We start from the raw sequence: 106834 nt of genomic DNA, 5'->3' as shown, positions 1-106834 counted from the left end.
GACACCGCCGGGGGCGGGCACCCGGAGGCGGCCAGGGCGGGGGTCTCCCCCGGGGCCTGGGGCGGGCCAAAGATGTCCAGGCCCGGCCGGAGCCGCCTCCTGATTGACGAGGCCCGCAAGGGAGTGCGGACGTGCAGCACAGACTTGCGGATCTCCCGGGCCTCTTGGGCGGTGATCAGCGCGGACCTTGGGCCAACCGGGGAAGCAGGCCGGAGCACTGCCCCCCACCCCCATTTTAGAACATCCTTCTGAGGGCTTCGCTGACCTCGGCTTGAACTCCTTCAGAGCCGGAGAGATCACTCCTTCCGCCACCGAGGGAGAGAAGGCAAAATGAATTTGCCAGCTTTGAATTCGTTCTCAAGGCTCCGCTAGTCTGACAGCCGGTGAACTCAGTCTGGAATTCCTGAGAGCTCAGAAAACTGCTGCTTAGGTCCACCCGGGCGTGGGGGACGGGGTGTGTGGGGGCGCAGGCGGGGGGCGGGGGTGGGCCGCTATTTTATTTTCCCCAGGGGAAATTCTGCCTCCCTCTGCCATTGGGTGCAAGAAAAAGCACTCCTCTGGGGCCTCAGTGTTCCTACCTGTCACATGGACATGGACTGTGATCACTGCTGCTCTCCCACCCCCGCCCTCCCTGTAGCTGGCAGCTGAGCATCCCTGGAGAGGGTGGGTGGTATGAAAGCACTTCCAGACCTCTAGGGACACCAGGGAGTCATGGTCCCAGCACATTCCTGTGGGAGGGAGCCCCTCCACCTTAGCCTGTGGGTGGCCTAAGTTCACAGGTAGGTACACCAGGGCCACCTGAGAAACCTCTGGAGGTAGGAATTCAGCTTGCAGAATGGTAGCTGGAGCCACAGCTGTCCCACTCCCAGCAATCCACAGCATTGCAGCAGTGGCAGCAGCCACCCCATACCCAGGTCCAAAATCCCAAAAGAGAGTTTCTGGGTATTTAAGGACTTGGGATTCGATAATCCAGCCCAGCCAGCAATTAGACCAGTTCTTGTTGCCTTAATGACCGGCTAGGTCTGGACGCCCAGCCCTCTCAACCTTTCTGTCCAGATTCCTCATAAGTACCCAGGGCCTGCCTACCTCCAGGAATTGGGGGATGTAGGTGACCTCAGAGGTGACCACTCATGTTCAAAGTCTCCTGTCCAGAAGCTCCACCCCCCACCCCACATCCAAGCCCCCTACTCTCCCACCAGTATTTACATCTGAAACCCAGGAAGTGGCTGCAGAGGGCAGAGAAGCCAAGTAGGCTCAACTTAGTAGCATGGAATCAGGGATCATTTCAACCCTCCGCTTCTGTGCAAGCAAGGCAGCAAGTCAGAAAGCCCACCAGGGCCCTGGCTCTGCCCTAGGCTCCAGTCCTTGGGTCTCTGAGGCCCTTGCTCTCTTTGTTCATCTTCCAGGGAGGTGATGGGGCAGATTGGATACCTCTGGGGTCTTGGAAGAAGCTATGACTTATTTACTGCCTACTTGTGTTGAGTACTGTGGTGGGGCCTCCTAGGTATTGAGAATTCGGTTCGCTGATTGAATTCTCACGTTGTTTTAAGTTAGGTGCTGCTACCATCCCCCTTTCAGAGGAAACTCGATTGTGAATGACTTGCCCAAGATTGGTCAGGATGGGAACTCAGGCCCCCATTAACAGAGTTCCCTGTTGTCCCCTCAGCTCTGGCTCTGTGTCTTCATCCATAGACTCTGTGTGGCCGTAAGCAAGCTGCTTTCCCCACTCTGAGCCCCTGTAAGGTCCATGGTGCTATCAGGACTCACTGGGAACTGTGTGTCCAACAACCTCACCCCAAAAGCCTCAGCCTCACTGGGCCTGGAGATCTGCTGGTGAGTCAGAGAGGACAGTGCCACCACTTCCCAGTGGCCCAGAGCTGGAAGATGCATCCTGCTCAGCCCCTGACTGCCCAGAGGTCACCTGGCTCCACTAGGAGGGCGCGGGCAGTGTGGGGCAGCTGGGTTGTGCCAACCTTCAGAGCACACTCAACTGCTGTTAATTTCCTTGTCCTGTGGGAGCCACCAGCAGATTGGGGAGAGGACCATTGCTGGGGCCTGGGCCCAGGTTTCAGGAGGCAGAAAATCTGGAGGCCAGCAGGATGGTGGCGGGGGAGGCTTGAAGTCCCTGAGGGAAGCAAAGGACTTGTTTAGGGTGTGGCAAGTGTGGCCTCCTAGGCTGGGCTGAGGTGGGGGCGGGTACACAGCGGGGATTCCTACCTCTCCAGGAGCTGCCTTCTCTGTCCCCACTCTCCACTTCTCACTTCTGGAACTTAAGGGAGCCAGGGAACATCTAAAATTGAGACTGGAGAGGTGAGAAGAAAATCTCATTTGTTGAATATTTACTGTGTGCCAAGCACTTTGGAAACATTTGTTGTATCCTTTCCACAAGCCAGGTGTCATTCCCTGCTAAGGGAAGAGGCTCAGAGAGGCTAAGTGACCTGCTCAAGATCTCACAGCTGGCTGAGCATGGTGGCTCATGCCTGTAATCCCAGCACTTTAGGAGGCCAAGGTGGGTCAGATCACTTGAGCTCAGGAGTTCGAGACCATCCTGGGCAACACAGCAAGACCTTGTCTCTACAAAAAATACAAAAATTAGCCAGGCATGGTGGCACATGCCTGTAGTCCCAGCTATTTGGGAGGCTGAGATCGGAGGATCACTTGATCCTGGGAGGCTGAGGCTGCAGTGAGTCATGATTGTGCCACTGCATTCCAGACTGGGCAACAGAGCATGACCCTGTCTCATAAAAACTAAACAAAACAATAAAAATCTCAGAGCTGCTGAGTGGGTGGAGCTGAGATTGGGCTCCAGGTTGGGCTGGGCCTTGAGGTTAAGAATAGGGACTTGCCCTCGTCTCAGTGCCAGGTTATAGTGCAGATAAGGTAACCTACCAAGTACTTTGGGGTGGAGTAAAGACTCACCCACTTGCCAGGGAATGACCAGGGCTCCTCCCATGGCAGTGAGGTAATGGGGATTACATTTAGAGTTCACCCCTTGGTGGATATAGGAAGCATTTGGGCCCTCCCAGCTCTGAGCTCTGTGCCTCTAAGAGGTGGGTGGTTGGATCAAGCAGGGAAGATCTACATCCTTCAGCGAATTAGGCTTCCCTGCTGTGTCTCCCCCTCATTTCCAATCAGATGGCCCCTCCATTCTCTGAGCCCACACCTTCCCATCCTCCAAGGCTTGGCTCTCCAACGCCCTTCCCTCAAGCCAGCCGTCTTCTCACTTTCCATCATGGAGTTCTGCCTTATGGTTCAAGACTCAGCTCAACCACCACCCCCTTCTTCAGATGGAAGTCACAAGAGAATAGGCTGGGAGCCTGCCTCAGGAGCCAGAACACCTATGTGCCCAGCCTGCCATTGCCTGACTTGCTGTGTGGCCTGAGCACATCACAAACTCTCCCTGTGCCTGTTCCCTATCTGCCAAGTGAGAGAGTGTGGGACATCCAGCGGCACTCTTGCCTCTGATTGTCTTACGATTCTGTAGGTTTGTGCCTTTAACCCTTTGGACTGAGCTACAGCTCACTGTAGAGTTTGAGGGAGGCCCTGATTTAAGGAGGGCTTTCAGAGGGGGCCATTTAGTGGAGTAGGGACAAGAAAATACCTGGAGGGAGCTGCTCAGAACTGTGACTGTCTAGGACTGTGAATAGGTAATGACCCTAACGCCTCCCTTCATGGGGCACTTCTCATCCTCTGAGCCTCACAACAGCCCTTTTGTGGGTGACTAAGCTGAGCCCCAAAAGGAGGTGATGGCTTTCCCGAGACTGCACCACGGGGAAGCACCAGAGCTGGAACAAGAGCCAGGTCTCAGCCAGGCATGGTGGCACGTGTCTGTAGTCCCAGCAGCTCTGTGGGGGGGACAAGAGGGGGTGCAGAGAAGAGCCAGGTCTCCTCATCCAGTGTCCCCTCACCTGTGTCAGCGCCCCTCCAGAGGAGCAAGTACATGCAGCACTTATGAGGGAGTCTGGGGCAAGCAACCTGAGGAGGACCATGCCTCCCACCTCCTTCCTGACAGCTCTTGCACCCCGAGAGGGGTGGGGGAAGGTCTCAGATCGTCAGCATCTCCCCTCCTCCTGACTATGCAGTCCTCCGGCCTCAAGGCTCATGCTTCCTTGCCCTCACCTTGTCCTGTGGCCATGCAGGGTGACTTCCAGAATTGCCAGCATTACGTACATATTCTTACCTCTGTGCCATTGCTCATGCTCTTCCTACCTCCTGGACACACCCCCCCAGTCACCAAGGCCACATCTACAAGCACCCGTTTGGAAGCCTACCCTGATACCTCCACCAGATGTGCCATCTTCCTTGTCTCAACCCCCGTATGGCTGCTCCATACGGCAGCCATAGCATCACCATAGCAATTACTTGTGAAGTTCCTGCTATGTTCCAGGCATTGAGTAGCTCATACACATGAACTCCTCCCATCCTCTGAGCTAAGTATTAGTATTCTCATTTTACAGATGAGGAAACTGAGTTTCATTTCCTAGTGTGACACCTCACAGGCTAGGGAGGTTATGTGTTATGTGACCGTCTTCTGTCAAGGCTGCAGGTCATAGGATGGCTCACTGCTACATCCCATCACCCAGTGCAGGGCCTTGGGGGCTGACAGGCCATCAAGAGCAGGGGAGGTCCACAGGATGACCAGAACCAGCCCTCCGGGGCTCACAGGCTCTCAGGAAGGACTGCCCACACCAAATGCCATCCCTTGTTTTGTTTTTTTTTTTTTTGAGACGGAGTCTCGCTCTGTCACCCAGGCTGGAGTGCAGTGGCGTGATCTCAGCTCACTGCAAGCTCTGCCTTCTGGGTTCACACCATTCTCCTGTCTCAGCCTCCCGAGTAGCTGGGACTACAGGCGCCTGCCACCAAGCCCGGCTAATTTTTTTTGTATTTTTAGTAGAGACGGGGTTTCATCGTGTTAGCCAGGATGGTCTCGATCTCCTGACCTCATGATCTGACCACCTCGGCCTCCCAAAGTGCTGGGATTACAGGCATGAACCACTGCACCTGGCCACCAAATGCCATTCTAAGAGTTCAGGGGAAGAAGGGGAGTTGGCATTGAGTGGGACCTGGAAGGCAAGCTCTGGTGGGGCTGTAGGGAAGCCATAGTGGGACCTGCCTAAGGTCACACAGCAAGCAAGTATGAGACAGCAGCAGGGCTGGGACCTGGATCTCCCAGTGTGACATGCCTTCTTGCACCTTGCAGCCAACTGTGGGGCCCCTGCGACTGTGCTATTTTCAAGGACACACGGTCCCAGACGCCTCCACGATGCTGAGCTGTTCAATGAGTGGCTCTGGTCCTTCTCCCCCCTCTATTAAAATGGAAAAAAAAAGAAAGAAAGAAAGAAAGAAATCCAGGCATTGTTCCTGACTGCAGCTGGTGCCAACCAGAATCCCGCTGAACAGAATGGAGCCGAGAGCCCGGCCGCCCAGGGGCCTGGCTGCTGACACAGGGCCTTTCTATTTTGCTTTCCACTGGGGGCCCGGGCTGACGGTGCAGCCCCTCCATGGACACCCTCTCCACCTGCCTCCCTGGCCCTGGCTCTGAGCCTCCTGCTGCCTTCACCCTCTTTGAAAAAATCAGATGGCACTTGGGGGAGGGTTGGAGGAGCACCCCCACCCCCTGCTTTCCTTCTTCATCCACTCACAGCCTGGGATGCACTGGGCCTCCCCCTCCACCAGCCTGTCCCCCCACCCTACCAGGAGGGGACTTGGGATGCTTATCTGGGAGAGCGACACAAATCCCTCTTCCAAAATCATTTGAAACACTGGTCTGATTCTAGGACATATGAGGATTTTCCACCCCACCCCCACCTGACTTGGCAGGTGCCAGTCCTCAGCTCACACATTAAGGCCTCTTGCAATAGTGAAGGCCTCAGGGGGAAAGGGGAACATGATGAACAGCTCTACAGAGACAAAAACAGTTTTTTAAGTCGCTGGTTTGCCTTCTCCCTTTGGTCTTAGGAGGAAGAAGGACTTCTCCAACTCTCCCTTGCCATCTTCATTTCATTCCCTTCTCCCTGCTCCTTTCATGAGCTGTCTGGTACTCTGGCCCCCTCTTCCCATGCTGTGGGCCAGTTTGACCCAGATTACCCCAAGCAGCAGTTCTAAGAGAGCAGCAGCCTTGCCACTGTCCAGTGTCCAACAGGGACCCTTGGATTGTCGCTGCCACCAGAGCCAGCTCTCCTGGCACCCCCTTCCTCCTGTGGACACAGCTCTTTAGTTTGTAAAAAGCATTTGACGTCTCACGTGAGTGCCACAGCAGCCTCAAGAGGCAGGCAGGGATTGCTAACCCACTTTGTAGAAGAATAAACTAAGGGTTCAGGAGGCATAGTGGTTTGGCCAAGGTCAAAGGATGTGACAGCGTTGGGGTTTGAACCCTGGTCTCTTGATTCCATGTCACTAAGCTGGAGTGGGGACTCAGGCAGTGATGGCCTCAGAGGATGACATTCCCAGCCCCCACCACCCTCCACCCAACCAAATGCTGCCAGGAGACAGGATCTCAGACACATCGATTCCTTTAAGGAATATTTGTTAAATACTTGCTATATGCCTGATCTCTAACAGTGAATAAAACAGATTTGGTCCACACTGCCGCAGAGCTTATATTCTGAGACAGTCACCAGACTTCGTGCAGAAAGATGCCCCCCTTCCTAGTTGCCTGGCCCATATATCCTAGAAGGAACCATGAGATGGGCAGCCAGAGACATAAGTTCTAGTCCTAGCATTGCCTCTAACTCTCTGTGTCACCTTGGACTGAGTTTTCCACCTGGAAAATCTAAGCATGTGGCCCCCCACACATTTTCTCAGGTCTCTGCCCTACTCCCAGTCTCTGGGTCTAGCGGTTCATGATTTCCTGGCATGAATAATTACCCTGATTTAGTTTTTTTCTTAACCTCAACTTTTCTTAGGCTCTCAGAGCCAGAACAGGGCTTCTGAGATCGTTTGCTCTGAGCCGTTCACTAAGAAAGAACCCCTCAGCCTCATTCCTGCCAGGAGGAGACGTCTTTGCTTGTGCTCTTCCAGGGACGGGCTACTTGCTCCTTCACATAGCAGACCTCTGCCAGTGGTGTACTGGTAAATGTTTAACAGCTGACTCCCCAAAGTGGGGAGAACCTGGTTTGTAGTATTTGCTGATGTCCACGGTGTAAATACCCCCACCATGGCCAGTTTCAAGCTGCCGACCAGAGCCAGCTGGCACAGCTGGTTGGTTCCATCAACCAGCTCGCACAGTTCCTGAAAATTTAACAATCGGCCCTTGTGAGCCATACGAGCAGGCTCCAACACACCATTGCCCCTGCCCCGCAGAGAAGTCTTGCCCAGCTTTACTCACTGGGAAGCTCTTTCTGGTATTGAGCAAAACATCTGATTGTCAGGAACTCTGGCCTGAAAGTCCGGAGCTGCTTCTCTGGGGTGTCACAGGACAATGGGGGCCCCATGAAGCCCTTCTCTAATTGGTGGCAGCTCTTGACCCTGTCTTCCTGTGAGAGGAGCAAATTCCTGGGCCAAGTGGGGTCAGAGCATAGCCACCCTCCTATTCTGCCTTTCTCTCTCCCTCTTTACCTCCCTTTCCTCCTCCCTTTCTCTCACAAATATTTCCTGGGCCCCTATGACAATGTCAGACACCGTGCTAGATACTGTGGATTCAGCGACCCGTGTCTTAGCTTGACAGAGATGCTGCCCACTCTGCGAAGCCTATCCTGGGCCCCACCCTGGCCCCTCCCGCAGTGGGCAGTCTCCTCCCCTCCCAGAGCCTTTATCGCCCCTGTTTGGCACTTATCACTTTCTACCTGGGATTGCAACTATTTGTGTACTCGGCTTATCTCCCTGCCAGACTGAGAGGCAACGCGGGCCTGTTGAAAGAGCGTGGACTTTGGAGCCGCATGACCTGGCCCTCAATCCCAACCCTGCGACTCAGAGCTGTGAGTCCTCGTGGAGTTCACACCACCTTTGGGAGCCTCAGTTTCCTTATCTGTAAAGTGGGGATGTGATAACTACTTCCAATGTGGTTTTGAAGAATAAGTAGGATTAGAAATGTCAACCCCATTTCCTGTTCCTGTCTGGACTCCCATTCTCTTGGGGACAGAAATTGTGTGCAATACTTCTCTGTAGCCTCCTGGTAATAATAACATAACAATTAATAACAATGACAAACACTTATACAGCAATACCATACATAAGGTATTGTTTTAAGAGCTTACATACGTTAACTCATTCATTCTCACAACCTTGTGGCATTGGAACTATTATTCCCATTAATAGATGAGCAATCTGAAGCACAGAGGGGTTAAATAACAAGCCCAAGGTCACACAGCTAGTGAGTGGGAGAGCTGAGATTTGAATCCAAGAAAATCCACCCCAAAGCCTTAGCTATTGAATAGTATGAGGGCTTGTGGTGGCTTCTGGAGGGGTGTGAGTGTATGTGCCCATGGTTCACTGCAGCCTTTGGGCATCCTTGCCCTGATCTGCAGGGTAGGGGTGGAGTGACACAAGGAAGACCCTGGTCTGCACATTAGGACATCCTAACAGATAAGTGGTTAGTGCTGAAGAGAAGAGTGTCACCAGGTACCTGGAGGCCAGGAGACTAGGAGGCGACCAATTGATAAGGCAATCAGAGGAGGCTTCACAGAAGAGGTGGCACTTGCCACCAAATGAGGATGGACAAGGCAGGGCGAACAGGAGGACCAAAGTTGTAGACATGGGAGAGGTATATTAGGGGTCCATAGGGGTTCATCTAGGTGTCAGACTAGACATTTTCACTGGTTCTGGTGAGTGGGATGGAGTAGAGACTGTGAACTTGGAGAGGGGCATGTTGGTTGCCCAGTCTGTGATTCAGTAGGGAAGAGAGGACATTTTCAGGGGCTTTGAGAGCCAGTGCAGGCCCAGGAGAGCTGCAAGTCAACTGTGCTGCCCGCGGGGCCAGATTGGCATTTTGCTTCTCTGCAAGCTACTCTGAGATTCCAAAGTCCTGGGTTCCTGAATCCAGCTGTGCCAGTTCCATCCCTCCATTTCTTCAAGCCTCAATTTCCCCAATTCGCAATGGGCATAAAGAATGCACCTTGCATGCCGATTAAAGGCTGTGTGGGGATGGGCCTGATGCTCCTGGGGCAGGAGGTGGGGGAAAGGTACTGCAGGGAGGGCGAGTGGGAAGCTGGGAGGGGAGTGGGGTGGTGCGAGGAGCCCTGTGTGCTTGGCCAGTGAATCCCGGTCTGCTAAGCTGGCCCTGACTGGGATTCTCCCGGCACCACATACTCCATTTTCCCAAGATTGCCTGACTCTGCTACCTCAAAGCAGTCTTCCTTCTGGGCTTCTGCAAGGGCAGTTCTGGGTTAGACCCTGTTCCTCCAGCCAACCCAGTCTATCCCAGCCGTGTCCCTTGGAGAGCACTCTTCATGTTGCAAGGGCTGTTTTAAATGTTCTTCCCTCATACTAATTCAGTCCTCACAGCCACACTGTGAGTTCCCTGATTTCACATAAGGAAACCGAGGCACAGAGAGGGTAAGCCAGGTGTTCCACAGGGTTCCACGGCAGGGAAGGCGAAGTCTAAGGGATGGGGATAGCCCATGGAGCCAAGAAGGAGGGCCCGAGGGATGGGCCCCTGAACCGCCCTCTCGCTCTTTCTGTATGGGAAATATGACCATTGTGAGTCATCCATCTCACACTTTTCTTTTCTGCTCATCTCAGGGTTCTCAGGTAGCTGCGGAACCACAATTGATATCCCTCTGCCCATGCAGGCACCTACGTGTCCACACACTCAACACCATGGCCGCCCAGCGTCTCATAGTCACAAGACTCACACTTTTGCACACACAATCATTAATTCAGAGCCACAAACGTGTGTGCAGGCACCACACCCACCCTGCTGCCGATGCACACACAGGGCACATGTGGGCTTCGGGCCTCAGACTGACAGCCAAGCACCTGCAAGTCCCATTCCCGGAATGACAGATACACACCCACACGTTCACACGGGCTCCAGTGTGCCTGACACGACATGGTGGGGTCTGTGGACTCACACTGCACCCCGTGGACCCATGTCCAGACTCCAGCCTCTGCAGATGTCCCTCCTGCCCAGGTGCCTTCATTCCTGTCTCTTCAAGACTATGGCTCTGGAATGTGCGCACAGTGGATCCCCTTCTCACGTCAGGTCCCTGCCCTGCCGTCTTCTGTAAGAACTGGGCCTCAGGTGTGTGGTAGGGAATTGGGGTAAAAGGTGACCCTTCCTCCAACCCTGGCAGGCTCCCTGGGCTGCAGAAGGGACAGCAGGGAGGGGAGAGTGAATTAATCCTGGCCTCCCTTCTTGGGTTCACTGTAATGCTAATTTTCTCTGCCTTTGATCCATCTCTCCAGCCCCGGCCCCTAACTCTGAGAAGGAGCAGGCGCTGGGTCTGGCCTGAGATTAGGGGCTGCCCTGGTGAGGCCTGGGGCATATCCCTCCATGTGGGAGACTAGGGTTTTGCCCTTGGGAGGGGCGTGGGGGATTATAGCCCTGGTTACTGACCTGCTGGGGGCAACACACTGTACTTCACCAGACTCGTCCTCTCTCTCCCTGACTGACCCTCTCCTCTCTAAAGGGGGCTCTGTGTTCCCATTTTGCACAAGAGCAGAGTGAGGCCCAGGGTTGAAAGGTCTCCGGAGGCTTCTGGCCACTGAGAGGTGGAGCCAGGCTGGGAGCACACATCTTCCAACCTCCAACCCACCCTGTTTCCACGGAGGGTCTTTGTTCTGGTGATTTTTTTTGAAACCAACGTCTATCGAGTATTCATGACATGCCAGGGACTGCGCCTTAACATACATTGCCTCATGCAGTCCTCAGCAATGCTCTTATGAGTCCCACTTTATAGATGGGGAAAGTGTCCTGTGTAACTACCTGGTGAGGGGTGAAGTCTGACCAAATCCAGGACACAGGTGGCCAAAGTCCCCTCCCTGTAGGGAGTGACACTAAGACCCAGGCAGGGGAAGGACATGCCCAATCCCATACAGAAAGGGAATTGGCTGGACATGCATCTCCTACCTTCCTCTATGCTCCATCTTGTTCCAGAAATGACTGGACTCTTCTATGGACCCAGTGGTGCTGGGACAAGAGTCCAGGCCCTGACACTGCCCCAGAGCAGGGGTGCAGCACCTATGAGGATACCGAGCTCAGGTCATCGCCCTGCAGCGTCTCAGCCAACTGGGCCTCCAACAACCCATACACTTGGACATAAACACAATTAAAGTTTTTTATTACATTATATTTTATACATATAAAAGACTATTTGTAAGCCATGAAACACATTACAATGAATGCTCATGACTACTCTGCTGAAGAACTAGAGTATTAGAGACACTTGTGAAGCTCCAAGCTTCCTAGTCCCCTACTTCCCAGAAGGAGCCACTATCCTAATTGTCATTACTCCCTGCCGTTTTTGTTTGTCTGTTTGTCTGTTTGTTTGTTTGTTTTTTAAGGAGTCTCATTCTGTTGCCCAGACTGGAATGCAGTGGCGCGATCTCGGTTCACTGCAACCTCTGCCTCCTGAGTTCAAGCGATTCTCCTGCCTTAGCCTCCTGTGTAGCTGGGATTACAGGCGTGCACCACCACGCCAGGCTAATTTGTTGTATTTTTAGTAGCAATGAGGGTTCACCATGTTGGCCAGGCTGGTCTCAAACTCCTGACCTCAGGTGATCCACCCACCTCGGCTTCCCAAAGTGCTGGGATTATAGGCATGAGCCACCGCGCCCAGTCTCTCTCTGCCTCTTTTTAACAGAAAGTTTTAGCACCTGTGTGGGGACCCCTTCACTGACTTGCAATTTTTTTTTAAGAGATGGGTGGTCTCAACTCTGTTACCTACGCCAGAGTGCAGTGACGTGATCCTGGCTCATTATGGCCTTGATCTCCTGGCTGAAGTGATCCTCCCACCTCAGCCTCCCAAATAGCTGGGACTGCAGGTGCGTGCCACCATGCCCAGCTTTTTTTTTTTTTTTTTTTTTTAATTTTTGTGCAGAGACAGGGTCTTGCTCTGTTGCCTGGGCTGGCCTCGAACTCCAGGCCTCCAATAGTGCTCCCGTCTCAGCCTCCCAAAGTGCTGGCATTACAGGTGTGAGCCACCACATCCAGCTGCTAACTGCACTTTTGAGATGTTGCATTCTATTCTGCATTCCCAAGTATTCATTCCCAGGGGAAGTGGATTATTTTAAGGGATAGAGAGAGAACTTGGAGGAGCCACTTGCACCCCATGTGCCTCTTCCCTTCAGTGCTGTGGGTGCTCTGTTTGGCCCCTCATTCCAGTGAGTGCTCTGAAACGGGACACTTCTTCCTGGTGCAGCCAGTAGAAGGAGGGTGGGGGCCTTCCAGCAGCTGGGCATTCTCTGAACATGGCATGCTGCCACGCATTTGCATAAGCCATTCCTCCACCTGGAATTCCCTTGCCCTACACTGTTGTGGGAACCCAGCCCCTTCTTCCAGGTCCAATTCCAAGGTTTCATTCTGGAGATGCCTTCCTGTGACCCCTTGCCCTTCTCCTCTAGCAGAGCTGGATCTGTCCTCTTCTCCCCTGACAGAGTTTTGGGCATCCTTCTATCGACCCTTATCCCAGGGAAGGAAGAACAGCCTTGATCCCGGTTCCCAGGCACAGCTGGGTGTCAGACCTGGAGGAGAAGCTCCCAGAGTGACCAAGATAGAATCTGCATGCAGGTGACAGCAGATGGGCATCCCTGTGAAACCCCATGGGCCTGGATCTCCAGGGTCCTAGCCAGTTTACTCCAAGGCCTGTGTGGACTGAGGATTTGGAGGCAAGTCTGTGGGGAGACTGCCTGAGGCTTGGGGGTGCTGTTTACCTGTCTGCTGTTCAGGCACATGATCAGGCCAGTGGGTGTGCCCGAAGGTGGGCGTGGTTGCAGGAGTGCACATGTTCATACACGTGCTTACACACACGTGTGCATACACCGGGTGCCAAGGCCATAGGTCTTTCAAAGCATGCAGGGCCACTGACTTTTCCTGTTTTTAATCCCCCTCCTGGACAGACCTGTGTTCTCTCTGAACATCACACAGTGCACATTTATGGAGTGCCTGCTGTGTGCAAGACCTGAGGAGTCGGGGCAGAGCAGTGCGCAGGGCAGCTGGCCTCTGAGGGGACAGGAATGACTGAGCACTCACACAGTGTTTTCCTGTCCTGGTCCCCCTGCACAGGAGCCCCCAAGGTCAGGCACCCCTGCCTCTACTTCCCAGAGGAGGACTTTGAGGTCCCAAGGCCTGAGAGAGGCACCTGTTGAGTCAACAGTGGGGACAGGACAATGAGACCAGCAGTCCGGTGCTCAGTTCTCCATCCTAAGTGCCAGAAACCGCTACTTCAAGAGAAAACTGGCATTGACAGGGACCACCCAGAATCCTCTCCTGTACCCTCCTTTCCCCTGTTGGAAAGCACACTTTTGTGGGAGGCATTTCCCTGGGCATCCTGCAGGAGGGCGTCATAGCTGTTAGCAGCAGCAGGGATTAAGGGAAACTCTGAGCTGAGTTAGACTGGACAGTGTAGGACAGCACTACCCCATGTCTGAACTGGGGACCGGGCCACCCCTCCCCCAACACACATACCACACACAGGCATGCAACGCATGCACACATACACACACATGCACACATATCCAGAGAGGTGATGGGAGTTGCCTAAGGACGCCCAGGGAAAGTGCTGGCCCTCTGCCTCCCAGACTCAGTTTGTTCCTTTAACTCAGGCTGTCCCAGAAGGGGACCTATGGCTGCCAGGTTTCATATCTCTTCTTGCCCTCCCCGCCCCCCGCCCCGTGAGTCTGAGAATTAGGATGATCTTAGTCATGATCAGATGCTTACTTCTGGGCCACTATTGGCCCACCCTTAAGGTGGCAGGGTGACATGGAATTTTGGCCAGCATCAACATGGGGGCTGGTGGATCCCTGTCTTTCCTTACCTGGCACCCAAATGCAACCTGGAAGACTCTGAGTGAAGGCCTCTTTCTGGGAAGAGGATAGCATTATGGCATGGCCATTAGAATCTTTGGCTGTGGACACTGACAGCCCACGGCAGAATCCAGGATTCCTCACGTCTAGCTGTGGGCTGTGGGCAGGAGGCTTCATCCTGCTGAATCTTAGCCCCTAACCTGTACAGAGAAGATGAACATACTTCATGATGTTTGGACAGGGAGGCATTGTCTCGGATCAGGGCCCAGGAAATGGCAGTTGGGGTGGTCAGTGCTTATTCTTGTAAGCAAGAATGTGTGGCCAAGCCATGTTTTGTCTAGAACACCTGCACCCACAGGATTTCGGCCTGCCTCGTGGCCCCAGGAGTTCAAACCCAAGTTCCAGTCCTGACATTACCTCTCCAGCTGGATGGCCTTGGGCATGTCCCTGGCCACCTCTGGCTGCAACAGCCTCAGTCCCAAACAAGCACACCAATCCCAGGGTCACATGGAGGACAGAATAACCAACGAGACATCAGAAGGGCCTTGCAAATCACAAGGCTTGTGTCCCTTTTGGGGATGCTGGAGGGAGGAACAGGTACCTGCCAACTCTCAGTGGGACCCTGGAGGTCAGAACGCTCAGCGTTCTGGCCTCCAGTCAGGCTGAGAGGTGCACCTCCCCCACACAGGGGAGAGCTGCACTCCTTTCGGGACCCTCTCCGGAGCCCTGCCCCTGCCCTCCCCGCCAGGGCCCCAGCAGCCAGGTTGGAGAGCTCTCACTCAGGGAGTCTCAGTCACCTTTGAAGCTGGGAAGCTTGCACTGGAGGGGCAAAGGCAGCCTGCATTCAAAGCATCTCTCCTGGCCCTTAATTACCCTTCTTCACCCATAGGTGGAATTTCCACTCAAAGAACTAAGAAATGCACCCGTGCTGCCGCCAGGGACTGGGTTTCCCTGCTGCCTTTGTGTAGCAGCCGCCAGCGCGGCAGTGGCACACGGCTCGGGTTTCTGATTTTAATGATTTCCTGAATTCATTCTGTTTCCTACCTCAGGGAAAGGAGAAGAGGTGATCCTCTTGGAAATTCACATAATTGCTTTTATTTGATTTTTATTAAAATGCATTCAGGAATAATGTGATTGCCCCCTTTATTAGATTGTTCATCAAGCTGGCATGGGGAATCAGCCTAGAAAAAAGTGGTGGGCACAGGAGCCTGGTGTGTGACAGGGGACGGGCACAGTCCTCGGGCGGCCTTGGGGGCTTGCCTCTCACTGGGGGAGTCACGCCTGCCTCTGAGCCTCCCACTGCTCCTGTCTGGGGGAGGTGGGCCCCGCTGCAGGGCGTGTTGGAAGAATGAAAGCTGGCAGTGAGCACGGAAGGCTGTGAGCACCTTCTAGATCCCCTCCGCATCCCAACCCGCTCCTCCTCTGTTGCTCCTCTGCCCACCTCTGAGGCCCCACAGAGGCTGACACGGAGACTGGTGGTGATGTGGTGCAGCAGCACTGACCCGGCACTCCCCTCCACACTCCCAGTTGCCTGTACTTCTATGATGGCCTTTTTGCCAGTCTTGCTGTCCTCAGGCTCGAGGCCCTCAGTGCAGTTTTCCACGGCCCACCTAATCACACCACTCCCCTGTTCAGAAACTTGGTGGCTCCCTAAGACCCTTTTCATGCCAGAGACTTTTGCTTTGGGTTCCTTTGCACGTGCTGGAAGGTGAAAAGAATCCAGACCTCTTAGACCTGGTTTCAGTGCTTGTATTTCTTTGCATGGTAGGATGTAGGTGAAGTTGCCTTGCCTCTCCTAGTCTCAGTTTATTGATTCAAATAATGGGAACTCTAAGACCTTCCATAGGGTCAGTGAGAAAATGGAGTACAGGGGGTCGGTAACTCAGGTGGAATGTATGTGTGTGGGTGAAATCGTGCCACATGACCCTGTGTCGCAGGAGGCTGAAGATGCTTAGCAAATGTGTGGGGAGAAGGCAGGGCAGGTCCAGCCCTGGCCCCAACAGAGACCACAGACCGGCTGAGGTGACCACTGTGACAGGGACAGTTTTATTCCGAGCACCCCTGCTCCCATTCTTTGCAGCCCCTTCCCTCCTCCCAATGCAGGAGTGGAGCTGACTTTCACTGCACTGGGTGAATTTGCCTCTCACCTTCTGGGGGGATTTGCAGTTTCCAGAAGAGGGGCAGAAATGTGTTTACTGGGCTTCTAGGAAGCGCCTCACCCTCTGAGCTCATCACGTCTCCAGACTGCCCAAGGCATGTTTTATTACCCTTGAGATATGGTGAAATACGTATTTGTTTCCCCCTCCTTCCATCCCATTTCCTGGCATAGGACTCCTAAAATCCTTGGAATCTCCAAAGTGATAAGTGTCTTTTTGTATGCTAATGAGTTGATTGCTGGCTGGCAGCTCCTAGGACGCTTCAGGATGTGGGCTGGTCACCAGAAAGACCAAGGATTAGAGGGTTGGGGCTTCCAGCCCCACCCCCTATCTGGGGATTGGTGGGGAGAAGGGCTGAAGGTTGAGTTGATCACAAATGGCCAATGTTTTAATCAATCATGCCTACATAATGACGTCTCCATAAAAATACAAAAAGTCTGGATTCCGGGAGCCTCCAGACAGCTGAACGTTTGGAGGCACTTGGAGAGTGGCGCTCCAGGAGAGGGCATGGGAGCACCCTTTCCGGACCTCGCCCTGTGCCTCTCTTCATCTGGATGTTTATTTGTATCTTGTAAAGTATCTTTGGTCATAAACCAGTAAACATGTTTCTGTGAGCCGCTCGGGCAAATTAGTCAAACCCAAGCCGGGGGTTGTGGGAACCCCGATTTATAGACGAAAGGTCAGAAGCACAGGCAGAATAACCTGGGGTTTGCGGTGGGCATCGGAAGTGGGGCTCAGAGTTAGGGGACTGAATCCTCACCCTGTGGAATCTGATGCTATCTCCAGGTGGACGGTGTTTGAAGTGAATTGAATTAGGGGACACCCAGCCGGCATCTGCTGCAGAACTGATGACTCGCTTGCTGGTGGGCAGAAATCCTCACAACCTTTCTTTAGCAGATGAGGTAACTGAGGTTCAGAGAGGGTAAGTGACTTGTTTAGGGCGGTCTAGCTAGAATGTGGAGGCTTGGGGACAAGGCCTCTTGGGCACATACAGATAGGATGGGCAGGTGACTCCCTGCCCCCAGGGAAGAGTTGGTGAAATGCTTCAAAGGGCTGAGGTTGAGCAAGTGGGCAGTGCTGGGAGAAGCCAGTCTGCACCCTTGGTGTGGGTTGGCCTTGAGGGTATTTGAGGCAGGCCCTCTGTCTGGGGCAGTCTGCCCCTGCTGGCTGGGCTGCACAGAGAGTCAGGGAGGCATGGGAGCATAGCCATCCACTTTCAGAGCCCCATCTTGGGGATTTTTAGTTTCCGGGAAAAGTCTATCTTTTCTCTTTTTTTTTTTTTTTTTTTTTTTTGAGATGGAGTCTGGAGTCTGCCTCTGTCACCCAGGCTGGAGTACAGTGGTGTGATCTTGGCTCACTGCAGCCTCCGCCTCCTGGGTTCAAGCAATTCTCCTGCCTCAGCCTCCCCAGTAGCTGGGATTACAGGCTTCCGCCACCACGCTCAGCTAGTTTTCTTGTGTTTTTAGTAGAGACAGGGTTTCACCATGTTGGCCAGACTAGTCTCGAACTCCTGACCTCATGATCTGCTTGCCTGGGCTCCCAAAGTGCTGGGATTACAGGCGTGAGCCACCACGCCCAGCCAGGAAAGTCTATCTTTATTTGGAAAAAAAAAAACAAAAACCAAACTTGTTTGTTGGGTTTTTCTTTTTAATGTGTTTGTTTTGGTGCAAATTGTTTGGCAGTGGACACGGCCAGAGGAATTCAAAGAGTGGAGACAGTGGATTTAGAAATTCAACTAAGAGGCCCTGGAGGTCCATTTGGGGCCTGCAGACTAGCTGATGCTCAGCACAGGGCTTGGCATTGCGTGCTCCACCACCTGGCCTCCCAACCTTTGCCCAGTCTGTGGCTTCCCCTGGAATGTAGTTCTCTGCTCTTCTCTGCTGCTAAGACCCCTCCTGTCAGGTCCAGGCACTTGGGACCACTCTCTCCAAGTCTCCTCCCCTGCCCCAGCGCCTCTATCTGTTCCCACTCCGGTCCCGATTTCTAATACCTGCTCATGCAGCCTGTTTGTCCCAGAAGCAGCCTGGGTTCACCAGGACAGGTTTCTGTCCTGTTTCACCAGTCAGGCTCGAAGTTCTGTCCAGGAAGGGAGGTCTGACCCTCAGCCCTGGAGGGGGCCACGCAAGTGAGCTGGCAAAGACCTCTACAGGCTCATCCAGGAAGTCTCGGCCCAGAGGCTGAAGGGTGGCCAGCCAGCACAGTTTGCCCAGGGATGGGGGGCTTCCTGGGATGCGGGACTTTCAGTGCTAAGCTGGGAATGCCCTGGTCACCCTAGCTGAAGCCACTTGCTCAGAGCTGCACAGCAAGCCCACCACCCTGAACCTCCAGATTCCTAGCTCAGCACTGTGTCCTGACAGTGTCATCATAGATGGTCAGCACCCTAATCTGGGCAGCACTGAAGCCCAAACGGGGAGAGACTGGCTCAAGACTATCGGTAAGTCAGCAGCGAAGCTGGGGAAAAGAAACCACCAACCTGGAAGCCTCTGGCTGGTTCCCAAATCCAGGCCCTTACTTCCCCACCATCCAGGGTGAGGGACAGACACCCAGTGAAATGGCCTGCCCCAAAGGAGGGGAGCCTTGCTGAGCCACCCCGGGCCACCTCAGACCTGCACCCCCAGCTCAGCAGTTGGAGGGGCTGAGCCGCCGCCCCCCACCCCCTACCCCGGTGCTGGGGCCCCAGCCTTGCAGCGCTTGTCCCCAGCCCAGACGAGCGGGGTGCCCTTATCAGATCTCCGTTTCTGTTTCTCTCCTCTGGCTGCTTCTGCCTAGCCCTGCCCCCAACCCCGGTGGCCTTTTCCTCTCTGAAGTGATGTTCCTTTTCCTGTCACCAACACACACAACACATAGAGATGTTTCTGTTGCTTTAAAAAAGTTTCCTTCAAGGGGTTGTTTACTGGGCCTGCAAAGCCTCACCGTGGGTATCGGCATGGGTGTGGCATGGGTGTGGGTGGCAACTGGGTCCCTGCTGGATTTGGGGTTGGTGGAGGCTGCACCCACGACCCGGGGCCTCTGGATCCTGTGCAAAAGCCAGGAACATGGAAGGAAAACCTACTGTACACCCTGCTTAGGGCTGGGCTGGTGGACCCAGCGTCCAGCCACACTCCTGCAGAAACCTGGGAGGTCAGGGCTTTTCTTTTCCATTTTCCACAGGAGACAGCTGAGGCTCGGCCAAGGTTGCCAGGGTCCAAGCCTGTGGATTCGTGGTCCGGGCTCTGCCAGTGGCATGGCACAGTCTTCCAAGCTCCCACCCTGCCATTTTTCCTACCCACACAGGGCAGGCTCGACACAGCTAAGGAACACAGCTTCCCGAAGCATGTGTCCTGGGCTCTTGGCCCTTCTGTGGAAAGGGCATGAACTCTGTAGGCTGGATTTGAATTTCAAGTCCTCCTGCTGTGTGACCTTGAGCAACTCACTTAGCCTCTCTGAGCATCAGATGGCTTAACTATCAAATGAGAAGCACAGAGAAGTCCCCAAGAGCCAGCAGACTCTAGAGGCTGTGAGACCGGGGACTGGGGCTCCTGCATCCTTAACGAAGGTTTCAATCTTGGGTCACATCTGGGAGACCTGCTGAAGCAATGGGGAGCTACTTTAGGCGGGTAAACAAGGGAGAGCGTGATGGAGATCATGTTCCAGAAGGATTCTATAGGCAGCAGAGGGGATGAGGGCTCAGAGGAGAGGTGGAGGCGCTGCAGGAGAGATGGAGGCTCGGAGGCCAACAAAGGAGGCTTTGACTTCCTTTTCAGAAAAATAAGGCGACCCACCTCCCACCAGGAGCAGAAGTCATGGAGGGAGACTGTCCCAGCTGGCCTGCACTAGGCTCCTGCCCAGGACAGAGACCCCAGCCCCTGGACTCCTCCAGCAGCCCAGTGTAGGGGAGACGCCCTGGGCAGCCCCTTGTCTGAGAGTGTCGGTTGGGACAGGGCCTGCTGAGAACTGCAGTTTCATTTCCCACTGACCTCCACCCACTAGACTTTCTCAGGCTCTTGTTTCAAGCTCCCCAGCCCTAACCCCAGCCCTTGAGCCAGCTCCCTCCAGCCTCTACCTCAGACCAGGGCACTGGGCCTGTGTGTAGGACTCACACCTCCCAGGTCTGTCTCTTACCTTGGGACCCTGAAGGCAGGAACACAGGACGGGGGGCTCTGATGTATGATGTCAGGGAACTCCGAGGGCCACCTCCTTCTCTGACAAAGGCACCTTTTTTGTCAAGTGAGTAATTCCTCTGACACATGTCGCTCTGACGTGGCACAGGTCTTCTTAAAGATGAACGTCCTCCATGGCCTGTGTTGGTTTCCTGGGAATAACCCACCGTAGTGGTCGAGGAGGCCAGGAAAGAAGAACCTCTACTGTTTCCCCCTTTTCCAAATTTGCTGGATAGAGATATGGAGGGTGGGGCCACCTTGTTCTCCAAAAGGATTTTTAACAGCCGGGAAAAGGAAGGGTTGAGTCTCACGGTCCACACTGCAGCCACCATAACCATTTCCCAGACAAGTAAACTAAGACCCAGGGTGAGATCCCAGGCTTCCTTACTCAATTTCCGGCCAGGACAGAGCTTCTCGAGCAAAAGAAAGGAGCTGCTACATGGCTCACGTGCTCAGCCCTGGTAATAGAAACACATCTCCAGTGAGCTCTAATTGTAGCTCTCACTGGGACTTGCATCACCTACAAGGCTGGCAACCAGACACCCTGAGAATGCACCAGCTTTATTTATTTATTTTTTTAGATGAAGTCTTGCTCTGTTGTACAGTCAAGAGTGCCGTGGCGTGATCTCGGCTTGCTGCAACCTCTGCCTCCCAGGTTCAGGCGATCTCCTGCCTCAGCCTCCCTAGTATATGGGATTATAGGCATGCACCACCACAGCCTGGCTAGTTTTTTTGGTGTGTTTGTGGTATTTTTAGTAGAGATGGGGTTTCACTAGGCTGGTCTCAAATTCCTGACCTCAGGTGATCTGCCTACCTTGACCTCCCGAAGTGCTGGGATTACAGGGGTGAGCCACTGCACCTGGCCTACCAGCTTTACTCTTTCCCTGGGTGATAGAGTGATGGCAGTCTCTGGGGAAAAGAAACCACCAACCTGGAAACCTCTGGCTCTTCCTGGGGGAGGAGTGCTGTGCCACATGCCCTGGGCACCTACTTTGCTGTGTGTCCTTCTTCAAGGCTCTGATCCTCTCTGGCCTCTTCATTTCTTGCAGTGCCTGCCCCGTGGGATTGCAGGGAACAAAGGATTTGGGTGCAGGCAATCGGAAGCCCCTTCTGTGGGCCCGCATTGGGCAGGCACCTCCCACATGGTTCTCTTTCTGTCCTCCCAGTAGCCCTGTGCATCAGACGCAGAGCTGTGCGTGCACCCACTTGCCCCACTCGCCTCAGAGGAGCATTCCGCGCAGGAGGAATTTGACAGATTTTAATACTGGGGTCCCCAGCTGACCAGGCTTTGCATTTCCTTACCTACCCTTGGCTCTAATGTTGGCCTGGCAAAGCAGGGCACCACAGGACATCAGGGTCACACATCTCAGACCACGAGAGTCTCAGCGGTCTCCAAGATGAAGTGGAGATTGAATACCCTGCGCCTCCTTCCAGAGTACTGAGGAGCCTCCTGCCTTCCTGAGTGAGGCTGGGAGATCAAAGCTCAACAATAGGGGGTGGCCAGAACTACGTTTCTAAAAAGGAAAATCAAGACCGATTTTTGGGGGGAGTATAGCATTATACTCCAGTAATAGTACTATTAGCTCCATTGCACAGAGGAGGAAATTGAGGCTCAGAGAATTTCTGATTGTCTAAAGACATCTTTCCTGGAACTGGTGGATCAAGGACAAGAACCCTGATTTGTTGATGTCGAAGCGTCTGTAGTTTTTCCTTTTTTATGTCTTCTTGATCAGCAAGACCACCGCATTTGGGGAACAGAAGGCACAATGGGGGGAGTGGCACAGCTGCAATGTAAAGGGCTCCATGTGGGGCCTTGGAGACACCAAGCTGCCCTCCTGCTGGTCCGAGCTGCCCACTTCCCATCCTGCATCCTTCCTCCTTCAGCTTAGGGCCAGCTGCACCTGGCTCCAGGCCCTCCGCTCAGTATGGAGAAGTCCTGGCCCTCCTCACCACCTTCCTACAGCCCCTGCTCAGCTGCAGAGCCTACCCTGGGCCTTCTAAAGCTGTGTCTTGCTCCCAAAGGTGGCAGCAGGCAGAGCCAGGCCTTGCTGGGGGCTCCTTCACCCCTTGGGGTCTGGGCCTCAGAGCGACATCCCAGGCTGAGGCTCATTGGGAGGGGTCAGCATTGGCATCAGGAGACCAGGGTCAAGTCTGAGTTCTGACAGTGACTGTGTGACCTTGGACAGTCACTTGCCCTCTCTGGGCCTTGGTTTTCCTCTTCAGTAGTCATATGGTCCTGGGATGTGGGCAGGGGTAGAAAAATGAGACACTTCAGCTCCCCACTCACAAGCCGTGCCCCCTCAGGCCCACCACTTAGGTTTTCTTAGCCCCTCCATTTTCTCTGGCATAAAATGGGGATAATGAAGCCCATTCCTTCTGATCGTTAAGGAAACTAACATTTACTAAAGGCTTGCCCTGTGCAAAATGTTCCCTGAAACATTTTGTCTCATGGACTCCTCATCCACCCAAGAATGAAATGAAATGTTTTGCTTTTGGTCTTTCATACAATGTCTCTTTGCAGCCCCTCCTGGTCTGACAGTCTCAGATGCAGTCATAGATGGCTTTCTGGAGGAGGTGGTACCTGGTCTCTGGGAAGTAGGGGTCAGCATCCTGATCTCTGGGAGCATCTGCTCCAGATGTTTTCCCTGGGGCCCCAGAAGCAAGTGTTTGCACTAACAGCTCTGCAAGCAGAGAGCTTCAGTGCATGACCCTTCTTGCCCTTGTTCCTAGGCACATGCTGTTCCCTTGAGGCCGAATACCCTACTTACTTGTAAATCCCAGTGCTCTCCTATTCATTCTGCAGTGCCAGCACAAGTCTCCTCCTTGGGGAAGGCTTTCTGGACTTCCCAGGCCACTGGCCATTGTTCCCTCTTGCAGGTGCCCCCTCAGGGTGCCTGCTGTAAACGTCACTCACATATCTCCCCCACCCAACAGAGAGCCTTGCTTTTGGGCCTGGACCTGCACCTTTGACTGTATTCTTAGTGATTTGTCCAAGGCCACCCTGGGAGATAGGGGCAGTGCCAGGCTAGCACCCAGGTCTTCTGGGTTCTCTGAGAAAGTTCCTAGCTTCTTCCCTGGCTCCCAAGTAGTACTTAAGCAGTTTTGGTTGTTAAAAGAAAATACTGAATTCATTTCTCCAACCACTCTTTTTTTTTTTTACATAAAAAAATCAGTGTTATTGAGAAATAATTTACAAAATGCACCCATTTTGACTGTACAGTTCAGTGAATTCTGACAGATGTATACAGTGGTGTAAACACGCCATACCCAAGATATCACACATTTCTATCACCCCTCAAAATCTCCTCATACCCCTTCCTGATCAGTTCCTCTCCCTGCCCCAGGCAACATTTGATTGGATTTTATCAATCTCGATTAGTTTTGCATGTTCTAGAATGTCCTATAAATGTGATTAGGCAGTATGTACTTTCTGTGTAGTGCCATGCATGCTGTATCTTGCATGAGTAGTTTGGCCCTTTGCATTCTGGGTAGTATTCTGGAGAATGGACATTCCACAGTTTGTTTATCTGTTCACCAATAGATAGAATTTGGGTTGTTGCCAGTTTGGGGATTTTATGAATAAAGCTGCTGTGAACATTCATGTGAACATGTTTTCATTTACCTTGGGCTAGTGCCTGAAAGTGGAATTGTTGGGTTGTTAGGGTAAGTATATGTTTTACTATATAAGAAATTGCCAAATTCTTTTTTTTGAAGGAAAATTTGTATTTTAATTATTTTTATGTACAGAAAACTCAACAGTATACATTTAACCCAGTTTAGTGGCAAGTTCTTTAGCCTTTGCCTTTTCGAGTTTGGCGATACGAGCCACAGACTTGGGACCCAGGACATTGCCGCCCCAGTGACGGCGGATCTCATCGTATCTGTTGTTGTAATTGGTCCTGATAGCTTCCACCAGCTTAGCCAAAGTGCCTTCGTCTTCCGAGTTCACCTGTGGGAAGGCGACAGTGGTGCAGGTCTTCCTGTGGAATAGACGGCCCAGTCTGGCCTTCCCCTTGATAATGCAGTAAGGGACTGCTGTTTTACAGCACAGGGCAGGCAAGAAGACAACCAGCTCGATGGGATCCATGTCGTGTGCAGTCACCACCAGCTGAGCTTTCTTGTTCTCCACCAAGGTGGTGACGGTGTTAACTCCTGTTTGAAGGACAGGTGGTCTCTCAGTGGGGACGTCCCCTTTGCCAGCAGCTTTCTTCTCCGCCCGTGCCAATAGCCTCTGGTTCTTCTCTTCCTTTGTCTCTGGTCTGTACTTGTGGGCCAGCTTAAGCAGCTGAGTAGCTGTCTGGCGGTCCAGGGCCTGGGTGAACTGGTTAATAGCAGGAGGCACTTTCAGCCGCTTATAGAGGATGGCTCTCTGCCGCTGCAACCTGATATAGTGGGGCCATTTCACAAAGCGGGTGAGGTCTCTTTTGGGCTGGATGTCCTGTCCAATGCCAAAATTCTTAGATCTTTTCTCAAACAGGGGATTCACCACATTCTTGGCCTCCTGCTTTTTCACAACAGCAGGGGCCGCAGCCACCTTCTTTCCCTTGGCTTCTTTCCTTTCGGCATCTTGGGCGGCGGGGGCCGAAATTGCCAAATTCTTTTCCAAAGTGTTTGCACCATTTTAGCCACCAGGAGTGTATAAGAGTTCCATTTGTTCCATATCTTGTCAACACTTGGTATCATCGGTCTTAACTTTGAGCGATTCTAGTGAGTATGTAATGACAACTGTTGCTTTAATTTGCAATTCCACAACAACTAGTAATGTTGAAAATGTTGATCATCTGGTTATGTGCATATACTTTTTTTGGCGAAGCACCTATTTGAATCTTTTGCCTAGTTTTATTGGTTGTCTTCTTATTGAGTTCTAAGAATTCTTCATATGAATTCTTGACACAAGTGCTTTGTCAGATATTTGTGTTGCAAAATATTTTCCCAGTTGGTGTCTTGCCTTTTCATTTTCCTAATTGTATCTTTTGAAGAGTAAAAGTCTGATTGATCAGTTTTTGCTTGTCTAGTTAGTGCTTGATATGACTTGTTTAAGGAACCTTTGCCTGCCAACAAAGCTGCAAATATTTTCTCTGCAGTTTTCTTCTAGATGTTTTATAGTTTTCGCTTTTAATGTTCAGATATATGGTCCGTTTTGAATTCATTTTTATGAATGATGTGAGGTGGAGTTGAGGTCCATATAGATATCTACTTGTTTTCTCTATCGTAATTGTCACTGTTTTCTGTTACTGCCCTTGTTTTTCCTTCTTACTTTTGCTTTCCACTCTTTTTCTGCTGTTTGTGGTTTTAATCAAGCATTTTATACGATTCTGTGCTATCTTCATTCTTAGCATATCATTATACTTTTTTTTTTTTTTTTTTTTTTTGCTTTTCTTAGTGGTTGCTCTGGAATTTGCAATATACATTTACAGTTAATCCAACTCCATTTTCAAATAACACTACACTGTTTCATGGGCAATGCATGTACCTTATAATAAAAAGTATTCCTTCCCCTCACTCTCTTCCCTTGTAACATTGCTGTCTTTCATTTTACCAACCCATAAACTATAATCATTGAATACATTGTTGCTGTTATTTTGAACAAACTGTTATCTGTTGTATCAATTAAGAATAAGAAAAATAAAGGTTTTTTTTTTTTTTTACCTTCATTTATCCTTCTATGCATTCTTTCTTTATGTAGATCTGAGTGTCTGACCTGTATCATTTGCCTTCTCTCTAACTTCTTTTAACATTTTCTGCAAGGCGTGTATACTGGCAACAAATTCACTCAATTTTTGCTTGTCTGAGAAAGTATGTACTTTTGAAAGATAATTTGGCAGCATATAGAATTCTAGGTTGATGGGTTTTTTGGTTTGTTTGTTTTGTTTTGTTTCTCTCTCAACAATTTAAATATTTCACTCCACTCCTTTTTTTGTGTGAATGGTTTCTGAAAAGTCTGGTGTAATTCTTATCTTCTTTGTTCTTTCAATAGATACGGGTTTTTTTTTTTTTTTTTTCTGGCTTCTTTCAAGATTTTTCTTTATCTTTGATTTTTTGCAGTTTGAATATGACAGGCCTAGGTATGGATTTTTTTGGAATTTATCCTACTCACTGTTCTCTGTGCTTCCTGGGTCTGTGGTTTGGTATCTGACCTTAATTTTGGGAAATTGTCAGTCATTATTGCTTCAAATATTTCTTCTGTTCCTTTCTTTGTTCTTCTTTTGACATTACGATTATACACATATTATACCTTTTGTAGTCCTGCTTGGATATTCTGTTCAACTTCTTTCAGCCTTTTTTGCTCTTTGCTTTCTAGTTTTGAAAGTTCTATTGTCGTATCCTCAAACTTACAAATTCTTTCCTCTGCTGTGTCCAGTCTGCTAATGAGCCCATCAAAGGCATTCTTAATTTCTGTTACAATGTTTTTCATTCCTAGCATTTCTTTTTGATTCTTTATTAGAATTGTTATCTCTCTGCTTATATCACCCATCTGTTGTTACATGTTGTCTACCTTTTCCCTTAGAGACCTTACCATGTTAATCATACTTGCTTTAAAGTTCTGGTCTGATAATTCCAATATCCCTGTCATATTTGTGTCTAGGTCTGGTGCTTGTTACGCCTTTTCTGTATTTTTTTTTTTTCCTTTTTGTGTGCCTTATAAATTGTTGTTGAGAGCTAGATCTGATGTACTAGGTAAAAGTAATCTGGTACTAGTTCCCGCAGAGGATTCTGCTGATGGGTTTCTGCTCTGATAAGTTGTAATTCTCTGTTTTCACTTGTCTATCTTGCCAGTTTTGGAGGCATTAGTTTGCCCCACAGCCTCAATTCTCTGATGAATCTAAGAAGAGTTGTTGATTTTCAGTTTGTTTAGCTGTTTTCTTATTGTGAGGATGACAGCAATGATTCCCACGCTCCTTACACGCTGGAATAGAAACTGGAAGTCTGGTATTTGTTTGTTTTCATGCCTTTTCTTACGAATACAATTCTTTGCCCACTGAATAACCTTATCATTTTTGTAAAAAAATCAGTTGCATAGTCCCCCTACTTGGGGACTTTATTCTGTTCCATTGATCCATATATCTTTCCTTATACCAATACCGTACTCTATTGATTACTGTAGCTGTGTAGTAAATCTTGAAATCAAGAAGCATAAATTCTCCAAATTTGTTTAGTAGAGACGGGGTTTCCAAATTTGTTATTTTTAAAAAAGTGTTTTGGGTACTCTAGGAAGTCCTTTTCATTTTCATATAAATTTTAGGATCAGTTTGTCGATTTATGTTTTTTAAAAGAGTCTGCTGAGATTTTTCATTGGTTTGTAGTTTTCTTATATTATGTTTGTCTGGTGTTGGTAAGTACAGTACTGCTGAACTTGTGAAACAAGTTGGGAAGTATTCCACCCTCTATAGTTTGAAAGAATTTGTGTTTGGTATTATTTTCTATTTAAATATTTGACAAAATTCACTATAGATCTATATGGGCTTAGAGTTTCTTTTAGGGAATGTTTTATGAGTTACATTTTTGTAATAAATATGGAACTATTTGTTTTGTTTTTCTTATGCCAATCTTGATAATTCGTTTGTTTTTTGAGACGGAGTCTTGCTCTGTCACCCAGGCTGAAGTGCAATGGTGCGATCTTGGCTCACTGCAACCTCTGCCTCCTGGGTTCAAGCAATTCTCCTGCCTCAACCTCCTAAGTAGCTGGGATTACAGGCATGTGCCACCATGCCTGGCTAATTTTTGTATTTTTAGTAGAGACGGGGTTTCACCATGTTGGCCAGGCTGGTCTCGAATTTGTGAACTTAAGTTATCTGCCCACCTCGGCCTCCCAAAGTACTGGGATTACAGGCATGAGCCACTGTGCCCGGCCAATAATTTCTATTGTTAAATGAATTTGTCTCGTATATTTGAGGTGCCAAAGTTGTGATCTTAGAGTTATTTATAATATTATTTTAGTATCCTTTTAACAGCTGTAAGATCTGTAGTGATGAATCCACTTTGATTCCTGATATTGGTCATTTGTGTTTTCTTTTTTCTTATTCAGTCTAGCTGGAAGTTCCCTGATTTCTGTTAATCTTTTCAAAAGCATATGCTATGGTTTCCACTGAGTTTCTGTAAGTGCATGCCCATTTTCCTTTTTGTTGGTTTCTGCTCTTTATTATACCCTTCCTTCTACTTTGGTTTTAATTTGGTCTTTGGTTAAACTTTGTTAGGTGAATCAGTGGTGTGTTGGGAGTCCCCAAGACCACCCTCAGGTTCAAGGATTTTCTAGTAGGACTTATAGGAATCAGCTGTCTGCTAAGATTTCTTATAGCAAAGGATACAAAGCAAAATTGCAAAGGGAAAAGCACATGGGGTAAAATTTGAAGAAAAGCAGACATAAGCTTCCAAGAGTTTGCTCATGGTGTACTCTAGTCATACAAGACGTGCTGAATTCCTCCAGCAATGAGTTGTGACAACACATGTGAAATGCTGTCTACCAGGGGTACTCATTAGAGGCTCCATGCCCAGGGTCTGTATTGGGGGTTCACCACATAGGCACCCTCTGCATGGCACATGTCAACATTCTAGGCTGCCAGAAGGAAAGCATTGCTCAGCATAAACCATATTGTTTATGTCAATCATCTAGACACAGCAAGGCACTTTTATCAAGGAATGATGGAAACCTCCTGACATCCAAGTTTCCAGATGCCAGTTATGTTAGTCTGTTTAGCGTTGCTATGAAGAAATACCTGAGAGTGGGTAGTTTATAAAGAAAAGACATTTATTTTGGCTCACTATTCTGCAGGCTGGGAAGTTCAAGAGCCTAGTGCCCCATCTGGCTGGCTTCCGATGAGGGCCACATGCTGGGACAAAACGTGGCAGAGAAGCAAAAATGTGAGCTAAGTGGTCATGTGTGCAAAGAGAACACATGGCGGAGGAGTAAGCAAGAGAGAGTCCAGGAAGCTGAACTTGCTTTTATAACCAGCTGCTCTTGCAATAAGTAATCTGGAGAGAGAGGACCTTAACTATTCATGAGAGATCCGCCCCTGTGACGCAAACACCTCTCACTAAGGCCACATCAGGGATCAAATTTCAACATGAGTTTTGGAGGGGATAGACTCAAACCTTAGCACCAGTCAAAGGCCAGCCTGGTAAGAAGGCCTTTCTAAGGCCAGTAGTCTCAGGCCTGCCCTGTTCTCTTTTCTGCACAAATGTTTTAGAATTTCCATTTTGACTAATATAAGCAATTCAAGCCAAACATTTCCCTTCCACCACTCTTTGAACTGCATCTCACAAATATTAACATGTTGTGTTTTCATTTTTTCATTCAGCTCAAAACATTTTCTAATTTTCCTTGTGATTTCTGTTGTCTTCAGGATCATACATCTTTTTGTCTGCACTGTATCTGCTATTCATTCCTTCCTGTTAAATTTCCATTTCATGTATTGTGTTTTTCTGCTCTAGAAGTTTTGTTTCTTTTACATGGTTTTCATGTATTTCTTCATTATGTTCCTTTTTTTAATCCTTGAATATTATTGTAATAGCTATTTTAATGTATTTGTCTGCTCATTCCATGATTTCTGTCACCTAGTTCTGTTTCTGTTGAATTATTTTTCTTCTGGCTGTGGGTCACATTTTCCTGCTTTCTTGCACATCTGGTAGTTTTGTTTGGATGCTGGACATCGCTTAGCATTTGGGTTTTGTTGCCTTCCTTTAGAGTATTAAGGATATTGCTTTGACAGGCAGGTAACCTGTTTACTTGTGGATGGGGTTGCTTTTCTTGAGGCTCATTTTCAAACTTTATTAAGTTGATCCATGAGCCTTCTTTACCCTGATTGGTTGGAACTCCAAGTCTCCCAACTTTGTATGAGCCCCTGTATGTAGCCCTTCAACTTCCTGGTAGTCAATTTCCTCTGATAGTTGGTTTTTGCCTGGTCTTATCGATTCTCACCCTAGGCATGCACAGCTTATAATTTGGCTACAGGCTCAAAAAGACCCCTATGCAGATTTCTGGAGCTCTTTCTCTGCCTAGATCCTTCCTCTTTGGTGCTCTGCCCACAACTTCTAGCAGCCTCAGGCTCCCTGGACCCTAATCTCTTGTCTCGTCAGCTCAGTGAGACTGTTGTGCTCCACCTGGATTCTCTCTTCATTCAGTGATCTCAAATGTGCCTCCAATGAGAAAACTGGACCATCAGAGTTTATCTCATCTGTGTCCCTGTTCTCAGGAATCACTGGCCTGTGCTTCTGTGTGAAAATAGGTCCTTCTATGTTTATTTTTATTTTTACTTTTTTCTGATCACTGGTTACTATAGCATGGCAAAAAGTAGACCTTATCAACCAATTCTTTTTGACTCCCAGTCCAATGTTTGTGATAATGTAAGTTCACCAGGAAGAGGCCTGAAGGAGGGTATATTGGGAGAAGGGTCCACTTAGGGGAAGGTTGTATGTTCAAGGCACACTCAAGCACTTTCAGGGATGGTGGTCAGGCATGGGAGGCTGAAGTGGGAGGAGCACTTGAGGCCAAGTGTTCAAGACTAGCCTGGGCAGTGGGTACAAGCAAGACTTTGTCTCAAAAAAAAAAAAAAATTAGCCAGGTGTGGTGGCATGTGCCTGTAGTCTCAGCTACTCCAGAGGCTGAAGCAGGAGGATCACTTGAGCCCAGGAGTTCCAGCCTACAGTGACGTGTGATTCTGCCACTGCAATTATGGAGAGAGAGCTAGAGTGAACCAGAGGGATAGGCAGGGATGGATTTTCAGAGGACCTTGAATGGCAGTCTAAGAAGTTGCACATTATCCTGGAGAAGCTGTGTCTAATAATTATTATCATAACTATAATGTCAATAACATATAACTTATTTATTTTCATGTACCATGCACTGCCCTCCTAGCTCTTTTAATGGATTATCTTATTTATTCCTTCAGCCAGCTCATGAGAGACTGCAATGTTATTAGGAATTATCATGTGTTTTTTTAAGCATTTTACATAATTATCGCATTTAATTCTCACAGTAACACTATGTGTTAGGAATTAGAATTATGTCTGTTTTATGTATCAGGAAAACTGAGGCATAGAGAAGCTAAATGACTTATAGTTACTCAGAGAATAAGTAGCAATGAGGGCTGATTTTCTCTTCTCCCCAAATACTCTTTTAATATTATTATAATTATATTCTTACAATAAAAAAAAGAGCTGCCTTTGGGCCACCAGGTGTCCATGATGCTCTGTTACCTGTAGACACTGTGAGTGTCAGCGTCTGTGGCCACGGTGCCGGACAGGCAAGTGGAAACTATGACAGTTTAAAAACAGTTCCCTAGACTGGGCTTGGTGGCTCACACATATACTCTCAGCACTTTGGGAGGCCAAGGTGGGTGAATCATCTGGGTCAAGAATTCAAAACCAGCCTGGCCAACATGGCAAAAACCCGTCTCTACTAGAAATACAAAAATTAGCTTGGCGTGGTGGCGCATGCCTGTAATCCCAGCTGCTCAGAAGGCTGAGGCAGGAGAATCACTTGAACCTGGGAGGCAGAGGTTGCAGTGGGCTGAGATCATGCCACTGCACTGCAGCCTGGGCCAAAGCGCAAGACTCCGTCTCAAAAACAAACACAACACAACAAACAAAAAACAGTTCTCTGCATTCTTTCACATTCATCCCATCAAAAAGTGGACTTCAATTCCGCTCCTCGTTGATGTAGGTTGGCTGTAGTGACTTGCTTCCCATGAGTAGAATGTGTCAGAAGTGATGGTGAATAATGTGGTTAGTTTTAAAAAGGCAACTCGAGGCTAGGCTTGGTGGCTCACACCTATAATCCCAGCACTTTGGGAGGCCTAAGGGAGGGGGAAAATTCTTTGAGCTCAGGAGTTTGAGACTAGCCTAGGCAACATGGCAAGACCCTGTCTCTACAAAAAATTTAAAAATTAGCGAAGCATGGTGATGCATGCCTGTAGTCCCAAATACTTGGGAGACTGATGTGGGAGGATCACTGGAGCCTGGGAAGTTGAGGCTGCAGTGAGCTGTGATTATACCACTGCACTCCAGCCTGGGCAACAGAGTGAGACCCTGCCTGTCTCTGAAGAAAAAAACAAGGCAACTCAGCTGCCACCTGACTCTTCCTCTTGTGACATGCACCTTGGGAGCCCTGATCTGTTTTCTGTTCCTATCGTTTTGCCTTTTCTAGAATGTTGCATAAATGGACTCATCCAGCCTGCAGTCTTTGTGTCTGGCATCTTTTACTTGGCCTATTACTTTTGAGATTTGCCCCTGTGACTGTGTGTGTTGGCAGTTTGGTCTTTTTTATTTCTGAATAGTATTGTTAATCCATTTATTTTGTGATTTGTGTGCCCACCCCAGGGCTGGGCACAGGATGGGTGCTCCCCAGATGGGTGTCAAGTGGCTGAGCAGGTGAAAGGGAGGTGAAGGCAGAGACTCCTATACAAATCTGTTCAAATCAGGCTTTCATGGGGATTGGAGGAGGCAAGGTGATGACGCTTATTATTCATTAATTCACAAATATTTATTGAGTGCCTACTCATACCAGATGCCATGCTAGGCCATAATAAATGGTTCCTGATTACCCAGAGCTGCCCATTCAGCTGAGAAGACAAGTAACATCAAGGGAGTTGATGTTGACATCAAGGGAGATGTGTCCTGAGGGAAGGGAAAGCAGGGCAGGGCAAGGGTGTAGTTGGGTAGACAGCAGGGCAGCCACTGGTGTAGGGGGCCAGATAAGACTTCTCTGGGTTAGTGAAGGCCTGCAGGAGGTGGTGTCAGCTGAACCACAGAGGAGGGCACGGTGTCCTGGCAAAAAAGGCAGAGGTGTCAAGATCCATCTGTGAGTGTGCAGCAGGTTAGAGGAATAAGTCTGGTGTGACTCTAGGGAGTGGTCAGATTTGGGGCTGAGAGGTGGTCCTAGGACAGATGCGGAAAGCACCTAAGTCACATCGACAAGTGTGGCTTTTGTTCTAGAGGCAGCAGGATCTGTGGAATGACTCTGAGTTGGAAAGTGATGTGATTAGGGTCTCTGCCTCCAAATGGAGAAAGGACTGAGTGCACAGGTGTGGGTGGGGGTCCAGCGTGGGATGGCAGTAGCTTGGGAACAGGTGACAGCAGTAGGACCAATAGATGTCAGATCAATTTAGAGGCTGACTTGCTGGGATCTGGTGACTGATTTTAGGTGGGGTGCAGAGAGAAATGAGACTGAATCCCAGATTTGGAACTCAGGCAACAGAATAGATGGCAGTGCCAATCTTTGGAAGAGGAGTGAGGGAGGAGGGGCAGGGAGTGTGGTGATGATGAGTACATGTGGGAACTGTGGAGGCTGAAGTGATTGCAAGATGATCAAATGCAAAGTGTAGCAGGCAGTTGAACATTTTGGCCTGGAGAGGAAATGTAGGCTGAGTACAGCGACTTGGGAGATGTTGGTGTCTAACAGGGAGTCAATGAGCTTGCCTGGAAATGAGTAGAAATGGTGCAGGGTGCAGGGCTCAGGACAGAGACCTGAAGAGCCCCAGGATTGAAAGAGTGGGAACAGGGGTACATAGCAACCTGAAAGAAATGGCACGGAAAAGTAGAGGTGAGGACCGAGAGGAGCAAGGGGGAAAGTGTTGAAAAGAGAGGCAGCGGACCCCAGGAAGCAGGCAAATCAGATCAGCCGTAGGACTCAGGCACAACCAGGCCCTGGTGACCTTGGAGACTACCCTTTTGGAGGAGTGGTGGAAGGGGAGCCAGTGGGGAAGTGAGTGAAGGCTGGAGCTGCTGAGGACCACGGGATCAAGATCAAGTGGAACTTCAGACGAGAGGCTTGGGCATGTCTACGAGCTGACTGGAAGAGCTGCTACAGAGGGGCATTCCAGCTTCAAACCTAGGGACTTCGGACAACAGCCACTTACAGTAGTCCCACCTCATCCCTGGAGGATGCTTTCCAAAACCCCAGTGGATACCTGAAACCATGGATTGTACCAAACCCTATGTATACTATATTTTTTCGTAAACATACACACCTATGATAAAGTTTAATTTAAAACTTAGACATAGTTGCCCAGTCGCAGTGGCCCACACTTATAATCCTAGCACTTTGGGTGGCCGAGACGGGGAGATCATTTGAGGCCAGGAGTTTGAGACCAGCCTGGGCAACATGTTGAAACCCCATCTCTACTAAAAATGCAAAAATTAGCCGGGTGCGGTGGTGGGTTCCTATAGTCCCACCTACCTGGGAGGCTGAGGCATGAGAATCACTTGAACCCAGGAGGTGGAGATTGCAGCGAGCTGAGATCTCGACAATGAACTCCAGCCTGGGTGACAGAGCGAGACTGTTTCAAAAAAAAAAATCAGAACAAAATAGCACAAAAAATAGTAGACACAGTAAGAGATTAACGATAGTAAGTAATACTAAAATAGAACAATAATAACAATATACTTTTATTAAAGTTATGTGAATGTGATCTCTCTCTCAAAATGCCTTTTTGTCCTGTGTCACCCTTCTTGCAATGATGTCAGATGGTAAGATGCCTACATGATGAGATGAGGGGAGGTGAATGATGTAGACCAGGGGTGCCCAATCTTTTGACTTCCCTGGGCCACACTGGAAGAATAATTGTCCTGGGCCACGTATAAAATACACTAACGATAGCTGAGGGGATGATAAAAAATTGCAAAAAAGTCTCATTTTTTTTTCTCTTTTTTTTTTGGAGATGGAGTTTCGCTCTTGTTGCCTAGGCTGGAGTGCAATGGCACGATCTCAGCTTGAACCTCCCGGGTTCAAGCAATTCTCCTGCCTCAGCCTCCTGCATAGCTGGGATTACAGGCATGCACTGCCATGCCTGGTTAATTTTGTATTTTTAGTAGAGACGAGGTTTATCCTTGTTGGTCAGGCTGATCTCAAGCTCCCGACCTCAGGTGATCTGCCCACCTCGGCCTCCCAAAGTGCTGGGATTACAGGCATGAGCCACCATACCCGGCCAAAGTCTCATAATGTTTTAAGAAAGTTTATAAAGTTGTGTTGAGCCGCATTCAAAGCATCCTGGGGCACATGTAGCCTGTGGGGCGCAGATTGGACAAGCCTGATGTAGGCATTTTGACGTAACATTAGGTTTCTATCGACCTTGAACAGGAACATTATAATACCCTGATAGCTGATCTGATAACCAAGAAGGCTACTAAGAGACTAAGGAGTGGGGAGCATAGACATCTTGGTTGTGCTGGATAAAGGGATGACTCATCTTCTGGGCAGGACGAAGTGGAACAGTGCAATATTTCATCTCGATACACAAAACGGTGTGCAATTAAAAACTTATGAATTGTTTATTTCTGGAATTTTTCCATTTAATATTATCAGACCACAGTTGACCACAAGCTGTGGGTCAGCGGGGACTACTGTGTTATCTCTCACAATTCTTGGTTGACTGGGCTCAGCTGGCCGCTTCTTCTGGTTCATGTGGTATACACTAGGGCTGCTGTCATCTAAGGGTTTGACCAAAGCATAAACACCACCCACTCAGATGGCAGGGGCTGATGCTGGATGCTGGCTGGGATCTGGACTGGGGCTGCCTCCTTGAGGCCTTTCCACCTTGATTAGGTTCCTCACAGCCAAACAGCTGGATTCTAAGAAGAGTATTTGAAATGCTCCAAAACAAGCTACAGGCTGGGCCTGGTGGCTCATGCCTATAATCCCGGCATTTGGGGAGGCCAAAGGTGGGAAGATTGCTTGAGCCTCGGGGTTCGAGACCAGCCTGGGTAACATAGTAAGGTCTCCATCTCTACAAATAAATAAATTAAAAAAAAAAAAAAATTAGCCAGGCATGGTGGTCACGCCTGTAGTCCTACCTACTTGAGAGGTTGAGGTGGGAAGATTACTTGAGCCCAGGAGTTTGAGGCTGCAGTAGCTATGATTGTACCACTGCACTCCAGATTGGGTGACAGAGTGAGACTCTATCTCTAAACAAAACAAAAAGAAGCTACACATATCTTAAGATCCAGTCTTGGAAGTGACAGCATCACTGCCACCATATTCTATAGGTCAAAGTGAGTCACAGTCCAGCCCAAAATCATGGAGTGGAGAAATAGACCTCATCTTTTGGTGAGAAGAGCTGCAAAGCATTTGGGTAATCTTTAATGCAGCACAAGACAGGGTGCACCTACGAGAGAATCACTGATGGATCCACTGAGAAAATGGCAGGACTAGGGTTCCAGGGCACTGCTGGGATTTGCATTAGAGAAAAGCGTTTGGAATGGGCTTCCAGAAGGATAGAGTCACGTTGAATTTTATCAAAAGATCTGAACAGGCCAACAAACCACAAGGTTCCTGGTTGTATAAACCACTTTGTACATTTCCATCTCCTTGTAGAGTAGGTAGGTAGAGACAGCCTCTAATAACAATATATTTCATTGAGTGCTAATATATAGCCTTAATCAATTCTCCCAAGGGGCCTGTGAGGTCAATGATGTGATGCCCATTTTACAAGTGAAGCAACTGAGACTCAGCAAGTCTCTCTCTCTCTCTCTCTCTCTCTGAGTTTGTGTGAATGTCTGTGTTGACTGTCTGCATGCACATGCAAAGATATTGGCTCCCTGCATCTGAGCAGCAGGAAGCCATTAGAAGAGGAAACCCGTATTCGATGAGAATGTCCTTCCATACCCAGGAAAGGAGGGTTAGGATGTGGGAGCACTAGCTCAGGCCCTGGTAGCTGTGCCAGGGACCTGGGACCCTGAGATTGTGAGGTCCCCTCCTCTGAGAGCCAGAGGATGGGGAGAAAGGACGAGATGCTTGGCTGCAGAAACCATAGACTGGTGGTGACCACCATTCCCACCACCCTAATCATGCACTTGTGATATTAATAAAAATAATTTATGTCATGTGACTGCTTTTTAACTAGCTGCTTTCAAGACTTAAGACCAGGATTATAAAAGGCATGCATTTATAAATTATTAGCCCAGAGCTCATAAGCACATATACTTTGGGGAACACTTTGGTAGCACTTTAAATTAATTTATTGTCATTCATTCCAGCTGTCTGTGATGTAAACCTTCAGCTATAAATTTGTACCATCATCTGACACACCATTAACTAAGGTGCTGCCCGAGCCAGAGCATACAATAAAACACTTGAATACAATTTCTGTAGGGACGGATGTCTTCCTTCTCCTTCTCTGTTCTCCTCTCCTCTTCTTTCCTCTCCTGCTAATGACAAGCAACACAGAGAGAAGGCAGGTGCTTGAGAGTTGTGTTGGCAAAAAAATCAGAGAGCGCAAGACTCACTCTGTCCCAAGGGCCTCCTCCAAACTCACAGGATTTTATCCCATGTACAGATGGGGCGTCAGAGGTCCAGAGAGGCCATGGCTTTGTCTAAGGCCACACAGCCAGCTGGAACCATGCTCTCCATCCTACTCAATGCCTCCTTGGTAGGTCGACTGAGTCTATGCTCCTGAGAACTTTGGCTTGGGCATGGATGACCCCTGGAACTCTGAGGGAAGCTTGGAGCAGGAAATATTTCTTTGAGGGGAGTTTCTGGCAGAGGAATCAGAAAAGAATTCTGGGGATTGCCGGGCAAAGAGAAGAAAAGGATGGAGGGGATTGATCCCATGATCACTGCCTTAAATTAGCAGAGAGGGGCCCAGGGGGTACAGAGCGGACGCTTTGGAAAGTAGCTCCAAGGAGGACAATTTTGGATCCCATGGGGAGGGATTTGGTAGCAGTGGGAGCTGCCTGAGGTTGGAGGGAGTCCCCATCCCCGGAGAAATGCACCTAGGGGGCCATGGGAGGCATGGAATGGTGTGTTCATGTCCTATGCTGCTGTAACAAATGGCCACTGAAGTTGTGATGTGAAGCAACAGGGGTTACAGTTACGAGGCCAGAACTCCAAAATGGGTACCACCGGGTTACAGTCAGGGTGTCAGCAGGGCGCAGTCCTCCTGGAGGCTCTAAGGGAGAGTCCAAGGCTTCGTCTTTCTGGCTTCTAGAGGAGGCCTTCCCTCCATCCTCAAAGCCAGCAGTGTCAGGCCGGGTCCTTCCCATGCTGCACCTCTCTAGGTCTCTCTCTTCTGCCTCCCTCTTCCATTTCCTGTCTCCTGTGATTTCGTCAGGCCCTCCCACATAATCCAGGCTAATCTCCCCATCCCGAGGTCAGCTGATTAGCAGCCTTAACTCCATCTGCAGCCTTAATTTTCCTTTCCATGTACCCTAACATATTCACAGGCTCCAGGGACCAGGGTGTGGACATCTCTGGGAGGGCTGTTATGCTGCCCACCACAATGGGGAATAAGGCCCCTGAGGTCTCCCTCACATAGATAGATGCTCCTATCTGCAACCAGAGGAGGACATTTTATTGTTTCACTTAAGCAGGATGAAGGAAGAAGAAGGAGGAAAAGGAAAAATGAGAAAAAGAAAGAAAAGAGGCAGGGCTTGGAGAAGAGTAGAAGGTGAAGAATAACGGGCAGGAGATGTAGTAGAAGAAAGAAGAGGAAAGAAGGAGGCTGGGTGTGGTGGCTCACACCTGTAATCCCAGCACTTTGGGAGGCTGAGGCAGGAGGATTGCCTGAGGCAAGGAGTTTAAGACCAGCCTGGGCAACATGGCAAGACCCTGTCTCTACAAAAATTAAAAAGAAAAATTACTCTGGTGTAGTGGCTGTCATCCTGCTACTGGGGAGGCTGAGGCAGGAGGATCACTTGAGCCCAGGAGTTGGAGCCTGCAGTGAGCTCTATGATTGTGCCACTGCACTCACTCTAGCCTGGATGACAGAGCAAAATCCTGTTTCCCTGCCCCCCTCAAAAAAAAAAAAAAAAGAAAGAAAAAAAGAAGGATGGAAAATTGAATTAGGTCTCACATGAGATGGCTTTAGCCCCTGTACTACTCTCTGTAAGGTTGAGCTGAGCATCAGGAGGCCTGAGTTCAAATCCCAGTCCTGCTGTGTACCTGCCTGGTGACCAGAAGCCAGCCTGCTGCCCCCTGTCTCTGGCTGAAGTGTCTCCACTGGAAAAAAAAGGGAGGTCCCACAGGCCTTCTGGCCCTGGCCTTTGATAGTTCTCCAAATTAAGGGTCTAAAGTAGGCTATGTTGAGGGAGACTGTTGGGGCGCCATTTTGGGGCCAGGCCACGATGGTGGGAATGCTGCAGAAGACTGCCTGGCAGGGTAGAGGCAGCAGCTGCCCCAGAGGCCATCTGGCCATTGCTGCTGCTTGAGGGGATGGATGACTGTCAAGTCCAGAAGGTTCCCCGGCTCCCGAGGTGGCATTCTTGAAGCTGCAGATATATGCCCACACCTGAAACAGCAAGGGGCCATGAGTTTGCCCCCTGCACCTGAGCTAGGGACAGACGTCCCCACTGTCCTTCTTGCCCTCCCTCCAGGAAGCCCTGACCATCTCGAGCGTCTGGCCCTGGGGGTTTCCTTGTAGCTTGGAAAGAGCCCTGGAAGAAGCTGGGCGTTCTCTGCTGACAGTCATGGCCTCTTTCTCTTGTACCCTTAAGGGAAGGGTCTTTCTGGAACCTTATCTGTCTACCCTCATTTCTCTCAGGCCCTTACCTTGGAGAGTAGCAGTGCTTACCTCACAGGGCTGCTGGCAGGTAGCAGGACAAGCCCCCTACACAGCTCTGCTGCAGTGTCTGGCACAGAACAGGAAATCAGTGGGGTGGGGGCAGTCTTCCGGTCTGGTGCTCCTGGACATGCTGTGCGTGTTCATTTTCAAATATCCCTCCCCTCTGACCCCTGCCAGGGACCCGGTGGAAAGAACTGCAGGTCTGAGCTCGTGGCTTCTCCTTATGTGACTGGGCCTTGGGGTTGATGTTATTGTGTCCTCATGTGTCTTGCTGGCCTGGGAGGGTCCTCAGAGGCCCCAAGGGCTGTGATGGCCCCAAGGTAGGATTGTGTCTGCCTGGCCTCTGGGGCTCCTGGTGCCACCTGTACCCCCTATCTGGTAGGTGCTAGGTCAGGTGCTAGAAAGAATGGATGTGTGAAGGAAGTGGTGAGTGAGTGGACTCCCAGCTGGGAGGTTATTTGCTCAGCAGCCATTCATTGCTCAGCTCAGCTTCTGAGGCAGGCAGGGTGGGAGGTGGGGCCTGCCCAGCTCTGCACTCTGTGGCTTACTGTGGGCTCCTGCCCTGCATGTGCTACCGTGGTGGGTGTGTGGACCACAGGCATGAGGGGGAGGTGGGCGAAGGCTGGGGATGGGGGCATATGTGGTTTGTGGGCTCCGAGCGTAGCCCCGAATCCTCAGCACCCCCTCTCGCTGGTACTCGAGTCTCTGCTTATCTCCAGCCAGACCTTGAAGAGCCAAGCACCAGTTCTATTAATCAATTATCTGCTGCCTGGGCTGCGAGTTAGGCTGTTGGGCCAGATAAACCCCAAGGGAGGGGAGGCGACCAGCAGACAGACAGGTGCGTGGGGGGAGCCGCTCCCTAATCTGGAGCATGCCCCGTGGTCGGCACACTTGTGATGGTGTGCACTGCAATGCTCACACACGCTGGTGTGTTCTTGGGGCACACACATCACCTCTCCCATGGATACATACACCCTCACATGGTCTCTCCTACAAGCACCCTCGCATGCACACAAACCCACAACTGCACCTGGATCCCCTTGGCAGCACATCCCTACACACACAGCTCTCCCACCTACACAGTCACATATGACCTACATAAACATGCCGTCTCCCAGCACCCACCTGTGGGGCCTGCTGCCCACACCTGCCACATGCCTTCACAATCATGCACAGCTTCACACACCTTGCATGCACACGTACACATGCACTTGCGCCTTGCCAGGGCTCATGCTGAGGGCTTCCTTAGTGTTCCCTAGGCAGGTGGTGCCAGTGTGGATGGCCTTAGGAGGATTCTGAGGACAGACAGACCATTATCTGGAGTTCTGGTTGGTTGGTTGGTTGGTTGGAGTTCTGGCCAGGGAATCAGGAGACCTGGATTCCAGGTCTAAATTCACTGCCCACGCAGCACCCTGGTTAAGTCCCTTTCCAGATTCAGATCTAGGTTTCCTCATCTGTGAGGTGGGAATAATGCCAACCCCAGTGGATGTTTCCAGGATCCAATCTAGAGCTATCATAGATGGGAACATGCTTTGTGGACACAGAGAGGACCAGTTTGTGTTATCCTTGTTCTGCTCACCGCCATCATTATTGTTGACTGGCCGAGGTCCTTTGGGGTGCTGGGAAGCCCTGACCTTGTGCTGGAAAAGCTTGGTTCGATCCTGGTAATCTTGAGCACTTGGCACCCCCACCCCTGCCCCAAATCACTGCAGCCCTGCCAGGGTCCAGCTCCCCACCCAGGCTGCCCTGCAATGAGCCTGTCCAGATGAGCAGCACCCTGGGGTCTCCAGTGCCCCCCAGCCAGGCCCTGCCCACCTCTTTGGACCACACCTATATCTCCCTCCACCAAAGGGGCCGTTACTACTCTCGGGGGGCCAGGCAGCTCCACAATGAAGTAAGGGTTGCTGGGGCGGGCGGGGACAGTGAGGAGTGCCCATGTGGCCTGGGACTGTGTGGGTGTGCATGACTGTGGCTGCTCATGTCGAGGGGAGTGTTGGTGGGGATCAGGGAGTGTGAGTGTGTGTGTGGTGTGTGTAGCTGTGTGAGCAGGGATGCAGCCTGTGTGGCTGTGTGAATATGTGGGGTGTGTGAGTGTTGGGGCCATCTGGTAGTATGAGGCTTGTGTGTACCAGTGTCCCTTTTGGTATCTGAGAGTGGTAATGTAGTGTGTGTGTGAGTGTGTGTGTGGGTTATGGCGATGACTCTGGGGTGCTTTGGGATGTCACTGTGGAGGCTTTGTGTGTGGGTCTATGTGTGTGTGTGTCCATCTTTCTGTGTGTGATGTGCCTGCATGTGTCTCTGTGTGTGTTTGTACTGTGTGGTGTGTGTGTATGTGTGAGTATCTATACCGTGTGTGGCAGGTCTGTCTGTGGGGTGGGAGTGTGTGTTTGTGTGTGTGTGTGTTTGTACTGTGGTGTGTGTGTATGAAACAGAGTGTCTGTATACCTGTGTCTGTACCATGTGTGTCAGGTCTGTCTGTGTGTGTATTTGTACTCTGTGTGTGTGTGCACGCTTGCGCATGCGTCTGTCTACATATGTCTGTACCGTGTGTGGCAGGTCTGTCTGTCAGGTGGGAGTGTGGGTGTCTGGACGGGAGGCTGCGGTGCGGGTGTGGGGTGTGGGTTTCTCTGTCGGGCGTGTGAGTGTGAGTGCAGCGTGTGGTGTGTGTGTGCGGGGGTGGTGTAGTGAGGCGGTAGAGAGGCTGGCAGGCAGGCGGTCAGGGTGCCCCCCCCCGCACTTCCCCGTGTGCAGTGGCTGGGCTGACAGCCGGGCGGAGAAGAAAACTAGACGTCAGGGAAATCAGTCAGAGACAAATCGATTCCCTTTAGAGGTGAGAAAAAGCAGATGCCGCGGCTGCTGGTGGCCTGTTAGGCTCTGAGCCACATCCCTCGCAGCCCTCCCCCACTCCTGCGCTGCCAACACCGCCCCCCAACCCTCTGCCTTTGTGCGGGGCCTGCTGCCTGGCGGCCGCACCAGCCCTTCCTGCGGCAGGGCCCCGCCTGCACAGAGCCCACGCTGGGCATGTGTGTGTGAGTGTGTGCCTGTGGGTGTGTGCATGCCTGTTTGTGATTGGGGAAGTACAGACGTCATTGTGGGCCTCAGCCGATGGCCCCACCTTGGAGACTTCAGAGGCTTCAGTTGGTCTCCCACTTGCTAAGGACAACGAGGGAACTGGACCAGGGATAGGTGTAAGAGGAGCTGTCCTTGGGCAGCACTGGTACCCCAGCCTTCTCCCTGCATGCACATCAGGCCCCAGCAGCATCGCTCCTTCCTGTAGCCTAGTGAGGAAGGCTTATTCCCAGATCCAGCTGTCTGCCAAGCTGGTCCAGATCAGCTGCTGGAGCCTCAGACTCCAGTGGGGGGCAAAGACCAGCCTTGTGGCCTCATCCCTCCAGTGGAGCATGGGGCGTCTCTGGACCTGGGAGCCTGCCCCAGCTGCCAGCAGAGCTGCTCCTGCAGGATGGGGCCCTGACCTCTTCCTGGGCCTTGCAGACACCTCTGCTGTCAGATCACTCCCCTACTCCAGGTACCCCCACCTGCCACTCCCTTTCCCACTTGGTGGCAACAGCCAAAATATATCAGGAAACAAGGACTAAGCCTGTTGTTGCACAGAAGCTCTGTTTTCAGAGTTATCCCAGGCCCTCCTAGCCTGTATCTGCTGTCACCCACTCCGCATAGTTACTGAGCACTTGTTCTGGGCCAGGCTCTGAATTCAGCACCCCAGGCCTGCCTTCCGGGAGCCTCGCCTCTAGGTGGGGAAATACATCATGCTTCTAGCTGGGACTGAGAAGTACAGGGTGGGAAGAGAGGGTATAAAGGGTCCCCATACCAGACCTGGCCTCATCCCCGCCCAGACTGCTGGGCTCCAACCTCTTCTGCAGGCTCCCAGTGCTCACTCAGGCTGCTGCTTCTGTAGGCAGGGCCTCCCTACCTTTCTGTTTGCCCACCTAGCTCCTGCCCAGGAGGCTCTCTTGGAGTTCTGAGCGCAGCCGCCGCCTTTTCTCCTCACTCCACCGTGTCTGGGATGGGAGGCTCTGCTAGGCCGGTGGCCCCATCTTTCTTCCTTTGCAGACCAACCAGGCTTTTTCTGGCATGGATGTCCCACTATTTGAGTGTGAAGTATTTGAAGCTGGAGCTGTTCAGCTATCAGACAGTAGAAGAAGTGGCTATTTCAGGGGCTTGGATTCTGTGATGCCCACACCCCAGGAATGCCCCTCTCTGACCCTCCCCTCTGCCTACCCCTGAGACCCTGCTCTCAGCTACATCTCAGCTCACTCTGGAATCAGGAACTTGCATTGAAGACCTGTGTTTCCATCCCTGGCTCTCGCTGTGTGTCCTGAGACAGGCACTATACCTCTCTGGGCCTTGTTTCCTCCCCTGCTAAAGGGATGAGGATTCAGGCCCTGCTCACCACCAAATAACTCAGGACAGGTGGTGGGTGCAAGAGAGCTGCTGGGAGTAACAGATGTTTTGGTGACTGGTGTTCATGGGGAAGGCTCATGGAACCCTTTCCAACCCCCACCCCTGGCCTGGATTCCCCGTGTCTAGCCAGATGGGAGAGGCCAAGGATCGATCTACAAACATTGATTGAACCAATTCTGGACCAAACCCTGTTGTGGAGAGATAGCACTTGGCACAGAGCCCATGGGATGTGTTGAAAGAAATGACTTCTGAGAAGAGGAATGGACGGTTGTGTGGATGTGGAGTTGCTGGATGGCCCCTCCCCCTAGGGAGCTTACACTCTCACAGGACAGGAGAGTGGGCTCTGGTTCCAGTTCTGCTTCTGACCTGCTCCTGGCCTTGTTGTTCATCCCTCAGTAAAACTGAGAGCTTAAGCTCTGTGACCTTGGAGACCATTTCCTGCTGTGATATTAATACCACCGCTAATAATGACAGTAGCAGTCGAGGCAGGAGCAAGCATGCTAATATTAGCCACACCTGTTGAGGGCCCGGCACATGCCAGGCCCTTACATATGTGATGATGTCAGTCCTCGTGATGAGCTGCACTCAGCATCTCCATGTTGACTGCGAGGGGACCGCTGGATCCCAGAGCCAGGACAGAACTCAAGGCTATTTTGGTTGAGCAGAAAAGAGGTGTTCAGCTGACCTCAAGTACGAGAGGGTTGAGTGAAAAGAGTCTCATTGTGGGGACCTGGGTGAATCAAAGCAGTGGAGTGCAGACAGAGCTGGGACTGCGGTGTGGAGCTCCAGGGAGCCAGAGGCACCCTGTGCATCTGCCACAAGTCCCTGAAGCTGCAGTCCCTGCATCATCCCTAGGTACCTTGGTCTCCGCTGCTTCTCTGCTTCTTTCTGTTGCACGCCGTCTCCTGCATTCGTTTCTTCCTGTGTATCTGGCCTGGACCTCAGCCCCTGCTCCTTATAGACGTGGCTGCTCTGTGGCCCCAATTCTTCCCTGGCTTCCCTCCAGGCCTCCTTACAGGCCCTCTCCCTTGGCTGCCTTTCCAGTTCACCGTGCACAGCTGGGTTCCTCCACTCAACCCCTGCCGATTCCCACACCACAGTCTGCCTCTGGATTGGTTGCCCTCTGGTCTGGCCCCGCTCCTCATCCAATCAGCTGTGGTGGGCGGGGCACTTCCGCCAGCCGTCCTCAAGCCTGGCCTCAGGACACTGTCACACTCTAAAAAGTTGTTGAGGACCCGAAAGAGCTTTGGTTTAGGCAAAATATTGTTAAATATCTCTGGATATTTACCACATTAAAAATTAAAACTGAGAAATTACAAAATATTTATTAATTCTTTAACAGCAACAAGAATAAACACTGCACATGAACATATATTTTTCATAAAATATAACTATTTTCCTAAAACAAAGAAACCTGAGCAGAAGAGTGACATTCCTTTAGGTTTTTGTGAATCTCTCTGGTGATTCACTTCAGAGGACACAACTGGGTTCTCCTGTGTGCTTCTTTCTGCATTCAACTTTTTGAGAATCGCAGTCTTGAATCCTCTAGAAAATGCCACTGTATGCTTGCATCAGTCAGCGTAAAAGGCAAATACTGCCTTCTAACTTTGCAGGCCCCCAAAGAAAAGCAGTGACTCAGATGGTGCCTGAAGCCCCTGCAGGGCCTCTTGGGTGTGCGGTGATCTTCCTTACCCTGATGAAGGCTAAAGGAACCCAGCAAACAGCCTAGGCAGGACACCGGGTTCCCAGAGCTCAGCCGTCCAGTGGTGGAACTTTGAGCTGACTTGGGGGCAGCCGAGGCTAAGAACAACTTCCTGGGGGACGCAGTAGGTGAATGAAGCCATGAAAAATGAGCGTTCTGGGGAGGCAGAAGGGAAAGGAGTTTTCCAGGCAGTATAAAATGATTGGGCACATCTTTAAAGTGGGAAAGTGAGGCATCGAGCCAAGGTCGGCTGAGACCTTTACACCCCGAGCACTGACAGGATCATAGTGGTGCTGAGTCTCACCCTATGTAGCTCAACATCAAGTTTATTTTCCATAGTGACACTAAACTTCCTTGCAAGTTGAAGTTAAAATAGCCTCTTTCTGGTTTCTGGATTGCAATCTTATGGGTAAGTGCGCAGATGCAGGACCGGTCTCATTTTTTGATGCCATGCTGTGTTAGCACCCGAGGGATGGGCTCCCTCTGCCTCTCAGATCATGTATGGGCACTCAGGGTGAATGACAAGCAGGGTGGGTGGGGATGGGGGGCCTGAAAAGAACCTGGCAGCACTCCTAGAGCACCTGTGATTCAGGGCACCCCGTGCCAAGGGAGCAGCCTGGCCTGGAGCTGTCCTCTCAGTGGGGAGGAAGTAGAAACCTCAGCCCAGCCTGGAACCTCCAAATCTGGGCAGGGAGTATGAACTACCTTCCCTGCAGCCTCTCGTCTTTCTGCTTCATTGTGGGGTGTGGACTTTGGAGGCTGATGGAAGGGTGCTGAGGAGGGGATGACTCTCACCCAAGCAGAGAGCTAGAGGACATGGGCTTGGTCAAGACTGGAGGTCTCAGGGTTACATGATGGTCTGTGGAAGCACTGACAGTGTAAACTCCAGCTCTGCCTCTTTTTTGTTTGTTTGTTTTTGAGACAGAGTCTTCCTCTGTTGCCCAGGCTGGAGTGCAGTAGTATGATCTCAGCTCACTGTAACCTCCACATCCCAGGTTCAGGTGATCCTCCTGCCTCGGCCCTCCGAGTAGCTGGGATTACAGGCATGCCCCACTGTGCCTGGATAATTTTTGTATTTTTAGTAGAGATGGGGTTTCACCATCTTGGCCAGGCTGGTCTTGAACTCCTGACCTCAAGTGATCTGCCCACCTCGGCTTCCCAAAATACTCGGATTATAGGTGTGAGCCATCACACCCTGCTGGTGCCTCAGTTTTCTTATCTGTGAAGCAGGGATGATGGCACCCAACTCCCGTGGGTGACTGTAGTAAAGGCAAAATGAGATCATAGGAATCTGGCATTTGGTGCAAAGCAGGGGGCCAGTTCCCTGAGGCATGAGCTTTGTTTCATCTCTCCTGTGCAGTGCTATAGATCAGGTCCTGGTTCACAGGAATTGCTCAATCAAATATTTTGGAGAAAAAAGTTAATAAACATATCAGTGGCTCAGGTAAGGTCAGTACCTTCCCTAGGCGAGACCTAGTCCATCTACCTTGTTTTACAGATGGGAAAATAAGACGCAGAAAAGGGAAAGGACATGTTTAAGGCCATGCAGCAAGTTAGTACCTTACCTGGATATTAAACTGAGGCCCTGCTACCATCAGCCATAGGACCCACAGCAAGGAAGTCCTTCTGGGTGTCTAGGGGAGAGGTTTGGGCCCTCCTCCATGTGCGTGTGTGTGTGCGTGTGCAAGTGTGTGTGTCTGGGAAGCCAGAAGATTACACTCTTCTTTCTAAGCCTTCTAGCCCTTGCTGGAAGGCCTGTAGTGAGTGGGTGGCCTGCCTCACCCTCTGCACACTCCGCCCTGTTTATTGAGATTTCCATGCAGCCTGAACTCCTGTGGGGAGGTGTTATCTTCTGGACCAGAGCCCTATCTGCCATGAAGCCATTGTGGTGTCATAAGGGCTTCTAAGAGATCCCAGGCTGGAGATGGAGAGCAGATTTGAAGAGGTGGGAGGCAGGGGCTGGTGTCATAACACACTTTCCACCCCTGGGCTGGGAGGGGCACTTTGTTTCTCCCTCCTGCTGAACTCTCCCAGGCCAGGTGACCTCATCTTGCTCCTGTGCTTGTTTTCCAAAGGGTGTTGTAAGTCGACTGTCTGCTTTCTTCCACCACAGTCAAAGTGTGGCCTGTGGAGCAACAGCTTCAGCCACAGCTGGGAGCTGGTTGGAAGTGCAACATCTCAGGCCCCACCCTAGAACATTAACGTCTCTTGAGGCAGGACCCAGGAATCTGCTTCACCAGCCCTCTTCTGATGCTTAGAAAAGTTTAAACATCACTGCTTTACTCTATTTCTCAACAAAAAGATGGCATTCAATTTGGCTAGAATTAAAAGGGGTGGGTGTTTCCTGGCAGGTTTTAGAAACCTATTTAAATGGTTCCGTTGTCCATTCATCCATCCATCAACCCATCTATCCATCCAGCCAGCCATCCACCCTTTTTTCATTCAATAGACTTTCAGCTGCACTCGGAAGTTGAAACGGGAAGGCTCAGGGGCCCGGGCTCCTCCAGCTTGCTGTGAGGCACCACTGTGTGGCAGAGGAGATGGCCTCTGTCCCCTTTATCCTCCAGGTGTACCCGTGGTCTTCAGGCCAATCACTTACTTGAATCTGAGTGTGTCTCTGATCTATAATCTTAAAAAAGCTACCTAATGTGGGGGTCCAAGAGGGAAGGGGGAAGAAATTGCATGCACTTGGCGTCTATTGTGTGCCAGGTGTGTTCACACGTGTTATGACTTTCCACTCTTCCAGCAGCCCCTCATACTGGGTAGTATTATTCTTATTTTTTAGATAAAAATATTGAGGCTGAAAGAGACCAAGGCCGCAAGCATAAAAACCAAGATTGGAACCAAAGCCAGTTCTTCTTGATCCCGGGGGCTGCACCCTTCTTCTGTTCCATGTTTCATTGTTCTTAGTGGACCTGGGGATCAATAGCTAGAGGTTAAAGAACAAACTGATTTGGGAAGTGCTTCCAGTGCTGTCCTGAGTGATGTCTAGAGATTAGCAGGCTGGCTGTGAAGTGGTTAGCTGCCCATCACTGGAACTATGCAAGCAGAGACTGGTCATGGTGGTCATGGTGTTGGTCCTGTATGAGTGTGATGTGGGGAAGGACTGAGACCAGATGACCTTTGAGGGCCTTCTGCTCTCTGAGGTGGGCCTGCTTGGTCCTGCTCCCGGGTCAGTGCCCCATGGATGGAGCCTCTGAAGCCAGCTGCTCATTATCTGTGGATCCTCTGCGGGGACACTGCCAGCTCCCAAACAGGAAACATGTCCAGAAATCTGTAATTAGAGCTGGGAGCCACAGGCCTGAGAGGTGCCTGCTGCAGCTTCAAGTGCAGACATGCCACCCTGGTTAAGTCCCTGGGAGAGAACCTAGTGAGTCACGCCCTCAGAAGTTCTCCCTGCCTGTGGCACCCCCGCCCCACCCCATTCCCCTTGGAAGGAAACCTGTGTTGGCCAGGAACCTACTGGGTTTCATATCTGTTCTCTCCTTTGTTCCTCCCCAGAACCCTGGGAGAGAAGAAATGTCTGCCATGATGCAGGCGAGGAACCCAAAGCTTCCAGACATCACATGGCTCACTCAAGGTGATCCTACTGTGGCCCTTGCCTTTCTGAGTGCCTGGTCTGGCCTCTTGATCCCTCTCGGAGAGAATGTCACAGTCAAAGGAGGGATGCAAGAGGCCAGTGGCACAGAGAGAGGTCTGTGTGGGCCTGAGTGGCTCCTGGGTCTTCCCCGACTGCCCATAACGCCCTTCAGCCTTTCTGAATCTGCCATGAAGGGACGGGTCCCTGCAGTGTTCCTCTGGCAGGCTGCCTGGCAACCCATGGCAATTGTGGTGGTGTTAAAACATGGCCACAGGCCAGGCGCGGTGGCTCACGCCTGCAATCCCAGCACTTTGGGAGGCCAAGGCGGGCGGATCACCTGAGGTCAGGAGTTCGAGACCAGCCTGACCAACATGGTGAAACCCCATCTCTACTAAAAATACAAAAAAATTACAAAAAAAAATTAACCAGGCATTGTGGCACGTGCCTGTAATCCCGGCTACTCAGGAGGCTGAGGCAGGAGAATCGCTTGAACCTGGGAGGTAGAGGTTGCAGTGAGCTGAGATTGCACCATTGCACTCCAGCCTGGGTGACAAGAGCAAAACTCCGTCTCAAAAAACAAAACAAAAAAAACACAAAACAAAACAAGAAACAAAAAACCACAAAAACAACAAAAAAACATGGCCACAAATTATTTGACACTTCTTCTATGGAGAGATGGGGTCTATGTCCCTTCTCCTTCAATCTGGGAAGATTTGTGACTTTTTCACCCCATAGAGTATGACAGAAGAGACCCTAAGTGAGTAAAGACCATGCCCCTGCAAATTCTACTTTGTTTGCTGGAACACTCACTCTTGGAGCCCTGAGCCACTATGTAAAGAAGTAGGAAGATTCACTGTCCTGAAGCTGCCATGTTGTGAGGAAGCCCAAGCCACATGGAGAGGCCATGTCTAGGTGCTCTAGTCAACAGTCCCAGCTGAGCTTAGCCATCTAACATCCCCAGCTGTTTTAGTTTTTCCTGAAATCCCAGAAATCATGGAATAGAGACAAATCTCTCCTGCTGTGCTCTGTCTGAACCGCTGACCCACAGAATCTGGGCACATAATAACATTATTTTGTGCCATTAGGTATATAGTTGATTTGTTATGCAGCCATACATAACCAGGACAGCTATGCCAGCTATGAAGTGCCATGCAGTCATCTCGGAGGTCCCACCCACAACATCTTCTCCCCGTACTCCAGGGAAGCTGGCTGGGCTCATACTCTTAGTGCAAAGCATTGTACAAAGGGAAGGGCATGAGACTGGGGGGCCCTGCATCTCCTAGATAAGAACTTCTTCCACCCACTCCCTTCTCAGAGATGAGCACCCCAAATCTGGGTCTGCCTCAGGCCCTCTTGTGTATGACTAAGGGTATTGGCTGAGTGTGGTGGCTCATGACTGTAATCCCGGTACTTTGGGAGACTGAGGCAGGAGGATCCTTAAGCCCAGGAGTTCAAGACCAGCCTGGACAACACAGCAAGACCCTGTCTCTACAAAAAATAGAAAAAAATTGGCCGGGCGCAGTGGCTCACACCTGTAGTCCCAGCACTTTGGGAGGCCAAGGCAGGCAGATCACCTGAGGTCGGGAGCTTGAGACCAGCCTGACCAACATGGAGAAACTCCATCTCTACTAAAAATACAAAATTTGCTGGGCGTGGTGGCACATGCCTGTAATCCCAGCTACTTGGGTGGCTGAGACAAGAGAATCGCTTGAACCCAGGAGGCAGAGGTTGCCATGAGCCGAGATGGTGCCATTGTACTCTAGCCTGGGCAACAAGAGTGAGACTCCATCTCAAAGAAAAAAAAAAAAAAAAGCGAAAGAAAAAGATTAGCCTGGTATGGTGGTGGCAGTGCCTGTGGTACCAGCTACTTGGGAGGCTGAGGTGGGAGGATTGCTTGAGTTTGGGAGGTTGAGGCTACAGTGGGCTATGATTGTGCCACTGCACTCCAGCCTGGGTGACAGAGCGAGACTCTGTCTCAAACAACAACAACAACAACAACAAAAATAAAAGTCTTCATCCCTGTCACCTCTTCAGAGCTGTGAGCTCTTGGGCAAGTTACTGAACTCAGTTTCTTTGTCTGTAAGATAGGCATGAAAGATACCTACTCTGAGCGTTATTGTTAAGCAGTTCCTAGCACACAGTCAGTGCTCTGATCAGTGTAGCCCATTACTGTTGCCCCAAAGTCACCTTCTTTCTGGACCCTGGTACCATCTCCATGTGCACAGGACTTTACAGTAAGTATTCCCTCATCCTCCCAGTAATCCTGTGGGGCAGGTAAGCATCATCCCCACTGCGGCTCCAGGGGACGTGGCCCCATGGCCAAGGTCTCAGCTATGGACCCTGAGATTGGGGCTATTTCTGCTCTTGTTGAGCCTCTTCTGGGATTTGTCTCCACATTCTCTGCTGGGACTCCTGGCTGACTTGCCCAGTCTCCTCCTCCCTTCTGGTCTCTCCTGCCTCTGGACTTCTCGAATCTTAGCCCACGTGACTTTGGATAACTCCGTTTCCTTGTCCGGGTCTCAGTTTCTCCATCTTTAGGATGTGGAAGTTGGGTTGGCTGCTGTCTCAGGGCCTTTCAGCTCTAAGAGAATCAGGTCAGTTTTCCTATGTTTTATTTCCCAGGGTGGCTTGCCCACAGGACTGCCTACTGCTCCTCTCCAAGCTGAACCTGCCCTGGCTGTGAACAACCCAAGAGGGTCCCATATCCCTGAGTCTGGGTCAGCAGGGCCAACCCCTGAGAAGAGAGAAGGGCCACCAACCTCTCTTCCAGGAGCTGAGGTGCTGGGGCATTTGCATCCAGCTTGCCCACACTCTCAGTTTTGCCTGGCAGTGTGGCCAGGTGATGGGCCCACACAACCAGGCCTGTCCTCTGGGCTTCTGCCCAGCTGTGGTCCTAGTGGCAGCTCTGGGTGGCAATGGGCTCTTCAGCTTCCTGACTTCTGGTGGTCCAGCCACTGCTGCTTCTCCTTCTGTTGGATCTTTCCTGGCTGACTTCACTGGTCCTTCAGGCTGATCCGAGACCTTACTTCCTCCAGGCAGCCTTCCCTGTTGTGCGATGTCAGGCTCTTCCTTGGTCTTCACAGAAAGCAGAGAGGATCCTGGTTGCGTTGCAGTCTGTAACTGCCTGTTTCCTTACAGCTTCTCGGTCTAAGACCTTAAGCCCCAGCAGGGCAGGGCCCATATCTGTCTTGCTTGCGTCTGCTTCTCCAAAACCCCATACAGTGCTGGTGCTCAGCAAACACAGGTTGACCAAATTAACTTTTGATAAAGAAACAACTAACTAGAGCAATGATGCTCCTTCCTGAACCTATTCCAGCCTCATGTGACTGCGCCTTAAGCCAGCCCAGGAAAAGATGACTTCAACAGCATATTATTTTGGTCCTTATAGGACTACTTTTACTGAAATGTCTGTTGGTATGTATTGATATTGCTCCCCCAAAACATCTCCATGAGACTTGTCTTTGTGTCTCTTCTGAGAATTTTATAATGAGGACCGTTGGGAAAAATGTTGTAAAGCAGACAACAAGAAACAGCTATGACTTTCCCTTCATCAGGCTTTATGGGTTGATTTACTGATTTTATATCATGGACATTGTGTGATTGATCAGGTTTCCTCTTTTGCACTTGCTGCCAGGGAGTTCAAGTCTAAAATTTTGACCCTTTGAAACAACATTTACAACTTTATGGTATTCATTTTTGATTTAGCCAGATCTCTGGCCCTTCTTCTGTTTTGCTTCTTATACTCCTATCCATTTCTAATTTAGGTTTTATTGTGGTACTTTACATATCTTTATAAATCTCCTATTTGTAGATTTACATATGCTTTCAGTCACTTTTGAGGGGAACAAGGCAAGTTATGCAAAGTACTTCAGAGCACACTATTCCTGGGCTGACCCAGGATTCAGCCTACAAGCTAAAGAGTGCTGGTACTAGGCCTGCTTTGGGACACAGGGGTCTTCCCCTGTCTCGGCTGTGGCCATACAGATCCCCGGCAGCCCCGTCCACATGCTGCAGGCTGTGTACTGCCAGACTGTGCACTGGGTTGTTATCCCCTGACTTGAATGGGTCTGGTTCCCAGGTTTCCTCCTGAGCTGCTGGCCTCACCACCCTGCTGCTGGCATCTTGTCCAGCCTTGCCTCTGTGCTTCCTGACCTCCTGCCTTCTCTCCCTTCTGTGTAGATGTTCAGTGCTGCCCTTGAGAAACTGGCTTAGCTCCCTTCTCAGCTAAGACTTGACCTTGTCCCTTGTATGTGGGCTGATTCCAGTTGCTATGGGCAACCACACTTGGCCATCCAGGCTGGCCCACTGGTCTTTTGCTGGCTCAGGCCAGGGTAGCTGACCTCCAGGCCTTGAGGACGGGCCTGAGACAGCCTGAGTCAGGAACAGAAGCTGAGAGTTAATACTAAAGCAGATACGATGCTCAGCTTCATCATTTTATCTCTGGAGATAGACATTTACCCCAAGAGCCCGTGACAGTGAGTACTAGGAGTCCCATTTGACAAATGGTGAAACAGAGGTTCAGAGAGATGTGTTCTGCCCAAGGTCACACAAGAAGTCAAAGGACAAAAGGGATTTTTCCTTCCAATCTGATGCTGGGCCGCTTCAATCATACCACTTTCCATCCCAGAGGCAGGGGCTGGACTCTCCAGCAGAGATTGGGTGGGGGAGTTTCCAGGTGCTTCCTTGCAAGATGGGTCCTCTGAGGGTCATGGTCTTTTGGGAAGCCCCAGCCCAGCCAGAGTCACCAGTTGCCTAGAAGGGACATGGGCTTCCTCCCTTTCCTCTGTAAAGCATGGTTTGAGAAGGAGATTCAGCCCATATGCTTTGATTATCTGCCTCTTGGATGTAGAAATTGGGAAAGGGAAAGTCAGAAGAGGTGACCGCAGGGTGGGGGCAGTAAGACTTGGGGAGCCTTGGAGGGGCTTCTGTTTGGTCTTCCAGGATTTAGACCTGGGCTCTGTGCTCCGGTGAGGCTGCCACACATTTTTCCTGGAGCTGCGCCCTCCTTCCTTCCCACAGGACCACAGTGTTCAGAGCCAGTGCCTTTCGAGGTGGTGGTAGCAGGGGACTTGCAAGACCCTCTCCCCCAGCCTGGGCATCAAGACAGGTGGTATCGATCCTTTTCTCTCTGAGTGACCTCACACATGCCCCTTGACTCTGCGGGCCTGCGTTTTTGTCATCCGTTAAATGGGGCCCCGAGCCCTTGCCTGCCTTTCTTTTACTGCTGTTGTGATAACCAAAGTCTTTGTGTTCTGAAATGTTTTTCCATCTCTCATCTGAAATGCTGTGCAGAAACAATTTCCTAGGGGAACTCTGTGTACCTCCTCACCGCCGACTCTCGACTCTCCTTGCTGAAAGCAACAAAACCCCTCCAAAAACAAAAGACATCAGTGCATCAGAATTCACGGAGCGGGTGGTGCTGTTTGAATTGGAAATCACTGAGGTGGTTTGGTTTCTATTCGGTATCAGAGCTTCAGTCATGCAATGAGAATTGGTTAAGGTTTTGTGCAGTTCCACAAATATTTATCGAGTGCCTGCTCCTTGTTCAGCCTCGTGCTCAGTGTTGGAGCTGGAGAGGTGAAAAACCATAATGTGTGTGCTTGAGGGCACTGACCTCCGAGGCAGCCAGACCTGGCTCTGAGTCCCCGCTCTGGTCCTCACCACCCCGTGACCCTGGGCAAGTCAGCTCCCTCCCTGAGCTTCAGCTGTGCCATGTGTGATGCGAGGCTAATGATGGCACCGTCCTCACATGTTGCTGTGAGAATTAAATAAGAAAATGCAAAGCTATTTTGTGAACAGTGACAGAAATACCAAATGTGGTTTTTGTTTTAGGAGCAGGTAGAAGACGGACCCTGCTCCATGGCAGTCATGGTTCAGTAACTGATTAGTTATGATACTGGGAGCTTTGGGCTGGCGGGAAGCATATATAAGATGCTGAAAGAGCACAGGGAGGCCAGGAGGCTTCTTGGAGCTAGTGATGACTTCTTAGCATGTAGTGATGGGATCTGCCCAGGACTACCAAAGGAAGGCACACGTGAAATTTGGTTAGAGAAGCCCTTCTAGATTTCTGGGAAGACAAATCTTGTATACATGATCTCTGCTACTCAGATGTTGCTCTCAAATTCTCCTGATGTCATTTTCAGGAAAGTTACAACCACATCTGTATCTTTGGACAGAGATTGGGGAGGAACAGGGCTGTAGTGGCTGTGGGTCAATTCTTTGAAGGCTCATGATGGAGATGGCATTGGATGCGTGGTGGGGAGGGAATTCCAGGCAGGAGGAAGGCAAGGAGGGGGAAGGTTCCTGGTGTGCAGGCAGTGGGCAGAGTCAGAAGGTCAGTCCCTCTAGCTATCTGATCCCCCAATCCTGAACTGTCTAACACCTGCCAGGCCAGAGTGTATGGAGCCTCTGCTGGCTAAGGAGCTTGGATTGGAGTGCCTTGGGGCCTGGCAGGCAGCATGAGCTCAGAAGTCAGAAGTGAGCAGGTAGGAGGGGTGCACTGTTCTTTGGCAACACGGGCATGGCTGGGTCAGGTGAGGCATGGGAAAGACAGGCAGGAGATGCAAAAGGCAGCTGGGACAATAGTGCAGGTAAGTGGGACTCAGAATTTTGTTTTGTTTTGTTTTGTTTTGATGGAGTTTCACTCTTGTTGCTCAAGCTTGAGTGCAATGGTGCGATCTTGGCTCACTGCAACCTTCGCCTCCCAGGTTCAAGCAATTGTCCTGCCTCAGTCTTCCAAATAGCTGAGAGCTAATTTTTTGTATTTTCAGTAGAAACAGGTTTTACCATGTTAGCCAGGCTTGTCTCGAACTCCTGACCTTGGGTGATCCACCTGCCTTGGCCTCCCAAAGTGCTGGGATTACAAGCATGAGCCACCGTGCTTGCCCGGCCAAGAATGGGTATTTAGGTTGTGCCAGGATGGATGGAGCACTTGTCCAGTCTGGGTCCTAAAACCCTCACACACTATGTTCCCTATGTGTGGTAGATTTTCTCCATTTCCCACTCATATTCATTCTCCACCCTTCTCCACCCCTTTGTGTGCCCAGGGAGGGTGACCCTTATGGACTGAAGCAAACAATTCACTTGTTCACTGGGCTCTGGCTGAGTTCAGTCAGTGAAATTCTTTGCAGTTACTATTTCTACATAACTAACTAGACTGAAACAACCACCATTTTGTTGTGCTATAGATTCAGAGGGTCAGGAATTCAGAAAGGGCACAGCAGGGATGGCTTGTCTCCATTTCAGTGTCTGGGACCTCAGTCTGGAAGACAGGCTGGGGGATGGGATGATCTGAAATCTCCCTCAGTCACATATGTGACAATTGATGCTGACTGTCAGCTGGAACCTCAGCTATGGCATTCTCCTGGATCACCTATATGTGGCCTCTCCCGGTGGCTGCTTGGGCTTCTTCACAGCCTGGTGGCTGCCTTCCAAGAATGAACATCCCAAAGAGAACCAGGTGGAAGCCGCATCACATTTTGACCCAATCTCAGAAGTTGCGTAGTGTCACTTCTGCTGTCATCACCGCTATGCCCAGATTCAAGAAGTGTTAAGGTCCCTTTGGAAGAAGAGTGTATGGGATGAGATATATTGAAGCAGCCATTTGGAAAATGTGGTCGGCCATAGGATAGATAGGCTGGAAATCAGATTCATTCATTTACTTATTCACTGGTTCAATCAACAAACCGCGTGGGATAGGAATGACTGTGGTTCTCTACCAAATGCCACAGCCCCTGCCAGTTTGTTGTCTCCTTCATGGCAGCGCTGGCCCCACAGGGCTTTTAGGAACTGTTCCTTCCCCTTCTGTTTTTAGCCCCAGGGTAGTAGGGGCACCCACTGTTGTGAACCGTGGGGTGCTTCACCAGCCCTTTCTAGAGTCTTTAACCCTGCTCCTACTTTTTAAAAAGTTCCTTCATTAGTTACCCCTCTGGAGTGACTTTTTCCCTGCAGGACTATCAGGATACACCATACGACACAGAAGGAGCCTGGGCTCCAAGTGCCTGAGGTCTCACAATAAATGCCCAGAGGAGGCAGAATTTAAACGCTGCTGCCCTGGCTCTGCATCCTGTGCCCTTTTTCAGGGATCTGCTAGTGATGTGTAAGAAGGAAGAAGCTGTCAGCCCAGCTGAGCCCTGCCAAGTCCTGGAGCTGGTTCTTCTGGAGCCTTCCGGCACCCCCCCCCTTTGCATGCTGGACTCAATTGCTAACCAGGCGTGACCTCGTGTGTGGTATCTGCAGACTGGGGGACTCCCTGGGGCCCACCCGGCTCCTAGCCCTTCCTGGGTCCACTAACCCAGGGATGGATTGCAGCGTGAGCTGAGTGACATGCTCTCCCATGTGTTCACATGTACCTAGGTCACTAGGTTTAAGAACACCATTGTTTCACAGCTGGGCACTTAGGCTGGAGAGGTGAAGTGACTAGCCATGGCCACACAGCACATGAGTTGACCATTTCCAGCCTCACATCCACTCTGCACATACCAATCTAGCCTCTTAGAGATTTTAAAGAGCTTTCGTTTCTCACTTAATGAAGAGTAAGAGTGATGATGGTGATGATTATGATGATGACAGCAACAGTCTACTGAGCATTTCCCGTGTGCCAGGCATTTGGCATACATCATCTCATTTAATCCTCCTTCTTAAGGGTGCACAAAATTTCAGGAGGCCCTCCCTCTCAGAGCTGTGCAAGTGCAGAGGGGTTGCGGGGGTGAGCCCCTCATTAATGTTTGAGCCAAGGAGGCATCACATACTCATCCTCATCCTGGCCCTGCTCACAACAATCCTGTGATGTAGGTGGTGTCTTGAGTGACAGCATCAAACCTCAGAGGTTAAGTGACTTGTTCTGGGGCACATAGTTGGTAAGAGGCAGAGCAGTTGTTTTTGTTTTTTTTGAGAGAAGTCTCACTCTTGTACCCCAGATTGGAATGCAATGGCGTGATCTCTGCTCACTGCAACCTCCACCTCCCAGGTTCAAATGATTCTCCTGCCTCAGCCTCCCAAGTAGCTGGGATTACAGGCACCTGCCACCACACCCAGCTAATTTTTGTATTTTTAGTAGAGACGGGGTTTCACCATGGTGGCCAGGCTGGTCTCGAACTCCTGACCTCGGGTGATCCACCTGCCTTGGCCTCCCAAAGTGTTGGGATTACAGGAGTGAGCCACCGCACCGGGCCCAGAGCGGGGGTTTGAACTGTGTCAGATTGAGTCGGATTGACTGTTAATCTTATGTGGTTATGATGTCCTTTCCACCCAGAGATAAACAGAGACTCAAACAGATTGGGTGACTTGCCTCAGGCCACTGCAATGTAGGGGCAGCCTAAGGTAGTCATTTGGGAAATGTTTGTTGATTGAATTAATGAGAAAGTGGCTCTTGAAGACAGGAAGTGAACTGGTAAGGAGGCCAGCCGTGGAAGGCCCCAGGTGAGCAGAGCCTTCCACTTGGATGGCTTCCTGTTTACTTATTCTAGGGGAAAAAATAAAAATATAAATGGAACATTTGACAGCAAAGCAAGGCTGTGTGATAATTCTATTCCCAGATCAAATCACAGTGCAGGGAATGCGTTATCATCAACGTGATTACCTTGGGGGGAACAGAGACAGGGAGTTTTATTAAATGAGACAATCTTGCTAAAAGGAAGCCTTACATTAGACTTTGGGCCTTAAATAATATTAGTGTCAAGAGCTGACAAACATTCCTCACACCGCGTCTGGGAGCACACTGCCTCCAAGCAAGAGGCCTTGGGGGGTGCGCCCTGTGCTGGAGTGTCCCTGGTGGTGGTGGGCAGAGCAGCCCCTGGCTCAGTGACCACACATTCCTGGGCTGTGGCTCTCTGGCCACTAAATAAAGAGTTCAGCCCCCACTTTTCTCTCAGGCCAGCAGGCACCTCCTTCCTGGTGATGCTGGGACCAGGGGACCCTCTGCCTCCCCACAGAGAGGGGGTCCTGTCTTTTCTGCCCTGGGCACAATGATCTTGAAACTCAACAGGCCCCCAAAGGAGACAAATAATTGGCTTCCAGATGGGATTCCCCTCCCCTCCCAGACAGTGTGCCTGGGCTGCCCTGGCACCGTGCCTCTTCTCTTCCTTGTGCCTTGCTCCCTTGGCTCCATCTCCCCACCTCTCTCCCTCTCTGCATGTCTCTGTCTCTGCAGGGAGACCCAGAGCTCGCATCACCCAGTGGTTCAGAGCACAGTCTTTGAAGCCATGAAGGTCTGGGAGGTCTGAGTTCAAGTCCTGCCTCACCAGCCCTGTGACCCTGAGCATGTTACTTGGTTTCTTTGGTTGTAGGTATCCTTGTCTGTAAAATGGTTAACTAGTGTCAACCCTACAGGTTTGTTCTGGGGACTGAATGAGTTAGTCTGTGTAAAGCTCCTATACCAGTGCCTGGCATACAGGAAGTGCCCAAGTCATCTCCTCTCCACTCTGTCTTGGCTCCTCTTTCCGCCTGTCCCTCCTCCCTTCCACCACCCCTACATGCCCCCTCCCAGGAAGGATTATGGGTTGCTGGAAGGAAAACTTCTCCAGCCAATGGTGGGAAAAAAGCATTTAATGTGAGCTTTATTCCATGCAGATTCTAGATCTGGGGGCTCCCAGAAGTCACCCATTATAGCCTCTCTTATGATAGATGGGGAAACTGAGGCTCCAGACAGGGGCTGGGATGTGTCTGTGCGGGTTTCCTCCTGCACAGGAGGATGTAGATCTACTGATCTATTCAAGATCAGTAGATCTTGAGTTCAATCTCTGCCTCTCCTTTTTCTCTCAACCATAGGATAAATTATAGAGTGATGGTAACAATAATAGTTCTAATTCAGCAGAAACTTAAGTGTGCAGGGCCCTGTGCTAAGTTGATGTAATGATATTGCCATATAGCCAATGAGATGATGTTCCCAGTTGTAGAGGAGTAAACAGACTCAGAGTGGTACTCAACTGGTCCAGATTGTACATGTAGTAGGTGGAACCAGTATTGGAAACGCCATCTGTCTCACACTACGGCTGGCTCAGACACAAACAGCAGTTCCTGGGGCCACAAAGCAGGATGACCAGTGGCAAGGCCAATGACAGCATGGGTCTTGGACTCCATTTTTATTCTCTGTTGACCTTGAAGAAGTCAATTAACCTGTCTGAGTCTTGATTACATCGCTTGTAAGGTGGAGGTGATAATTTGCAAGATAGTGCCTACACTGATCATTATAAAGCCCCTGGAATCTTGGGCTGAAGGGACTCTAGGGGTCATCCATCCAGCCCCTATTCCACTCCATGCCCAGAGGGATTAGGCAACTTGCTGGGTAGAAGCCAGAAGGGCTGGAGCATGGATTTGGTCCATGGCTGTAGGATGTCAGGGGTGTGCTGTGTGATCACATGATTTTCAGTTCTTTTCTTAGAGCAGCTTGTGTCTTCACACTACTGGCTCCACCCCACTCCTCTGTGGCCCTGTCACCCTCTCTGCCAGGTGCTTCTGTGTCACTGCCACACCCACTCCACCACCCCTGGAGTACTGTCCCTCCTGCTTAGAGAGGGAACTGGCAGAGCAGCAGGGTCAGGACTGGGCTGTAGGGAGCTCTGGGCTCCAGTCTGATGTTGATGGAGTGTCTGTGTTCTGCAAGCCTCTTCCTCTTTATGCCTCTCGGCATCAGAATGCACCATGGCCTTATGTATTAAAAGCTGGGTAAGTTTATCTTTCTCCAAACTACAGTCTATGCATATTTCCAACACTTCTAGGCGTTGCATAGAACAGCAACTCATCATCAGGTGAGTTTGGGAAATGCTAGGTTAAATGAAGTTCAACAGCTTTTTCTCCCAACTCTTCTTTATTAAAATAATTGATTTAATTTCAGAGAAAATGCAGACTCACTGAGACACACACGAAGTGCAGAGTCATATAAGGCAAACATCGATCATCACCACTCTTCGTCATTCTCACTTTGCAGAGCAAGCGATGTTTTCTCGCATGTCTCTCTCTGTGCTTATAAAGTACATGTGCAAAAACTCTCACACGCATATATAGGATGCTTAAGAAATTTGTTCTTGTTTTCTCCTGAAAGCCTTGTCTGGGCCTGGACTGTGCAATGGGCTCTCAGTCTTCAAGACCAGCTGTGCCGCACAGCTTTCCCAAGTCCTTGGCCCTTTGCATCCACAGAGTGTCTTGGGGAAGCCTTTGGACAAGGCTGGACTAGATGTCCCAGTGGGCCTCGGTGATCCCAGGTCAGCAGGGGAGGCTCTAACGGCATGTGGTGGGTACCAGGCTGCTGAGGATAAACAACTGTCTGTGAATGAGGACACTCATGGGCCCAACTGGCCAGCATCCTGGGAGTTGCCTTGGTTGTGGAAGCTCCGGGTCTGTGGGAGTGAATGCCATTGCCAGGGGCCAGGGGCCTGGGGAGCTGGCCTGGCTTTTGCCTTGTCCTGGAGAGTGCGGTGAGCAGCCACCATCTATAGGGAGCCAGGCAGACCAGATGAAAAGGGCAGTGCACGTATTGGTGCCTGTGTCCGAGGCGCAACAGGTCCACTCGGCCCCCAGAGGCCTCTCCCACCCCACATCCCTTCTGATTTTAGGCTGGATGAATGATTTGTCATGGTGATTCCAGCAGAGCTTGCATGCGCTGAGTGGATTTATGCTCTGCTCATCGCCTCCACGCTGAGGCCCCAGGGGTCAGGGACATGCCTGGGTAACAAAGAGAGTTATTGGTAGGGCTGGCCCACACCCTAGGGCACAGGTGACTTCAAGTGGGCTACCATACTTTCTGGGGAGCCAGGCTTCAGTGCCGGAAGACCTTGGTTTGAGTCCTGGCTCTTCCACCCCAAATGCAGATCTAAGAAAGCTCCTAACTTCCTGCCTGGGTCTCCATTTCCCAAGCAGGGTGGCACTGGTTCTTAGTCTCATCTGGGTCAGGAGCCCCTTTGAGGAGCGTGGAGCTGGTCCTCAGGGCCGTGTGGAAATGCCCACACAGCAGTCTTGTGTAGAGATTGGGGTGGGACTCGAGTATCGTGGTTCATTTGTGAGGTCTACTGGGCTCATACTCTGTGCTGGGTTTGGGAGGATGGAGGTGATGGAGATGGGAGAAGAGCAAACAGGCATTCTCTGGGAGCATCTAGCCCAACTGAGGGGTCAAGATGCAGTCCTGGGAGGCACACGGAGACTGGCCACATCCAGGTGAACATCAGTGGAGGTGTGGTCCCAGCAGGTCCCCTGAAGGGATGGACAGGGTGGGAGATGAGGAGAGGGTGTCCTGGGAGAGGCACAGCACATTCAAAGGCACAGAGCTGATAAGGGGACAGGTGTTAGGAGCCAGCCTAGATGGTTTTGCTGGGAAAGTGGTTTGGGAGCCACCAGGAATGAGGGGCTGCAGAGGTTCATCTCCACTATAGGCACAGCTATCATTCAAGAACCAGGCAGTGGCATCCACCCACCTCCACCATGGTGAGAGAACTGCACACTGATCTCTATCCTTATGACAGGCTCCCACAGGCCAGAGCCAATAGAAGGATCAACCTCGCTAATCGTTAATTACCATCCGTGGTGCAATTTTATGACTTTCCAGATAAATGCTCTCTGAGGGAGTGTCAGCATTACGGACTCCCAGTTTAATGATCTGGGGTAGTGATTTAAGGGGTGGGGTCCCAGGTGACTGGAGGATGGGAGCAAAAGCTGGTGGAGCCCCTCAGGATTGAGGCCAGGGCTCCTGCCTGGTGGGGGACAGGGATGGCCTGAGCCTGAGCATTGGCTGGAGTGCAGCTGGCTGCTCCTTCCTGCTGCTCTCCTGAGCTTATGTATCTAGAGAGCACACTCCCTGCCTGCTGGCTGCACCCTGTGACCCCCGGCTCCAGCCAGGCATCATGGGACTTTTGGGAGTGGGAGGTCTGAGAGTCATTCCATCTGCCACCTGCCGGCTGCTGTAGCCCACCTGTCTGGCAGCCTCACACCTGTTAGCTCTTCTTCAACGCAGGGTGCTCATCAGGACTGCCCTCTCCATTTCTCAGGACACATCTCCACCTCCCACGTCCTACCTGCTCTTTTGTCCTCCTTTTCCCAGAAGCCCCTACACACTGGGCAACCCCTCTCCCAGCTCTACGTTGGTCTTCCCTGAACCAGGGGCATTTCCAAGTCAACCTGACTCCCTGCCCAGGCTGGAAGCCCAGGCTGGGGTGGTGGGGGACGTTCCTAAATCTCCCAGAGCCGGGCTTGTAGTGGGCACATGGGCTTCCTCCATGTTCACTGCATTTAGCTTTCTTTTAGGGAGAAGGGTTGCCCCAGGTGGAAAAGAGCTAAGGTCGCCCCTCCCCGAGCCCTACTATGTGTTGTGTGCTGGACCCCGGGCTAAGCTTTTGCTATGCCTTTGCATAGGGTTAAGTGCAGGACTCTGGAGCCAGACTCCTGGGCTCAACTCCCAACTCTGCTGTACATAAATTTAGTGACTTAGACAAGAAACTTGACCTTTTTGTGCCTGAATTCCCTCACCTGTAAATGCAGGTTACAGTCGTACCTACTGCGTAGGTTTATTGTGAGGAACAAATGAGTTAATGCAGAGAAAGTTCTTATTCTGGTTTCAGCACATAGACTGGGCTCCTAGTTTGCTGTCATTAGCACATCTCCATGAATCCTTACAAACCCTAAGTGGATGTGCCTGGCTTGATGACAGATAGCACAGTGGCCAAAGGTTTGCATACCAGCCGGTCACCCATGCTTGGATCTGGTGCTCAACCTACAATAGGACCCGGGAACATTGAATTTCCTGAGCCTGAATTTCCTCATCTGTAAAATGCCAATCATAATAATAATAGCAGCTGCTTCTTAGGATTACTGTTCTGATGACATACCTTCATACCCACAAGGTAGGTCACAAAGTGCCCGGCACGAAGCAAGCTCTCAATAAAGCAAAGTATTGACACTCCCATTTGACAGATGGGGAAACAAAGTCTCAGTGAGGGGAAGGGACTTACCCACCCGAGGTGGTCATTAAACTCAGTTCCATCTGTGTGCAAAGCCAAGGCATGTTCCTCTCTATCCCCCCTCCACTCCCCACGGACAGGGGTCATGTCTAGACCTTCTCAGGCCCTGAAGCCCTCTCTTCAAGGGCTCCTAATTGGAAAACCTTGACCACCCTCCTCCTGACCCAGCACACTTATTAGCTAGTTGAACCCGGGTGAATTGAAGTTGCCAAAGGCACCCTATCTTCCAGGAAACAGGGCCAGCCAAGGCCACTCTGCCGACCTTGGTGGGTGTGACAGGTCCCTGGGTAATCAATCCCTTTTATGACCAAGGCCACCAATTTTCTCCCTCTTTGATTCCCTCTCCTGAAGCCTGGTGCATCCACTCAGCACCTGGTTAGGAAGCCAGACCAATTTTCCTCCCTTTTGATTTCATTCTGCACCTGTCTGGCTGCCCAGCCACATGGAGAGTTTGTCAAGTGCAATTTCTGTCTCTTGAGGCCGCCCTGCCCTCTGCGGAGTGCTGAACGGGCAAGCAGGATCACCCGGCTCAGTGCCGCAGACATCACTCTCCTGTGATAAGGGCCAGCGCACACCCTTGAATGAGAAGCCTGTCATTCTTCACAGTCACCAGGCAGCTGGCGGGCAAGGCCACCTTGCAGACTCAGAGTGGGAGCACAGGATGGCAGCAGACAGCAGGGGCGGCTGGCAGCAGGCCCTTGAGCCCACAGGCTTGGGAGAAGGCAGATTTGGGTCCCACAAAGGGCAGGGCATAGGGTTGCTGGAATGACAGAGGTTCCTGCCACTGCTCATCCGCATGGCCCAGCATCACCATGAGATACTACTGGAATGAGGCAGCTCAAACTCAACTCTTGGCTGCCACTATTGCTTTTTTTTTTTTTTCTTTTGAGACGGAGTCTCACTCTGTTGCCTAGGCTGGAGTGCAAGGGCACGATCTCAGCTCACTGCAGCCTTCGCCCCCGGGGTTCAAGTAATTCTCCTGCCTCAGCCTCCTGAGTAGCTGGCATTACAGGCCCCTGCTACCACGCCTGGCTAATTTTTGTACTTTTACTAGAGACGGGGTTTCACCGTGTTGGCCATGCTGATCTCAAACTCCTGACCTCAGGTGATCCACCCACCTCGACCTCCCAAAGTGCTGGGATTACAGGCATGAGCCACTGCACCCGGCCAGCTGCCACCATTGCTAATAACCATTAAGTCAAATTTCATCACACGTAGGTGCCAGACTTAACCCTTTTGAAATATGCCCAAGTATTCTTTGACATGCCTCCCCTTGAATGTGGGCTGGACTTAGTGACTTAGCTTACTGTCTCCCCTCCTCCAGGCAAGGGGGGTAACCCCAAGCATCCTAGAAATAACAGCAATCCTTGCTGCTCTTCCCCAAACACCTACTGTAGGCCAGGGACTGGGCTAGGCAGCCATTTGTGGCCTCTTAGTGACTCATTTGATCCTCAACCCCACCAGTGGGGTAGCTGATGTTATTAACATCCCCATCTCAAAGATGAGGAAACTGAGGTGCAGAGAGGTTAGCAAATCACTCATGGCATCAGCTTGTAAGTCACAAAGCCAGTGATGAGCCTCCATGGCTCGGCCCCAGGGCCTCTTTCTTAGCCACTGTACCACTCAGCCACAGAGACACTCCCTGCAGGGCGACTGATTGTACAGCTGAGAGGAGCCAGTGGAGGAGAAAAGGCTAAGAGGTTCCTGAAGGGTGGAGGGTCAGCCTCTTTTCTGGAGGAGGATGAGGAAAGCCTTGACTGAGAGATAGGGAGGACTGGGGAGGTCACAGAGGCACCTGTGGGCACAGGGTCTCAGAAGCTGACCTGAGAATTCTTGGCTGAACTGTGTGCAATAGAAATCTTTTTTCTTTCTTTTTCTTTTTTTTTTTTTTCTTTTTTTTCTTTTTTTGAGACAGGGTCTCTCTTTGTCACCCAGGCTGAGTGCAGTGGTGTTATCAAACTCACTGCAGCCTCAATCTCTCAGACTCAAGCAATCCGCCCACCTCAGCCTCCTAAGGAGCTGGGACTAGAGGCATGCATCACCACACCCAGCTAATTTTTTTGATTTTTCTTAGAGATTAGGTCTTGTTATGTTGCTCAGGCTGGTCTTGAACTCCTGGACTCAACTGATCCTCCCGCCTCAGCCACCCAAAGTGCTGAATTACAGGTGCAATGGAAATCTTTAAAGCAAAATGCCAAGGGAATACTGTTTGAGTAAGACTGAACCATTTATACTCAGAGTTTTCACAGCCATCTTAGGGAACTCTCACCTCTCCCTGGGTATGCCACCGACCCAGTCCCCCGGACAAGATTCTGGGAACCTGCTGGACACTTCTTTTCTCTCAGGTGCTCTAATTTTACCAGCCACCATGCAGTCCTGTCTCTTGGGTGCCCTAATTTTTCTGGACAGTCCTGCCTCCTACTCATCTGTTGGTTCTGCCCGCTTCCTTCCCACTATACTGCTCCCACCCCACTGCCAGCCACCGCCACCTCCTGCCTGCTGGGGACACTGACATCACCTCTTGGCTGCTTCTCCTCTACCCAGTTGCTCTTCCCTCTGACCACTTCTTCCCTGAAGGGGCCTTCCTATAGCACAATTGAGACAATTCTCCTTCCTTGCTTACAGTTGCTCAGTGACTCACGTGGTGTTCAAGTCTGAATCTATGAGCATGTTTTTGAATGGGAAAAGTCTGACGGAGGCAGTGGCGGTAATCAGAGAAGACTTCCTGGAGAAAGTGACAACTAGGCTGAAGGATGAGGGAGAGTTCATGCCACATGACATGCAGGAAAGGCACTCTGGGACAACAGCAGCAGAGAATCTTCCCGGAGATGTCTCCCATACCCTCAGTACCCCACGCCTGTGGGATTTCCAAGAGGAAGCAGAGCTGTGGGGCCATGCTTCCCATTGTGCAATGTGGATGTTCTGGGAAATACCACAGGAGGGTTGAAGGGCAGACAATCGTCCACACAGGAAGGGGGCATGCCGGGCTGGATTTGCTGAGCCCAGATAAGCGGCCCCAGAGGTGCTCTAGAGAGGAAGCCCCCAAGCTCGGGAGCCTCATGCGTGCAGGTGATAGCACGGGTTTGGAATGCACAGGTATTGACCAAAGCCACCATGCACAGACTGGACAGAAAACGGCTGGTGGGGGCTGGCTCTTGGGGAGCAAGACAACATGGTGCAGAGGAGAGAAGGGACCTTGGTTCTCCCCCTCAGGGGGCCCACAGAGAACTCAGTGGACTCATGGCCAAAAAGAAGGGCTCCGCACTCTGTTTTTAACACCATCTATTTGTACTTGGGAGACTCACCCTGCAGCCATGAGGCAGGGCTGGGCGAGGGCCATGCCATGCCCCTGGAGCTGGGACACCTAGGCTCAGCATTTATCTAGAAAACAAGACTGGTCCAGCATAATGGTGTGAGATGAACCAATTCCTCTATGTGGCAATTTGTCACAAGCCCAGCCCTCAACTCACGGGGTACCAGGGACCCAGGAAAGAAGTGGACTTGGCACCAGTGAGGATGCTTCTGCTGCAGCTCTCTAGGTGCCAGTTGCTAACGATATGTGATGTTGGGCAGCTGCTTCTCCTTTTGGGGACCTCAATCTCCCCATCTGTGATGTTTGAATCTTAAAAATAACCTTCTGCCTCCTAAGACAGTTAGAGGATCAAATAGGATAGTGGAGGTAAAGTTATGTAGGTATGTGGTGAGCCACGTGCCAGCCATCATTGTGGGTGCTGGAGATGAGAGTGCCCATGCAGCTCATGGTCTGGTAGCTGTCACTGAGGGTGCTGGCCTCAGTTCTCACACAGTTCAGACAAGTCACCTGAATGGCTCTTGCTCATCCAGTGTCCTTCAGGCATTGCTGGTTGGAAGACTGGTATGTGTTGGTGCGAGCCAGAACTTGACAAATACTTTTTGTGCACAGTGGAGAGGAACGGGGTCTTGCCTAGAGGGCTTGGCTGTGCCCCCAAAATAGTGAACCAGATGCAATCATGGATCTTAGGAAGAGTCCCAGAAGTTAGTAGTCCCATCAAAGAATGCAAAAGTGGAGGTCCATACCATATCATACCCTCATTCCACTTACATCCCTTGTTCATGCAATGCCAAGTGGAACAAGAATGATGGTGAACTGCTACCTCCTCTAAGAAGCATTCATGGATTTCCCCTGCGATGAGCAGATTATAACCCCCTGGGAGCACCATGACTCCCAACAAGGGCCCTGCCAAGAATACATGTGTACATCCTCATCTCGTTTAGCTCAGGGACACCTTGAGACCCTTACCTGTTCCTGCCAAACATGGGGCCTGGTCCAGCCCAACCCTTGTCTCAACCTGGCCCAAAAGCAAGGACTGGGCTGGGTTATTATTCCTTGTATCTGCCCCAGTGCCCAACACAATGCCTGGCACAGTTTGTCTAATGATCGACTTAAAGCGTCTAGGCCAACTGCAGGTAGTAACCTGCTCTGGGCCCAGGCATGGAGAAGTGACCGGTTCCGAGTGCCAAGGAAGGGAAGCACAGAGTCACTGGTGGCCCCTGGTCAGAATTGTGAGCCTGAGTGACTGGGAAGTCAGGTTCCCCAAAGAGGGGCTTTCAGATATGTTAGCCCACTCTGGGAAAATGAGAATTTCCACATGCAGATAACAGCTAATGGAGACCCTCATTACTTGTCATAGCATTAATTTTAGGAGATAGTCCTGGTGCACATTAGGAGGCTATTTTAGTACCGCACGAATTAGATACCTTTATTAGCCATCAGAGGTCAGGGAGGTAATGAAGTACTCGAGGTAGAAGGGAGAAATTGCACTTCACCTTGGATCTAGTCATTTCCCCCGTGTTTCGGCGGTGTCAGCTCATCTGTCAGGCACTGCCCACGGCCTGGTGGAGTCTCGGGCAGTCTAGAGCCCAGGTGGGCAGGCAGAGGAGAGTCTGCATGGGTGATCTGATCTGAGCGCACATTGGCCCTGGCAAGGTGTGCAGGAATGTGGCATTCAAGTGTGTGTGTGTGTGCACACCTCTGTGTGCATGTGTGTGAGGAGTAAGTGGGCTTCTGTGCATAGGTAGGTGCATAAAGAACATTCTAATTAGCTGGAGGAAAACAGAATGGGCTGCCTTTGGAGTAGATACCCCCTGCCATCTGAGACCCTGGCAGCTGGCCTCTTCGGACTCTTATAAGGGAAGAGGGGCACTGTAGAGGTGGTGGCGAACTCTCAGCCTCGAGAGTCCAAGACTCTCGATCTCTGTGTGGGGATCCAGGAGACCCAGCTCCTACTGACAGCACGAGCATTGCCTAGTGCCTGAGTAGCCCCATTGCCCCCTTGGAGCCTCAGCTTCTGCCCAGGGGCTTTTAGACTGATGCCCTCCAGTTGCTTCCCAGGAAACCAGGGTGGTCTAGTTCAAGTCCTCTCTGTAGGGCTCGTGTATGGCTAGCACACCCTCGGCCAGCTCTTGGGTTCCCCAGGCCAGCTTTCAGGTCTCCTGTTCCCACAGGCTGGGACAATCAGACCTGCTCTGAGGTCTCTTCTCCTCTCCCGGGGACTGCTGGATTAGGTGGTGATGCTTCAGGAATGCCCGTGTTGTGCCCCCCACTGAGCCTGCCACTGTCTGAATTCCTGTTGACTTTTGGGAGAGATGATGAAACTGTGAGGATTGCAGCTTTCCTGATAAACAAACAGATGTGGGAATTCCCCTCCACCCTCACAAAGGTGTGGAGTGATGTGGAGAGGCCTGGTTGTCAGGACTTGCTGAATTGTGGGAAGGGAGGTGAGTGCACTCCTGGGGTGCACTCTGATGGTCCCCAGTGCTCCTTCTGGCCTCCAAGGCCTGCGAGCCCCCATAATCATCCTGGCTCTTATGGACACAGACTTTACAGTTTACCAGGGACTTTCTCTTTCACTTGTGCGTGAACCCTCAGTGGCGTGGCAGCAGCCTCAGCTCACTGGAACGAGGAAGACACAGTGGGTGAGAGACTGAGCTGGTCTAGTCTACAGCCCCCTCCTGCATCCTCGGGGGCTGCACCCCACTGTGGCTGCCCTCTCTGCTTGTCCTGCAGCCTTGGGATTTTACCTGGCAGATGCTAAGGTTTACTAAAGGGGGTATGAGCTGGGTAGTGGCATGGAGGGGCAGGGTGACAGCGTCTTTGGAGGCTTTGGAGTCATGCAGACCTGGGCTCACTTGGCTGTGTGACCTTGGCGGGGCGGAGTTGCTTCATCTTCCTGGGCCTTCCTTTCTTCACCTGTGAAATCTCATCAGGAGGAAAGGAGAAGGGCCCTGGGCACATTCCTGGCACTTCAGAGGTGTGTCACACACAGCGATTCTTGCTCCATTCCCTTCCTCTTAAAACAGTGGATTCAAATAGGTCTTGGGCCTTCTTTGCCATCAAAGTCAGGGGAGATGGTTTGCCTGTGGGAACTCTGGCTTCGTTACCCACTGCCCCCTGTCACTTTGAACCCTATTGTTGAGGCCTCGTGGGAAGCCCTGATGGTCCCATATTGATCAGAGGCTGAGGTGGGTGGAGCACAGAGCTAGGGCAGGCAGATGGTATAGAGGAAGAAGTACAGCCCCCAGCCCCTGTATGAGTTCTTACAGGGCTTCAGTGGTTCAGTGAGGCCACAGGTCACTTTTGTCTTGAGTTCCATGTCATATCTCCCTGTCGGATGGGGAGGGGCTCCCTGGAGGCAGGCAGGGCAGTGGCTGCCACATCACTTGCTGTCTGTGGCCTAGATGGGTGCCTGACATTTGGTGGTGGTTTGCTGAATGCACAAACAAATAAATTCAGCAGCCAATGAGGGTCTCAGGGACCTTGCAGATTCAGGGAGTTAGTCCTGGCCAGGAACTTAGGGTTCATTCATGCTCTCATCTGAACTGAGGTCCAGGCGAAGTTTCTGGGACAGACAGAGGACCCAGTGGGCCAGAGTAATGCAGGCTGGAGAATGGCTCAGAGCCAAAGAGTTCAGGGGCCTGTGGGAGCCCAGCCTGGACTCAAGGGTAGAGGAGGGAATGGAGGGTAGGAAGTAGCTGGATGGAGTGGTGAAGGGCAAACGAGAGGGCTTGGGGTGGGACGGGTGTCTTCTAAGCACACAGCAGCCCAGCAGTGAGAGTGCAGCCACATTTGGGATGCTGTGCAAAGTTTATCAGGCTCTGGAACTGCCTGGCCACAGAGTGAAGTGTGGATGGAGCCGGTACTGGAACATCCTCTGGTCAGGCTCCATAAACTTATTTCACCATCCACCCTACTCATGTCCCAAAGCCTGGATGGCCAGGAGGGGCTGTGGCCAAACACCTTTCTCATGATCATTGGTGGGTTGGACAAGAGAATGGGAGGCAAGGCTCCTCCAGGCCCTGGGACCCCACTGAGGATGAGATCTGGTCCCCTGGACACAGCACACAGGGTTGCAGATGGCCTCTGCCTGCAGGCCTCACATGCAGACACCCCCCGACCCACAGCTTTGTTTCCTCTGAGTGGTGAGTGGAGGGGAGGAGGGAGGCGTGGGCAGCCTCCACACATGGCGGCAAATTTGGGCCATTGATTTGCATTTATTTCCTGCTCAAATGATCCAGGCCGGCTGCTGCTGGGGGTGGGGGTGGAGGGGGGTGCTCTTTAGCATTTTAAGTTTGCAGATAATTGGAGGAAAATAACTCCAATAATGAAATCACTGCTGGATCGCATTCTGATACGTGACAAATCAATTCATTTATGATACCTTCTTTGTCACACTGAGCCATTCTGGCGCTCAGTGGAAACCTCTTAAATTAATAAAACTGTTAAATCCATAAAATCCTCCGTTCCGAGTAGCACATCACAGCACAAGTTTGAATCATTAAAGGAATAAAACTGATAAATGTGAGCTGGGGAGTGTCTGTGTCTGCAAAGAGGGGCTGGCTTTTAAGACAGATACAATATAATAGTCATAAGCTCCAATATATCCTCACTCTGTGTAGCGGAGGAACGGAGCGGGCGGGGCCATCTGCATCTTCCAGGGGGAAGGCTGGTGGGTACAGGCCTAGCCAGTGTGGGGCAGGCTGCTTTAGTGGTGATTTGTGGGACTTTATGCTTTTAAATAAAATATGATTTAATAGGAAAGAGAAAAATATAAAGCCTTTATTGGACCCTGTTGAACCTGACTTAGGCCTATAAGGATTTTCCAAAATAGCCATACTTGTCTGAAAGGGGAAGGGACGGCACAGTCTGTGAGACCACATAGTGGCCAGGGAGTGGGAGGCTTGGCACGTAGGACGAGGGGGAGGGCAGACCAGCAGGCTTAGGCAGGCTGGGTGGCCTCCAGCTGAACTGCTTGCTGGCTCTGTGACCCTGGGCAGGCTGCTGTACTTCTCTGAGCTTCTCTGTTTCCTCAGCTGTAAGTGGGGATGGGGATACTGATTTCATAGAGTGGAGTACATCAGAGAAGGCATAAGAAAGAGCTGTGTAAACTGTAAAGTACAAGAGGTAGTCAGTTAATGGTCATTTCTGAACATGGTTCCAACAGGTGAAAGTTCCTGCAATTCTCACCACACAGGGTTGGACTTCTTTTGGTGTGTTGCATGTGGGTCAAGCAGGATGATTCTGATGGAGTGAACTGCAAAGTTCTGCGCACAGGAAGCGCATCACATACCCCCTACATTGCACTGCATTAGTGCACGTTCCCCTTCAGAGGCACAGAACCAAGAACGAGCCCTGACACCCCTATTCAGTCTGGGTGGGCTCGGGGAAACCAGCTGAGAGGCCGCCACAGAGAAAACAGCCAATGCAGGCTCGTGTTCCTCCCTCCATGGGAGTCCAGTTTGGAAAACACTTAGAGGAGTGTTTAGGGGGCTCCCTCTGTGCCAGGCACTGGGCGAGGGTGGGCAGGTGGCAGGAGGCACACGGGGGTGAGTGAGAGCCTGCCTACCCTTTGAGCCTCATGTGGCCTCCTCCTTGTCTGTTTGCCTTTCTTTTTTCTCTCTCTCTCTCTCTTTTTTTTTTTAGAGATGGGGTCTCACTCTGTCACCCAGGCTGGAGTGCAGTGATGCAGCTATAGCTCACTGTAGCCTTGAACTCCTGAGCTCAAGCTCTCCTCCCACCTCAGCCTCCCGAGTACCAGGGACTACAGGTGTACACCACCACACCTGGCTAATGGTTTTAGTTTGTTTGTTTGTTTGTTTGTTTTGTAGAGGCTAGGTTCCACTATGTTGCCCAGGCTGGTCTCAAATGCCTGGGTTCAAGCATTCCTCCAGCCTTGACCTCCCAATGTGCTGGGATTACAGCCATGAGCCACCGTGCCCCGTCTTCCATTTACCTTTTATGCCAATGAGACTAGAAGCTCCCTGAAGCCATCTGGGCTTTCTCCTTTTCTTACCTCCTCCAGGGTCTTCTTCCGTAAACTTCAGGTCCATGCAACCTAGAACAGATGGCGTGTTCAGCCCCTATTCTGGAAACTAAGGGCTCATCCAGTGGGGCAGCTTTGAAACTTCACTCACAATAAGAAAAACTTTGCATTGCACTCTGGTACACATGCACATGCTGTAAATATATCATTGGGACAAAATTTTTAGGAAACAGTATTTACCTAAATGTAATGCAAGTGATTCGATTTGATTTGATTCTGTTCTGTATTGCTGTATTCTATTCTATCCTGTACCCAGTTTTTAGAATGCTATCTTCATCTGCTAAATTGGTTTTATGCTCCACTAATGGGATGTGTCCCATAGTTTGGAAAATTCAGATCTGGTCTACCTGCTCAGTTTTCTGAGAAGGGTCTTACCAAAGGCTACACAGAAATGACTATCCCCACTCCCCAGGCTGGGTAGGGTCCAAGCCTGAGTCCCCCAGGCTATCTGCCCTTCACTGCCACTGCTGTCTGTGGCTCCACCTGAGCCCTTCCTGAACCCTTCCCATTGGTCACTCCGTGCAGGACTCAGAGACTCTGGAGGGGAAACGGACAGCGAAGCTGTCACCAGCAGCCTCTGTCCACCTTCTTAGAAAGAGAATGGAAGTGACAATGCAGCTCACCTGCCTTCTCCACCCCACAGAGATAAAAGGGGGTTGGGGGCGGGGAGCCCGTGCCCCTGGCATAACGAGCCACGTGGGCCAGAAACCTGACAAGCCTTTGCTCCCTGCACGTGCCAGGAGTTCTTGACAGCCAGCAACGGGAGCACTAATTGCCAGCCAGGGTAAGGGTGGCAGCTCCGCAATCCATATCAATTATGGGCATTGGCCATGGCTGTGAGACAAAAAGGTTCCTCGGAGGCTGTCAGGCCCTGGTGTCATTACTTGGGTCTGCTGTGCCTGCTGGAGGCAGGAAAGAAACAATGGCCACCCGCCACCCCCCACTGCCTCGGTGGGCTGGCCCTGGGCTTGCAGTGCAGGACCTGACAGTTGTAGGGGGAAACGTGAGGCCCGCCTGGCCTGCCTTGATGTTTTGGCACTGGGCTTGTTACCCTGGGCACTGATGGGCCACTATCACCTCTCTTAGGAAGGGAAAACTTCAGGTCAGGTTTTTTTGTTTAATCGATCTTTTTTCCTTGTGGGGAAACTGAAATGACTCATCATAACTGGTGATTTTCAAATTAAGAGCTGCTTTGGGAAACGGAGAGGCTGAGTGGGTGACATTCAGGATTCCCATCCCATGGTCAGGTTAAATCTGTTCCTCAAATCAGGCATTGGCTGAAGCCTCTGCATTGGCTCTTAAACTTTCATCAGCTTCAGAGGCACCTGCAGGGCTGATTAGAAGAGATTGTGGGTCTGGGGTGGGGCCATGATCTTTGTAACCAGTTTCCAGGTGCTGCTGCTGGTCCAGAGACCACACTAGGAGACCAAGTGCTTCTCAATCTCCGTGTCGTGCACTGTGTATACCTGGGGAACTTTTTCAAAATACACATGCTGGGGCACCAGTCCAAACCCAGAATCAAAATGTTCAGACCGTTGCTGGGGCCCAGGGAGTCAGATACCCCTCAGCGCTGCTTACCCCAGTTGCTGGAGGAGGTTATGAGGGATATCTTGTCCCACTGAAGGGCAGGAAATGCTTTTTCAAGATTTAGAGTTGTTTGGGTAGGCAAGGGCTGCCTAGAAAGAACGAGGCCCCTGGTGCTGGAGGTGCCCAAGCCTAATTTGGGCCACTAACTCTTATAGGCTGTGCTAGAAGGGCCCCTGAATATGATAGAGGTTGGATGGGGGACTCCGAGTTTCTCTTCCCTCAAGTCTGAGCAGGGGAGATTTGGGGATGTAGAGTTTGGGCTGGAACTGGGCTTGGAAGTCTTCTCTTCCATGTCCCAGGATGCCCCACGGCATCACTGTTGAGTTTCCCACCACATTTGCTTCATGATCTCCAGCTGTTTGGGCACCATCTCACCCACCCCCACCGATCCTACCTCCCCCTCCTCTGTGAGAGAAGTGGGGCAGTCAGTGGCACCTCATTAGCACATGAGGAAACTGAGGCCCAGGGAGGTTAAATGACTGGTCTGGGGGCCCGCTGCACTTCCTGCGGGTCCCCTGAGGTGAAGGAGCCTGGACCGCACAGTGCAGGTGGTGATGGGATGCAGGCTGAGCCCAGTGCAGCTGAGTGAATGATGGCAGGTGCCTGAGGTGAAAGATGGACTCTCGAGGCCTGGTAAAGCAGCTGCTGAATTGTCCTCAGCCCTGGAGGTCTGGGGGATTTAGGGTCCAGGGCCTGATTAAGATGCTTTCTGGGGCTAAAGTTTGTCTGTGGCCTGGGGGTCTCAGTGCTCCTGGAAGTTGGGTCCAGCCCTCTGCCCTTCCATGGGACCTACCCCCAAGGTCTCCCACCACCCCTTCTACATGCTTGCACCTTGCTATAGCATTTTTAGGAAAACAGTTTTATCAAGGTATAATTTACGTAGCGTGAAAGTCATCCACTGTGAGTGTTCAGTTTGATGAGTTTTAGTAAATCTTTGCAGTTGTGCAGCGTCACCACAATTCCAAATGTTCCTTCAGGCCTGCTTGCAGCCGGTCCCCACTCCCACCCTCCACCGCAGGAAAACTAAGCATCCACTTTCTCTCCCTATAGTTTTGTCTTTTCTAGAACATTTTGTATAAATGGAATCATGCAATAAATAATCTTTTGTGTTTGGCTTCTTTAATTTTGCATTATGTTTGTTTCATAAGTACATCCATGCTGTTTCATATATCGGTACTTTATTCCTTTTTATTGCAAAGTAGTTTACAAATGTATGGCCACACCACACTTTATTTATCTAGTTCATAGACATTTGGATTGTTTCCAAGTTTTGACAACTTCCAATCATGCTACCATCGGCATGGTGGCTCATGCCTGTAATCCCAGCACTTTGGGAGGCCGAGGTAGGAGGATCGCTTTAACCCAGGAGGCGGAGACCAGCCCGGGCAACATAATGAGACCCTGTCTCTAAAACAACAACAACAAAATAAGTGCTGCGATGAACTTTGCATATAAGTCTTTATGTGGATGTATGTTTTCCTTTTTCTTGGGTAGATACTCAGGTGTCATGGGAAAGTGTGTGCTTAACTTTTTAAGAAATTGCCTAACTGTTTTCCTAGGTGGCTGTACCATTTTATATTCACGCCAGCAACGTATAAAGATTTCAGTTTCTCTACTTCCTCTTCAGTACTTGCTATTGTCTCTTTTTATTGGAGCCATTTTACTAGGTATGTACGGGTGCCTCATTGTGGTTTTTATTTGCATTTCCCTAATGACTAATGATGCTAGCTTCTTTTCATGCACCCATTAGGTTAGTCATCGTGTATCTTTGGTGAAGTGCTTATTCAAATCTTTTTGTTTTAATTGGATTGTTTGTTTATCACTGAGTTGTTCATGTTCTTCATATATGCTCAATAGAAGTCCTTTATCAGATACATAATTTATAAGCCTTTTCTCCCATTCTGTGGTTTGTCTTTTCATTTTCTTAATAGTCTTTTGAAGTGTAAAGGTTTTCATTTTGATGTTTATTTTATTAACATTTTCTATTCTGGATCTTATTTTGGTGTCATATTTGATAAATCTTTGCTTTATCCAAAGTCAGAAAGATTTTCTTCTGTGTTCTTTCTGGACATTGTATAGTTTTCTTTCTTTTATTTAGATCTATGATCCTTTTTTTTTTTTGGAGACGGAGTCTCATTCTTTTGCCCAGGCTGAGTGCAGTGGCACAATCTCCACTCACTGCAACTTCCATCTGCTGGGTTCAAGCGATTCTCCTGCCTCAGCCTCCTGAGTAGCTGGGATGTCAGGTGCCCACCACCATGCCCGGCTAATTTTTGTATTTTATTAGTAGAGATGGGGTTTCACCATAACGGCTCAGCTGGTCCTGAACTCCTGACTTCAAGTGATGCATCCACCTTGGCCTTCTGAATAAAGTGATGGGATTACAGGTGTGAGCCACCGCACCTGGCTGAGATCTACAATTTATTTTGAATTAATTTTGTGTATGGTGTGAAGTGAGAATCTAAGTTCTTTTTCAAATTTTTTTTGCATACTGATACCCAATTGTCCCTGCATCATTTGTTGAAAAGACTATCTTTTCCTCATTGAATTGTCTTGGCACTTTGTTGAAACTCAGTTGACTGTACATGTGTGCATTTATTTCTGGATTTTGTATTGGGTTGCATCTATCTATGTCTATCTTTATCCTAATACAACACTGTCTTTGGTTCTGTAGTTTTATAGTAAAATCTGAAATCTGGTAGTGTAGGTCCTTTAACTTGTTCTTGCTTTTCAAAATTTTGGCTATTCTGGGTTGTTTTCATTATCATATACATTTTAGGATGAGCTTATCAATTTCTACCAAAAAAGTCTGCTGAGATTTTGATACATATTTGATAGAGATTTTGATGGCAATTTGGGAAAGATTACCATCTTAATAGTATTGAGTCTTCCAATTCATAAACATTTATTTACATCTTCATTTATGTAAATCTTCTTTAAATTTTAGCAATATTTTATAGTTTCCTGTGTATAATTTTATTTCTTTTGTTAAATTTATTTCTAAATGCTTTATTTTTTTTTGATGTATTGTGAATGAATTCTTTTCTTAATTTTATTTTCAGATTGTTCGTTGCATAAAAATACAATTGGTGAGTCAGGCGCCGTGGCTCATGCCTGTAATCCCAGCACTTTGGCAGGCTGAGGCAGGTGGATCACTTGAGCTCAGGAGTTCGAGACCAGCCTGGGCAACATGACAAAACCCCATCTCTACAGAAAATACAGAAATTAGCCAGGCATGTGGCATGCACCTGTGGTCCCAACTACTCAGGAGACTGAGGTGGGTGGATCACTTGAGCCTGGGAGCAAAGGTTCCAGTGAGCCAAGATCGTGCCTTTGCACTCCAGCCTGTCTCAAAAAAAAAAAAAAAAAAAAAAAAAAATACAATTGATTTTTATATCTTGATCCTACATGCTGTGGTGCTTTTAAAACCAAAATGTCTTGATACTCCTCCCATTGAGAGATGGGATCCACCCTTGAGTCTGGCTCTGAAAGTTCTTGGATTATAAAATATGACAGAACAAATGCTAAGGCCTTTAGAAACTAGCAACTTTCTTCCTGTCTGTTGGGCTACTTGCTCTTGGACATCAGCCACCATGCTATGAGGAAGTTCAAGTAGCCCATGGAGGGCCCATGTGGAGGTCTGGTTGGAGAGGTATCGAGGCTCCACCCATCAGCAGCACCAGCTTGCCAGCCATCTGACTGAGCTGTCTTGGAAGTGGATGCTCCAGCCTCCAGTTAAACTTCTTTGGCTGGTGCTTCGTGGAACAGAAATGAGTTTCCCTGCTACACCTGGCCTTCAATGTAGATTTGTGAGCAAAGTAAGTGACCTTTGTTGATAGGAGCCACTAAGCTTTTGGAGTGGTTTGTTTCACAGAACTAAATAACTGAAACATTTGTTCTCTGAGTCTGATTAAGCACTTGAGTGGGAAAGAAAGAGTAATGGAGAAAGGAGGAGGGGTGGAGGGGCTGAAAGCAGGCAGCGGGAATGAAGAAGTGATGATTTGAGTGACTGTTCTGCTGCTGACCTGGCTGGCCGTTCTGTGTGCCCTGCCCCGTCCTTCAACCTCCCCTCTTGACACAGCCCTTTTCTGTTGGGTCTGTCCCACATTGCCCAGGGCTCCTGTGTGGCCCTGTCTTCCTAGGGCCAATCAGGGGTCACAATGCCCAAGGTCAGACCTGTTTGTTTGGAGTTGTCTGAAGAGTAAAGCCCTAAGTGAGCAAGGATGAGGTGGAGAAGGCAGGAGCCCCGCAAGTGGCAGCCAGTCCAGCTCACAGGAGCTTGTCGGCAGCCTGGCCCCTCTGCCCCTGCCATGGCTCCCTTCTCATGTCCTAGACACTCCCCTCCCCCTTTGCTCTTTTCATGACTGGCTCTTTTACATCCTTTAGTCCTTAGCCAAAAAGATACCTCCTTAGAGAGGCCCTCCCTGACTGCCACAAAATACCTCCCTCCTCCTCCTTAATAGCTCACTCCACCTCCTGTTTGCCTAATCCCTGGCACTATCACAATGTGCCATTGTCCATGAGTTTGTGAGCTCTCTGTCTGGTGTGTCTGGACTGTCTGCTCTCTGAGGGTAGGGACACTGGGCCTTTTTCTCGGCTGTGTTCCCAGTACCCTGCCCAGCAGGTACCTGCAGAATGAGTGAACAGTGAAAGCTAACACTGGCATAGCTTCTGTAAGAGCTGGCCCTATTCTAAACACTTTACCTAGATCAACTGAATAAATCCTCTGAACAGCCCATAAGCTAGGGATTATTATTATCCTAATTTTATAGATGAGGAACCAAGAACAAGAAGGCTATGCATCTCACAGCTAGTAAGTGGTGAGGCTGGGATTTGGAACCTGCTTTCAGCAGGAGTCGATGCTTTCAGCCCCTGAATGAGTGGTGCCCACCTCCTTCTGGCTGTGACACTGCTTCAGGGGGTCACGGACCCCAGGCTCCGTTGCTGTTCCCAGACACCATATGCAGGATGTCCCACGCTGTCCCCAACCCCCACCCCCTTCAATTCCCGCACACCTATTCTCCTCTCCTGGATGAGAGCTCTGACTTCACTGATCTTGGCAGGTCCCGGCAGACCATTCTTCTCCCAGCAGTCCTGGGAGGGAGGACTTGTCATCCTCTTATGACAAAAGGGTAAACTGAGGTTCTCTGGGGGAAGAAAATGGGGCTGCCTTGTTCCCTAGCCCAGGACCTTTTTCTCTGCCTTTCAGCTGCTCGATCTGATAGAGAACAGAGCATTTTAAAAAGCTGGATGGGCTTCCCAGACGGGGCTCCTCTTACTTCCCAGTAGCTCAGGGGGGAGGGTGGCAGGTATGGTTTCTTGTCCCCATTCTGTTGATGAAAAAACTGAGGCCCACCCAGAGAGGTGAAGCCTGTTGCCTGTGGTCATGTAGCTGATGAAGACCCAGGCTTCCTGGCTTCCAGCCCTGGGTCCATCCTGGGCACCCATGACACCAGGTGGCAGGCACTTCAGGCTCCCCTGGGTCAGGGTGAGATGTCAAGGTGGCTGGCCCATAATAGGTGAGAAATATCCCATCAAACAGCTTGGAAGGTGATTTTTGAATGAATGCACGAGTGAATGAATGATTCTCTGATGTATGTCCCATAGTGGAGGTTTGGCAGGGTACCTCTAAGGGTTCTGTAAGTGCTGACTGCCCATTTAGCCCTTCGGGGTATAAAGTCAGTGTGACCTAATAGTTTGGGCTGAAGAAAATGATCCTTTTTGTAAGGGAGAGGCAAATCCAGGGATATGGAAGGTCAGGGAAGGCTTCTTGGAGGAGGTGGCATTGGTACTGGGCTTGAAAAGTTGAGGGGAGAAGCGCTTAGGATAGGAGGCCTAACAGGGTCATCAGAACCCTGGATCCAGCTTCCATCACTAGGATGGAGGCGAGGGTAGGAAGGCAGAAGGACTCATGCCCTGGGAGTGGGGGCCTAACCATCCATTGCACAAGGCCCAGAGCAGCCAGGCAGGATGGGGGCCATTCCTCTTGTTCCTCCATGCCTTAGACTGGGTCTCCAGGATTTCCCCAGTGCCTCTCCCTGAAACCCGTCTTTCCTTTGTCAGTGAACTCCAAGGACTGACTAGTTTTTGGCTTTGGACACATGTGGGTTCTGCTTCAAAGAATTTCAGTCCACGAAAATGCAAACTTCTAAGGGAAGGGAATTTCATTTATTAAACCACCCAGGGCACTAGGCATTTTACATACACTCATTTCTTTCTCATAAGACCCCATGAAAAGTTAGGATTCTTTTATTTTTTTTTTTAACAGCTTTACTGTTTAAAGTTCATCCATTTAAAATGTACAATTCCATGGTTTTTAGTATATTTACAGATTGTGCAACCATCACCATAATCTAATTTTAGAACATTTTCATCATCTCCCAAAGAAATCTTGTACCCATTAGCAGTCACTCCCCATTCCTTCCTCCAGCTCCCACGTACCAAAAAAGTCTTGAGACTGGCATAATGAATTCCTTTTACCCCACCACCCAGCTTCCATCATAATCCAGTTCCATCCTGGCTGCCTTATCTTTCTTTGCTGATGCTGTTGCTGAAGAATCCTAAAACCTCTCTATTCCAGTTTGGTCTGTGGACCAGCCGCATGGGCTTACCACGGAATTCATTAGAAATTCAGAATCTCAGGCCCCACCCCAGCCCCATTGAATCAGCATCTGCCTTTTAATAGAGTCCCCATGAGGTCCATGTGTGCAGTAGCATTTGGGCAGCTCTGGGATAAGAGCAAGCTTGAGTCTTCATGACATGTCACTTTCATACACTTCAGCGTGTGTCTCTGACATAGGAACATCGTCTTCCATAACCACCAGGCCATTATCACCATGATTGAGATAAGCAAGAATTCGGAAGTTCCTCTCTTAATTCCCATTCTGAAATTCCAGGTCCCAGCTAGGAATGCAGTGTAGGAATTGAACCCAGACCCGTCTGGCTGCATGCCTTTCTTCCCTCCACCTTCACCATTCTGAGGCTGTCCCCAGACAGCCCAGAGGCTTTGAGCTGTGCTGTTTTATCAAGGGCAGCCTGGGGCCTTTGGCAGAGTGCCTTGCAGACACTGAGACACCGGGCTGCTCACTCTTTCTCTCTGAATGGCTGGGGTAGCAATGGTAGCACCTCGGATGATGACCAGCTGACCAGATGACCACAGTAAGCCTCTCAGGCAGAGCACTAGTGATTGATAACAAAGAGGACTGCTGGATGGGCCAGGGGCCACCCACCACTGACCTGCTGTGTGACCTGGGCCAGCCCCTCTCCCCTTTGGAACTCTTTCTTGGAGAGGCCAGACTAGGGAACCTGGGCCTGGTCCCAGTACACCATCACCAGGCTCACCCGGTGGCCATTCTGGGCGCCAGCACAGTGGTGTCTCCGAGTAGCTTTGTCCCTTGTCCCCTTCCTGAACTCCAGAGGGAAGCTGTTGGGGAGAGGGGCACCAGCTTCCTAAGAGGCGCCCTCTGAGCAGTAGAGGCTGGATTCTTTGAATTTGGTGTCATGAAGCAGAATCAGTCCTAGTGCCCTTGAGGCCCTGAAGCAACCCTGGTCCCATCCTTGGTGTCCTGGGGGTAGCCCAGGGGAAAGGCAGGCCTGGGCATGGCTCTCTGGGAGCTGCAGGATGAAGTGGAGGGAAGACTTGGAGCAGTCCATCCCCTTCCTGGCATCAACTCAAGTCTTCCAGCCTCCTGATTTTCGGGGTGGGTAACTCAATATGGCACAAGAACTCAGGGCTTCTCAGAGCCCTTCTGACTCTCGTGATAAGGGCACCGTGTCCTGCCCAGATGAAAGGCCATGAATGTGCTAATGGGACTGTGTCCCCATCCCTTGAGCTCCCTTGTCAGTAAGTGGGCAGTTGTGGATACAGGATCTGGTGTCGGGCAGCCTGGGCTGAAACTCAGCTCTTTGTTACTAGGTGTGCCACCTGAGGTGAAGTGTAGGGTAGCTTTGAGTCAGTGCTGCCTCTTAGGGAAACAGGGTGTGATCATCACCATATCCATCTCAAAGTGCACCCGGGAAGATTGAATGCAGGTAAGCAACTTGGCACACAGCACCGGGCAATAGAGGTCAACTGCTACTCTTATTTATTTATGTATTTATGTATTTGAGGCAGAGTCTTGCTTTATCACCCAGGCTGGAGTGTAATGGCACGATCTTGGCTCACTGCAACCTCCACCTCCTGGGTTCAAGTGATTCTCCTGCCTCAGCCTCCCGAGTAACTGGGATTACAGGTGCCCACCACCATGCTTGGCTACTTCTTGTATTTTCAGTAGGGATGGGGTTTCACCATGTTGGCCAGGCTGGTCTCAACTCCTGACTTCAGGTGATCTGCCTGCCTCGGCCTCCCATAGTGCTGGGATTACAGGCATGAGCTACTGCGCCTGGCCTAGCTGCTACTCTTATTAATTAGCATTATGGGCCTCTGCCTGGAAGCCCCAATGTCTTATTGAATGTGGAAGGCCCTTAACAACCTGGCTTTTGATTTCCTCTCCTGCCTTAACCCCGCTTCCCCGTCCCTGCTTCCTATGTTCCAGCCTAAATGATCTTTAATTGTTTCCTGAACTGGGTTCTTCCCTCCAGACCTTTGCCCGTGTTCCCTCTATCTGAAGCACTTTCCTTTGTCTAGATTTAGACCTCATTTCCCTGGCAACCTCCCCAGCCCATGATGGCAAGGAGGGTCCCTCCTGAGAGCCATCCCTCATATGCACCATCAGGATCTGTATTGCCATTGCTTGTTTACTTGTCTGTCTACCCAGCAGACTATGAACTCCAGGCAGCAGGGCAAGAGTCCCCAAGTCTCCAGTACCTGATGCAGGTCCTACTTACTGGAGGTTCCCAGGGAATCTTAGCTGAATAATCAGAAGGATGAGTGGTGCCTGTCAGTATACAGTAAGTGTCTAATGAGTGCCGGCTAATTGCAATGGGAAATTAGGGCCCAGTAAAGCATGGTGCATATTTGTAGAAAGTGGGGGTCAGGAAACGTTTGCTGTAAGAAATGAGGCCATAACACATCCTTGGGTGATGCTGCTCAGGCTGAAAGAAGGGAGAGGCATTTAGTTGTCTTCCATAAATGTTTATTAAAGTGCCTGACTTACTTAGCAGGCTGCCCCTGATCTCAGAAAGCCGTTCACCCATACTGTGTTTGGGGAGCTAAATCTCAGATGGAATTTACATTTGAGACAAATGTATTATTGATTGACATGGAAAAACTGTGGGAACTGGTGCTTCAGAGAGAGCATGGTACTACTTGAACAGGGCTATGAAGAATGCATAGGAGTTCATAAGGTAGGTAAGAGAGGACGAGCAGCGTGTGCTGAGAGAACAGACCATGAGAAGCCATTAAGGGAAGAAACATGTTTGAGGAATGTTGAAAAGTATAATAGGGCTACACGCAAGGTGACAAGATGAGGAGGTATATTACCAAAACGTGTGAATATCAGGCTATGGAATTTGGACATTGTTCCACAGCTCATTCCTTCAGGTATTTATTCCACTAATATTTACTCAGCACTTACTATATATTAGACTCTGTGCTAGGTACTGGGCACACCTCAGTGAAAAAATAAAGGTCTTGTTCCCTGTCCCTGTGGAGCTTAGAGTCTAGGAAGGATCCACTGAAAATGATCAAACAGTAAAGCAACACAGTCAAACCAGGATCTTAGGAAAAATCAGTATTACAGTAGCTGAAGTGGAGGATGGATCAGAAGGCAGTGGTGAGGAAACAGATCAGAAGGAGGCTGGGAAGTGCACAGGCCAGAGATGAGTGTCTGAGCCTGGGCAGTGTGGAGGGGATGGAGAGGAGGTGACGGGTGATAGATCAGAGATGGCTGCACGTCATTGCTGCACCTCCCATCAAGAAATAGAGTCTAATTTTTGGCCCTTGCATTGAACTGCTTGATCACTAAATAGAATGTGGCAGAAGTGACATTTGGGACTTCCAAGACTGAGTCATAAGAAGGCACACAGGTTGCTTGGGATCCTTGGAACACTCTATGTGGAAGCCTTGAGCCCCCATGGAAAAAGTCCAGTTACCCCAAGGCTGCCAAGTGACAGGCGCTCTGGAGGATGGCTTCAGTGGAGTTCTGCCTTCCAGGCGTCCCCACCATGATGCCAGACATGCGAGTGAAGTCAACACAGGGCCTTCAGAAGGGCCCATCCACCAGCTGAATAGTACTTGAGTAGCGGTCATGCATGCCACAGGGACTGGAAGATTTGTCCAGCTGAACCCTGTCTGAATTCCTGATCAACACAAATCTCAAGATATAATAAAATCGTTTTCATTATAAGTCACTAAGTTGTAGAGTCGTTTACCGTACAGCAACAGAGAAACTGGAACAGAATGGAAGACAGAGGCCCTCAGAAGGCAAAGCCAACAGGGCCTACCCACTAGATGTGAGGAAGAACGCCTGTCACTAGAGGCGGTGTTGAGGGATGGGGGCATTGACATTAGGGTTACCAGATTTAGGAAAATAAAAATATAGGCTACCCCGGTGAATTTCGGATAAAGAATGAATACATTTGTAGTATAGTATCTCCCATGTTGTGTGGGACATACTTATACTAAACACTCATTGTTAACCTAAAATCCAAAGCTGACTGAGCACCCAGTATTTCACCTGGCCACCTGGCCCAAGCTGGGGAAATGATCTGAGTAAGGGCTAGAGGTGGAGATCTAGGAAGACCTCTAGGAAGCCTGAGAGATGATGGGGTGGGGGGCCCTGGGGTCAAATGTGTAGGGTCCGGGAAGTCCGGGCAGGGGGCAGACTGTGCCACTGACACGTGGGAAGTGTCCCACGTGGGTCCACGTCGGAACTGGCACACGTTCCCTTGGCAAATGTCTTGGCTGTGGCTGGGCCCGGGCGCCCTCTCGGGAGCCACACTCTATATGTGGCGCTAGTGACCGGGACAGGCAAGTGCAGCCCTCTCTGCCCTGACGCACCACCTCCCTGCAGCATGTGAGGAATGCTGCCAGCTGAGAGCTCCCTGCGTGGCTGTGGCCGGGTGCCCAGGCTGCTGTCCCATCGGCCCTTTGGAGGCATCTCCTTCCCCATCCCATCCTGTTGGCTGTCCTTACATACTGCTATCCCATTAAACGCACAGGCTTCTCCTCCACATCTTCAGAAATGCTGACACACCAGCACTGTCCGGAGACCTGTCTGCTGGTGGTGTGTGGAGCGCTCCCTGGAGCAGGGCTGGGCTGAGGCAGCAGAGAGCTCTCCTCCCTCCTGCAGGGCCTGGGGCTGGGGGACTCCGGCACTCTCCATTCTGTGTTCTTCTGTTCCCAGCCTCCCGGAGAGCCAGGCCTTTTCTAACCCTGGGAAGGCCCGAGAGAGGCTCATTTAGGCTGCTACTCCGGAGTCTGCTGCTTCTGTCCTATCTCTCCCCAGACCCTCCCAATAGCTGTGTCTGAGGTCTCTCACCTGGTGAGGAAGCTGTCCTCCCAAGTCTGCATGCAGAGCCGCAGCCACCTCTGAGCTAGGGGAAGTGTGGGGTTCTGGCCTGGGTTGGGAAGTCCCTCTTACAGCCACAGCTCTTCCCTTGGGGCTCTGGCTTGGAGTCCCTTTGAAGCAGGCCTCTCTCTACAACCTCCTGTGGCTCCCCATTGCCCATGCATCAGCATGAATGGCCTGGCTGGCCTCGCCTTGCCTACCCCAATCTGCCCATCACCTTTTCTTCCTCTTGACCTAGACACACCACCCTGGTTGGCGGGGACCTTCCCTCTGCACATCCTCTCCCATAGCACTGCTCAGACTCCACTTCTTTGTTGGGAAATAATCAGACCTGCTGTGTGGTGAGCACTGAGCTAGGTGCTCTAGGGGACACGTGTGATGTGGACGAGCCCCCGCTTCAAGGAGCGAGGGGTTCCCTTGAGAAGACAGGGAGGTATGGTAGACAGATGGGCAAACCAAGTCAGAACTGGGTGTCTCCCCTCTAGAGTCAAGAATCTAGAGCCGATCTCTTCAAGGCTAGCAAGTGACTGAGTGGCCATGGCTGAGTGCTCCAAGATTTCTGAGCCTCAGGTGCCTCATCATGAACTGTAGCCAATACTACTCTTTTCCTTCCTACCCCACAGAGTGTAAGAATCAAGTGAGACAGCGATTGCGAAAGCTGGGCAGCAACATGTTTCTTCGTAGATAGGGATTATTTTTGTCTGGTGGAGCACAGCTTTGTTCATTTGTTTGTTTGTTTGAACATAAAGGGCTGCTCCACAGAAGTGGAGGACAAATAGTTCACCTCAGCTGGGTGAGTTGAGGCAGGTTCCATGGAGAAGGGATGCTGGAGGTGGGGCTGAAAGAGCACGAAGGGATTTTCCATGAAGAAGAAGTCAAGGTGGGGCTGTGAGCGATGGGAAGGGTGTTTCATGCACTGCGGATGGCATGTGCAAACCACTGGAGAGCAAGAGAGCCTGGCATATGTGGCCGCCCAGGCTGACACCCAGGGTGTGCGAGGAAGGGTGGGACAGAATGGGGGGCCCGGGGATGCTGGAGGGAAGGGGTCACCCTGGGGTCAGCATGGGAAGGCCTTTGCCTGCCAGCTGAGGAGTCTGGACTTCATCCACTTGACAGTGGGGAGCCAAGGAAGGCTTTTCGCAGGAGTGACACGATCAAAGGCGTGCCTTGCCCCTTCTCGATGCTGCCCTTGCTCCTCTCCCTTTTTTCAAATTTTGCCTCCTCTGTGGAGTTTTCTCCAAATGTTCTGAGTCCCCCCACTCGGGGCACAGCTGATGCTCTTGGAGCTGATCAAGGAGGGGTTGCCTCCCACCTGTTCTTCCCCAGTGCCAGCCTGAAGCCCAGCGCTGCCTAGGTACCTCATGTCCTTCACCGAATCTCGCTGACCATCCCAGTACGCATAAACCATGCTCCTGTCTCTTGCTCTGTGATGTTGGCATGAAATACTCAGATGCCACCACAGCAAGGATTGACCTACATCTCTGGGGTCAAACCAGCTTGGAAGGGCCAAGTCATGTCTCGATTTGATTTTCCTGGATTAGAGTCAAGCTCAGTGACTGTAACAAAAACAGCACCCCCTCCCTTGGTTTAGAAGAGTTGTCATTGCTGGATCTGGTGGCTCTGGGCTGTTTTTATTTTTAACAACCAGAGTTGCCTTGTGGCCGCAGGTGAAGAGCCGAATGCATAGAGAGCAGAGAGGAGGCTGCGTCTATGGGGTCCCTGTGGATGGGGACACAATCATCTCACAAGCTCCTTGGTGACCTCTAGGGTGCACCCTCGTTCATAGCCTCCAGGAATTCTCTATGTAGATCTTAAAGTCCCAAAGGGTCCTCCGGTTCTATTCCTAACTCTACAAGGGGGAAACTGAGGTCCCATGTGGGATGCAGCAGCTCAGATCACACTGGGGGTCAATGGCAGAACCAGGAGTAGAACCGTGTTTCTTGCTTCCTGGTGGGTGCGTTTTTTCCTGGTCCCAGCTTGGTTCTACATATGAGGACTAAACTGAGTCAGGGAGAGCTTGGAGGGGAGGTCCTGGAGTTGAGATAGAGCTGGAAGAAGGGGAGCTTCAGTGACAGACACCAATGCAAAGCTAGGACAGAGCTGCTAGGGAAGATCTGGCTTAGATTTGGTCAAAAATTGTACACTGCTTATTTTAGATGCTGTACGGTGTGCCCAGTTCAGCCACTCATCCACTGGAAAGGGTAGCCACTCTGGGAAAGGCAACACAGTACTTTCTTTTTTTTTCTTTTTTTCCAAGATGGAGGCTTGCTTTGTCGCCCAGGCTGGCGCTCAGTGGCCTGATTTCAGCTCACTGCAACCTCCACCTCCTGAGTTCAAGAAATCCTCTGCTTCAGCTTCCTGAGTAGCTGAGATTACAGGCATGTGCCACCATGCCTGGGTAATTTTTGTATTTTTAGTAGAGATGGGGTTTCACCATGTTGGCCAGGCTGGTCTTGAACTCCTGACCTCAGGTGATCTACCCAGCTCGGCCTCCCAGAGTGCTGGGATTACAAGTGGGAGCCACTGTGCCTGGCCAGTACTTTCAATATTTCCTAAGTATGGAAGGAGGAGCCACCCTTAGGCTCTGCTTGGAGGGCTGGAGAGGATAGCTGGGGATGAGCTGGGTATCTACTGCATACCAGGCATCCTTCTCCCCTCCACCTATTTCTCCTGAGCACCTAGTCACTTCTGGGTGCTGAGGGTGTGAATATCAAAACAGAATCCTATACTTTATGGAGAAGACACCCACCTCAACAAGCACTTTCTTTTTCTTTTTTTCTTTTCTTTCTTTTTTTTTTGAGATGGAGTTTCGCTCTTGTTGCCCAGGCTGGAGTGCAGTGGCAGGATCTTGGCTCACTGCAACCTCCGCCTCCCGGGTTCAAGCAATTCTCCTGCCTCAGCCTCCTGAGTAGCTGGGATTACAGGTGTGCACCACCAGGCCTGGCTAATTTTTTGTATTTTTAGTAGAGACGGAGTTTCCCCATGTTGGCCAGGCTGGTCTTGAATTCCTGACCTCAGGTGATCCACCTGCCTCAGCCTCCCAAAGTGCTGGGATTACAGGCGCGAGCCACTGCGCCCGGCCTAAACAAGTACTTTCAACAGAATGATCTTATCCCCTAGCACAGCATCAACCTTGGGCGGGAGGAGCAGTAGTCAGTGAAGGCTTTCTGGAAGAGGAGGTGCCTAAGATCAGTCTTGAAAGACAAGAGAGAATTAAGCAGACTGAAAATGGGGCAGAGTGCTGTCAGCAGATGAAACAGCGTGAACAAAACCAGGGAGGCATGAAGCTGTGTGAAGTGATTATTGCCTTGTGCTGTGATAACACACACCCCAGCCCAGGGTGGAGGGAGAGGATTCTGGAGGCTCAGTGGGGCACTGGGCCGGTGGGTCACCCTTAGCAGTTTGATTTCATCTTACAGGTTCTAAAGCTGGAGAGTGGCTTGTTTGGATTTGCATTTTAAGTGGTGACCCTGGCAGCAGTGTGGCAGCTGACTCAGTGAGCAGAGGCATGAGGCAGGGGAGGCTGTTGCAATAACCCAGACAGGAGATGATGAGGGCTTGACCTTGGGCTGTGGTAGCGGGACAGGGAGAGGGACGGGTTGAGAAACATTTAGGAGGTCAAGTTGTCGGAACCCAGAGACTGATGGGATGTGTGTGGGATGAGAGGGAGGAATCAAGGTGGCCTTGTCCTGGGGCTGAGCAGTGGTGCAACCCAGCCCTGAGGAATTCCGGGGGTGGAGCCGACTTGGAAACTCAAGGCCGATCTCAGGTTGAGACATGGTGAGTCTGAGGTGCCTATGAGGTGTTAAGGTGGCCACAGAACCCCAGGAGGCAGCTGGAAACCCAGGGTCTGGAGAGTAGGAGAGGCTGAGCCAGACGTGTAGGTCTGGAAAGGACAAGCCCACAGCAGTGGTGGAACCACAGGGGTGGTGAGACGGTCCAGGAAGACACACAGAGGGAAGAGGGGAATCTCTCCCTGCCATCCCTGACCTCTAGGGAGTGGGTGGAGGAAGGGGCACCCGCAGGAGAGGAGGGATGGTCAGAGAGGTAGGAGGCTAGCAGAAATGGTGATGTCACATGGGCCCGGGGAGGACACAGCTGTTAAGTGTGAGGATGTGGGGGACGGCACTGAACGCAGTAAAGTATCCCACAAGAAGAGGACAGCAAGTGGCCCACCAGGGAGACACAGAGGTTAGGGAAGATCTCCTTAGGATGGGAGAGACGTGAGCCCATGCGGACGCCTGGTGGAAGTGGGAAGTCTTGGTAGAGAGGGACATGCTGTAGGCCAGGGAGAGACGGGCGAGGTTTCAGAGTGGGCCTGCCCAGCACCTCACTGCAAGGGTGGGCTGGGAGGCTGAAGAGGGACCTTCCTTGCCCTCTGATTTGGGACAGAGGATACTCAGGATGGGTGTGGGGCTGTGTTTGGAGGCGGGGCAGGGCAGCAGGTCCCACCAAAGGGCCTTCATATTTTGATGAAGCCAGGTGTCTCTGGGAATTGAGGTGGGCAGAGGGAGAAGGGTGAAGGTCAGCGAGGCAAATAACCCGTGAGGGAAATGGGAGGCCAGCAAGCAGGCAGAGGACCTTGGGTTCATGTCCAGAGTGTAGTTGAGACTGGAGACCCCAGGTTGACACTGGCCTCAAATCTTCATGCTGTGGGCCCTTGCCACACCAAGCTTGCCATGTAAAGAGTGTGGTTGGGTTGGCCCCTGTGAAGTCTGGCTGGGTGGACGAAGGGAAGGATAGGGTATTAAGAAATCAGGGGTGCTGGTGAGAGGGTAATTCTGATGACCAAACCATTGGAGCAGTTGGAGAATGTGGTCAGAGGGAAAGAAGAGATGTTGGGGTTAAGATTGAAGGGGAGAAGCAGTTTTGAGTGGTGGTCTGGGATTGGGGGCTGGACTTGAGTAGGCTAGAGGGTCCCTAGAGAAGGGTGCCGGAGGTCCGGGGAGTCCAGGTATTGGACGGGTCACCCACATGGATGCTGAAGGCCATCAGCTGCTGATAGACCTCGGACAGGGAAGGAGAGGCAGTGATCTGAGGCTGGGCAGTTCAGGAGCAAAAGATGCTGGCTAGGAAGGTGGGATCCAAGAGGCTGGGAGAGGGGAAAGTAGTAGAATCAGGTGGCATGAACCCTAAATGAGAAAAAAAAAAAAAAACAACATTCTAGGGCAGGGCACAGTGGCTCATGTCTGTAAACCCAGCACTTTGGGAGGCTGAGGTGGGCAGATCACTTGAGCCTAGGAGTTCGAGATCAGCCTGGGCAACATGGCAACACCCTGTCTCTCAAAAAAAAAAAGGAAACAAAAAAGAAAAATCCCCATCCTGTGGGGCTGATGGCCTCACAGTCTGGAAACACCCCTAGGGATGTGAAAGGGATGTGGGGATCTTGGGAACCACACAAGAGAGTGAGATGTAGGAACAGAAAGAGCTGCCCCAGAGAGGACAGAGGAGATGGGTCACGAGCGGCAAGGCCTCCATCACAAGGCCGAGGACGGAGGGGGTGCTCTTAAAGGAAGTAGGGTCCCAGAAGGGCCAGTGGGGAGGTCCGGGAAGGAAGGTTGGTGAGGCAAAGTGCAGTGACAAGGGAGATGACTAAAGGAGGGTGCATCGTGAGCTGTCAGCAAGTATGCAGGGGTGGGTGGTGCGGGGCAGGGTTTCCGAGAGGCAGGGGTCTGTAGGATGAGTGGGAGATTCTCTGGTGAATACAGGAGGCAACAGGCAGGGAAGAGTGGTCAACAAGCGGGAACTCATTCGTTCCGCAAACACTCACGGGGGGCTTCCTATGCTTGGGATGCAGCAGTGAACAAAGTGACAGTCCTCACTCTTGTGGGTCTTACACTCTAGCTGGAGGGGGTGGGGGCCAGAAAACATCACAAATACAGTCAGAGGTGAATTGTAGAGTATGTTAGAGGGCCATGAGGCTGTGGCCAAAAGAACAAGCTGAACGGAGCCAAATGGAGTTGTGCAGGTGGTGGGGGCAGGGGCTGGGGGAGCCACTTTGAAGTTACCATGTAGTGGTCAGGGCAGGCCGAGGTGAGGCTGGCGCTCTAGGCCCATGTAGAGTTCCATCTAGTTTGACAGGAACGGCAGTGGGGCTGGGGATCTTGGGAGAGGCACCTGTATGATTGCTCTGCTGTGTGGTACATGGGAAAATCTCAAGACAAGAATCTTCAGTATGGGTGAGAAGGGATGAGAAAAAGAAGCAGAGAAAGCAGAAGAAAACCAATATCCACAGGCACCTGCGGAGGGCCAGGCACTGCCCTGGGGACGGCCTCTTGAATCAGTCTCTCCTGACCCTCGAGACAACCCTGTGAGTTAGGAAGGAACTGTCCTTATGGGTCCAGTTTATTGAAAAATAATGGCACCATCAACATGAGCTAACACTTAGTGCTGTCCTGAACAGTTTGCCTGGATTTTCCTAATGCGCCCTCCTAAGCTCTCAATGAGGCTGGTGTCACTGTCTCCACTTCCTAATAACAAGTCTGAGGAAGCTGGGAAGTGTCAGTGCAGTGGCCAAGCTCGAGGACCCCGCAGCCAGCCTGGTGTGCTGGCTTCCCTACTTATCAGCTGTGTGGCTTTCGGCAATTCCTTAACCTTTCTGGGCTCAGCTTCCTAACCTGGAAATGAGGAAAGTAAAAACACCTGCTTTGCAGGGTCGTGGTAAAGATTAAATGAGGAAATATATGGAAAGCACGCAGAACAAGCCCCTGCACCTAGTGGGCGCTGTGCAAGGGTGCACTGCTACTATAGTACAATTCCTGCCCAAGCTCACTTAGGTAGGAGAGAGCTTTGACCTGGAGCCTGGTGGGACCGACCCTGGCCTCTTCCCGGCTGACGCTTTGCTCTTTCTGGTTCTGGACTTGCAGAGCCAGGCTAGGGAGGAAGGAGCTGTGTGGCTCCCACCAGGCCTGCTTCTTTGCGGCAGGCATGTGACATATTGTGGCGTGATGTGTTTTCCCCTCATGGTGCAAGACGTGACTCAGAGGGGCATGCTGGGGAAATGAGTTTCTTGGATTTGCCCACCTCGTCGCCCCTGCATTCTTTTGAATTTCTCTGAATCAGACTTTATATCTGGCTCTGCCATTCATCAGCCTTATTTATGCAGAAAACAGCCCCACATTTCCAACTTGCTCCACAGCAGTAAAGATTCATCTTTGGCCCGGGGAGGGTAGCAAAAGAGAGGAAGGAAGGGGAAAAAAAGGAAAAAGAAAGAAAAAGGAAGGAAGAAAGAAAGAGCCAGCAACAATCAAAACAACCTTTTTCTCCCTGTGTAATCTGGGCGGATTCCAGGAGGATAATGTCTTTCCACCGTGGATCGCCCCCTCCCTCCCAGGCTGTTTTCGCAGGAAGTAAATCCTGGAGCATTTTCAATGTGCCCCTCCAGGCAGAACAATGAGGCCCTTGAAGCCTCGGAACCCGCGCTTCCTCCAGTTATCCGGAGCCGCGCCGCGGAGGGGAGCCATCTCTGGGGAGGGGGCAGGGAGGAGGAGCGAGTCTGCAGGGCGTTGCGGAGCCGCACGAGGGAAGCCCATTAGTCAAATAATAGGTTTGGATCCGACTGTTTTGCCAAGGTACCCGGCATTTATCCCGCTCCCCGATTGGGGGCGGGGAGCTGGGAGGAGGCGGCGAGGATCCAATTACGGCTGCTCCTGCCCGGTCGCCGGGAGGTGGCGGCGGGCCGCATCGGCCCGGGCCGGGCCGGGCGGGGCCGGGAGGAGCGAGGATCGGGGATCGGGAGCGCGAGCCTCGGGCCGGCCGGCCTGGAAACACCGCGCCCAGGCCCCGGCCGCAGCCCTGAGCCCTGCGCGGGCTCCTCCCGCCCCGCCGGCTCAGCTGCCTCATTGTTTATTGTGGAGCCTGCCTCTCCCTTGTCCGCCCGCCCTCCCGCTCCTTTCTCCCCTCCTCCCGAAAGAAAGAAGAGCCAGTGTGTGGAGAGAATGAGTCATGAATAAACAAACAGCGTGGGGGGAGCTGTCACTCCCAGCTCACTTCCTGGCCGCGCTCCGCTCCGCGACCTCCTGGCGGGGCGCAGAAGCCAGGCTGGCCGCGGTGGGCGGTGGCTGCTGGGGCCGCTGGGGCGCGCGGCCCAGCTCAGTCGGGCCCTTCAGCGGGGCTGGGCTGGGCTAGGGTGCTCAGGAACCCAGTTCCCATGCCTGTCCTTGACCACAGCCCTCACAAGCCTCATGGCCCTTAGAGTAAGGGAGCGTGACATGATGTCCCCAGACCTGTATGGCCGTGTGAGCCGTGAGCCGAGGGCTGTAGGCTGGACCCTTGGGTTGGACAGAAGCCATCTGCCACAGACAGGCAGTGCATGCGGGACCTGTGGCGGGCTTGAGGCGCCTGTGTGGGCTCATCCTCTGGGAATGCCAGTGTGTGTCTGCTGAGTTGTGTGGGCGTGGCTTTTTCCGCGTGATACAGGGACACTGCGAGGATGTGTATATATGGCATGTGTGTCTTCTGCATATGGTGTTTGTCTGGAGTGGGGGTTACACATGTGTGCTAGTGATCTGTGTGTGTGTGTCTGTGTGTGTTGTGTGTGTTGTGTGACCAATTTTCCTGACTCTGAATTTGCGTCTGCCACTTTAAGTTTTGAGATTTTTGCTTTGTACTTGACTTTTCTCTATTTAGTCCTTTTTCTTCTCTCTTGTGTGATCCTGTGGGTCATTTGGGGCCACCTCTCCCCATTAGTGAGGCCCCAGGGCCCCAGCAGACCTCCAGGGCCCGGCCTGGCTGGCCTCAGCGTCCAGCCAGCTGTGGCCACACGCAGACTGACAGTGCTGACTCATGCCTGGCCAGAGCTGAGTGTGACCAGCGTGCCCAGGCTGGGTGAGCCCCCACTGTGAGGAGGGCAAGGGCCCAGGCCAGCCCAGACCTTCTGGGGACTTGTGACCACATGGCATTAGAGGCAGGGGCAGGAGTAAGTCATTTCTTCTGGCTTCCCTGGCAGCCGCACAGCCTCACAGGGGTCCACCCCAGGGACAGTGCTGACAGCTGGGCCTTCGGAAAGGTTAGTGTGACCAAGACAAGGCTGTGACTCAAGCTACAGCTCAGGCTCCTGCTGCTTGGCTGGGTCTAGAACCTTCCCAGCTCTGGCCCTGCTCCCTCTCTGTGGGCTGGCCCCAGCTCCCAAAGCTTCCCAGTTCCAGGTTGGAGATTTGCATGCAGGGACAGACCACCACCCCCCCCCCCCCCACCCGGCCCAGGCTGAAGCAGGGCACGAGTTTGCTCCTTCCCCAGGATTGCTCACTCTTGCAGCCCCCCAGCCAGTGCTTGCTTGCTGGACTTGGTCTCCTGGCGCTGGAATCATAGCCTTGGTTGTGACCCTGATCAGGGAGGCAGGCTCCAGGGCCACAGCAGGCCAACCCTGGCCACTTCCCAGTCTTTCCCATCCTTCAGGGGGCAGGTAGTTGGGAAGATTAGGATCCACATAGGTTGGGAGGCAGGTGCACATGGGGTCACAGCCTGGCTCCTTCATCTGCTAGCTTTGTGACCTGGGGAAAGTCATATAACCTCTCTGAACCCCTTTTTCCTCTACTTTAAAATGTGCATAGTGACCCTTACCCCATGGAGAGGTTGCAAAAGGGCTCAGGAAAGGACAGTGTACTCTGTCTACCCCCAGGCCTGCCCTGAACCCTGGTCTCAGGGCCCAGAATTTTGCCTGTCCAAGTGTGTTGGTCCATGACCCAGGGAAGTGCTGGGTCCTGTGGACCTTGGCTGAAATTTGAAAACTCCAGTCCTACGTAGTACATAGGGGTCTCTGAGTCCCAGGGAAGCATGGGGTCTGGACTGGCCGTTAGAGGCAAGCTGGTCTAGGAAGGACAGCTGCAACACACAGCTTCTTTCTGGATCTTTCCTTGTGGGGAGAAGTCTGCACCCCTCAGGTCTTAACTCTGGCTCTACTGGGCTGGTCTCCACTTGAGGACAATTTTTTTTTTTTTTTTTTTTGAGACAGAGTCTTGATGGAGTGCAGTGATGCAATCTCAGTTCACTGCAACCTTGACCTCCTGGGCTCAAGCGAACCTCCCACCTCAGCCTCCCAAGGAGCTAGGACTATAGGCACATGCCACGATGCCCAGCTAATTTTTCTTTATTTTTTTGTAGAGATGGGGTCTCACTATATTGCCCAGGCTTGTAGACAAATTTTGTTTGGCCTACGTGAGATTAAAAAAAACAAAAAACAAAAAAAAAACCAGCCAATATTTAGGAATGAAGGCATTTCACATGAAAGTGTGAATTTTCAATTTCCCTCAAATAATTGGGGAGTTTGGCCACACTAGGCTCACGTTTTTATGTGGCAACTGTGGGCAGGCACTGAGCAGCGGAGGCCCCTTCAGGCGGGTGTATGTTCTCCAGTTTATCACAGTCTCCACTGCTCCTTATTGCACTGGTTCTCAAACTTGAGCATGTGAGAAAATCCCTTGGAGGGCTTGTTAAAGTACAGATTAGTGGACCCCACCCCAGAGTTTCTGTTTCAGTGGGTCTGGGGTGTTTCTTAGAGTTTGCCTGAGAATTTCTCACAAGTTCCCAGGTGCTACGGCTGCTGCTGGTTTAGGGCCCCCTTTTGAGAACTACTGGGTCACCTGAGGCTGAGGCTGACTGGGGCTGGTCTCAAACTCCTGACCTCACATGATCTGCCTGCCTCGGCCTCCCAAAGTGCTGGGATAACAGGCATGAGCCACCCTGCCCCGCCAGAAGTATATATTTCTTTGGAGACAGAAAAGATATTCCTTTGTGATTATATGCAAATGATTTGCATATATGTCAAATAAACACAACTTCAGGAGCACTGTGAGGCCTGCCCTGAGCATGGCCTGAGGATATGCTGCTTGGCCACTCTGTGTACTTGTTGCTTTACCTGTCCACCTCACTCATTGACTTTGTTTGCTTGACCCTGCAGGTGTTTTGAGTGTGTGACCCTGGCTGACTACAGTTTATTCATTAATTGAACAACCATGATTTGAACCAGTTCTATTGCCACACTGTGTTAGGATATGAAGACAGTGAATAAGACAGACCTAATCCCTACCCTCCTGGGGCTCCCAGAGTATTGGGACAGATAGACAAAACAAATTGAACTAGTAGGTAAAGGAAGGAATTGCATGTTGTGGTAACAGATCAGGATGCTGAGATGGAGAATAATGGGTTATATCAGGACCTCTTTTAGTCTGGGTGGTCAAAGAAGGCTCTCTAAGGTTCCCGTCCTATGAGGGGTGGGATTGGGAAGCAAATGAAATCTGGATCTCTAGAGATCTCACCCTGCTTCAAAGCCCAGCTCGCGTTCACCAAGCCCAGGGAGCATCTTGACCTTCTGACCTGTGTGTGCGCACTCTGACCTCAGCTCTGCTTGCTAACCTACAACCTCAGGGCCAGCCACACAGAGCCTCTGTTGTTACTCAGTGGCTTCGTGAAGCTCCACATGTGTTTGAGAGGCCACACCACACTCTGGCAGTTTACTTTGTCTCCCTGGACCTCAGAACCTTTAGGGGCATTTTGCCCTATGCTCATGTACAGATGAGGAAACTCAATCCAGCACTTCCGGTGTTCCCCACTTCCCAGTCAGTCAAAGGGCAGGACTTTTCCTTTTCCTTAACTTTCCTCCGAGCCCAGCCCAAGGCTGAGCACAGAGCAGGGCATGGGACTGGGAGCTGACACTTCTCACATTTGCATCTCCTAAAATGGCTAAAGAATCTTGGCTAGTTACAGCAAACCGGTGGCACATCCTTCCCGTACTGTGCTTAACATCATTCAATGATAACCCTTTCCCTTTGGGCCCCCATATAGCATTAGAATCCTCTCAACACAGGAAACTGATGCCAAAGAATTGGAGTTGACTTTTGGGATTAAATTTAATATCATGTGGGCCTCATCTGGCCTACCAACTAAGTAGAGACCCGGGGCATGGACCCAGGGTGGAATTTCAGGCACCTGAGCTAGGTGTGGAGATAGGAGCCGGACTGGCCTGTCAGCTAGAGAAAAGAGAGCTATGGGAGGTTGACAGGCGGGCCAGGGTGAATTCTGACCATAGTGTCCCTCTGAAGGAGGAAGCATGGGGTATGAGGCGGTGAGGCAGAAGTGAGGACCCAAGATGACTGGGCTCGGGGTGGGAGGTGGGTCTGGCCAGGGATGCCTGAGGGCTGGCAAAGGGCTTCTTCAGCTCTGCTAAGAGTGAGGACATGAGGGAGCAGAGCTTGCTGAGACCCGCCCTCCTGCCCCACTCAGGCTGCAGTGCTATCCTCCCAAAAGGCTACAACAGCCCCCACCCTGAGTTGCAAGTGAAGGTAGCTTAGGGCACTTTGGAGGGCCCCTTTTCTAAGCAAAAGAAGCTTTTATGGAAATTAAATTGTGGATATTTGTATTCCAGGAACATCAATATATTTAATAGAGCTGAGGCCATTAGGAGAATGCATAGAGATACCGATGGTCCCGAGTTCCCAGAGAACTGTCTGAATGTCTTGTAGCCCTGCTCTGCACAGAGGTCTGGCCAAGGGGTGGGCCTGGCTCCCAGGGGTCCAGACCCCAGGACTGAAAGTTAGCAAGACGGAACAAACACAAGGGTCTCCCTGCCTCCCTCGGCCAGCTCCCAGGCGCTGGTATGCCTTCCCACTGCTCCAGCTTTGGGATGGGGCAGGGTGTGGGTGCAGCTCTGCACACCCGGCTCTCCTTGAGGATGGCCTGCACACGTCGTCTGTTCGCTCACTTTCCCATCGCTGGTGTCTGGCCCTTGAACGAAGGAATGATTGACTGACTGAATGAATGGCACTTCTCTTTCCGAGAGCTTGTTGTGCCTTCATGCCTGTGGAATGCCTGTTGTCTCTGTTACACCTTAAGCTCTGTGAAGGCAGGGCTGAGCCTGGGAGCTCTGCTGCCGTGTCCCAGAGCTGAATGAGCACATCCTCGTGGAGTCACAATGAGCCAAAGGAAAGGTCACGTCTTTGTACTGTGCCCTTTGGGCTGTGTTGAGTCCTGGGTCTGGTCCACAGTGGGCCTCGGGCAGTTCTGGAGCTAGGGCCTTGGTAGCCCCTGAGAATTAGGGACACTCCAGCTGCTGGGCAGGGCTCACTATTCCCTCATTGCCCCTGTGCGCCCTGCTGCCATGCCTTTGCTTCTCTGAGCTCCATACTTGGAGATCCCTTCCCTGCTCCATTTCACTTCATTCAAAGTCCTCTTGGTTCAGCGCCCCGGCCACCTCCCCTGGGAGACGTTGTCTGGGGAGGCCTCTTTTTCTCCTCGGCCCCCACTCCCCCAAGGATCTTGCGGTCCTTGCAGGATCCACAGTTCACATACTGGTGACTGGGAAGGCTGAGGCCACCACACTTTCTGCAGGCTGTAGGGGCAGGTGAGGGGCTGCGGCTCTGGGGCGCATCCTTGCTAGACAGGTGAGCAGCTCCAAAGCTGTTTGGGGAGATGCCTGTCCCTCACCCTCTCTGGGAGGAGTGTGGGATGCTCACCACCAAGCAAGGGAACACATGTGGGAGTCCCCGCTCACTTTCCTGCGTGTGGGCTGCGGGCAGGGACACACCTGGCCTCTTCCCTCAGTGACCTTTCCTCCTGAGCTTCAGTGTCAGGTGTCAGGCTTTGAAGGCTGGAAATGCATGGCGCATGGTGCAGTGTCTGGATCTGCACCCCTACTGGATGGGTAGGGTCTGGGGTGATTTGGCCTCTTGGAGTTTCAGTTTCCTCGGTTGTAAAATGGGATGCCTTATTCCGTCTCTTCAGGTTATTATGAAAATTACAGGTGTCAACAGGACTGCTCCCTCCTGCCTCAGCTTCTCTCTGCCTAGAATGTTTTTCCTTTCCTGGTTGCCTAGATAGCTCTTATTCATTCTTTAGAAGATCTGGGCTCAGTGTTATTTCCTCTAGGAAGCCCTCCTTGGTTCTGAGTTCCAGACAGGTTCCCACACTGTAGAATCCTGGTCTCTTCTTCTGTGTTTCTTACCTATATGTGAGTCTCTATTTAGAGATGGTGCCCCGCAGTAGACTGTGAACTTCATGAGGGCAGGGGCTATGTCTGCTTCATTCCCCATCATGTCCTTGTACCTCGCCTAGGACCCAGAACTTCAAAGGCAATTGGGGAGTATTTGCTAAGTAAATAACAAATTTGAAGTGCCTCATGCCAAGTTAGGATCCCCCAAATAGCAGCTCTTATTAAATGTGGCCCCCAGAGGCCATGTAACCACTCCTCATTTCAGGCAGTCAGTGGGATGTTATATTGCCAGGAAGCTCGGCATCCGGCCTGTGCCAGTCCACCTGCCCTGGGGAAGTGCCCATCCATGCTGCACTTTGCTGTTCTCTCAGCCCCTGGTGCAGGGAGGGCAGAAAAAGAGCCAGGTGAGGTGTACCTGAGACCTGAGTCCCCAGTGCTGGTCCCCGTCTGAAGTTCAGCCTTGTGCGCTAGGTCTTCTGGGATCCCTCGTGGGCAGGAGGGCAGGTGGGAAGTCCAAATCTGCACACATCTGGCTGACTTTCTCACTGGATAGACAGGCCTTGTCTACCCCTAAGCCCACAGCTAACAGGGTGGTTCTGCGCTCACTGAGGTCACTGTGCTCAGCCTGGGTTTCTGGTGTCATTGTCTGTACTCCTCAAGCCGTGTTGGGCTTCTGAGTCCACTTGTGACCACAGATGTGGTGCTCATGTCCCCTTATCAAGCCATCCGGGTCCTAGGTCTTCTATCTCAGTCCCCGGGCCTCAGTTTCTTCATCTGTTAAATGGGAATGTGAACCTCATGAGATGAGTGGGATTTTGAGGATTCAGTGGAACAACTAGTGCCCACGGCACTTTACAGTATGTAAAACCTGTCTCATCTGTTTCCTGACAGAATGCAGAGCTCCGTCTCTGGCGGAGCTGGAGACAGATGGGCACTGGGAAGGTGAGATACCCACACGAGAAAGTTTAGAGTGCTGTGGCGTGGGTGCAGCTCAGGTGGGGATGGGCAGCACTCGTGTGGATGCGATATACGTGGGCTCTTTGTGATACAGCTCCGTGTTGGTACCAAGGTCTAGGGCAGACAGACAACTGACAGCAAGTTCTGCTGAATTCTTGGAGGAGACCGTGTCTGGAGCAGTGGTCTCTGCAAGGCCGCAGCTTACCTGGCCCTCTCAAATCAGTCACTACTGTCTAGGGCGTCCCCGAGCATCAAGAATAACCCAGCCTTGGAAATCCTTTGCCCTGGTCCCTGTTCTACTCAGGCAAGGGCCTGCATGGCCTGAGAGCTGGACACACTCGGGTGCGGACACACCTGCCTGTCTGCTGACATGTGCACACACGTACACATGTGTGTACACGTGCATACATACAGTACTCTAGATTGACCCCCTCACGTGCATGGACCTGAGTGAGTGTCTCATGTCTTTTTCTATGTAGGACATACGGAAAAATGATTCCCAAGCAATTTCCAGGAAGAATATTCTATCTAGTTCCCTCTCACCTCCCACTACCTCCATTTTATAAACTGGGAAACTGAGGTCAGAGAGGGTAAGTGGTTTGCCCAGGGTCCCACAGCAGGAGCAGCAAGTGTGACACCAGGATGTCCTAACCTGTGTCTGGGATGTCCCCGCCAGGTGACTTCTATCTTGCCAGGGAGTGTGTTACAGCAACCTCGCCTCAGCTCAGCAACCCCATTTTACAGATGGGCAAAACTGACCTGGCCACAATCTCATTCAAAGGGCACCCATATCTCAGATCACGCAGAGTCGAGACTCACAGGCTCTGAGTGGGAGCCCTGGGCTATGGGTTTTGCCCCACGTTGCTGGGAAGTTCCAGGGGTGTAGCTGCTACCGGGAGAGCTCATTCAGACTGTAACTTACAAATGAAAAGGGAATTTAATACACAGGGTTCCATGCAGGATCCCAGGGCCAACCTTTCCCTGCAGCCACCCACCTGCGGCTGCCTGCCTCAAGGGCCCTGCCCACCAGCTTGGGGCCCCTGTGGCCAGCCAGTAGCCCTGCCTGGGCCCCCTCCCCGCCCTGCCCCCAGTACTGCTGACACTGGCTCCTTCCTGGCCTCTCACCTCCACAGCCCTCTCCCGCCCTCCCGCTGGCTGGCTGCAGTAACAAGATGCCCTTTGTGTGTGCCGGCAGGGGAGGGGGCTGCGGGCAGGCTCCTGCGCGGCTTCTTGCTGCTGAGTCACAGCTCCCCGCCAGGCTCTGGGAACAGAGTCACAGGTGACTGGCCAGATGGCACAGAGCCCAAGACCTTGGAGATAACCTCAGACAACCCCTTCTTTGCACGGGAGGGGACATTGAGTCTCAGAGAGGGGAAGGGGCTGCTGCATGCTTTTCTGGGGGGAAACATCAAGATCGGGCAGTTCTTCCTGCAGGTTAAGGGCTCTCGGGCTGGTCCTGTTGTCATAGTAGAGTCCTACTTCTTCCCAGAACAGCCTGAGTGTGTCTGTGTGCCCATGTGCATGTGCACACATGGTCACTTGTGTTTGTGTTCAAGTGTGAGCATCAAGAGTGCAACCGTGTGAGTGTGTGCTTGTGTGAGGCTGTGTGTAAGTGTGTTTGCCTTTCTAGGTCCCCCATGCCTTCTCCCAGAGACACACAGGCTTGTCCTTAATGTCATTGCTCCTTCCATCTGCTTCTTAGTGCTTACCTGGGCTTCTCCTTGCCCACTGCAGGAGGCACCAGTCCAGGCAAGTAAGTGCCTGTGATGGGCAGCTCATTACCTGACAAGTCACCCCCACAAACCCAAGGCAGGGTGTCTCTCTGCCCCACTGCACTGTGCTGTGGGGGACTCACCAGCGGGGGCCCAGCCAGAAGTGTGTGGTGCTTAGGAACGTGGAGCCTCAGGAGACCGGCTGCCTGGGTTTGAATCCTGGCCCTGCCATTTCCTAGCCATGTGACTTGGGCAAGTTTACTTTTATTCTCAGAGCCTCTATTTTCTCATCTGTAAAATGGGGATAATAATAGCCTTGCCTCAGAGATTGAGTTTGTACCTGTAAAGATCTTAAAATAATGTGCAGGCCCTTAAGGAACATTAGCGATTATTATTACTGTTATAATTATAATTGATCTTGACCCCCAGGGAGCTCTTTGGAGATGCAAGGGGCTGAAGGGGTTGAAGTCTCTGGCAGCATGAGAGGCTCAATTCCCTTGGTCACTGACCAGCAGGCAGTGAAGGGGCGGGGGCCACTGTTCCAAGGAGTTGTCTGTTCTGGACTGTGTCCCCACCGAGTGGAACCACCTTCAACAGTATTCCCCAGGAGAGGTCTGCACCATTGGAAGTGACCCCTGGCTTTGTGCACGCTGCCTTCCTGGGTCGCTCAGTTAGAGCAATGGCCAGGCCCTGGGAGGCAGGGCAGGGTGGCCAGGCGGCCGGAGCTCCTGCTCCTCCCTCTCCGATGGGCCTTGGCGGGCGGCGGGCTTCCTGTTGCTGCTGCTGTGATGCCCCACCTAATGCCGGGGACGGCCATCTGGGCCCGAGGGCTCGGAGAGGGGGCCCGCCGGCCATCTGCCTGCTTGGCGCGGGCTGCTTCCGAAGGGCAGCAGGGCGCCTGCCTGCGGGAGCTGTGGCTGCAGGAGGAGGCCTGGGGGCCGGTTCTCTGGCCTGGGCAGCCTGTCAGGCTGCAAGCTGCTGCAAGCAGCCCGATCCCCAGAGCTTCCTGCCCTAATTTTCCCCACACATATGCACAGGAAGCCTGGCTGTGGTACCTGCCATGCGAGCTCAGGGAAGTCCCGCCCTCCCCAGCTGCAGTCTTTCCATCCGTACAGTGGGCAGGCTGGATCCAGTGCTCAGACTTCCATCCAGTCGGCGCTGCCTCTGGGCCTTGGGTCTGACTGGGGGTCCACTTTGGTGGGTATGGGAGAGTTTCTCAAATGTGACCAGCTCTGACCCTGGGGGCCAGTGCTCCAGTCAACCGTGGAATTACATGAGTCCTTAAATAACCAGCTGCAGATTAGGTCTAGAGCAGAGCAGGCATTCTTGCTCAGTGACAGCCCAGCTGTGGTTCCTTGCATGGTGGTTGCAGGGCGGCCAGACACTGCAGAACACCTCTCCAGAGAGGTGGAGGCTGGCGAGGATGGAGGAGGCAGCTTCTCACTCACTCAGCAGTTTACTGAGCATTGACATGTGTCTGACACTGTGCCTGGTCCCGGGGCATGATGGTGACCCGCCCTTTACAGTGTGATACATTCTAGGGTAGGTGACCTAGCAGGGAGCTTAGCCTGGCACAGGGGGCCTGAAAAATACCTCTGAGATGTGATGCCTAAGACCTGAAGGAGAAGTTGGAGTGGGCCGGGGTGTTTACATAATCACCTATGAGACAGGTAGCTGCTATCCCTACTTGACGGATGAGGAAAAAGGTTCTCAGACAAATCAATATAGAAGCAGCTTTCCTGTGGTCTCCCAGTAGGTAGCAGAGCCGGGATCTGAACCCTTCCTTGTCTAACTTCAAATTCCACCAGGCCCCGACATTCTCCAGCTTCCATGGTGTTCCTGCAATCCAAGTGCTGCTGACTTCTCTACAGGGGAGATTAGGGGTTGGGAGGATGTCCTGAGCAGGGAGCACCAGCTTCTCTGGCTGCAGGAGGGGCGGGAGGGTGCGACTGGCTGCCCTGGGTGCCCTTTCTTTCCCTTCTGTCCAGGGCTGGAAGAAAGCTGTGCTTCTGACTCCAGGAAGTGCTACGGTGTTGCTGGGCCGGCTTCTGAGCTGTCTGTGGCATGAGGCTGGGCTAAGTGTTTGGTCACCTGGGATGGGGAGCCACTGGCTTGAGGTGACACAGACAAAGGGGAGCCAGGAGAACCAGTCCTGATTCACTGTGGAGCACCCCGGACCCTGTTCCCCTGCAGCAGGCTCAGCCATAATGCATTGCCAGCCTAGCCCTGCGGTTTCTTTTGCTGGGATAAATTCAGTGGAAGGAGCTGTGTAAAGGCACCACAGGCCCTGCCCCACAGACAGTCCTTGTCACTTACATGCTCCAAGAGGTCTCAGAACTAGGGGACTTCCTCCCCTACCTCCTCCTTGTCTGGAGCTGGCATTAGGCCCCACATCTTCCAGACCCAGGGAGGGCATTTACTGCCAGAGATGGCTGGGCAGACCCTCAGTAGGTATTCCACGCAAGTGCTCATGGCTTAAACCCAACTCTTGATTTCTCTCTGAGCCAGTCTCTGTGAATGTCCTCACCATCGTCCTGCGTCACTCCTGGCCTCCTGCTAAGAACCAAATCTATTGACGCTCTAGATCCTCAGTGTCTCCATGTCACATTACTTCTGTTGTCGCCATTCCTGTCTGCATCCTTGTCTTCGGTCCACCAGATGCCCGGCTGGCCTCCTAATTGGGCTTCCTGCACTCCTGCCTGTGCTCAGAGTTCCCTTCTCCACTTGCCTGCCAGAGGAGATTTACAAACAAAATCAGATCATGGCACTCCCCTGGGGCCCTGCAGGTAGGGCTTCTGCGACCTGGCCCTGGCCAGCTTTGGCCTCCCATCCTCCCCATTCCTTCCAGACCCCACTGTGCCTTAGTGTCCCTGCCCTCCTTTCTCCTCCCTGACTTCACCTGCCAGTTCATATCTCCCGGCCTTTGCAGGGTGTTTCTGCTGCTGGAATTCTCTGCCCTTGGGTCTCTGTGTGGTTAGCTCCCTTTCACCACACTCAATCAAAGTCTAATATTGTCCCCCCACCACCTCCTGCATTCACTCTCCATCCTGTTACCCTGTTTTACTTTTTCAGAGCACTATGTTGTTTGGTTGTCCACCCTACTACCCCAACTAGAATGTAAGCTCCAAGATGAGGGCATTTCCTGTCCCATCCATTCTGCATCCCAGAGTCCAGGCTGGAGCTGAGAAGGTGCTCAAGGAATGTTTGTTGCGTGAGCCAATTTCACAGTGCTCCAGGCTCCCAGGTGGAAAGGTCCTTGATATTTTCTTTACCAGGTCTTGGAAACTCCCCTGCACCCCAGAAACTTCCTGGTCAATCCCTGGTCAGTGTATACTGTGCTTCCTGTGACATGACATCAACTTCTCAGTGACTTCCACTGGTTTTGGCCCAGGTCGCAGAGCCTGACACCTCTGCAGGGAGTTCTACCAGGTATTCGAAGAGTGCATCTTAATGCAAAAATAATGAGAGATGCAGGGTCACGAGTCACAGGTTCAAGTTCTGACTATTTC

The 106834-nt window shown here is 51.2% G+C and overlaps 1 pseudogene across 1 annotated transcript; it reads right to left on the bottom strand.

Moving 5' to 3' along the window:
* Window positions 1–23898: 23898 nt before the first annotated feature.
* Window positions 23899–88140, bottom strand: LOC100998189 (annotated as a pseudogene). The gene is made up of 2 exons (XR_002524310.2): window positions 87993–88140; window positions 23899–24763 (listed from the first exon to the last, which is right to left on the bottom strand). The product of XR_002524310.2 is annotated as a 60S ribosomal protein L7a pseudogene (transcript).
* Between the last annotated feature and the right edge of the window lie 18694 nt (window positions 88141–106834).

The sequence above is a fragment of the Papio anubis genome, chromosome 11 (assembly GCF_008728515.1).
Source record: "Papio anubis isolate 15944 chromosome 11, Panubis1.0, whole genome shotgun sequence".
Classification (NCBI taxonomy): domain Eukaryota; kingdom Metazoa; phylum Chordata; class Mammalia; order Primates; family Cercopithecidae; genus Papio; species Papio anubis.
Note: the sequence above shows the minus strand (reverse complement) of the source record. Positions and strands in the feature narration are given on the sequence as shown.